Source organism: Hydractinia symbiolongicarpus, chromosome 10 (genome assembly GCF_029227915.1).
Source record: "Hydractinia symbiolongicarpus strain clone_291-10 chromosome 10, HSymV2.1, whole genome shotgun sequence".
Lineage (NCBI taxonomy): Eukaryota > Metazoa > Cnidaria > Hydrozoa > Anthoathecata > Hydractiniidae > Hydractinia > Hydractinia symbiolongicarpus.
The window spans coordinates 15,284,723-15,416,079 of record NC_079884.1 but is presented as its reverse complement, the minus strand read 5'-3'; the positions used below and the strand labels follow the sequence as shown (position 1 = coordinate 15,416,079).

At 33.3% G+C, this 131,357-nt stretch overlaps 10 protein-coding genes across 10 annotated transcripts; 7 read left to right on the top strand and 3 right to left on the bottom strand.

Moving 5' to 3' along the window:
- The first annotated feature begins 2,482 nt into the window (after positions 1 to 2,482).
- LOC130612691 (integrator complex subunit 5-like) lies at positions 2,483 to 24,061 on the top strand. Its single transcript, XM_057434044.1, has 26 exons — positions 2,483 to 2,600; positions 3,594 to 3,801; positions 4,222 to 4,343; positions 4,835 to 4,886; positions 6,223 to 6,276; positions 6,472 to 6,517; positions 7,301 to 7,393; positions 8,152 to 8,323; positions 8,864 to 8,999; positions 9,566 to 9,632; positions 11,735 to 11,844; positions 11,926 to 11,975; positions 12,277 to 12,446; positions 16,681 to 16,786; positions 18,135 to 18,257; positions 18,642 to 18,706; positions 18,999 to 19,219; positions 19,874 to 19,995; positions 20,638 to 20,659; positions 20,887 to 21,041; positions 21,536 to 21,786; positions 22,016 to 22,086; positions 22,292 to 22,440; positions 23,029 to 23,133; positions 23,358 to 23,430; positions 23,880 to 24,061. Exons 1-26 carry the CDS (start codon positions 2,541 to 2,543, stop codon positions 23,981 to 23,983), a joined length of 2,907 nt encoding a protein of 968 aa, XP_057290027.1. The 5' UTR covers positions 2,483 to 2,540; the 3' UTR covers positions 23,984 to 24,061.
- A 951-nt stretch (positions 24,062 to 25,012) lies between these two features.
- Positions 25,013 to 30,451, bottom strand: LOC130612694 (uncharacterized). The gene is made up of 3 exons (XM_057434046.1): positions 30,049 to 30,451; positions 27,790 to 27,957; positions 25,013 to 25,811 (listed from the first exon to the last, which is right to left on the bottom strand). Exons 1-3 carry the CDS (start codon positions 30,098 to 30,100, stop codon positions 25,243 to 25,245), a joined length of 789 nt encoding a protein of 262 aa, XP_057290029.1. The 5' UTR covers positions 30,101 to 30,451; the 3' UTR covers positions 25,013 to 25,242.
- Positions 30,452 to 38,351: 7,900 nt separating this feature from the next.
- Positions 38,352 to 49,388, top strand: LOC130612148 (tudor domain-containing protein 5-like). The gene is made up of 20 exons (XM_057433445.1): positions 38,352 to 39,478; positions 40,716 to 41,057; positions 41,552 to 41,670; positions 42,380 to 42,436; positions 42,551 to 42,689; positions 43,976 to 44,159; positions 44,352 to 44,418; positions 44,689 to 44,766; positions 44,861 to 44,992; positions 45,457 to 45,534; positions 45,916 to 46,018; positions 46,321 to 46,413; positions 46,752 to 46,992; positions 47,113 to 47,229; positions 47,662 to 47,776; positions 47,955 to 48,034; positions 48,302 to 48,370; positions 48,728 to 48,839; positions 48,952 to 49,013; positions 49,136 to 49,388. The coding sequence occupies exons 1-20, from the start codon at positions 39,256 to 39,258 to the stop codon at positions 49,245 to 49,247; spliced, it is 2,523 nt and encodes an 840-aa protein (XP_057289428.1). The 5' UTR covers positions 38,352 to 39,255; the 3' UTR covers positions 49,248 to 49,388.
- Positions 49,389 to 49,748: 360 nt separating this feature from the next.
- LOC130612149 (actin-binding protein WASF2-like) lies at positions 49,749 to 53,632 on the top strand. The gene is made up of 4 exons (XM_057433446.1): positions 49,749 to 50,592; positions 50,829 to 50,882; positions 51,693 to 52,943; positions 53,089 to 53,632. Exons 1-4 carry the CDS (start codon positions 50,532 to 50,534, stop codon positions 53,187 to 53,189), a joined length of 1,467 nt encoding a protein of 488 aa, XP_057289429.1. The 5' UTR covers positions 49,749 to 50,531; the 3' UTR covers positions 53,190 to 53,632.
- A 3,153-nt stretch (positions 53,633 to 56,785) lies between these two features.
- On the top strand, positions 56,786 to 86,562 carry LOC130662336 (serine/threonine-protein kinase ATR-like). Its single transcript, XM_057461174.1, has 42 exons — positions 56,786 to 57,026; positions 62,955 to 63,046; positions 63,614 to 63,790; positions 64,892 to 64,995; positions 65,380 to 65,446; positions 65,679 to 65,773; positions 65,872 to 65,957; positions 68,291 to 68,405; positions 68,993 to 69,111; positions 70,090 to 70,243; positions 70,597 to 70,716; positions 71,300 to 71,361; positions 71,945 to 72,099; positions 72,696 to 73,111; positions 73,242 to 73,488; positions 73,648 to 73,888; positions 74,324 to 74,487; positions 74,767 to 74,852; positions 74,996 to 75,190; positions 75,270 to 75,467; positions 75,597 to 75,773; positions 75,904 to 76,265; positions 76,644 to 77,216; positions 77,563 to 78,326; positions 78,547 to 78,697; positions 78,842 to 78,932; positions 79,199 to 79,380; positions 79,768 to 80,010; positions 80,443 to 80,647; positions 80,840 to 81,030; positions 81,187 to 81,320; positions 81,573 to 81,743; positions 81,994 to 82,264; positions 82,472 to 82,745; positions 82,914 to 83,064; positions 83,428 to 83,587; positions 83,889 to 84,042; positions 84,480 to 84,545; positions 85,287 to 85,372; positions 85,638 to 85,725; positions 85,911 to 86,018; positions 86,452 to 86,562. Exons 1-42 carry the CDS (start codon positions 57,019 to 57,021, stop codon positions 86,509 to 86,511), a joined length of 7,563 nt encoding a protein of 2,520 aa, XP_057317157.1. The 5' UTR covers positions 56,786 to 57,018; the 3' UTR covers positions 86,512 to 86,562.
- A 3,229-nt stretch (positions 86,563 to 89,791) lies between these two features.
- LOC130612055 (cytochrome P450 4d2-like) lies at positions 89,792 to 100,991 on the top strand. The gene is made up of 7 exons (XM_057433344.1): positions 89,792 to 89,947; positions 96,425 to 96,664; positions 97,194 to 97,435; positions 98,154 to 98,441; positions 99,343 to 99,555; positions 99,716 to 100,013; positions 100,096 to 100,991. Exons 2-7 carry the CDS (start codon positions 96,445 to 96,447, stop codon positions 100,317 to 100,319), a joined length of 1,485 nt encoding a protein of 494 aa, XP_057289327.1. The 5' UTR covers positions 89,792 to 89,947; positions 96,425 to 96,444; the 3' UTR covers positions 100,320 to 100,991.
- A 1,887-nt stretch (positions 100,992 to 102,878) lies between these two features.
- Positions 102,879 to 109,148, bottom strand: LOC130612056 (ectin-like). The gene is made up of 6 exons (XM_057433345.1): positions 108,939 to 109,148; positions 105,807 to 105,918; positions 104,592 to 104,837; positions 103,863 to 104,216; positions 103,515 to 103,637; positions 102,879 to 103,197 (listed from the first exon to the last, which is right to left on the bottom strand). Exons 2-6 carry the CDS (start codon positions 105,865 to 105,867, stop codon positions 103,076 to 103,078), a joined length of 906 nt encoding a protein of 301 aa, XP_057289328.1. The 5' UTR covers positions 105,868 to 105,918; positions 108,939 to 109,148; the 3' UTR covers positions 102,879 to 103,075.
- Positions 109,149 to 113,195: 4,047 nt separating this feature from the next.
- Positions 113,196 to 118,494, bottom strand: LOC130613063 (lens fiber membrane intrinsic protein-like). Its single transcript, XM_057434380.1, has 4 exons — positions 118,310 to 118,494; positions 114,532 to 114,861; positions 113,922 to 114,059; positions 113,196 to 113,487 (listed from the first exon to the last, which is right to left on the bottom strand). The coding sequence occupies exons 2-4, from the start codon at positions 114,719 to 114,721 to the stop codon at positions 113,291 to 113,293; spliced, it is 525 nt and encodes a 174-aa protein (XP_057290363.1). The 5' UTR covers positions 114,722 to 114,861; positions 118,310 to 118,494; the 3' UTR covers positions 113,196 to 113,290.
- On the top strand, positions 115,895 to 118,314 carry LOC130613062 (uncharacterized). Its single transcript, XM_057434379.1, has 7 exons — positions 115,895 to 116,469; positions 116,572 to 116,789; positions 116,981 to 117,020; positions 117,464 to 117,566; positions 117,693 to 117,761; positions 117,859 to 117,986; positions 118,137 to 118,314. Exons 1-7 carry the CDS (start codon positions 116,175 to 116,177, stop codon positions 118,160 to 118,162), a joined length of 879 nt encoding a protein of 292 aa, XP_057290362.1. The 5' UTR covers positions 115,895 to 116,174; the 3' UTR covers positions 118,163 to 118,314.
- Positions 118,495 to 119,825: 1,331 nt separating the features above from the next.
- On the top strand, positions 119,826 to 131,154 carry LOC130612336 (mitochondrial adenyl nucleotide antiporter SLC25A24-B-like). Its single transcript, XM_057433641.1, has 11 exons — positions 119,826 to 120,059; positions 121,837 to 121,963; positions 124,415 to 124,502; positions 125,730 to 125,844; positions 126,127 to 126,235; positions 126,505 to 126,554; positions 126,698 to 126,850; positions 128,197 to 128,307; positions 128,438 to 128,605; positions 129,135 to 129,282; positions 130,656 to 131,154. Exons 1-11 carry the CDS (start codon positions 119,862 to 119,864, stop codon positions 130,841 to 130,843), a joined length of 1,455 nt encoding a protein of 484 aa, XP_057289624.1. The 5' UTR covers positions 119,826 to 119,861; the 3' UTR covers positions 130,844 to 131,154.
- The last annotated feature ends 203 nt before the right edge of the window (positions 131,155 to 131,357 follow it).

The window sequence follows — 131,357 nt, the reverse complement described above, 5'->3', positions numbered from 1 at the left end:
AGTAACAAAAAATTGTGGACTACTTTGGCTAAAGTAATACATGGAATCACAGTCCCGGTATTTACCTGCGCACGCATGTAAGTGATTACATAATGCCTGCTGCGCGCGCAGAAATGGATGTAAAAATGTAAACAAACTAAGCAGAAAAGTTACCTCCATTTCTGCGCGCGCAGAAAAAACACGGCACTATGATTGAGTGTATTAAGGGTTTATTTGCTGAGAACATAACTAATTACAAAAACAAAATGTTCTATAAAAAAGGAACTTTAACTAGATAAATTGCTAAAAACTTTAAACAAGTTAGAGACCATCACACTAGTTAAATAACTAATCTAAGGAGATGGCCACCATTATATGTTTAGAATTTTCCATTATAAATAAATAAATATAAATTTTTGTTTGTTTTCTTTATGAAAATTAACTACACACTTTAACTAGGTTTTTATCTGTTTAGAGTATAATCATTTCAAAAGGTAGAAAAGGGACTAAGTTAGTTAGGAATATTAATTGAGGAGGGAATTTTTGTAGCGAGAGTGATTTGATTTTAGATATTGATAGTGAAGAAAGGTCTTGTCTAGGGAAAAGAGATTGAAAGCAGTTCCAGGCTAGTATACATTGATATAAAGTAGATCTGGTACCAAAAGAAAAAGTTATAACAAGGGGTTTGTCTAAAAGTTTAATAGAAGATCCTCTGGTATTGTAAGTATCCAGGCGAAACGCTAGACTGAGAAGACTATGTCAAGTGGAGAGGTTTTCTTCAGATTTGGTGAACTAGAGTTATATTACAGATTTTGGGGGTATCAAAAATATTAAGAAGGTTAAGTTGCTTTAGTAGAGGTTTGGAGGGCTGATTAAAGTCAGCAAAGGTGATGAGCCTGACCGCTATTTTTTGAAGTTTAAAGATTCGATCAGTATGGATGTTATGGGTTAGACACCAAACTTGGGAGAAATAAGAAGCGTGAGAAAAGAATAAAGAGTAGTATACAGAGAGGAGTATCTTTAAGGAAACATAGTGACGGAGTTTGAAAATTGCTCCATTACTTCTGGAAAGTTTGGTAGCTAAGTTTTTTATATGAAATGACCAATTTAAGTGAGAGTCGATAATAACCCGAAGATACTTACCACAAGTGGAAAAGGATAATTAATTGCCATTTAGTTTAAGTCTAACATCATAGCTGATTGATTTATTGGGATGCCTGAAAAGAATAACCTCGGTTTTGGCAACGTTAAGTGAATTTTATTTGCATTGAACCAGTGGCATAGAAGTTTTAGATCAATATTTACTCTTTTCTTAATGGTTTTCAAACTGGGACTAGAGCATAATAGACTGGTGTCATCTGCAAAGTGAAAAACATCACTATGGTAAATTCCATTTAGGAGGTCATTAATATAAATTAAGAAGAGTAGTGGTCCAAGGACTGATCCCTGGGGCACCCCATGAAAAATTTCTATTTCGGAATAGTTATTCCCAGAAATAAAAACAAATTGCCTTCGGTTAGTAAGGTAAGATTTGAACCAGGTGTTTGCTAGTCCACGAATACCATAGTGTTGCATTTTATCCAAATAGTATGTTGTGGTCAACGGTATCAAAGGCTTTTCGAAGGTCTATAAAAATTCCACAAGAAAAATTTCCAGAGTCAAGTTGTTTTCTAATGTTTTCAATTAGACTGATTAAGGCATGGTTTAGTTGACTGTTTATTTCTGATTTTAGGTAGCGGAATGTTAAATAATTATTATTATTATTATTTTTTTTTAAGGAACATTTTACTTTTAAAACTGCTCTTTCCAATGAACTAATTCTTATTCCAAAATGTTTCCTGAAAATTGAAGGATTTAATATTAACAAATATCTCTGAATAATTTTTTTGTAAAATTTTTGGTTGCCAACTCTTCTTAAAAGGGATCAGTCTCAAAAATACAATTGACTACGTCGTGAAACTTTCGTTTTCGGCTTCACAAGTGTTTGATCTCTAATCATGTGTCTAATTTTAATTTTTGGTCAGCGGATTTGAATACAAAAGTGATTATAATAAAAAAAAATTGAGTGTTATTTTCATGTCATATTTTCAAAACGATTAAAGTTGAGAAAAAAATAAGACACATGATTTAAATTCAGACTATGCTGAACATTTTTTTCCATCATGTTGTAGAACAAACTTCTTTTGTTAACAAGTACATATGAAAAAAATGCTTAATACAGAAGAGGTTTAATATACCATACCGCTACCTTCATAGCCATATGTGATACCTAAAGTTCTATTTTTGATATTTTAGCTTCATATAGATGAATTAAAAAATTTTTTGAAGAGCGTCCACCCACAACCCCCTTCCCCCTCTAGGCTGCTATGGTCTTAAATCCAAATATTCTTCCTGTAATACCCTCTATCCCCCCACCCATCCCCAAAAGTGGCACAAAATCTTTGTTTAAACTTTTGAAAATAACATTTATATATATGTACATATATACCTTTACGAGATATTTTAATAACTACATTTTCTTAGGTTTAGTTATGATATTTATATGACATAAAATATAATATATGTATACCATGAATAGTGAAGAAAAAACTTATGAAACCACAGAGAAACGTACACACCAGGTAGGATGGTTTTTCCAACTAAAATCTTTTGTTTTATTTTTACAAGAAACACAACCTTAAGTTTTAGAAGTACTTTAAGCTGACGACTTACAAAATATATTAACAGAAAAAATAATAAAACTATATATATATATAGTTGTGAACTTGTGGAAAGATTATCAGAATAATGAATTTTTTTAACAGGCTTAGTACAATAATTTAAAAAAAATAGGCTTGTCAAAAAACATATTCACACCTCAACTGGTCAAGCACCCTAAAAATATTTTAAAATCAATAAATTTGAACTAGTAACCTAATCTGTTTTTTTTTTTGAAGTTTAAGATCATTGATTGAAACCATGTACAATTTCAATACTGAACTTAATGTGTTTCTTAGTAAAATGTGAGCACTTTACCCAATAATATTTAAATTTTGGCCCAAAAAGACCCCCAAAATAACAAATATTTAAACAACCATAAAATCTTACCGCTAATCAAAATCAAACAAAAATTGTCTATAAAATTCTTTGAAACCGTAGTTTACTACTTTACATAAAGTAGTAATTTTGGAATCCTCACTTCCTCTGAGTGCTTGACAGTTATAGAAAATGGCTCTTAAAGCTAGAGGGTTGTTTATATATATACATTGCATTAATTTTATCATGGTGATCCAAAGGCATTGAATTTCATTCAATTAGTCCAGAAAATTTATTTGTGGTAATAATAAATGTGCAAAACCAGGATTCATGTAAGCAAATTTATACAACCTTTTTTTCTTTGCAGATTCTAAAACCATTGTGTTCTATCTCTATTTTATTTACAAGCTATGCTCTCTGTATCTTAACATTTTGTGAGGTGCAAGAAAATGTTGTGTTCCAAAATCTTGACAGTCTTTATATAATAATTCAGTATTTTTTTGGATTTTACTTTGTTCTTATGCAGATGGCCATGTTTTTTTCCTTTTATAGTGACAAAAGAGTGGTTTGCTTTAAAAAAAATTATCAATCTTTTGCAGGTATTGCTGGCCGATGTGAATTCGTTTTTATCTAAACATGCTGATGACAAGGATCGTCTTGCATCATTGGAAGAGCGAACAGACAGTGCTACTATCCTACTCCAGTTGTTACCATGTGCAAGATATGCTGTGCTGGAGAAACTAGGGGAGGTATTTCTAGATGAGGCTCAAAAATATGTTGTTGAGTTGGAAAGGCAAAATTTAGATGGTATGTTATGTTTAGTGTAACGTTAAGGAGGATCACCAAGTCCTGTTGTCTAATAAAGGCAAGTTGTCATGAAGATTCTTATTGTAATCCAACAGTTGTTAGACGTTTCAATTCTTTTCTTGTGTAATATGTTAGGCAGAAATTCTGAATATAAACTATTGGACCCTATTTATGAATTTCTACTTACTTTTCCTTTTCTATTTAACATTCTTGTATTTCTGAAAAAAATACTTACTGGGAAAAAATTCCAATGAATCATCTTTTTCCTTGTTTATCGACTGCCATGCTTATGTGTGCAATAATATCAGTAACTTGACTATTTAAAATGTAGGACACAGTAAATTAAAAACTATTGTATATGTGTGTGGAGAAAAAATGTTGTATATAAACAGAAAGCTAAGTTTGTGTTTATGATTTTAGGCTTGCCTGCTTTTATTGAAAATGTGTCTAGAAAACGAGATATGCAAATACGAAAAATTCAACAGGTTTTGGTTTCATCTATCGAAGCAAATTCAAAAGCATGGGCACCAATGATTTTTCAGGTGCGTTTGGGTCATTTATTTATTTGAAGGATAACTGAATGTTAATTAAAAAATAAATGAATGAATAGTCCATTGAAGAATCTCATAAAGCAGATAACAAATAAGGATGGGAAAAGTGGAACATTTTTAGTCACATTTTCATTTTCCAGCTGCCAAATGTATCTGTATCAGGATTGGATCAGATGCAGAAAATTTATTAAATTTGTTCCAATATTTTTATTAATAAATTGTGCCACTACAATTAGGAACATGTTTAAAAGGATTTCTTGCAGTAGAAAAAAGTATATGGAACCAGCTGAATATGAGGTGTGGTATTTTGTATAAACACAAAGAAGTAAATTTAATAAAGAATAAAGATAAAATAAAAACAATCTCAAAAGAAATATGAAATTTATCAATGTTCATATAACTTTTATATAGGTAGGTGTGATAAAAAACGTTAAAACATTTTTTATCCAATGGTTTTTAATGTTCGATATGTATATATATAGTGGGCTGTGCAAACATTGAGTCAGATATGTGGACAATATGGAACAAAAAGACGTAAGTGATATTTTGTATCATGATTTTTAATACTATCCAATCTGCCAATATGTCTAGAAAAAATTGTTTAATGAATATTTGTGTTTTGGATCATTTGATCTTGTTACTATCTCTTCTGTGAGGATAGTATTAATTTGCAACTCGTAACTGATTAACTAACTAATATGTCATCAATAAGCTTTTGATTGTCAGAATAAGATGTTTGTTGGGATTTTGTTCCACTATACAGAATAAAAATCCTGGGATTTTTTTTTATTATCCTCTTAGTCCCAGGACAATGCTTTTATGTGGGAAAATCGTTCCATCAGCAGACAAGATTGTTCAAAGAAAATATTTTACTATATAATAATAAACACAAAGTGATTTTTAATTAATTTGATTATTGATGAGGGCAGAATCCTGGCAAACGTGCCATCCCTGCAATTGTCCATCCTGCCTCGTATGTGAACAACCTCTTATTGGAGCAAAATAATTTCAATCTTCATATCATAACTTTTTTATCACAACACGGTAAACTTTAAAGAGGAATAACGGATTATGAATTTATGAGCGAAAAGTAAAAATAGGCGAATGGAAAGAGTTTTAAGTAGGGTGCAGTAGTGTGCGCAAACAGTGCTATTTTTTTCTTTAAGGAAATACTAAAATACGTCCAGTTCAATGGTGGGATGCATTAAAGTGATAAAATTTTTAGCTTTCCATCTGTATAACAAAAAAACCAGAGAAACAGACAAAGTAAATCAAAAAAATCTATCACATACTTTTTGTAAGAATGTCAAAATTTTAACCTAGCTGGTCTACTCTGTTTTCTCTGCTGTTTATTTAACAATAATGACCAACCAAGTTTTTGAATTTTCTTATAAAAAATTGTGTGTATCATAAAGCATCATATTTATTTTTGAAATCGTTTGATCAAATAATAATTATTTACAAGTACTGCTGCCCCCCCCCCCCCCCCTTTAGCTGCTTTATATTTGTGCAAACTTAGTGGCTACCTCCAGTCTGTTTTAACGTCTTATGTTTTTATTGTGTCCTAAAAATTCATTTAGTAACTAGCCAAAGTCAATAAATAGGCTTCAAAACCTAGCATGTTTTGTAGTCATGGGCCAAGCAGCATAGACTATTTTAGTTTTCCCAAGTGTTAATTGAACAACAAAATTGGGTGTTTCACCATTGTGAATGTATTGTGGTTGCACCTTTTTAAGGCGATACAGTTTGTGCTGCTTCTGCATCTTGTTTTTTATTAAACAGCACACATAAATTAAATAATTGATAACCATTTGTTAAAAAATGTTTTTTAGATATTAAGTTTTCTTTATTTTTTTTTTTGTATTTTTAGATTTTAGTTCGTTATCATTGGAGGAAAGGTTTCAGATGTGGCTTAATTGTTCAGGTAATTTTATAAATGCATTAAATCATAACAATGAAATTAAAACCTATTTTCAACTTGCTGTCCTCGTGTCATGTTGTTTACTTCTTCTAGCTAAAAATTATGTACTACAGTGTTCTATACCTATATAAAAGTGATTGAATGGGACTATTTTATTTTTGTTTATGGCCTATTGATATTTTGTTTTCTTATCTTAAGCAACAAACGTGCTGTTGGAAATTAATATAACTTGCTTGAATAAAATGTAAGTGTTATTTTTTATAAAGTAAGGAAAGCTTATGGCTGAATTTTTGGTCTAATGTCGACGAAAAGCACTGAATTATAGTGTAAGGTGTTACACAGTTTTTAAAATTCTGGAAGTCCTGGCCTTTACCACTGTCCTTGTCCTAGAATTGTCCTAATCTGCTGTGACTTGTAATACTGTCTGTATTTGTATCCTAAGCATTTAAATTATAAACTAATAAGCCAGGTTCTGCCTTCTTTTTTTGTTGCCTAAGTCTCATTTAACTTCAATTATGCCTTTCCCTGGAATAAAAGCATCCATCCTAAAACCAAAAATGTTATTTAATAGGCATCTACAATTAGTTTTTGCTAATGTTTGCATTTTTTAAATGCTGACTTACAAGGAGCTATTATTTGGCATATATTTATGAGAAGATTTAACTTGCCAACTTATTAAAGCAACAATTTGAAGAAATCAGACATGTGAAAGGCTGTACGTTATTTTAAATCAGTGTTATTTTAATTCTACTTTTAATTAAAGCTTCAAATAATAAAGAGCTTTTGTCATAAACGCCTGTTAATTTGTTAACTTTGAAAAATCACTGAAAAGTATGCAAAAATACCTTGACAATGTTGTCCTAATAAATATGTTGTCTGCATGAGTTATATACTTTTTAATTTTCAGTTGTGACACTCAATGAGCAATGCCTTTAAAATGCTCTAGAGTTTGTTATATTACCTGTAACAATTTGACAAATGACATGTTATGAATCACTAATGACCTACAATTATTTATTCATTTCAGCGTGCAACGAAATCAGGAAAATTGCTTGAAGTGTTTACTCAATGCAACCCTTTCTTGCACACCTTATTTTGATTGGGCCCTTGCACATATCTGGTAGGAATTTTATTTAATATTGTTTTAATCGTGCCAATTTTTTTTCTATAAGAATGCTATACATAATTAGGATTGACTAACAATGTACATACACTTGTAATTTTAGCGAAATGCATATAGAATAAGTGGAAAAAATGATAAGGGTAGCTGGTAATAATGTTAATAACAGTCTAAATGTACAGAACCTATTTTGTACCTTGGTATGGTATGGTGTATATGCATGAATACCGCCCGGTTGTTTTAAATTTGGGTCATTGGTCTCAGTTTAGAATTCTTGTTAATTCTGATGAACAAGGAGTTTTGGAGACCTGTTATAACTTGGTGGTCACTGCTCCTGGAAACTTTTAGTGAGTGGAAAACTTAAAAAAGTGCAAAAATAGGAAAAAATTCATAAGATATTTTCTACTGTACACCATTTTGTAATGTCTGGAGGATGTCTTTTTATTAAGGACATGCACAATCAAAAGATAAATTTATCTAAAAAATCTTATGACATTAATATGATGTCATAAGCAAAGTCATGAAGTAAGGTCATGTGTTTGCAAAATATTACATCAGAAACAAAAAATACATGTGCTTTAGATACATATAATGCCAAAAACACGGGAGTGGTTAAGAAATTCCTGTAATAACATGTCACTTTAAACTATTATTTTTATGCTGTCTTATTTAAATATTTTATTATACTTCTTTAATGGTGTTTTTCCACAGTGCATATGGCTAGTTTATATCTAATTTAGTATTCATTTCTGTTTTAGTTCCACATTTGTGGATTTTATACCTTACACCTTTTTATGTCATGCATTGGAAGCATTCAGCAAACAGTCACGAAAAGCTGAAATTATAATTGAAACAATGCTGTCAATATTTCAGTTGATACACAAACAGAAAAGCAGTGTTATTGAAGATGTTATCTTTAAACTATACGAAGTAAGAACAGCCAATAATTTGGAAAATTTTTCATTGTGCTTTTATATTTTAGGTTTATTTCAAATGTTATTTTTTTTCTTTTTATCAACATTTTGAAATTTTGTCAATTGATCTATATATTGTTGTTATTTCAAAGGATATTCAGACCGAGCTTAAAAAAACCTTAAGAGAATTAATTTTTTTTTTAAGTAAAATTTAGCTTTCGTCAGAACTAATTTTCGTTGGTAAGTTCTGATACCTTGCAAATTTTGTGAAAAAAAATTGTTGACATTTTGTTTCTTAATTTATTCTGCTTTTTAAGGGAGACATAAAGAAAGTTCACATATCAATTATATGTAGTCCTAGGTAATTCAGAAGAAACAAATTAGCACAAAACGTTTTCCATAAAAGGAAAAAAATCAAATTTTTGAAGAAATTATTTTTCATGGCATGGATTGCATGAATTAATTTTCACAAAATTGACAAAAACTCCCTTAAGGTAAATGATGCATGTGTTTTAATATCCACTAATATGTGTTTGTTTTTATTACTTTGTAATAGGAAAGCATGGTTAGCAGTCTTGATATGAAAAAGAAAGAAAGCCACACAATGTTGTGTACCATTCCATTCCTACTTCATATTTGTATTCAGTCTGTTGACCTTTTCATTCCCATTATGGACAGATTCCTGCAATCAGGTGATTAAAATATTGTTAGGCTCTGTACCATTGTTTAAATAATTATCTTGAACTAGTTGTTAGCCTGTGGAAAAATCCACCGGAGATTGCCAAAACTACTCACATCTCCTATCTTCGGCTAACAGACAAAAAATTGGGAACAATATAATATAGATACAATTTTAAATCCAATATCAGAAAAATGAATTTGTGTGTTATTCCTTTCAGTTTGTGTTAAGCATTACTATAGTAATTTATTACTGGACTGTTAGTATGAAGAAATCTGATGATTTGATTGGTTTACAGCTTATTTTAAAAGGCTTTGTATGAAGCCATACTAACATGTTTGGAAAGCCATTATTAAAAGAATACTATAATAACATAAGCAAATAAAAACAGATTTCTATTGCACCAAAGAAACGTGTGTTTTCTTTATCCTTGGTGACTAGGGAATAACAAATTGAAGAAGTAGCTTCAATTTTTTTTCTTTAAGAAAGCTTATAATGATTCGTTTTGTTCAGTATTCCTTTGGAATTACTTTGATTGTTTTATTGTGGATTTCTTATTTTACTGATTATTTTGTTTAGTATCCCACAAGAATTTATTGATCATCTATGAACAGAGTAATAAGCGTGAGGATGTTTTACAACGAGGGTAAATCAATTAAAATCGTTCATGTATCTTGGTAAAAATGATGATAGTCACTACACAAAATTTTTTTAATGTTGTTATATGGAAAACAACGAAACATTTTTTGCTTAGTTTTCAAAGGTGTTTTTGTTAGCTGTTTTTTGTTCAGATTTTTCAAATGAGAGTTTTGTTATTATCGTATATTTGAAAGTAACTCATTTGACTGTAAAGAAAACAAGATATTACTGAAAATTGTGTAATGAATTTTTAGGAAATTAGCAGTCAATCAAATAGTTTCAGGTTGTCTAATGACTCCATAAGTTCGTGACAAATATTGTTAACAAAATTTTATTCTACAAATTGTGACTTGAAAAATAAGCCAATTTAAAGCAATACTCTCTTTTGGGGATTTGATACAACCTTAATTTCTTTATTGTGGTTATCATAGTCAAGCAGCTGGACTATTCTCAGTCATAGTACAGAAAATGCTACAAAGACTTTCATAGCTTCCTTGATATGGTTTTGTTTATCTTTATCAATACCTTATTTGAAGCTTCTCAGATCTTGTTTTATGGCATAATTTTATTTACAGTAGACTCCCAGTTATTTTAACAAGTCTAAAATTGGCTTCAGTAACTAAGATCTAGAGAAAATTGAGCTATTTCAAAAAATAAAAGCATGAATAAGTAAGAGATAATTGCTTAAAACAAGCATGAAAAACATTCAGTGGTAAAGTTCCACTTTTTTATTGAACAAGGTGCTCATAGTCCAACTTGCCCCACTGCAATAAAAAATCCCAAATGCAATGCAAATTTAGAAATTGTGCATTAAAGTGGAAAAGCCATGTCAATCTTTGCTCAAATTATTCAAGGCTGAATAGTCAAAATATTAAATGAACTGTTTAACAAAAAATGTGACAATGGACAATTGCTTTAAATTATCTACTTTTATTAAATACATGTGTTTTGATCAAGGAGCAATTTTCTGCTAACATCTCTTATAATAATACGGAAACCCAGTGGTGACAACAGTTATCTTTCTTCGTGCGGGGAACTAAGGACCAACCTGGGACCAAATTGGGTAAATTTTCTAAACCTTGGTCTCCGAATCCATTTCGGAATGGACGACTTGATGTTGTCATCAAGAACCTTTAAACCCCAGTATATTTCTTAATCAGCGTTCAAACTCTACACAATAGAGGCAATGGGTAAATGACTTTCTAAAAGAAATTTTTTGTGCATCAACAGGTTATTCATGACTTCAGCAAAATTTTTAAACTCTTATATCTCCTTAACCTCTGATCATAACCTCATGATACTATACATTATTTTGATCAGAGTTTTAAGATCTGCCTACTACAGGTAACATTTAGACCATAATTGTAAAAAAAAATCTTGTGCATTGACGGGTTATTACTGATTTCATCAAGATGTTAACGACACATCTTTTTGAGTTGATTTTTCCTAGCTTCTTTTACAACTAGAAATATATTTAAAGATGCATCTCATGATCTGTAACTTTTTTATGAGCAATACAATTTATTTTTGTATAGAATTACTTGGAGTTAAATTTATTTTGTGACATTTAACTTGTGTTTCACTTCTTTGCTGTTAATGTGTGACTGCTTGCATGAAAATTATACATTTTTCATTGGGTTTTTTAAGACCAAAACTGTGAAAAAATGTTTTATATAATTTTGTCTACAAGCACAAAGGTTTATAATACCACTTGTTTTACTGTTTTGCAGTATATTTTACCCTTTACAGTTACCAATGTTAGTCTCCTAGTCAAAATAATTTCAAACAAAATATATCTGGTTATTGTATTCTCTTTTTTACATCTGTTTAACTACTCAGAGCATCTCTTTGAGAATATTTCACAATATATTTATTTTCTAAATAAGACCCGTTTTTCGGTTGATCAACAAGATATGATATACTTCAAAAAATATGAGAATGAATCAAAGTATTTCTTTTAAAAAGGATCAAATTTAAAATACCGTGTGATAATCTTTCATCGAATAATATATAATCTAATGTTTCCAGATGAAAATGTTTGCTTGTGTGCTAGTGCATCTTTTGTGTTTTTACTCTGACACAACTGCCTACTGCTTTGCTTCTGTGTAGGATGTTGCGGAGAATTGTTGATTGCTTAAAAATGCTAGATGCATCAAGCTTTAAGTTGATTCAATTTTTGATCAAGTATGCTTGCAAAGAAGATACTATTTTAGTAAAAGGTGGAGTATAGTCTTTACGTCAACATCATACTGATGCGTTATTTGGTGTGGTGAAAATTAGAAATTTTTGTGTTTGTCTAGAAAATCCTAACTTGGCTGAAGCAGTTCAGAACTTTTGTACTGTTGTGTTGGTAAGTGCATTTGTGTTAATTCTTAGTCTTCTTCTTTTTTACCTGTAGAAAATATAGATATATTACTAACTATATTACAAAATTTTTAAATAAAAAATAGTTCCTTAATTTTTAAAGCATGTAAAAAAAATCCCCAAGTTAATAAAGTGTGATTCTGGCAAATGCTAAAAAAACATAAAACTTTATAGCATCCTAAAACCCTACAACATTGAGACAAAATACTATAGAATTGGAGTATAAAGGCCCCAGTGCAGGGTTTTCTCACTATGTAGAATGCATCATGTTCTAACTAATCTTTTAGGAGTTGTTATGTTTGCAATTAAAAACTGATGTTCATACATATGTTCATCGCGTTCAGTATCCTTTGAAAAACAAATCTGTGGATGAAGCTACGAAAAACCAATTTTTGTCATCCCTCTCTTCATACACAAAACAACTGACACTTCAAATGCTTAACACAACAGGACAAAAGTAAGTTCTAAATTTGTTCTGTTGTTTTCAGAATATTAAAATTTTGCTCTTCATAACTTTATATAACTTCATAACTTTTTATATCTGTGTTGGTTTAGCTATTTTCTTTTTATTTTAAAAATTGGTGAATACCATAAAGCACCCCAGGGGTGCATCCAGACTTTTTTAAGACTTAGTCAAAATATTGCTGTGCAGCAGCAATATTTGGACTAAGTCTTGAATTTAGCAGCTGGGGGTCCTGGGGGGTGCTGTAAGCCCCCAGGTGGGGTCTGGGGCCAAGCCTCAGAAACTTTCGCTAATTTAAGCTTTGCGGGTGCAAAAATTGCCGAAAATTGTGTTCCGATTTATCTAGTTATTAATAAAATTGACGAAAAAAAACGCTAAGCTATAAGAAAATCTCCTAAGAACATTTTTTATAAGAATCAACTCTCCGTCTTACACTTCTTATTTTAGATAGATAAAAGCACTAAAATTAACAGGAATTAACTACAATTAAGTGAGACAATTGTGAATATATTTCAATATTTATAAACTCTTGCTGTTTCTGCCAATATCAGGCTTCATCAGCTTGTGTAGGTGAATCAAATGATCACACCAGCCATGGACAGCAAAATAAAACACAATCATAACAAAAACAATAAGAATATGGAAAGATCTGGATAATGAAGATAAAATGTACATACATGTGATATGATACATACACACCTCAACCCATGTATTTGTTCAGATATATTTGTTTATTCATAGGGCTAAACTCAAGTTTCGTTTGAACTTTAAAAGAAGAATTAAGAAGGGCAATTTTCTGCTTTTTGCATGCTGAAATAGGAAAATGTGACTTTCGGTTAAGAAAGTTGCAACCTGGAACAAGGGGAACGTAATGATTTGGCTTGAAGTCTACACCAGACTTAACAATACCTTCATAACAAAATAAAATTTTTAACTGATCTTCATCAGGTAAAATAGATGGGCCTGGCAATATACACTGTGTAATGAGAGTTCGAAACCGTAACAAGCCGAACTGTGGGTAAAACGTATTAATTTTTTTCTTTATTACTGTTAACAAGGCAAGTATTGATAGAAAAGGAGACCATGTCTTGGGGGTGCAGTTGTTGATTGCTTCTGCTTTAACTGCCTACTCAGGAGAAAGAGTCATATCACAAACAATATAGGAAAGGGAAAATCTGAATAAACTTTTTTCAGATATAAAAATATTTGCCTTTTGGTTTTTAAAAGCAAATTGAAAACAAGGATGATTGGAATAAAAGGAAGGATGCAAGAAAGGTTCTATGGATGTCAAGATTCTCAAAACATCAACAAGAGAATTATCACCTACCAATACCAACGATGCTGAGCTGTATAGACAGTCTCCTGATGGATTGGATCTAAAAATAATATATTTTACCATGACCTTTTACTCAACAAACTTTGTTTCCTAATAGCCATTCGAAGAGTTGTTTATTTTCATCACCAACCTTACTTACCCAGATGTCAAGTTCTTGGTTCTAATAGCAACACAAATATTCATTGAGAAAGAACACCTAAAAATGCTGAAAATTCTGTTCAAAGCTCATATTACAAAAACAATTAGGGGCCGTCAACAACAAGTTTTCGTCTCCGTTAACGGCAAATGGCCGCTAGACTCGGACCCCCCCCCCCCTCCATCCAGCCCTTAACGGCAAGCCCATTTCCCCTACGTTAGTTTTTGTCTCCGTTAACGGCAAATTTGCCGTTAAATAGAATTTTGCCCCCCTTCGCGCTTTACGGAACAATCTTTGTGGAGACTTATTCGAACACGGGATACATTTTTTTAACAACGAATTCTAGATTATGGCCGATTTTTACTGTGGAAATATTTTCTAATTTGTTGATTTTTTTTCATTTTCCATAAAATAAACAAAAAAGGTGAGAATGTGAAATTCATCTCCATTTTTATATTTTTAACGGACGAATCATCACCCCCTCCCCCCCCTAACGGCCAATTTGCCTTTAACAGTACATAAGAAGTGCAGTAGTATTAGTGTAAGGTTAAGAGCTAACATTCAGTTTGTATGCAAGCGTTGCAAAGGTGAGATTATAGAGAATGAAGTATTTCCAGCTTTAATGATGTACAACAGTGGCTTGTTAGAGATAGTTGAGAACTTCTGTTACTTAGGTGATATGTTGAGCAGTGAAGGGGGTGTTGGAAGAAGTGTTACTTGCAGGATAGGTTCTGCTTGGAAAAAGTTCAGAGAGTTACTTCCTTTGTTGACTAGCAGAGTCCTGTCAATTGAGGTAAAAGGTAGGTTGTATGAGGCCTGTGTAAGAAGTTGTATGCTGTACGGTAGTGAGACATGGGGAGTGAAGCAGGAAGATTTTGACCGTTTAGAAAGGAATGATATGAGAATGGTTAGGTGGATGTGTAACGCCAGTCTGAGAGACAGAAAGAGTTCAGATGAGCTAAGAAGCAGGCTAAGTCTCCGTAGAATTAAAGATGTTATCCAGATAAGAAGATTGAATTGGCTGGGGCACTTGGAAAGAATGGAGAAGGATAATTGGGTAAGAAAGTGTAGAGACTTGATAGTTCCTGGGGCAAAGCCCAGAGGCAGACCGAGAAAGGCTTGGCAGGAGGTTATAAGGACAGACTTGTTACAGAGGAAGTTGAGTTTAGATCTAACACAGTCTAGATCAGATTGAAAGAGGGTCATTAATATACCCCGTCCAACCCATGCTAGCATGGAAAACGGACGTTAAGCCAAGAATGATGATGATGATGAGAGATGAAAACTGTTTGTCGATGGCCCCTTAGCCAGCTACATAGCTAGCTATAGCTAATTAAATCTTTTTGTATCTGTTTTTAATAGTCTGTTGTAAAAAGCTCACCCTCAACTAGCTTTTCGTAGTGAATATACTGAAAACCTTTAAATAAATGCAAGGTGTGTTGGAGAGTAAAAAACATACTTCTCACCTTAAAGCAATAATTCCTTTATCTTCCCACCTCGCCTCAAATGGAATGTATATATCTGCACCTGAATTCCGATAAAGACTTTTACCAACCAAGGGATAAATATCCCCAGAAAACAAAAATGTCAGAGAATAAACACTTTCTAAAAGTTCTTTTTGGATTTTACGAACAGATTCAACATTATCACACTTTAAATCAGTAAGCACCCGCGCCAACATATCTGCAGTAGCCATGATAGTACGGAAAGAACAAGCCAAAAGGCGTGAGTCTTTGACTAATCCTGACGGATGGGAGTTAAAACTATAGCCTAACGTCACAACTTTGGCATCAACATCGGCATAGGCGAAATGGAGAGGGCGCTGTGAACTATGGCTTTTCGCCGTAAATAAATTACAATCTGATTTTTTAACGCGCTCCGTCTGCAACACCTGGATCGTTGACGTCATTCGCTTGGCTAACATATTTTGTCAAATTTACACTTAGGCACGCGACTTATCTGACTAACCCTGGATCCGCGCCTGCACCCCTTCAATTACCCACCCAACTCAAATAAGTGCCCGCCCTGTTGGAAGATTAATTTTATAATTTTTTTCCCTTAAATAAGTGCCCTTGTTAGTCACAATGGCATGTAAGTTTTATTTCAATATTTTGATTTACCATGACAGATGTTTGTCTTCAGCGGGTAAGTAAGAAATTTGTCCTAGTTGCTTAAATTACCCTAAATTTTTAATAATTACCTTTTGTCTTACTGTTTTGCAATAAATTTATTATACGCTCTGTTCAAATAAACTCCCCCATTATAGGTTAAAAGCAGGAAAGAGTTATTTTGTTATTTTTGGTCAATGTGATACTTTATGATTAGTTCATTCACTGAAGACAAACGGTAAGCAAGGTAAAGAAAACCTAGGCCCTCCATAATTTTTTGTATTTACCAGTAAATAGTGACAAGACCCGATTTGTTGAAAAGGGCAATATACGTGCAGATTTTCAGGACTAGATCAATGATGTTTTTAACACAAATTCACATTACTTGTCTTCACACTCACCTAGGCTATCCTGATTCTACTGATTGTCAAAACTTTACCGGTCTCCTTGTTTATTTTAATAATAGTAGATATTTGTTCCTACTTTTAAAAAACAATCAAGGGATAATGTAGGGCATCCTTCTGAAGTATTGACTTTAATCACTTTAAGCATTTTATTGAATTGAAAAATAAAGCAAATAAAATGGCTGAACACATAATGTGAAATTATGTCTGTTTTTCTTTTTTTAATCATTATTTGGTTTTTCAGGTGCACATTCTTAAAAACTTTTATTTCCCTGATGGCCATCCAAGAAGGTGTAGCAAAGATGGTTGAAGTCTTAATAACAATCTTTCTGAACACGGATATAAAATCAGTAAGTATTATATTTCTAGTTTTAAGCATTGGATTATTTCAGCACTTTTGATTGATGTTATTTATTATTATGATTATTAACCTTGAAATAATTTTTCGTGAAAATTGCTGCTTAAAATGGACATTCCCTCACAAGTATAATATCACAAAATTTGTTTGTTTGTAGGTTTTATTGTGTTTTACATAAACTCCTTGTAGTGAGGTAACGCACAATTATTGGTGACCCCTACTGAAATTTCCAAAATAACCTAAATTTAGACCCAAATTATTAATTATTCTTAAAAAATCTCCTGAAAAGTTGTTTATAGTGACATTCATTTGTTTTCAACTCTTTGTTATAACGTTTTAATGTGACAAAAATCGAGCATTATTTTTGTTATAACGTTTTAATGTGACAAAAAATTGAGCATTATTTTTGTTATAACGTTTTAATGTGACAAAAATTGAGCATTATTTTTGTTATAACGTTTTAATGTGACAAAAATTAAGCATTATTTTTGTTATAACGTTTTAATGTGACAAAAATCGAGCATTATTTTTGTTATAACGTTTTAATGTGACAAAAATCGAGCATTATTTTTGTTATAACGTTTTTTGTGACAAAAATCGAGCATTATTTTTGTTATAACGTTTTAATGTGACAAAAATTAAGCATTATGTTTGTTATAACGTTTTTTGTGAGAAAAATTAAGCATTATTTTTGTTATAACGTTTTTTGTGAGAAAAATTAAGCATTATTTTTGTTATAACGTTTTAATGTGACAAAAATCGAGCATTATTTTCGTTATAACGTTTTTTGTGACAAAAATTAAGCATTATTTTTGTTATAACGTTTTAATGTGACAAAAATTGAGCATTATTTTTGTTATAACGTTTTAATGTGACAAAAATCGAGCATTATTTTTGTTATAACGTTTTTTGTGAGAAAAGTTAAGCATTATTTTTGTTATAACGTTTTAATGTGACAAAAATCGAGCATTATTTTCGTTATAACGTTTTAATGTGACAAAAATTGAGCATTATTTTTGTTATAACGTTTTAATGTGACAAAAATCGAGCATTATTTTTGTTATAACGTTTTATTATGTTTAGTTTTTAACAGAAAGTGTGAATTATATTACCATAATCACTGCAATATGAAATGAACAGTCTCACTTTTGTTATTAGTTACTTTATTTCCTACTAAAATTTTGGCAAAGTCTCCTACAATACAGAATAGTTAATTTATATTTTTTAGTGTTTTCTCTTGAAGTTTGACCCCGAAACCTCTCCTAAAGTGTTCTATAATTAAAAAGTTTAAATTTGTGGCCACCCTACAACTTTAGAAATTTTTTTTTTTATTCTTATAGAATTATTGTTTGCAATATTTCATGGAAATATTTGAATCAAGTAAACCTGACATAAGGAAAGATGTATTTCAAAAAATCTTTCAAACAATGGAAGTCTCTGATGATGAATATTCTCACCGTCAGGTACACGTGTTTCTATCTAAACCCGTGAATGCAAAAACGAACATTTTATTCCATTGGATGCAAATTTTTTTTGAACACTGGCTGTGCAGTAATTCTCGACTATCTAACGTTTGACGTTTGAAATTACAACTTGAAGAATTGGTAAAGCATAACTTATTTTTTGCACACTGAAATTAGTTTTAACTGTGTGCAAAGTGTTTGTAGAAGCAACAAGAAGTTGAATCTAAAACCTAGCATCCCAGAGCTTTTAAGTTTGTGAGTTAAGAGATAATTTGATAAAGTCTTCCTTCTTGATGTGTTATTAACATATAGCTTACTGTCTTGATGGGTTTTTGTAAATGTCTTACATGCGTGACAATGATGTGTACTTTTTGCTTTGTCTAGGTAAATGCGCTGTTCGCAAATCTTTTAACATTAATGGAATCTGAAAAATCTGACTCAACAGAAAGGTTTCATTTTTTTTTTTAGTTTTAGTTTGTTTTTTTTTTGTTTTTTGTTTGCTGCCACACCAAGTTTGAAACTTTGTAAAAACCTTGTAAACCTTTACAATAAAAAGAAATCAATGAACTGTTTTTTTCTTTTTGTAAATTTTTCGTTTGTTTTTGGCAAATTTTACAACAACACATATTGTATCCCATAATGGTAATAAATCCACTTTTTCCACGTCTTTTGCATTAGAAGAAGTTGTTTAACATTTTTTATCATTAATAAGACTAAAAAAAAATGTTTTGTGTTTTGTAGGCGGCTTTCTGCAACATATGATATCAAACTTTATGTCAGCCAAATTGCACACGTATTAGCATCGACAAGTAACAGAACTGTTGCCATAACTGCCATGAAACTGTTGCAAGTGCTGTGCTCTTCAGAGTTGCGCATCTCAGAGTATGCAGTAATTGCTAAGTCATCAGTTCAGTATTATTTTACTCGTCTGAACGAAATGAGTGTTCTATCGGATAGAACAGGTTAGAATTGCTGCGGTTGTTTTTTTTATTGGTTTCTTATTTCTTAAACTTGAGAATAACAATGTTTGAATATCATATAGATATCATATTATATATCGTATAGAATGTGTTTACTGATAGCTACTTTAAAAGCTATTGGTGAAAATCTGTTCTTGCGAAAAAAGAAACGTTTTACCGTTAGAAAAGGTTTATTCCCCATATTTTTGTAAAACTTTTCTCTGGAAAAATTTCTGCTAGATAATGCCTTTTTTGTTATGGTCTTTTTATATGGAAAACGAGAAACCCATCAACCAAGTTTCATGTTAATGTGGGATAAATTCGACTTATTCAGGTTTATATGCGTATCTGTCACTTTGTGCTCCGGGTTACAATGAAAAAAAATATAGCTAGAAAATAAAAGAGTAGGTCCAGAACATTCACATGAGAAAATGTACATCCCGTCTAACCAAGATCCCAGTCTACTTGCCCGGGATTTTGGTTAGCCAAGTTTCCCTTTGTAAACCGAGCGGGGATAACATGTACCATCTAATTACGCTAACTAATCAGGGTGTTTTTCACTTTTCACCAAGATCTCGATCAGACGAAAATATCTCAGGAGACCGTTTCATTTAAACACTCTTTAATTTTTCTTTTCTTTCTTTTCTTTTTTCTTAGATTTTGACGATTTATCAAACGACTTGAAGCTTTGTGATAAGTTATTAGTCAAAGTTGTTAGTGAATATAAAGTGATTCAACAATTTGTGATTAGATTACTGTTGGAATATATGCTAAAAAAGGTAAGCATGATGGCGCTTCTAACAACAATAATTTGTTGTGTTTTTGTCGATAAATAAATACTTAGTGAAGGTCAACGATTATTGGTGACCATTTTAAGTACTTGGTTTAAATTTACTGCATTATAATATTTACTAAATATTTTTTCTTACTTAAGGTACCTGATCAGTCGTAGCTCGTTTTCACCGTATAGGATACGCGAAGTTTAGTTTCACTCCTTAAACTTTCATCACCTTGTTGTTATTTCAATCCCAAAGTTTCGAATCTCCATTTTTTTTAGAAAAAACATATTTTTTTTTTAAATATGAGGCACTATTCCTCTTTCCATTGAGTATTAAGAAGTTGATAAAAAAGAGCCGTGAACAGCTTGGTAGTGCAAAGACATCTGAACCAAAACGAAATATTGCACTGAATCGTGAGTGCTTCGGTAAAAGTCTCATCTATGTGCAGGCATGGCTGAATTAAATGTGGATCTTTTATCACCATGTTGTTTTAGGCCAGAATAGGTCTTCTTTTTCAACGAGAGTTTTGGTAAAAAACATCCATGTCGGCAAAATAAGCTAGAAAATGTTATAATCCGTTCTGCAAGAATAGAAGGATAGAAGTGGTAAGTTAAGATATTAACTGACTTTGCATTTTTTTAGGATGAAGAAGAATTCGCTACAGGTAAGTTGCTTTGAAATCCAGTTTGATTTTTCAAGAAAGACAATACTTTAAATTTTATCCATCAAATATCACTAAAACTTGGAAAAAAGAATCATGTTGCTTATGTTGCCGAAATTTCCTTCATTGACTCATTGTACGAGAATTATTTAAACACCAATACATTGTCCTTCCATGCACATAATTCGCAGAAGATTTCATAACTTTTGTTGTTGTTGTTGTTGTTGTAGATCCTGAAGAGGCTTTTATTAAAGTTGAATTGGTCAAATCGAATTACTCGTGTATTCAAGGGAATCGATTTAACAATAATTTGACTTCAATTAGTTTTAAAGATGGATTGCGACTAAATAAAAGAAAGTTGGAAGAAATTCATCCTCAAAATGCGGTTTGTTTGTTTGTTTGTTTATATTTTCATAATTTTCTGCACATTCAGATATTTCCCTGTCTTGTTAGTAAAAACGATCCAATTTATTTTTTCTGTCTTTAGCGATCAAAATAGGATTATTCATAACATATTGCGCTCTTTTCTTTTTATAAGAAAAATACATTTTTTATTCAAGCCTTAACAAAGTTACATTTTGAACCTGGGATAATTCTTAAAGTGTTTCGTAATTTTATTTTTCTGTCTATATCTCTAAAATACCCCTTGTGCAAACAGAAAACCTTTCATAAACAGATTCGATTGTCATTACATCAAATTTTATAAAACATGCTCTACTGTATCAAAACATTTAGCAGATTGAATGGATAAAGATTTGAGGTTTGCGATAAACTTAAAGAGAGTGTACTTAATCAAATATAATCCTTTTGTTGTTGGATTAAACGATATCCGTAAATGAAAAATCATTTCTCCTCACAAATAAAAATATTTTTTTTCAGAAATTGATTCATACCTTTTTCATCAGTACATTATCAAACCTGCTTTCGGTATCCGGTGGTTTTGGAACGTCCAATGTAATTGACACTAAGCATACAAATTTCTTGACTACCTGGGGTCACCACACATTCACGCGAAGTTTTCCTAGTGCGTACGCGTATACCGCAACAGTTATCGTAGAGCTTGTGTGTCCTGAAATTACACCTGTAATGACATGGCCAGACGAAGACTTTCTAAAGTACACCATTGAGAGGTGTGTTTTCTTTCCTGTGTTTGACCAGTAAACGTAATTTATTTGTCTTTTTATGCGATTTTTTGTAATACTTCTATTACTATTGTAATTTTTCAAAGCTGTTTGTAGCGAATGTTTGTTTGTAGTATTTTTAAAACTTGTTATAGCTATAGCCATTTTCTTTAATATGAAAACCATGATTATGGCATTGTATTGTTGAATATTTGTGTTTAACTGTATTTCGTTGTAGAGATCTAAAAGTTAAACGAAGATTTGACGCGCAACCTATACTCTGGCATATTTTAGAAGTGATTTCATCAGGTAGTCAAACTGTACAAATTTTCATTAAATTTTTATTTTTCTCCTGCTCATATTTGTATCTTCTGCTCATTTTTGTATCTTTTTAAAATTATTTCATTAATCTTACCTACGGAAAATTAAACTTCTTTTGTTTTACAATGCCTTTTTTAATTTATTCAAATAGTCTGGTATTTTCTAAGAATGTGTTTTTGTCTTTTCTGTTCAGCTCGCCCTTCATTATACCATTGCTCAGTAATACTTCAAAGTTTGCTGGGTATGTCACTCAAGTTTTGGCAATCGAACAGAAAAGCGTCGAGTAAGAGTTCACCTATGGAGTTAGCATCAGTGTCCAAAATAATGCACATTTTGAAACAGGTAATTGTTTTGATTTTATAAATGTTTCCACGAGGCGAATAACTAGAAACAACTTAGACTGTTCGTTGTGCGTTTTGATTGGTTGGTTGCAGGTAGAAACACTATCCTTGTGTGTTTTTTATAGAAAAATAGTATCATATTAGTACGGTTCACTCACCAAGTGTGATTAAGGCAGGCTGCAGAACAGCTGATATTTATAGACGTTCTAAGGATAACAAAAAGAACTGATCGTATAAATGAAGTTTTTCACGTAGCATATTATTTCATATGGAGTGGAGCAGTCATGTGTATGATTCCACCAAAAGTAGTCCGCCCCGCACGTGGAATGAAATCTCGCTTTAACGTTTCTCTGACATGAGATTCTGTTATTCAATGAAATTGCACATGTGTGTTCACCTGTTGTACATAAAATTAGTAATATACCATTTCAGTTATTTTAGTTACCAGATAAAATTATGCAAAAAAGCAGAAAATCAGAGTAATTTAGCTGCTGCAATTTGAAATATTGTAAGAGGAGTTATTAGGCTATTAGTGAATAAACATTGGTATGCCCGCTATGGGATAAATAATCCGCTCTTTCGCATATAGGGTGGATGGCTACCAGCAGCGTATGAAAGTATAGCCGACATTTTTCATATGATTAAACCTAAAGAAATCTACGAAATATTGAGTGCCATTTGGAAATATTTAAAAGTAAGTACGAACGCTAAGATTTTCGTCTGAACTGTAATTTTAAGCTATTCTCCAGCGTGTGCTGCATGCTCCAAACAGTTTGCCAAATTTAATGGCAGGTTGAGACTTGCAGGTTTTGCCATTGTTGTCAAATATTACTTGATTCTCTGGCATTTTTAATTTTTTAATTCTTTTTTTAATATTGATATTTGTTTACGTCATAACTTGCTTTTCTTTCTTTCCAGAACACGAATTTTGCAGCCGATAAATTTTTAGATCGTGATCAATTGGGAAGACCTCAGCTGCATGTTAACAACGGTAGGTTTGTTGTTCTTTTTGATATCGCTATTGTTCGTCGGTACCGTTGAATAGGACACATGCTTAAACTCATAACGAACGAACGAACCTTTTAAGCACGGAAATACAATCTGATTGAACGTACGATTTGATGGTTACAATAAGATTCGCACAGGTAGTTCCTCTCCAGTATTTTTAAATCGAATGGCAGAAACCCATTTAAAGACATCAAACGGTAAAACGTGAGGTAGTTGCTTCTAGTGAAGTCGCTGCAAGGTTGCACATTTTTTAGCAAGTTAATTCCATCGTCTTTATACAGCGTGCTAAAATTCCACGGCTAGACTTTACCCAAGTCCGGCGTTTTTCTTCTTTGTTGTTTAAGCATCACGTCGTTTCGTTGTTGTTCACTTCGAAAAACGTGTAGCTACGGAACCTTTTTTTCATACCTACCTTTTTCTTGTTTTTTTTAGAACTTTTGCACCACGTCCGTGCTGTGATTAAAGTCATTTTTCTGCGAAATATCACCGAACTTGGTCATCTGTATCATCGTTTTTTACGTGACATTCCTTCATAAAATAAAACTGTTCTAGTTCTTTGGTTTTTCATTTTCATTTTGTACATATTCATACAGAAAGATTTTTCTAAACAGCTATTTTGTTTTTGTTTTATAAATCTTATCCTGTCTGAATTTGTTCGGAATTTTGTGATTGTCGTGACTCAATAAGATCCGAGTTTTTTTTAACCAAAATTTCTGCAACCCAACACGAAATTTTGAGACAATGAAACTTTTTTAGCCATTTTACAAAATTGCGTATTCTACGTTTTGTTTTACTGTTTCAAATGCGTGGGTTAGGTCGCACTTTGAAACCGTCTGTTTTACAGAATGGTCAACATCTGTACCCACAAAGGGCCCTGACGTAGCTGATTTGAAAAATGGCCATTCTGACATCTGCTTTGCGAGCTGGAATGTAACAAAATAGCCTAAGATCCGAAGTCCGCTGTAATCATAGACAAGTTCAAATTGCGTCTTGTGGCGGCGAACTTCAATTTGTCACCTTGACTCAAAATATTTTGTGATCTAAATAGCATGACTGCAACCGCTGCATATCATCTTGTCATTTATCGTCAACTGAAACCAATACAATCTCTCCTGAAGCTGGCCGTTCTTGTTGAGCTTATTCAGCCTGGTTTGCGTCCATGTTTCGTTCTCATTAGTATGAGCATAACATCAGTATTCAGCCTCATTTTTTTTCTTACGATATTTTGTTCTCAAATTCTTGCAAAATTGTGTTTATATGGAAACATAGGTAGCTTTTGTTGCTTTTGGAGTTCTAAAATTGTGTTCATGATCAATCGAGCCAATATTTTAAGCAGTGGTTGTAGGAGAGAAAACACAAGCAAAATAAATCATCGTTAGCTTTAGGGGAAAGTACAAGAGAATTTACATTCAGGATTGTTCTCGGCAAATTTTAAACCCGAGTTTTTCTTAGATTGAATGATTTGAGTCTGGAGATGTTCTTTTTTGGTTAAGCCTGGTATTCTAATAAAATTGATTTTTTAGAAGAAAGCGCGAATAGGCAAGGAGTGACATAACTAGCAAATATTCAGCAGATAAAAATAGATTCTTATATAAATAACATTAAACTGATATTTCTTACAAGAATGTTAAAATTGACAATATATACAATTCTTTTAACTTTTTCACAAGTGTTTTGTTTTATTCAAAATATATATACAGACACCAAAGGAATTAAATGAACCTCGAGGTTATTTTTAAAAAATGACTGAAACGTTTATGCTTAGAGGGTAAAACTAACATATTTCACAATAATCTCATTTGTTTTCCGATGAAGCATTTTCGTTTGTCAGTTGAACTAAAGCTTGATTTAAAACATTACCAACAATATCTTTAGCTTGAACTTCCATATTGGCACTTCCATTTGAACGAGCTGTATTGACAGGTGAAGTAGTCCTTAACGAAGTATTTGATGTAGTTTTATTTATGACATGTTCATTAGTAATTTTATCATCTTCAACTTGTGTCAATGCGTTCGCCATGATATTGTTCACAAATGCATTTGCGTTATTTTTAAGCACTACGCTGTCAACAGACATTCTAGGACTGTCACTTACCGGACCAACATATATCATTCGGCTGTCTTCTGATATCTTTTCCGTATTTACATTATTTTTTTCATTTTTGAAGTCTTCTTGAGAAAGTTTTGATTTATGGCGATTTGCGTCATTTTCGTCTAAATTTGAAATAATATTTGTCTTTTCGTGTTTGTGGTGTCCATTAGAAATCTTTTTCGCTACATCTTTATTTTTAGTATGATTTTTATCGTTCTGCACGTCGGAAGTTTCTGACAAGTTTTTATTCTCCTCCACCAATGCTAAGCTACCTATATTTAAAACGAACATGATATTCATATAAAGAAAACCCGGTGTTTGTCCAAAGTTTTATAGCTAACTTACTTTACCTTAAAGAATAACTTTTAGCGAAAATAAAATTTGGTGGTTTTGAAAAAAATCTCGAAATTAAACTTCCGCCAAAATTAATCATTGTTTCTCTCTGTCAATTTAAAAGAAAAATCACTTAAGGACAAATGTTTTGATAACCTGATAACCGATTTAAAAATGAGAAAAAAAATAAACTTTCATGTTTTCTTTTCAAAACAGGCTTTCATCACCCACTAAATTAAAACTCCGGTCAAAATTATTTCCCTCTTCGCCTGATTAATTTCCCATCAAATTTAATATTTTTGTCATCTGCAAAATTAAATTCGGCCAAAATTTCTTCCCTTAAGGTAGTCACAGTTTTTAGGAAAAACAACAAAATTTTCTGGTATTAACACGGCTCGTTAATACCAGAAAATACGGGAAAGCAATAATCACTACCTTTGAGAATTTTGGAACTAACCAAATAGTGTGGTGTGAGAAATAGCATGCAAGTGGGTGTGTGTGTATGCCATGATGAAAATAATAAATTTTCCTGAGTAGTTTACTATAAGTTTTCAAATATTAATTCCTTAGTCATAGATTATCTGCAACTACGATTTTTATGTTGAATTTGCAAAAATTAGCTCCTCTCCAAACAAGTCAATTGAAAAAGGTCCCTGTCAAGTGGAATGAAATAATTTTTTTTTATTTCAAAAAAATAGATCAAATTCTTTATTAATTTCACTTGCTTTATCTTGCACCCAAATATTTTGAATTTTTTGCGATAAAAATAGTTTTTGCTTTTCTTTCTTTAATATAAAAGCTATCTTGTTACCATCATTAAAACGAAGAGGAACACGCTGTTTTAACTCCATACTTATCAGATAAGACCTCCTACAACAGACTAGCCTAACACGGTCGTAGTGTGTGGCATTTGAACTCAATGAGCGTAAGTAGAATTCTGCTAATGTCATAAGTTTTCAAGGGTAATTATAATTTCTTTTATCTTTCTGTTTTTATATACCTCAATAGCACTAATTTTTGCGAAATTATGTACCTACAAGGTATTATTTATTCGCGAAAATCAATCCCCGCGAAAAAAATAAAGAAATGCCTGATTCGTGAAATTTTACCTCAAAGTGAAAACAGTAGCTCAATTCAATTCACACAAATATAAAAATGAAACGATGACGCCAAAATCATAAAAAAACTAAAGTGCATTTTTGTGGCAATATTTTTGTTGCTGTTCTTTTAAAAATATTTAATCCTATGGTGGCCACAGCTCACCGTGACTCGACGTGTCGCATGTGCAGAACAGGCAAAATATTTTTACATTTTTTTAATGAGGATAGAATTAGCTATCCAACAAGCACAAAAGGAATGTTCAACTCCTTCTACTTTTGGAAATATTTGCAATGGAATTCGGGGGGAAAAATGAATTTTTCGTAACCTTATGTCAAAGGGTTAACATGGCGCATTTTTTTCAAAATTGATAGATCTAATGTTTGCTTACGGTGAACTATATAATTCCAATAGAAAATGCCCAAAAACATACTGTTCAAATTATTCGAATGCTCAGTACAAATAACATTTTTATTTATTTTTAAAATTAATACTTTAAAGGTCGGTTTCGTGTTAACAGTCGCGTACAACAATCACCGTTACGATATTATTGGAAATACACGTTGTACAATGAAACAACGCAAGAGATGCTGCAGAGAAAATGTTGCAGAGATATATTCTTTTCTATCTCTACAACTGTTGCACAACAACTATTGCGCGGCAATTATTGACTTTAATGGAAACCAGCCTTAAGGGCAGAAACTTTTGATAGAGATAATGTTTTGTTGCGAATTTCGCATGAAAAAACTTTAGCGATTACAGAAGAATCCTCAAACTTTCATGCATTTTTATAAACAGATCCGTTGTAAAAAGGTTTACCTCGTTTGCTTGAATTTCTGCTTGTTGCTATGTTCACTTGGTTTGGAACTAAAGAACTAAGTCTTCTTCTTCTTTCTCTATTATCATCTTCTCGTTTTTGTCTGGCATCAACCATAGAAAGCCTATCTCCACGTAACTGGTTATTACTTGTGTTTTTGGATGGTGACGCTGGAAGGTGAAGTGAAAAATAGTTTGATCAAAATTGAAAGTAGATTTCTAATTGAAGGAAGGCAACCTTGTTCTCAGGGCTTTTCTAGTTTATTTTTTAAGGTAGCTGTTTGTCATACTTGTATTTACATCCAACTCCAAAAAAGCTAGTAACAAAATGTTAATAATTAGTGCTGGTCCAATCTGAGCAATTTGCCAACATATTGACCAACACTGTTATTTTTGACTTCATTTTTTAAATTTATTGGGAGGAACGATTTTATGGCAGTTAAATAGTTGAAGGTCGGGGTTTATAAGATGAAGAAAATACTAAAGGTACTCGTAATACAAAAAGGTATGTTCTAAAAACAGTCTTAAGACACAAAGGACTTTTTCAACTGCAAATTTTGACACACTTTTTTTTATAAAAATGCTAAAATTTTCCCAGCCTCGATATTAAAACTTTATCGTTATGAACCTCAAAACATTCTTAACACATTCTAATTTTCTCAATGTTAATGTTGTTGCAAAAAGAATATCTTTGAACTGAAATTTCATGTAATTATTAGAAAATGGTTGGGCGGAAAAGTACTTATAAATTTTTAAGAACTGTGGTTTTGCTCGGTTTAGTTCATAGTCTTTGGTATTGCTGCATAACTATAGCGTTTTTTTTATGGGATGTACAGCTCTTCTTTTTAATACCCATCTCACGCTTTGTACAAAAACAGTTACAAGCATCCAAATGTTTAAGCTTGGTGCAACACTGTTGTAAAGATTAAAGGCCGGTTTCCATTAAAGTCAGTATTTGTCGTGTTATTTATTTATTTTTGAAATTGTTTACACAGGATAGCTTATTCCGTTCTTACTAATACTGCTATCAACGAGGGATCTGTGAGCGGGATCCTGGTGCATTTAAAGCTCCTACATGAGCTACGAAAGTCTTGAAAACACAACAATCGCTCAACCGCCTAAGATATCAAACCTATTCTCATGCTTAACGCCAAGCAGAAAGGATAGATTCACACTTTTATAGTCTCTGGCATGACTCTACTCTGATTTGAACCTCCGCACTGAAAAAGATCGCTCTACCACAAGGCAATTGCTTTATATAGATAAAAAAATTTAACATCGCTTGCCTTATACAACATGTTGTGGCTTTGTTGTATGACAGTTTTTATGTCAATGAAGACTGACCTTCATAAGTACAATAAAAATAATAATCACGTTAAAGTTGTTCAGTCAACATATTAGACATTATAACGACTCAAAAAATTTGAGATGAGATTGAGAAATATTCTTAGAACGTTCTTATAATTTGCTGATTTGAAACCTGAATATTTTACAAATACGTTTGAATAAATACGTTTATTCTTGAAAAAACAGCGTGTAACGCCAAAACCTCTGTACGGGGTTCTGAAGGTTCAAGCAGTCGAGGTGTTACTTATTTAAACTTATAGCTCGTCTTGCAAAAACATTAGAGGGACGATTATGTTCAGAGTTTCGCACTGTTTGGTTTTGCTGCTAGTATTCGTATCATTAGTCGTGTCTTTTTTCTCCCCTTCGCAAAATTTAATTTCCTTAAAAAGTTTGTAAACACCTGGTTCAAGAAAATTTATTACCGCAATAAAGAAAAAAATCTGAAAAAAAGTCGCGAGAATAAAGAAGTATTGAACTCATCAACATTGTCATAAAAGACAGAATTGTTGATTACGCGTTAAGTTTCATCGAAAAAATAAAAACAAGTGTAAAAGATAGCGTCTGCCAATTATATAAAAAATGTTGAATTAAATATTTGAAGACATAAAACAAAAACTTCATGGTCAATGAATGACGTTTACGATTGAAGTATTTTTGTTTTTCTCTGTGTAAAGATTCCCTTCGAACTTTACGGCGCTTAAGAATTTGGGAACATATCTTTAGTTTGAATTTGTTTTTATGAGAAAAATCAGATAATTTGAACTTTTTTTACCAAATTTCTAAACATCCCGAGCACAATAACGTTCATGATTACACATTTCAAGTTTTAAAAAATTATTCATTCACGTCAAAAAGCTTTTTCCTCTACCCAATAAATGTTGACAGTGTTTTACCAATAATGTACCTAACACATACCTTTTTCCCTAGTGGGATCAACTTTAGCATTAGAACTGGTACCACATCCCATTGTTTCTTTTCTCAAATAAATTTGTTAACCAAAAAAATCTTTACACGTCGTGTTTACATCTTCCGAAGAATCGTGACATTCGAATTATTGTTAGAATTTATTTCGAACACAAAACACTACCTTCTGCGTGTGTTGGCTCGAATTGTGATTATAATTCTTGTTTGTGTTTTTCTTTCTGTTTATTCTGACCTATTATTCCAAAGTTCTTTTCTTTAATTTCTAATTACTTCATCAACATATCATTAAAGCTAATTTTTTAATTACAGCTAACATTTACAAAATAACAACACAAAATTCTTACGACCGAGTTATATCTCCCTCAGCCTGTACAAAGGAATCGACAATATTTATAATTGCGATGCTCTTCACCGTAGCTGATTTTTTACGATGATAACATTTCTCAAATAAAATATAAGGCCTTTTATTCGCTCTGAGCAGAAGGGTTGTTTTTTTTGTTGCTATAGATACGCCATCATAGTGATACTGAAAACAAACCAAGAAAAGTAAACTTTTGTTTTAAATTTAAAAGAAAGTATTTGTTTCTCAATTGTTCAAGATATAAAAAGATCTTCCTATTTTGTTATGCAAAGAAAGATAATCCGCGCTCCTTTGTGTTGAAATACGCAAATTATTTATTAAAATTTACCACCAAAAATAGTCGTTAGTGCCAGATAATTTTATTTTAAACGCAGATGAAAATTCCCATCTCGATTTTCTTTAATTTTTTTATTATGTTTTTTGAACAGGAGCTTTATCATGTTTGTTGCTATAGAGACTCGTCTTACGTCAATAAAAAACAGAGATAAAACAAAACATCTATAGTACTCTTTTTATCAAACGTTTAATAGCTCGACAACAAAAAAAACCCCAAAAACCTAAAAATCCTCCTTTAAAAATCAAGTATCAATGTCTACTCTTAATTTGAGTTAGTAGTTTATTATTGCTATCTTATTATGATGTCAAATTGTCAAAAAGAAACAAGTTCTTTTTCCACTATAATTTTAAATTTTTTTATTAAAAATAATAATAGCAAGAACTCTCAATATTAAAAATAAACTACGTTAAATATATTCAAAAAACAAGGAGGAACAGTTTGTATTTTGGCATTTTTGAAGGTAAATTTTTTAAAATTCTCTCCTGTCACATCGCACTTGACCTCGGTGGACTTCCTCTACACCAAAAACTCCACTTTTATTCCAGTTTAGACGACCCTGGGTAAACTTCCAAATCTAAGCTACCCTCCTAACCAAGTGAAGCTAGCTGGGGACGAGAATGCCTTCCCTTGAATAAATGTTTGTGTAATTAACCCTTGTAAAAGGTTCTTCAGTGTATAGGACACCACTATTAGAACCTTACATGTTGTATAAACCCCATCATAAGTCACTATTTTTTGATAACTGCTGATAGAACGTGACTACAGGAAAGTTTAAAGACCTCAGGAAGCTGTTTCAAATCAATTAACTTCTTTGTTATTATTGTTTTTTTCTTGCATGAATCTCATCCATTTTGACTTGTCAATATTTGCAAATAAGTAAAGTGTTGTAAAAGTAATTCAAGTCAATATTTATGTATGTCCGTAACGTATGTATGCAAGGAGCTTATGTGAGAAACGATTGTTGTATTATCACCTTCCATCCTCCGCACATTGTATTTTTTTCCGTGTGATTTTCAGTAATTGTTTAGGTTCAGTGTTAAAATTTAATGCGTCAATATGCAGTGGTGTCAATTTTCAATATTTTTTCTCTTTTTTTTCGCTTGTTTGCGGCCTTCATCTCTGGGTCTTTTAGCTATCATGACCGTCAAGGTTACATCTTTTTATTGTAAAACCTAAGTAAGTAAGTTAGTAAGTGAGATATGTATAGCATTGCTCTAACTTGTTTGTCTGCCACACAAGCCAATTAGTGGTTAGTAAATGGCACCAAATTGGCTGACAACACTACATTTAACCTGAAACCTTATGATTACAAGCCGGCCGAATGCGCTACTACTACATTATCTTTGCCTAATATATCTTACATCTCTACGGTTATCCCAATACACAAAATTATTGCCACGCGAATAGACCATGTACACACATGTAAACATTATAGTCATTGCTTTTAGATTTCGTTAGATAGGTTGTTGGGATATTGATTTGCATATTTATATTTCTTTTGTATATAGGAAAATAGAGAAAAAGGCGTACCCAAGCAAAAAATACTTATGTTTTTCTTCTTTTAATGTTCTTTTAATGTAATCATCTAAATGTAAAGACGGTACAGTATGAAATTTAAACTTTTAAAAATTTTCGGAAATTTCAAGGTTGGGTTGATTTTAAAGTCTTTCTTTCAGCGGATTGAATCTTGATAATTTGTTTAACATCGCTAAAGAAGTATAAACACGCTGAGTACTAGTTCAGTCGCCAGAGGGTGCAGCTCATATGAAAAGACGAAGTTTTCTCTCCCATGATGTTGATATTGAACCCCACCACAAAAAGTCAAGAATAACAAGTCAATAACTGGTTTCTTTGGATGACAAAGGAGGAAAAAGTGTGCCCAAAGTCACAATCTTTTGCAAAAAGTCTGCTCTGTTTTTCCTTCCATGCATGCTAAAATGGGACCTACTTTACAGAAGAAGTATACTATCTACCACTGATTAATCTTTCTTAAAACTTTGGTTGTAAATGACTTTGCGAAGAGCCGCTACTGACAATTAATTATAAAAATGTCACTGGAAATTAAAGAAGAAGTAGCTCCCCTCCCCTAAATTCGAAAATGTTTTCTTTCACTTTCGGTTGTTTGTTTGTTTGTTTGGGAAGTCAAGGCATATCGGGATAGATAACATGGGCTACATAATACTTAAAAAAATAATAGTAAAAAAAATTATATTAAATATCCCTAAAGACGTACTAACATTAACTTATGATGACATTCTACCTCCTAAGTATGTCAAGTTTCCATCATAAAAATGAAAAATAGAAAATGAGAGTAATTGTTGTTACCCCCGTACAACGTTTACATTTATCCACGTGAACCGGGAGCGGGAACACATTTTTTTTACCTAAAAATGGCTGCTGAGTGAGCTACAATTTGTGCAAAATATATAGCTAAAGTAGCTGTATAGCCGCTATTCTCTTTTTATTCTTTAAGGGATTAGCCGAATAAACTATTTTTGCAATCTTTTGACGATCTATTGAGGATTGCCTTGATATTTTCTTAAAGGGTACTAGGTACGGAAGGAAGGAACACCAGCGATCGTTGATGTCGTAGTGTTTTGATTTTGCATTGAGAACATTGGATATACGCACGCATTCCTGAAAGTAAAGAATATAAACAACAAACCACAAAAGTGAAATAAATACTTAAAAACCCTGAAATATTTGTTGGATCTAGCTGGCTAGTTAGCTAGCTATGGTCTTCCCTTTTTTATTGTTTAGCTATGTGTCTTTGTCCTCTGGGGATCTTCGGGTTTTTTAACCCACAACCCCACAAGTTTTGTGGAAAGGCACTGCTGCATATATTACCCTATTTGGTCTGGGTATTTGGAACATATGACCAGGTGAGAAGGGCATCAGAAGAGACCCCCCACCCCTCTTATAACTTTTGACAGGCTTGTCCAAATTGAATCAAACTTTGACACATTTATAGATAGACACATTTATGTGGCGCAGTAGATTAGTGGTTATAGCTCTCGTACTCTGTGCGGGAGACCGGGGTTCGATTCCTCTTGACGGCGATTCAACATGGGCGAGTGAATGTTACCATAGCCCCGGGTTAACCCAAGCCATGTGAGGGAAATTGGGAAGATGGCACACTGTGTGGGCCGTTGGATGTTGCCGGGAGTTGTCTAGTAGAGCGCGGGCTCTAATTGGGTCTGCGTTAGCTCAAAATGAGCATTAAATACTCTAGGACTCTCCATCTACGCCATGGCCCCTCTTGGAAATAATAGACAGGGTATATCCCTCGATATTTGTGAGGCTAGCCATGTAAAATATGCACATCTATCTATAGTATAGCGTATAATCCGCCAACTCTGTGAAAAAAAACACATTTAACGTCCTTATATCCATATCGTCAACATACTAGTTATTTCAAACTTTTATTATCGTAGCCCTATTTGTCGCTTGACGTGAAAATCACAAAAAGGTATAGCTGGCTGAACTTACCGCCAAATTTTCGTTATGCGCAAGTTGTAGTATCAAACCCCCCGAATCAAATTCATTCATTAAAAATGGTAGACAGAGCTGTGGTAAGTTTTTGTAGGTTTCGAAAGCAGTTTCAAGGAGTTATCGGATTCACGGAGTTGGCGGATCATACGCTATACACGTCAGAAAGAAAAAAAATATCAGCAAAAAAGTTTTGCTTATGTCAGCACTTTTTTGTGACGTCATCAAAAGCTTGAAATTTACCACTTTCTGCTAAAAATTTAATTCCTTACGTTCTAGAGCGAATTTTTATATTCTGGTAAAGTTTTTGACAGCTAGATAAAAGTTATTTAACATATTTTCCGGGTTTTTACATAGATTGCATAAATATAAGCCAAAAAATTGCCTAAAAATCCGATTTCCCCCATTTTAGAGAGAATCCTAAAAAATCAAGTATTGGATTAATCATGTGACAAAAATTCATCTCCAAGAAATAAAGTTGTCTTGTATATAAGTTTCAAGTTCTAAGGATAATCCTAAAGAAAGTTTTTATATTTTCCTGATTAAAATGATTTCATAGAGATTTTTAGGGTAGTTTCCAGTAATAGCCATTAAAATAATACTATGGTTGTCCAACATGGCACTTACCACATCGTAATGCTCCAGGATGTATCTTGTTTGCTACTTTCTCAACATCTATATCTAGTGTGGTAGTTTCTTATACACCTCATGTTATACCATACATTAGCTATTAGCTGCGATTTTCTTTTGTTTCTCCTGTTTACTTTAATTAATATTTTATCATCATTTATTAATATTTTTTGTAATATACTTCTAGTTTCATTGTAAATGGATAAGCCCTGAAAATATATTTTACTTACTTGCCTACTAGCACATGTTTAAAGCAGAATTCACAGGCCTTGCAGTATCAAACATTTCACGGCATTTGTATAAGTTCGTCAAATAAAATTTTGATCCTTAGGCCTTTTATTTTCCTAAAGTGTTGTTTTCTGGTTTTAACTAATGTTATTGTCTCTTATTACTGTAAAACTTCTAATCTAACGCGCCCTCTAATTACAAGCAGGGGCCATTTTTTATATATATTTTGTATATATACAAAAAAGGCCATAGATTTGACATAATCATCTGTTATCCGTCTGTGGTATTGTGTAAAAATCCTTTTCTTTGTAACTGTTGGTTTTTGTGTTTTAGTTTCAACTCTTTTTTAATCGAAAATTCTTCAAAGTGAGTTTTTGATGATAGGGTCATAAAATTCTGCAGTGTATTGATTACGTTCTAAGACAACTTTACATTTTGTTAAACTTTCATGAAAGTTATGCCACGTGCTACATGTTTTGTAAATTCGATGGACAAGTCCTGCAACTACCGATCTCTTATATCGTTTTGGAGAAAGAGAATGGAAATACTAAACCAGTGTCAGTTGGCTTGCAGTACCAGGTGGAAGATAGTTTTCCATCATTGTATCGCTTAATCTTCATGTCAAGAAATGGTATCATTCTGTCATTTTTTTCGTTTAATTGTAAATTTTAAAGAAGAATGTAAACCGATGATCTCGTCAAGCTTTCTTGTTATTTGATTCTCTTTAATTGATCTCAAAATGTCGTCCATGTAACGAAAAAATATTTTTGCCTCATCACATATATCACAGCCTCTCGCTTTTTTAACCAACCATATAAAATTAATGGTGCTGGGGGACTGCCCATCGCAAGTCCGTCGACTTGTCTATAATATCCATCATGCGTTACCATTAACACATTGCAGCTGCTGATTGTTAAAAGTTCTTTGAAAGTCTCACGATCTACTGGGGGAATTTCGTATTTTCCCGAGTACATGAATTCACAACAATCTTCAATAGCTTCAGTTACTGGGACATTAGTATACATTGAAAATGTCAAAGCTAACTAACTCCTCGTCTTCATCAAGAGTGACTTTTTTAACTGTGTTTAAAACTTGTTCTGTTGAACAGTTTATTTTACATTCGTCCACTACTGATAACAAACTTGTAACTTGGTTTGCAATTTTAAAGTACCCTTAATTATGCATAGACAGAACTAGTCTAACTGGAATGGAGTTCTTGTGGAGTTTCGTAATACCTACAGACGAGCAGGACCTGCACCAACAGGTTTTAGCTTTTTAAAAAGTGCTTCATCTATTTTGTTGTTCTCTATCAACAGTTTTAATTTTTTAACGATGCGATCTTCTTTAAGAACCGGGTTCATCTCGTTTTTCCTCTTCTTCATAACTTTCTCAAACTGCTTAAGGTGAATGTAAAGGAAAAAAATGATTTTTTTTGTTTATTTTTTTTTTTTCGTGAAATCAGGGCAAAATATACTAAACTTTTTAATCTGGATCTCTGTTTATTTTGTTTGTTTATGTTTACTCACTAATAACACTGTGATGATCTAACTGTTTTTCTCAGCGTTTATTTTTTGATAAAATGGTATTTACATCTGACCTTTCTCTTACAAAACTAAATAACGCTTGTGTAGGAAAGTTGTTTTGAAATAAAGCTAAATAATATAACTAAAAAGGTTTTTGTAATTTTTTTGTAAAAACTTGTTTAAAATTTTTTACAAACGTCTATGTGAAAGAAAACAAGTTGAAAAAGTAGCATTTGAAAGAATATGAAATAGTTAGAAAACTATAAAAATTTAAACAAAATAGTAAAAATCATTTTTAGATACAGCCCAGCTGGGAAGAATGATTAAAAAATTTTGAAAAAAAATCCAGCCGTTTTGTAAGAGAAACATCAGTTAGGAGAGACTGGGGTAAATTTTGTATACACCTAAACCTCAAACGACCTTAATATTTTTCCAAAAAAATTATGTCACTAAATTAAGAAAAATAAGAGCCTCCAAAATATCTACATATCAGGTAATAAAAATGTTATTTAAGATGATATTTGGATTATAAAAATCATGCGCACTTTCCTTTACACTCGCCTTAAGCTGCAAAATCGCATCTAACTTTTTTTTATATGTTGACCTGTTCATTATGCAAATTCAATTCACTATGCAAATAAAATATATACATATATAATATATTTTGTATATATGTATATATTTTATTTTCCTTTAATGGTTAACGCCCGCTCGGGCTACTTAAGACCAGTCCTTTTTTATTCGAGGGTCATTTTCAATATCTCAAGTTATAAAGAATCTGGCATAATTTATTGGCCACCATATCATTATATGAATAGTAAAACGCAGAATTCAATTTTTCCTCAGAAATTTTGATGATGTCATGTACCAAAAACGTGTTTTTTCCAAGCGGTTTTTCGCGTTATTGAACAACTACAATTTTTGCGCCAATCTTAAGCTATTTTTTTGAAATTGACAACGTCATATCTTCACAGGGGCTAAATATTTCAATTTGATACAGAGTATTTGAAAGACATTTTATGCCAAGACTTGCTTTTATGCTACTTCCCGCGAAATTAAAGACCCTTTAATGGTGCAGAAAACCGCTTGAAAAAACTGTGGGTAAAGCACGTTTATGGCATATGATGTCATCAAAATTTTTCACAAAAGTTGAATTCTGCGTTCATATAATGATATGGTGGCCAATAAATTTTGTCACAATCTTTATAACTTGAGTTATCGAAAATGACCCTAAAATAAAAAAGGACTGGCCTTAAGTAGCCCGAGCGGCCTATAAAAACAAAAGGACATGTTTTCAGCTTTTTAAATGTAAAATTACAGTGTTCAAGTTACAATTGTACAACTTGGTTTTCAGATAACATATATTAAAGCTTGTGATTATAGAGGTGAAACTTATTAACAAAGTACACTGCCATCTGAATTAGGTAAAAAGCATGGCAGCAAAAAAATGCGGCATTAATAATATTTAGTCTGTAATTCTGAAACTCATATTATTGATTCTGGAAGAATACCATATATATTCTTTTTGCACAATAAAGCTGGTCTCACTATGAGCTATTGATGAGCTAACCGTAGTGCGCATGACGCGCTAAGATCTTAGCCCATAGTGTGAAAGTAAAAGTACCTGCTTAACTCACAACTGAACTCTTCGTTAGCTCATCGTTAGTGGATTTTTTAAAATCAAAATTTTTTGATATTTTCTCTTTTCGACTAACAGTGAGATATGCTTACTTTCAGCAATCTTCAAAGGAAGCCGACATAAATCGTGCTCAAAGCAATTTATTTTTGTTAAAAATAGTAGTATGTTTCATTGTGAAAGGTCATTTTAAAACTAAATAGCTGACAAAATTAAAAAAATAACGTTTGAAGAAGAAGGAAAAGAGTTGGTGTTCAGGGTGAAAGATTTTCCTTGCCTTTCTGACCCAAAGTTGTTTCCTTTTTTCCTAATTTTGTATATTCTCTCTTCACAGGTTACGTCGTCTTCTCAAAGTAGTAATAATAACAAGACTTACTTTCTATCTTTCTTTTTCATTCTTTCTCGCATTAAATGTGGCTACAAAAGTGTTAATGTGAAACAAATACCTTATGTATCGCAGCTCAAAAATTAAAATCCGCTAGTACATGGGCACTATGGTTAGCTCATTGTTAGCCCATAGTGAGAACCAAGCTTAACTAAGCTCAAAAAATTTTCTATACTAAGAACAAACTTATGCCTCTCGATGAAGAAAACAGTGTCCATTAGATAAAATGTGTCTATTCAAAACTCACCCTGCATCCCTAACATTTTGGCTTTCATGAAAAGACTATAGTGTTGTGTTACCCTTAAAACTGTGAACAAAATACACAAGCGTTTAGTAATAAAAAACCAAATGGTCGTACTTAAATGAGAGGGGCTAAAATTGCAAATATCAAGTATGCACTATTGAGTCTAATATTAATGGTATGACGCTTTGCACTGTTAACATAATTTTGAAAACCTTACTGTTGTAACTGTTTTTTTATTTGCAGAATTTTTAATGCAATGACTGAAGTGAGAGACTTAATGACTATAAACTTCTTTACAGATTAATTTCCATGTGTTCTTAAATCTAACAAATATTATAATTACATCTTTTTTAGATTCAGGCAGAATGAAGGAAAACAAAGAGGAGGTTAAGAAAATTATAAGATCACTGTTGTTGTCCAGCAAACATGGTTTAACTGTTAATGAGCTTTGCACAGAATACACAGAAGTCACCTGCAAATGTTTGCCTTACAAGGAACTTGGCTACTTTTCAGCTGTGGATTTGGTGAAAGACATGTCTGATGTGGTTAGGCCATTTTTTATGTCTGGTGGAGTAATGCTTCTCAGAGGTAACTAATTTTAGTTGGTTTTGGAAGATTTTAAATTGTCTTAGATTATAAAAATCTTTATTGGAACTGTATTTTGAGTTGATTTTAAAAGGGAATAAACCCCTTTTTACCTTAAATATCTTTTAACATTTGGGTTTATCCAGAAAGAATTGAAATTTATTAAACAAATTCTCTCTCCATCTTTAAGTTCACTGTGGCAATCGCCATGATTAAATAAAATAATCATCTATATTGGAAACAAAAGGATGTGTATATTGAGCCATATATATTTACAAACCTTTCATGGAAATTGTATTGGTCTTAATAAGTGCTTTTATATTTAATTACCTAGTTCGTTGACGACCAAACTCTGTACCAAAAATGAGAATATCAATATCTTTTAATGTCAAAGTATCCTATCCAACACAGCAATATCATTTTTAAGCTATACAATTAAATGGTTAGGTAACTTTAAATAATAAATGACTGTGAGTAAGAAAAGCAGTATTTTTCGCTACAATCCTGGTCATAGTTTTTTTAAAAACGACAAACAGCATTAATTGAGAAATGATTCACAGCTGGTAGGGTGAAAAGGTTTGGTGGAAAACGTTGAAAATGCACCAGTCAAAGCGATGTCCGCATTATGGAACAATCAACTTTACAGCCAGTGAAGATCTAAAAAAGAGAGAATACAGTCCATGCTTGTGTCAGCAAGAATAAATTTTTTTGCTATTTTCATGCCAGCGTGAGATTCCACTTCATCCTTCTTAACCAAAGTGAAGTCATCCCAGCGTTAAGTTTCACTTCAACCTGAACGTATATCCACCTGTATAGTTTTTACAACGGACCGAAGTTAGTTCACTTCGGCTAATAAAATTTCACACTAGCGTGAGTTTCACTTCAGGTACGTACACTTCGGTAACCCCTTAGAATTAAATGCTTTTTTTTAATTTTTTGAAAGTTGTTTTAATCTGTTACTTTCTTTTAAGTTATACACAATACGAAATAAAATATCTACATGCAGGTTTTTGTACTTTAAGTTTAGGTGCAAGATGTGTGTCATTTTTTGCACTTAAATCCAGTTCTTATTCCTTACTTTATATTTATTGTGTACCTGAATATGATGCTCTTAAAACATTGTTCTTCTAAATACCTTCTAAAAATGTTTCAAGGTGGATGGCATAGCTTTGAGCTTGAACATTTTCCACAGTGAATTTCACTAGTGAATTTCATATAGTTGCACAAAAACACATTCTAGGTATACCTGATAGTTCCACAGCTCACATTAATGAACTTGTGAGAAGACAGAAATCAACTGGAGCTAACAGTCGTATCGTAACTCAACAAGCAGCACCTAAACCAACAAAGAAGATTGTGCCTTACAATATTAGATCAAAACTTTTGGAACTTATATCGTTGTATCCAGCAGGAATTGAAATGAGACTGTATGAGAGGGCTTACCATCATTACTTTGGAAAGAGACTACAGCCACCACTCTGTGGTTTTCCTTGTCTGCGTTCACTTATTGCAACCTGCCCGGATATCATAACAACAAAGATAAAACTTGATCAAGTGTTTTTGTTTCCAACAGTTTTAAAAGGTGTGTTTGATTTTCATTATGTATTTTTTTTTTTTTTTTTTTTTTTTGATCCTTTACAAAGACATATTAACATTTCTTGGTTGCATCAAGCTGAAATTATAAAATGAGAAATTGGTATTCAGGCCTTTTTGCAAATTAAGACAGCTTTTGAAAATAAATTCTTATCACAAACACTATTGTAAAATTTGTGTAACTGGATTAATTTAAATTTGAAAAATAGGGTTTAGATTAGCAGTTCACAATTCAAAACTTGTAAATGGAAACATTTTTTTAATATGATATTTATGTGTCTACATTATCTATCTTTTCTAAAAATGTTTATAAATTCGAGTAGTTGTAACTGTTTCTATTCGTATTTGCAACTTTAACAATATTACTTTTTAAAAACTGTATAATATGAACCCTCTCTTAAAAACAGTTTTGATTAGTACACATAAGCTTAAGATGTTTGATGCTGCAAAAAAAGTTTGATTTTTTTATATATATTTTTGCAGATCAACCCAAAACCACTAGAGAGCCACCACTTCCATTGATGAACAAAATTATTGCTGCTCCTTCTGACCAAAAATCAAACATTGGAATACCTGATAATCTAAAGCAAGAAATATTTACGGTAAAAAATTGTATTAATTTATTTAATAATAGCCATTTTCTGTCTGTCTGTTTGTAATGGTGTTTACTGCGCATAAAATTTATTTTGGAATTTCCACAAAACCTGACTTTGTTTTAGACCACTATTCTCGCATGAAGTGGACCAATCATGAAGCCTGATTTTTATGAATAGCCAATCAGTATTTTTTTGCGGCTTTGACAGGCCATCGTGACAACGGTTATTTTAAAAACTGGGACAATGAGATCGGTCTGATTTTGTTTTGATGACTTTTTTGTCCTACATGTTAAATAGTAATCAGGGAGTTTAATAATATTTTATCTCAAGAAAATAATATCATTATGTAAAATTCATGCCATACATATGCCCTTGGAATTCAAGGAGAAACAAACATATGAGATTATGTTTATGTAATGTACTATTATTTAGCTAAATTTTGGGAATTTTGAAATTGTCACTGAGATAACTCTCTTCCAATTATATAATTGGTTGTTTATTTTACCAAAAGTTTTTATATTCTACTGGATCCGATCCCCATCAAGGGTAATTGATACTTTCATGATAATCAACTAGATAAAACTTGTATTATAGAAAAAGATATATTTTGAAAAGAATTTCTTTACTCCTTTCACACGTAACTTCAATGTACTCATTTCTCCCTGTTTAAAATAACAATGATAAATAAAGTCATTAAGACTTGATTGATTTCCAGGTGTTGAGTAAATGTAAAAATGGAGTATGGTCAGCAAGATTTCCATTTGAATACAGGGTAAGCGATTTTTTTCATTTTTAAATATATTTTTTTGTAAATTGTTGCAAATTTTTGCTGTAATAATTATGACACAGAATTTGTGTTTCACTAATGTATCATTCATTGATTTAGGTACTGCACAGGAAGTGTTTCGATGTCCAAGCATTAGGATTTAACAGTGTTGTTGAATTAATGTCAAAACTTTCCGATCTTGTATCAATCAAAAGGCCTGTTGCGAATGGTGACTGGTTATTATTTGCTAAAGGAACAGGTATATTCATTTAAGTTTGTATATAATATTTTTGTTTTTAAATAATTCTCTAATATGTCGGACAGCACTTATTAGAAAAGGTTGAATTTTTGTGGGGACAAATCCTTACAAAACTAATTTTTGTGATTTTTGAACTCTAAAAAGTTAAGTTCTGCAAAAGTAGGCCAAAGTTGATCAATCACAAAAAAGGTTCTGCAAATAAAATAAGAACTACCAAATGAAAATTATCTCAAGTTTTTAAGGCTGATGAGTAAGACATGTTTAGAGATTGTATTTTACTTGTCACATTAACTTGCTACTATGTTGTTGTTGCACTTCGTCCTTAAAAAAGACACTTTCTTGATATCATTTTTCTTATGTTCGAAATGCAAGATTTTCATAAAAAAGAATTTGAAGTGCAAAACATTTATTTTATTTTTTGTGTATATTGCCTTTTAGTCACAAAAATAAGTTCAATATTTTGCAATAATCAGGAAAAAAAGTTTTTTTTTTTAAATTGGACTAGGCTTACTTAAAACGTCTTTTTTACAAAAGCAGACTTTTTTATTAGGGATATTGTGATTCATTTGTAGTAAAAAGCACATGTCAAGTGTTTTAGGCTCAGTCATAAGTCAATTGCTCATAAAATTTGGCATTTTGTGTATAGCACAGCTAAATCAGTTTGCATGTGTGTGTATGTGTGCTAATGTTTTCATACACCTCTCCCAAAAAAGCAGATAAAAGTAAATTCCATATATTTCCACTTTTACTTTTATATAAATTGAAACCTTCTATACAGTTTTTTTTAATTTAGTATATATGTAAAAATCAATCTTGCTTTAATTCAACGAAACACTTGGAAGAATTTATAGTGCCCAGGGTAGTACAAATTATCGTTGCCACGTAAAGCTTGAAAGACAAGTTTTGCTGTTCTAATTTTGTGCAGGGGTGCATGTTTTAGAATTATTTTTTAGAGTAAGGGCTGACAATTTTCAATTGTTACTCTGTAAAGGTAGCAAAAATTGATTTCAGGCTCTATTTTAGTCTCTTTAAATGTTTATATAGTTTCAGCAAGAATAAAACTTTTTTGGTGTTGATTTCATTTTGGACAAATTAATTAAAAACGAACTTTCATTTCACCCACTAAAACGATTCACCCGAAATGAAACTATTCCGCATGTGTACAAAGCTGTTGACATGTGTACAAAGTTTGGGCGCATGTGCAGTTTGCACGACCCGGTGAAAAGGCTAGCTATCTAACAAAACGAAAGGGGGGTTACTATTTCCTGATTTTACTGTATATTTAGTTATAGAAGCAGAAGAAGTTGCAAAGAATACTGTGTCTGCATTTGATAAATATTCATTAAAAAATCCTCGTGAACTTGATGAGCTCATTGAAATCTACTTGTCATACATCATCGATCCAACAGCATTTTGGTTTCAATGTGTCGATAACTTAAAGGAGTTGGATGAGCTCATGGATAAAATTAAGTATGTTGTAAAGTTTGCTTACTTTCTGTCGATAAATAAGTTAGTCTTTGCCTTGCATTGAGGTAGTAGTTTGTCATTGTCATTGAGTAAAAGAATGTAATGGAGTCAAAGTATTTAAAATAACTATAAAATTTTGTTACTTGATTTTTGCCATTTTAAATAGTGAAATTTTAAAAAATGTTTTTGTTTTAGTGAGTTTTATTCCAATATTCTGACATCTGAATACAGTTTATCCACAGGTCATCTAAAAGTTGGCCAGGTTGGTATATTTTTATAACACTTAACACATTCTAAGTATTTACTTATTGTTCATTCCCTTTCTTCTTTTTTTTCCACGAGCAACTATACATTTCTGGGCTTTGTGTGCAGGTGTGCTTTCCTAGTTAAAATGTAACAAATGTTATGTGCAGCGAAAGGGTTACATCAGAGTATAAACTACTGATCAAGTACTGAACTTACGCGCAAAAAAATATTTCCAAAACACAGAATATCCAACCTGAATTATTTAAAACTTAATATTTCCATGTAGCCATGTTGTGGATTATATGAAGATGGATATTGGTACAGATGTCGTATCAATAAATTGATTTCTATCAACCAAGTTCAGGTAGTAACATCTTACCAGTCATGAAAATAAAACCTTTCTATCTGTTTGTCTATCTGTGTTTTCTATACTATCTTATTCATATTTTGTACTATAGGTTTTTTATGTCGATTATGGAAACGAGTTGAATGTGAACATCAAAAGTTTAAAACAACTTAAAAGAGAGTTTTTAAAGTTACCCTGCCAAGCTATGAAGGGACAACTGCACGGTATAAAACCATTTGGAAAGGTGAATTTACTTTTTATAAAAAAAATCCTTTGTGTTTTACACTATAACTTAGTTTTGTCTTGCTCAGAATAACCCTTCTAATGTTATAACAAACTTATTATACTTTAAAAAGCTTCGAGACCTTTAAAAAATATATCGCATTTGACAATCTGTTGAAGATAAGAAAATATTGTATTCCAGTTCTTCTATTTTTTTTTGTCTGAAATTACAAAAAGATTTAATAATGCAAATTTTTTTAACAAAGTGCATAAAAACAAAAGACTGTGTAGTCTGTGTAAAACGTTGAATTTGTTCACATTTTAAATTTGTATATTAAAGTTAAATTTAATTATGAAGGGGGGAAATTAAATATGCGTGTATTCGAACTTCATCTCCAAGGTATCGTTGCACGTGTTTTTACATTTCTCTCGTATTTTTGATTTTTAAACTCCAGGTTCCAAGTTCTTTCTTTTTTTTTTCTTCAGAGTTGGTTGAAAGCGTCTAACGAAAAGTTGTATGAATTAACCAATGACAAGCACATGTTTGGAAAGATTGTCGAAGTGGTGTGTATTATGATTATTTTTTTTTAAGATCAGAAATTACGACACTATTCATTTTTTATTTTATTTATTAAGATTTCGGACTAGCTACATCCGAGATCTTATTATTTTATTTTAAAAGAACAACATAGTTAAATATGACATTTTACCTGTTGATGGAAGGTTTTTATTCAAACAGGTTTGTATTTTTGATGGCAAATAAAACCATTTTTTAAAGACTTATTTGTCTGCTGTTGCTTTTCAGGGATTCAGGAAAAGCAAAATCTATACTCCAAACTCTGCGTCCAGCAGTTGTCAATGTATTTGAAACCGAATCTGTTGTTTAGCCAGTGTATCACCTTCAGATTTTGTGTCTTGTGCATCTCGTAAATACTTTTGTTTAAGGATGAAACAACAACATCAATGGAGATTATAGACACGAACAACGATGATGACGTGTATATTTCACAAGTGTTGTTGGATACCGGTTGCGCTTTACCAATTAAAGGTAGGACATTGTTGCGATACTGATGGGTTTTTTTATCAGCATGAGTAAAATCAGCCACAGTGATGCGTGGTTTTTATAGAAATTGTTGTTACATCTTGTCACTACTGATCGCTAATTGATGCGTGCATAAAAAAACATGCAATAATAGACCTGATAATTCGGAGAAAACATTTTTCACATACTTGTACATGTGACAACTTTAAGGGGTCAGCTCAACTTGTTATAATTCAGATTTGTACAATATATTCTCAGCAATTGTTGTTTTTTTAACCCGTGTTAATTGTCATCTTGTTTTACGACAGGGCGAAGCGTCACTGGTTTTACTACAGAAACGAAGAACAGCGTATCACATCTGGAGAGTCTCTATCGTGAATACTACCATGCTTTGAAACAAGGTAGGTCCTCTTATCATGGACAACGGGACTGGCAAAGCGGAAAGAACTGCGTTAAACTAGAAATGCCTTCGCGATTTTTTAACTGAACAGATCATAATATTTACGCTATGTCAATTTTCTTTTCGTAAATCAAGGTTCGGACCAATCTATGTTCCAATATTGTTTACAATATTTTATATGGTTGTAAAAGAAGTGATTTCACAAACTTAGATTTCTGATTTTTTACTTTTTCACGCCACGAATTTTTTGACAACTTCTAGGTAATAGTGTTTTATTGGATTTTTATGTCCAACGTTCGTATATTCGCACGAATAAAAAGTTTTAGCATGCTTTTTTAGCATCAAATACTCCACCTGACGAACAAAAACATCCATCTGGAGCGTCACACGAAAATGTGTTGGTTACTCCTCCATCTTATACGAGCAGGAGTCATCAGAAGTCCAACTTCAATGACAATACAGAAAATTTCAATGTGAAAAACTCACCTATGAGTGATACTAGATCAAACGAATCAACGGATAATTATCAGAAACAAGTTGATTCATTTAAACGTCAAAAGACTTCTACTGACGAAGAACGGTATGGGAATGTTAGATACAAGTTAAAATCTTTTCAGCTGCGTTTTGATCTTGCTTGTCAAAAAATTAAATAGCAAGGGGTGTTCTTCGAATTATAATCCTAATTTTGTCTTCCTTGTAGAATAACACCCAATGACAAAGGTTTACCGTGTTCGAGCGTAAATCCTGCGCATGATGAAGTTAAAAGAGATGAGCAGATCAAAAAAGAACAGAAAAATTCGCAGAGCTCTGTCAAACGGTGATTAAGTATTTACTATAAAGAAATAAGACTACACTATATTTTTTTACACACCAATTATAAATTTTTTGCTGCGTGCTTCGAAAATCTAAATAGAACCACGTAGGTTACTACTGATTCACTTGCAGATATATAATGGTAGAACTCATGTTTGATTTCGTTTTGACAAATTTTTGTTCTGGTACTAGCGAAAATGTCACTCTTCCAACAGATTTGCAGTCGATCAAACTTTCCTTTTTCTTCCAATCGCGCCTCCTAACGTGCGATTTATAGATCTGTACTAAGTTTGAACGTGTGCTCGTTAGTAAGTCTGTTGAGTTATATAATTTATTACATAAGCACCACTTAAGATTATTCTAAGTGAAGTTAGGAAACAACGTCAGAAAACACAATAGCTCATAACTCAATATTTTTTTTTTTTTTTTTTTTTAGTGTTGCAATCAACGAGAATGTTTGCATTCATCTTGTACGGTTTAACGACCAACCATACATGACCAGCGCCGACGTATCTTCTTTGTTCTGGAATGGTGACATCATTCGTCAAATGGTAAATATTTTTGGTTGACTTCTTGTAAGTGCTTAAATTGCGATTCTAACAGTATGTGATAAACGTAATCATAACACGGTAAGGACAGAACACGTGATACCTTTTACACATTTTTACTGTAATTTACGCCACTGTTTTCGTTATGCGGAAGTATTATAAAAAGTATTTCTTTTTTTAGCTGCGTCAAAAGGGTTTACAGCTTCCCAAGGAGATTCTGTCTGAAGAAGAGAAACCAGAGTTATTTTCAACTCTTTTACAGTAAGTGACAACCTTCATGTCGAGGGGATTGCTGTCTACTGAAGATAGGACCATTAGACAGTGATGTTTTCTTGTGCCAGAAACCTTCGCTAGATGTAAAGAACGACTCACCGCTCTTACGTATGAGCGCCTCTTATCATTTCATGGGTTTGCTTATATGGAATTAAATATTTTTTGTTCGTTTCCCTGATTGTATAGAATACGGTGGTCTAATTATTGTTTTATTTTTTGACGTTTGATTGATGTTATGTTTACATTATCCCGTAGATTTGATGTGAAAGGCGTTAAGACTGGAGAAACGATTCGTTCTTGTATTTCTTTGTATCCACTAGAAAGGTAAAAGGTTTTGTGAAACAAATCTTTACTCGAAAATTTAATTGTCAAATTGTTATAATTTTTTTACGATATTATTCTTCAACTATCAAGCCGTCCGTGTATGCATTTCTATTTGATTATCTTGTACTTTTTTACAATGAACTCGTTTACTGTCAAATCCAGTAAAATTTACTGTATTACAACATCAAAGTAGTTTACAGCGTATAACCTTCACAGGTCTTCCAGGACTGTAATGGATTCTTCATCGTGAATATTTCAAGAAGAAAAAAAACTTTTAAAAGTTATCACTAGATTACTACAAGTCTTTTTAAACTAGGTTACCTTTTATATTTTGATGTAAGCTACTTCATGTTTTAGCGTGTTGAAAATTTTCTCTAAATTCGAGTCGAAATATCCAGAAAGTGAAAAAAGCCTCAAAACAACACATCAACTGCACAATTCGTCACCAGACCTGCTTTGGGAATGCAAGGTAAGCGCTGTTGTTGTAAAAATGGGAGGAACTTTTGCAGCTATATTTATAGCATTAGACCGATTGTAGAAACCGACAATGGATTTTCATTTCATTTTTTTATTTATAAAAGACACCCGATGATGAGGAACACGAGGAGAAGAGATTGCAACTGCAAGTTTTGAAACTTAAAAAGTGAGAACGTTATTTGGTTTTTTTCTTTTGTCGTCAGTCTGATTGCAGACTTAAATCAAACAGATGTGCTTTCTAAAAAGAAATTAAAATTTAAAATGTTTTCGTTTACATTTTTCTTCCAGGAGGAGGTTATATTTTAGTATGATGACCAACTGCGCGTCACAATCAACGCTTGATGAACTGAAGGAGATTGAAGAAAAGATTGGTGCACTGGACCATTCTCCAAAAATTTAAGAACATTTTTACTACTTTAACAAGATTAATTTTCGCGCCAACTTATTTTCGCGAAGGAATTTTGTCGTGATTCGCAAGATCAATTTTGGTGAATTAGTAGCTAAGACGTGGATCTTTTGAAAATATACAAACCACGATAAAATTAAGTATGATAAATGACGTTGTTTTAAATTTTGCCAAAAATGAGATTTTTACTTGTAATGTTGCGAATAAGTAATCTCGTTCAATGTAGCTATTTTTTGTAATAGAAAGTCTTCTTTTTTTAGTGTATGCATGATGTATATATGTTCACATTTTCTTAATGTTTTGTGTTTTACAGTTTTATATTTTCATAATATCGATATCATATTACTTATCCTCTTTCTGTTTTTATCGTTTATCCTCCTTAAAATACTCCAAAGGAGGTTTGTCTGACATTTTATCTTTCTTACTGGCTAAGTTCTTGTTCAGACACTGAGTATCGTTGGGCAACATGTTTGGAAAATTTAGTACTTCCATTTATGCGTTACTTTGTAACGAACCTGGTATAATGAAATCGAACTTCTTGCCGCGAAAAACATTTTGACAATCAAATGCGAATTCTCATCGGACAAGTTCGCTGCAACAAAATATTCAGAGGTTTGGTTGTAAACTTGTGCAGCACTTCTTTTTGATAACCAGTTCTATGTTCGCGGCAGGGTGGATTTTTTCTTTCAAACAGTCGACTTGTTTATGAAAGTTTGAAAGAAAGAATTGTGATTCAAATGATCAGCCTAAAACATGCGTAATATCTCCCTAGCCTTTCACAAAATCAAATACAGTAGAGCCTCCATAACTCGAACCTCTATTACTCGAACGTCTCCTTAACTTGAACGAATTCGTTGGCACCGTGAAAATTTCCTAATAAACTCTTATAAAAAAAACCTCTACTACTCGAACCTCCTTAACTCAAACGGTTTCCTTTTCCCCCTGGCCGTTCGAGTTATTAAGACTCTACTGTACAGTGCTTTTGAAAATCGCAAAATCAAATACAGTGCTTTCAAAAATCGCAAAATCATATACGGTGCTTTCGAAAATTGCAAAATCATATACGGTGCTTTCGAAAATCGTAAAATCAAATACGGTGCTTTCCAAAATACGGTATCATGCTCATTATAGCGCGAAAAAAATATGTTTAAACAAAAATCAACCAAGCGTGTTTTAATAAGTTTTGATTAAGAAATATATCAAGATTCATTCGAGCATGTAGTTTAAACGAGTTTCAACTCGTTTGCATCTCTCGTACCTTCAAACAAACGAAAAGAAATGAAGTTTTATTTCCTTCTTATCCTGTCAACCGTTCAAGCTGTTATATTTAGTGATAAAAGTAAGATACTTTTTTACTATAATTTTTACAACTTGTCATTTTGATTTTGATTTCATAAAAGATCAATTATAGCTGGTTATAGGATATGCAATTTATTTTTGTAGTCCAAAGCTTTAAATAAATAAGTGAACTTCAAATCAACACACAATCGCTGGATGCGCGCAATTAATACGTCACGTAACATGAGTTTTGTTTTGATTGCTTGATTGTAAACGCCATTTTTCTTCTTTTTTTAGTTCTTGCGAAAAGCAAATCAAATAAAGATATTAGCAAACGACAGTACATACCAGGTAACTCTATGTAATGAAGCCAACTTTGTGAGGTAGTATAAGTGAAACAACACACCGCTATCTCATTTGCAACACTTAGGAAGCTAATGTACAGGTTTTACTTATCTTCCTCAATTATCACACATATGCACCGTTGTTCCTATAAACCAACTTTGTTTCCTAGGTTTTTTACGTTAAAGTTTGTCGCGAAGCCCTGGGAACGAAATTAAAACGTTTAAGTATGTTTCAAGTGCTTTTACTGATAGGAAAATTATAAAATACTACTCAATCTCGTCCTCAGGACTGTTTACTTCTGAACAGTGCTACGTTTTTGACAGTTCTGACCACGGCAGCTAATTGAGTTCGATCTTGAATATTATAAGGTCAATTCTCAACATAGAACACCTGTGAAATTTAAACATTTGTAAGATTTTGAAATAAACGTCTCTCTTTATTCTGCAATGGCGAAACATCATTAGGTTATATAAATAGTTACAAAAACAGGAATAAGTCAGGGATATCAACAATTTCTTTGACGAACAAGGAAAATGCGAGGAATTTTAGGTTTAAATCGTCAATCAGAACTATTTTCATTCTTTAAAAGATTTGCGAAGATTAAATTTGAGCAAAGATAGCATTTTTTCTACCCTTTTTTCTATTAATCTACTTGTAATTAAATTTTGTGGTAATCCAAGCTGTATAAAGGATTGTTATTGAAGTATGCTAAAGTATACAGGGAAACACCCTGTATACTTTAGCATACTTTATGATTCGCATTTAACATACTTAATTCCAATTCGTTGTTATTGTGTTGTTAACTTTCATTATCAGGTTACTCTTCTTTGACAGCCTGGAATAGCTATCCACAGGGAAACATCATTGAACGACCTGAAAATCTTGCCGCTACTTATCACGGATTGAAATTTTACGATGGTAGTCCCATGCCATCAAAACCTGTTCGTCTACCGGCAGGATATCCAGTTTCATTAGATGTGGATAAAGAAGAAGATCAACCTACGGATAGCATTGAGAAAGAGGCTGACACGTCTGCAATTAACCGTGCATCTGTTATATCTAGTTACGCGGCGCTTAATTACGAAGCTCCTGTCGTTGGTTCTAAGCCAGCAATCGAGGCTGTTCCCACTACGCGTCAAACTGTTAACACGCCAAATGTTGTCACACCTGATATAGCAACTAAGAAAAACGATACATGCAAAGACTGCAACCAGAGACAAGATGAAAAAACAACACCACAGCCTAAGGGCACTGTTTGTTATTTGCCAAGAATTGTAGTAGTTTCAAGACTCCTCGGAAGTACTGTTATCAACGAAGTAAAAATTTATACCAGCCCTCACGATGAGAGTTCTGTGCATCGCTTTGTGTCTAGTCATGAAGTTTCTGATGCTGCTTCCAAGATTAGTCACGAGTTTCTTCTACCTCCACAGTTTATTATTCGGAAACCGCTAACGTTAGAGGATATGAAATCTATCAAAGATACTGCTGCTGTCATGATGACCAGTGCGTACACAGAAACCAGTCACGAAACTTCAACAAAACAAGCCCAATCCCCCCCTCCACCTCCTCCACCACCCCCTCCTCCTCCACCACCTCCTCCTTCTCCCCCACCTCCTCCTTCTCCCCCACCATCACCACCACCACCACCTCCTCCACCACCATCACCATCAGCCCTGTCTTCACCTCCTTCTCCACCGCCACCTCCGCCACCCCCTGCTGTTTCATCACAACTTTCTATCATGATACCTCCTCCACCATCACCTCCACCTCCAAAGCCTCCACTTCCACAATCCCCACCCCCGACTCCACGCTCACCTTCCCCATCACCTCCCCCACCACCTCAACCAACAATTAACCCTTTTTTACCGACAACAGTAAAGATAGCTTTAGCCAGCACTACTAGCACTACCACAGTTAGCCAGACCACCAAAACAACTTCTACCACACCTCAAACAGTGACATCAACCCCGGTTAAGAAAAATAAAAAGAGATTTACCATTGAGCTATTAAATAATGCAGCGAGACACAGAAATGCTCTGCTTGATGTACCAGGCGGCGATTCTGCAGGTATATAGTGTTATATTTGACGCGATTGCTATGCTTGCTTTAAATTCACCACACATTTCCTTGCTCTTCATTTTCTGTATAGAAATTCAAAATTAGAGAAATGTTCTTAGCGGAAAGCATTTTTATATTTTTATATCTATTTTAGCATTTAGTGGTTATCAAATTCTTGGTCCAGCCGACATCCAACAAACTTATGTCACTCTAAAAAGTAAAGGTAAAAAGAAAAAGAAGCGAAGAAAGCGTTGAAAACTGTCCCGTGAACTAAAAGAAATGCTCTGATGGTATTGGAGCGATATTTTGAACTTAAATAAGAAGGAGAAGAAGGATATTACAATGCGACACGAAAGAGGATGCTTTTCCTAAAAGTACTTTAATGTTAGTACAATATAGGAATGGTTTTACAGGAGTACAGGACATTAGTTTTTGTACTAAAAATGGTCACAGCAAACTTTGTTTTAAGCCAAAACGGAATTTAAGTAATGAGACTGTCAAGAGCAACAGTAAAATTTTTGCTTGATGCAAAAGTTCGAAGCCTGGAACCCTTAAAATCAAAGTGTGATTGCTACGAAAATGCGAAACTTTGCACGACGATACTTTTATCAAAGATTTTAGGAAAATAGTTATATTGTTTTACTGTTTTGATATGGTGGACTCTTATGTCGTAAAAATATTTGACCGTTGCCTGTGCACTGTGGGAGAATTGGTAACCTTGCCCCTAGGACCTCCTTTTGCTTTTTTATATTGAGGTCTTCTTCGTTTGGAACGAAGTAGCACCTGCTGTATCAAAGAAATGTCTGTTCTTAAAATAACAATAGGAAAGTGTCAACCTTGTTCCCAGGGCATTTTGTCTTTTTAATGAATTTTATAACGGCGATTGTCGGCCACTCCGTTGAAAAGGCTCAGCCACAAGACGCTAGGGACGAGGTTGGGACAGTGTAACACCAGGTGGTTGAAATATACATGATGTCTGCCAGCTAAGGCGGTTAAAAATAGAGGGGTTTAAATAACAACCTTAGCAAAAAGTAAGGGAAGTTTTTTATAACTTCTGGTAAAAGTTTGCAAAATTAATACGACTTATGTCTCTATATCCAATAGTCGTTTATCTCACACGGGCCAATTTCGTATGCTGAGTATGCCCATGTTCTTTCCAGTATTATTTGCTTCTCAACTGCGCTGTGAAATAGCACCCAACCGACCCAAGCACCTTTTCACCGCCTGGGTAAAAGGTGCTGGGCTTGAGCTTGAAAGACAATATGCTTTTAATGATTCCCATAGATTTTTCACAATTTGTATTATGCGTAAAAGTGATTGGGGCGCATCTTTTCATTCACGACTCTTGACTTTTATAAGGGCTTGCATAGTATAGAGGAAAAGGGTATAAAGTCAAGAAAATATCAGGAGCATCTAATCTGACGTTCTCCCGCGCTTTTTTGAAGTTATAATATCCGAAATAGTTTTGCGTACCTGACAATTCCTCTACTTTTTGAGAATTATTGACGTCTCGAAGTAATTTTTAATTCAGTTGCAAAAATTCAGATGTAAAGGTATTTCTTTACTTTGTCCAGTAGTCGTGGTGGATGTGGCAATTTTTATGTCGTCACATCATAAACTCGTCCTCCCAGGGCTTTTTTCTCTTTCTGACAATCTTGGACGCCAAGAAAAAAATCTTGTTTTTTACAATGAATACACCTTTCCCGAATTTCATAAATTATAATAATTATGACGTCATTCAAAATTTTGTAATTGTTCTATGCTCTTTAAATAAGAATATTCAGATAGAATATCAAATTATCATGACAAAACTGAAGTTTTTAGAGCAATATAATATTCCGGTTTATTTAGATTTGGAGAAAATAATTATTTTGTAAACGAGGCGCCGTAGATTAGTGTATGGCGCCGTAGATTAGTGGTTATAGCTCTCGTACTCTGTGCGGGAGACCGGGGTTCGATTCCTCTTGACGGCGATTCAACATGGGCGAGTGAATGTTACTATAGCCCCGGGTTAACCCAAGCCATGTGAGGGAAATTGGGAAGATGGCACACTGTGTGGGCCGTTGGATGTTGCCGGGAGTTGTCTAGTAGAGCGCGGGCCCTAATTGGGTCTGCGTCGCTCAAAATGAGCATTAAATACTCTAGGACTCTCCATCTAAGCCATGGCCCCTCCTGGAAATAATAGACAGGGTATATCCCTCGATATTTGTGAGGCTAGCCATGTAAAATATGCACATCTATCTATCTATCTATCTATCTAGGCTATTCTAAGAAAGCTCGGCTCTATGAAGGGTTTAACCATAACTTTCAGTTCACAATTAAGGCACTTAACGAACAGAAATAGTTACGAAATTAGGTGATTTGTTCTACCCTTTGCTAAGGAACTTAGGGATAAAAATCATTTTTGTATCGACCACTTTAATTGAGTTTGACATAATTAGGAAATTCGGGAAAAGGTCTATTGCTTTGTGTTTTTTTTGTCGACGACCTATGACGATACGTTTATTTTTATAACATTTAACTTCTTATAGCAATTACTTTTGTTAATTGAGGTTGATTGTCCTTACCGAGCGTTTCAAAACATTTTCGGCGTTTTATCTTTACTCTTCTTAAGAGCGAAAAAGGCCTTTCTGGATGGAAAAGGGGATTGTGTCGGTCTTTCATTTATTCTGCAAAATAAAAATCACGTACTGTTGTGTCAGTATATACCAAGTGTTTGCACAGACTTCCGGGAAACTTCGAGCGGGAAAGTGCCAGCTTAAAATAATTAAGGCTGGCAGTTTCAGCCTAGGGCGTACTTATTTTTCCAATGTCCAGACTGAGATTGTTCTTATTTCGATATCAAGCTAAAAGGGCATATCTGGGTGACTTTTAATAAAATTTCAGGCTTTTTTACAAAACATTACAAATATTTGTTTTTTTTTACATCTAGCAAGCTAGCTATTTGGAGTCAGTAAACTAGAACAGTAAAAAATATATCAAGCTAGGTTTTTATGGTATATTTTTGCAGTCAAAAGGTTCTATTTCGTGCTCTTTAGTGATGTACATAGTGAACCTTTTACGGTCAAACCTAGTAAAAATATTAATAAAACAGAACATAGAAGCAAAAAGGCATTTAAAGGTTTCCTCCTGTGAAAAATCAAGTTGAGCTTATATGAAAGAGCTTGAAAGGTTGTCTAGGAATTTGAATATTTTTTTTAAAACCCTTGATTGGTTCTTTAGAATTTGCTAACTAAGAAGATTAACTAATTATGCATGATGTCATGAGTATGCTCTGCAAGGGAGTTAATTTAACATTTTTAAAAAGCCATATAGAGTTAAAAATATTTTCTGGCCGTTCACTTTGACGGGTTTTGAACATTTTACATAATTTTTTTTATTTAGTTACCATAATCACGCTCAATACATACTCGACGTCATAATTCTGCTTAATTAGCGCTACTTTTAAGACAAATATCTCGAGAACGGATAAAGATTTTTGAAAAGATAAAAAGATTTCTAGGCAACTTTCAAAGATCTTTCATATGAGCTCAACTTGATTTTTAGCGGGAGGTAACCTTTAAGCTAAACGGGAAAGATTAACCAGTATCTAAAACAAAGCCGATTTTTCTACTTTTATAAAAAATGCTTTATAAGAAAGTTCACACCTACCATCAATGATCAATTAGATATTAAGTTTAAACGCTTATTTAAAATGATGTAACATGAGGTCCCTTGAGCTTTTCTTAAAACCTGTATATAGGTATGTAAATTTGTTTATATAGTCTGAAGATGTACTTAGTGTACGGAAAGCTTTACTAATAAATACTTTTTAACTTTCAAAATTGTTTTATTTTTTTTATTAATAAACTATTATTTTTACCAAATTAGCAGAGTTTTGTAATAATAGTGAAATATCATGGATTGTTCAATAAATGTTTTTGCAGGTGTAGGTTGTGCAAGTGTTAAATCCTGAAAATAAGCTTAACTTAATATTTGTAGATCACATCAGTGGAATTTATAATAATAATTGCATTTTAGTCATTAATGAATATGTCAATATAAAAATGTACAACAATTTGAATATAAAACCATTAAAGTTAATATGGAGTTGTAAGTATAAATGATCATTTTACTGTATTTTAGTGTTCAAATCTTGTATATAATGCTCCATTTAAATGCCACTTTTTTAAGCCTAAAGTCATGCCATTCTACTTTTAGGCTCTGTCTAAAGTAAAGCAGTAATAACAAAAATAGATATATTACTATTATTTCTCGTTCAATCCTGTTATTACCGTAAATCTCCAAATAAACGCCCCCAATCTTTTAAACGTCTCCCTCTAATTAACGCCCCCCTCAAAATCCAAAATATTTTATAAACGCCCCCCCCCCCTTTTAAACGCCCCCCTCTATTTTATAGAAGCATTTTTAATAAACCCCTTAATAAATCCCTACTGGCAAACGGGTCAATTCCTATTATGTAATAGCTTGAGAAGGAAGAGAAGCCAATTAATGATGAGAATTTTTTTTTAAGAAATTACAGGAAACTTCCGGTATAAAGACTTTTTTTGGTGAATAAGTTCCAAGGTTTTGTAAGTGTCCTTTCGTTGATGTAGCTGCTTGTCCAACACACATGAAATCCCTTTGGCTTATCATTTTCCAAGGCTTTATCTCTACTGTCCGGTTTAGCAATCAGTTTTTCATTTAAAACGGGAGTCCAGTTGGCTTTGTAAACATGATGCCCATGTATTAAACTTCTGTATTTTACCCTGTGAAGAAGCTGATATTTACCAAAAGACTCTACTCTAGCCATGTTAAAATCAAAGTCTTCACGTTTACTGGTAAATAAAAAGTTCAATGATTTATTTCAAAACATTCGAATCTAAAACACGTTGGAATGTTGTAAACATTTAACCCGTTAAACATTCGAAACTTTCTTTCTCAAAGATGGCTTCACAAGAAACATCCCACAAGGGACAGAAACGTAATACATATTCTATGGAATTTAAAAAACAAGTTATAACGTTTGCAGAAATAAATTCAAACAGAAGTGCTGCATTGAAACTCAAGATTGAGGTAAAAAGAGTACGAGAATGGCTTCAAAACAAGGAAAAAATTGTAGTTATGAAAGACAAACGTCAGAGGCTTGAGGGTGGTGGTAGAATGTTAACTGACCAAAAACTGGAGGATGATATTCTAAAATGGATACTAGAACGGCGTGGTAATATGCTTTGTGTTTCTCGTAAACTCATCATGTTTAAAGCAAAGTCTATGTTTGACGAGACATGTGGAGAAGATAACGAATTGAAAGATTCATTTATTGCAAGTCGTGGGTGGTTGCAGAAATTTATGAAAAGAAATCATCTCTCGTGCAGGTGAGCTCTACTTTGAACCAAAACGTTAATTTAGAACGGGTTTGCTGCTCTCTAATACCTTTGTACTCATGTAAAAATACAGTGTCACGTTATACTGTTTATATCAATTCCCTTACCCAAAAAATTTTAAGCTGGGTTTTTTTGTATCAACTTTTACATACCTTCTTTTACAGACGGCGAACAACAAAGGCCCAAAAAGACCCAGTGCAACTTATCAATAAGTTGGTAGCGTTCGTAATCCATATCCGTCAATTGAATATGAAAGCTGAATTTAACCCTTCCAATATCATAGCCATGGATGAAACACCAGTTTGGGCAGATATGGTAAGCAGTACTACAGTCAACAAAACTGGTCAAAAAGATGTTATGCTCAAAACAACTGGTCATGAAAAGGTTCGTGTTACTGACTGCCTAGCTGCCAAAGCAGACGGTATCAAATTGAAACCATATATTGTTTTTTCCAGAGCTAAACGAGAGTCAGCTGCATTAAATGAAGAGTTCAAAACAGAATGTATTGTTGCATCATCAGGCAATGGTTGGATAACGAGGAACTTACGCTATAGTGGTGCAAACAAGTTGTTGGATCTTTCTCCTTGGGTAAAAGGCTTCTTGTGTGGGATACATTCGAAGCTCGTATGACTGACGAGGTTAAAGTTTCATTGAAAAAAATGAAAGTCGAAAGTGTGCAAATTCCAGGTGGGTGTACAAAGTACATTCAGGCCTCAGATGTGTACTGGAATAAACCGTTTAAAGGGTTTATTTCTGATATGTACGATGAATGGTTGGCTAATGGTGTCCACCAATATACGGTAGGAGGAAACATGAAACAAGCCCCCCGACGCACAGTTGTAGAATGGATTTTACGTGCTTGGGAAATGATAAAAAAAGATCTCATCATTGATTCATTTAAAGGTTGTGCCCTAAATCTAAAAAACGATGGGAGTGAAGACAACAAAATTCATTGCTTCAAAAGTACCCAACCTTGTTCTGCCAGTGCATCAGTTTTGGAAGACCAAACTAAGGTGGTAAATAATACCGATGCTAATGAAATTAACCCATTCGACCTACTGATTCTGACATCGAGGATGCGAATGATCCTGGCAATCTTCTAGATGAAGATGAAGAAGAAGATGATTTTTTAACTGTTGTGTAAAAGAAATATAACTGAAATTAAATAAAATCCTCCCTCTTTTAAACGCCTTCTTCTAATTAACGCCCCCCCCCCCTCAAAACTCGGAAAATTAAATAAACCCCCAGGCTTTTATTTGGAGATTTATGGTAATAGCTTTGCTGGTAATTATTTTGACTTTTCAGGTGAAAGTATAAAAAAAGTTGAACAATAATACAGGTAATTTTAACAAGATAACCATCATAACAGCATTAGGCGACTCCAATTTAATTAGTTGTTCTACAGGCGAAGTCGATAGTAGTTTACGGTCGGTTGGTTGGCGAAATAAAAATAATTTTATCGAGAATGTATGGTTGGAACAACGAAAAAATATTAAAAATAACAATGGAGTGGGGTGTTACGACAACCGTTTTTTTCTATGTATTTTTGCATAACGTCCGAAGGCGTAGGAAATTCTTTAAAACCGTCGTTTTTTTCTTTCGGAGCATTTTTTGAGAAAAAATCGACCATGGGATTTCACTTTGCTCAGTCACAGATGTAAACTTCGTACCCAAGCTCCTTAACTACTGGGAAGTCTCGTATTGACGTTTCAGGCCAAAATTGGTATTTGTTTTCGACAAAATTTGGCACAGTTAACAAAAAGAGTATGCTGAACATAATGGTGACATAATAATTTTGATTTTTGTCACCTAAATGTCATTTTAGGCCAAAATTGGTCCAAAAATTAAAACTACTTCATTTTCAACAAAAATTGGCAAAGTTAACAAAAAAAGTATGCTGAACATAATGGTGACATCAAAATTTTGATTTTTGTTACCTAAATGCTATTTTAGGCCAAAATTGGTCCAAAAATTAAAACCACTTCATTTTCGGCTAAATCTGGCACAGTTAACAAATAAAGTATGCTGAAAATGATGATGGTACAAAAGTTTGATTTTTTGTCACCTAAATGTCATTTCAGGACAAAATTTATCCAAAAATTAAAACTGCTTTATTTTCGACAAAAATTGACACAGTTAATAAAAAAGTATGCTGAAAATGATGGTCACATCAAAATTTTGGTTTTTTGTCAACTAATGCCGTTTAAGACTATAAACGTTTCAATCGCAAGACTTTCAACCATGAATGATAGGCCGTATTTTTTGTTAGCAATTTCTTTTAAAATGTGAGTTTAATGACACGTTTCGATTTGTTTGCGTTTGTTGTAAGTATAATGTCAGTGGTGTGCTTTATCTTCAGAGGTTCATGCACCGAACCCCTTCGAATGTTTGGCACAATAACACAACGAATTAGCAGGTTTTCATCAAATATTTTGGTAGCGCGCGGAAATTCTTAGAGCCCCCAGGGCTTCTTGTTTTTAGTTGAGAAGGAAAAATAATAATTTGTCTCACTACAAAATATGTATCTAGTTTTCAAGGTGAAAAGGTAAAAATACTTGCATGCTCAAAAACTTGTTTTTAAAGGTTATGTAGCAAGAATTTTTCTTGTGTTGTTTTCAAAGTTATACAGCAAGAATTATTTTTGTGCTGTTTTGAAAGTTGTACAGAATATACTTGTATTGTTTTGAAAGTTTTAGAGCAGGTTATACTTGCGCTGCTTCTAAACTTATACAGCAAGTTATTCTTCTCCTACTTAAAATAATAAAACAAACAATTTTAGTGTTCTTTTAATGTTTTTTGTGCAGTTTTATAGGAAAATCTAAATTTAAGTGCAAATTCTTTTTTGGACTATGGTTGTTTAGTTGAGTCTTCCGCAGCTGTAAAATCATTTTCTTATAAATTCATAATGGAGGAGGGTGATATGACAAGTGTATTTTATCTTGTTTTAATTATTTTTCCTAAATGGTATCGACTGTATTACAGTTTTGTTTAGCTAGCGTAGTTTTAAACATATATATTAATCATAACGAAGGAGGGTGTTACGAAAATAAGGTGTCTTGTTTTTCACTTGTATTAACTATTTTAGCGAAAGTAGCTAATTTTTGTTATAAACCACATAAAAATTTAAAAACTTCTGTAACTATTTTGTACAAAATTAGCGCATTGCGCATTTCAGTTTTATCGCAACGAATTACTATGAACAAAGAATCAACTTTCGGTCCCCTTAATAACAGTGGTCCTAAATAAAGTAACGTTGTTGGTTCACCTTGTTGACATTCAACGAACAAAAGATAACATCATTGATTATCTATGCTCATTATAATTTCACGAGATGGGATGAGAATTTGTTTTTTTTCTTTTTTTTTTCTTTAAAACTTTTTTGCTTGATATTATTATTTTTTTGTTTTCGTGAAAATTAGGGTTGGTCCAAAATAACTGGAAACCATAGCAAGTCTGAATTTAATGGATTTTTTCTTTATGCCTGTAAAAACAAAACGGGCGGTATAAATTTTTTTCTGTAAAAATTTTGTTAAAGTGTAGCTGAGCTTTCTGAATGAATTTTAAAATTTTAAGCCACGTGGATAAAGATTTTTTTAATTTGAAAACAAAGCATATTTTTGCCTATTTGCTTGTGATGACCTGACAAATAAACAATGAATATAAAAATGACAGTATAGTCATGCATACTATTTTGGACATGTAGAAAAGGAAGTTAAGATTGAAAGAGTCGCTATACCAGTAGACGCTCGATCATCGTTTTTGGGGTTCACGATTTAAAACGTCCCCCACTTTTCTACCGCAAAATGAATGCGCAACAAAAATAACCTCGGAGCCGGTATCGCAGGCGTAACATTCTTTGCACGTGCGTTTTACATCGCACGCCTTACTTGATTTACACGTGCGAATCATCGCACACCTACTGAAATATTCCTGAAAAAGACTGTCAACGCAACAGAAAAAAAGGAATTTTCCACAACATTACAGCCTTGTTGCTTTTACCTCAAATATCCTTTTTACTCTCTCCTTGGAGGAAAGAATACGGAAGGAGAAACAACTCTTTTAATTCTATTGAAACTCTGCGTGAGGTTCTAGCAGGTGTCTGTACAGAAACTTAATTTGAAATTTTGGCGGTTGTGTGACTAAATTATTTGTGAATAACAATTCGCAACTATGATTGGTTATAAAAACAATTAGATAATTTGATGATGAATTTGATAATATTATCAAACACACATTTTGTCGGCACTCGTCCGGCGCATATCTATCTATATTGTTTTTCATGATCAAAGTGGTATACTCAAGCCTGCAAAAATAGGTTAATATCATGGTTAAACGCTTATTTCCAAACGTATTGTTGAAGTTTTTAACAGCAATGTTTACCGACTTATATTAGGCACACTTTCCACACAGTAATCATGTGCCTTCAGTCGTGTTACAGTCAGATTTCAATCGAAAAAAGTTAGCCCCTATTAAAGGAGAATATGGAATTTGATCATTTTTTTGCGAAAAAGACTCGGTCGAGCACCTCACGCACTGATCTTTTGAAATTAAAAACAATAGAAAATTCAATAGATTTAAAGCATACAGAAATGAAGTTGTTTCTCCTTGCGTATTCTTTCCTCCAAGCTCTCTCTCACTATATATTATTATTGTATAGCCAAAGTACACAAGATCGCGAAGACTCGGCACGTGAAACATCTAAAATCATTTGCGAGTGTATCAACAATTTATTGACAGACATTCCATCAGGTTGGAAATTTATTTTCAGCATTAATTTTCAAGGAATGTTTTGTGTGAATCTTTGTACTGTCAAACATGTCTAAGATTGTCACTAAGGAAAAAGAAAGAAAGTGGGTCAAAGACATGACTATCAGGCAATCAGAAAGGCAGGCTTGACTGTATATTAACAATATTATTTTGTTTGTGCACAATATAGCTACTAAAGTCACCTTAGGTACACAAAAATTTGGTTATCTATTACACAAATTTAAGGCAATGCTCTTTTATTTGCAACATTTTTACTTACTCAGGCTGTAACACAAGAAAATTGCAATTGATGAGCTTGCATACTTTACTCATATACTGCTAAACATTTTCAAAAATAATAAATACTAATCACTTCATGTATGTTGATTTCAATGTCCCATTCAATAAAGAATGGGAACAATAATTCTACTTTTCTGAAATTAAATAATACATATTAAGTAAGTCTTGTATTCTCTTTAGAAACAACAGTCTTATAATGTAATTGTGTTAATTCATAAAACTTCACTTACTGTCTTGTGTGTTTTATTAAAATATGTTTTCTTAAACCAGTGATTGCAGAACTTCAAGATGTCACGAAACCATCTCCTCAATCTCAAATGGTTTTGCAATTTTTGCATCACTGCGTTGATGCATTTCCAGAATGTTACGTAACACGGCCACCAAGTGAAGCATCAAAAGCCTCATTGAACTTATCAACTGACCAGCAGAAAAGTTTGTTTGCCAAAGGTAAGGATTTAATGCACTCTGAAGGAAATGGCACAGTCTTTTCAAAAAAAAATTGAGTTATAAGGCTATATTATAAATTAATTTTTTGTTTGTACTGAAAAAGTCACACTTGATGAATGTGTTATGCAATTGCATACAATCACACTCACAGACTTCCATACAGGCTTAAAACAGAATTGTGTGTTGTGTGCTGTTTGCAGATCTTAATTACACGTGTTAAACCAATATGTCTAGCCTTTTCTTCATTAACACGACTATACAATACGGGAATGCTTTTGTTTGGTGAATGTGCGTGTTCTTTATAATGTTTTGCTTCCGTTAATGGCACGATAAATGTATATAAGCAAATTGTTTTAGAGTAATGCTTACGTATTATTATTTATATATTACTTTTAAGAAAAAATAGAGCAATGTTGTCAAATGAATAAATTTAAATTAGCACTTTGAAGCTTATTGGGGAGATGGCACACTGTATGGGACGTTGGATGGCGCCGTAGATTAGTGGTTATAGCTCTCGTACCCTGTGCGGGAGACCGGGGTTCGATACCTCTTGACGGCGATTCAACATGGGCGAGTGAATGTTACCATAGCCCCGGGTTAACCCAAGCCATGTGAGGCAAATTGGGAAGATGGCACACTGTGTGGGCCGTTGGATGTTGCCAGGAGTTGTCTAGTAGAGCGTGGTCTCTAATTGGGTCTGCGTAGCTCAAAATGAGCATTAAATACTCTAGGACTCTCCATCTACGCCATGGCCCCTCCTGGAAATAATAGACAGGGTATATCCCTCGATATTTGTGAGGCTAGCCATGTAAAATATGCACATCTATCTATCTATCTATCTATCTTGGATGATGCAGGGACTTGTCTGGTAAAGTACGAACCCTAATTGGGTCCGCGTAACTTAAAAGAGCACTAAATACTCTAGGACTCCGCATCTAAGCCATGGCCCCTCCTGGAAATAATAAACAGGGTATATTCCTCGATATTTGTGAGTCTAGCTATGTAAATATGCAGATCTATCTAACCCAGCATGACATATAGGGATAACAAAAACCCTTAGTGTATCATGTTTATTTATTTTCAATGTTTTTAAATGTCTAGATTTTACTTGTTGGGTTTTGTCACGATTGTTGAGGATACTCTCATCTCCAGGATGCGATACACTTCATGCAAAATCTGTATCAGTCATCAATTGTATTTTAAAGGTAGGCTACAATTTTAGCAAATTCAGCTAAATGTCTAGTATGCATTGTGTTGTATAAAAATGAACTACCCTGGATAGCCTCTACGGTTCTAATTATTACTGCTATTAAAAGGGCCCTGCAGAGGGGTTCTTGTACATAGCTCTCATTTGAGCTACAAAAGCTGTGCAGGCACAAATACCCTGACTAAAAGCCACCATCCCTTATGCTGGAAGCAAAAGCTCTACCAAAAGAAGTGGGTTGATGTAAAAAGAAGCAATAAATCAAACAGATAATCCAGATTGATTATACTGAAGATAATCAGTCGAAGTACCAAATTATTTTCCACAGGAATGCTTTAATTTTTTTTTATATTTAAATTTTATTGCATTCTTTCATTTTTTTTAGCTTGTAAAGACCAAAGACATATCATTCTACAAACATTTAATCTCAGAATTTTTTGGTCTGTATGAAGGTATTGGTTTGACTTTTTTAATTTATTTTAATTCTTTGTGATTTCCGCCAAGTACTTAAATGCATTCACCTTTCCGTCCCTTCTTTTTCCCATAATAGTATCTGCTTTAAATATTATGTTAGCATAGTTTCATATTTCTCCATACATATTTTTCATTTGCATTCATGATTATAGCCCCTGTGTAGTAAGGATTTTTGTAGCTTGGTTTAATATTGCCATTTTTTAATTTCAGATATTTTGTCTGAAGCAGAAACCTATTTTGAGAATGACGAAGAAGAAGATTATTTTACACAAGTGCTATTTTGTGGCCGATTTCTAAAACAGCATGTAATAGTTTATTTTGTTAGTTTTGCTTGGTGGTTGCGTTTTTAGGATCTAAAAATCTGTTTGAGTGCTATGCTATTAAATGCTTATTATCTTTGTAGTGTGATGTAGATCATGACTTGATACCTGCCAGACTAATTGAACTGAAGGAATATGCAAACATTCAATTTCTTTTAAAGTCAGTCAGGTATATGCAAAAACTGTTTTTTATTTGCCCTTTAAATTCACTTGAATTTATGGAAGACATATCATTATAAAGCACTAAATCATAACGTGCACTTGGTTGGTAATTTTCTAAGATCCCTACCATAGGTAGGGGTTGGACAATTTCCAAAGATTATTGTGGGGTTTCTATTTATAGGTGGGGTAATTTTTTGTTAAGCGAGTTGATATAGAATTTTCTGAGTTCAGATTTTTGGTATCAAAATTTTTCAGAAAACTTTGTTGTCTCCATAATATAGACTGTAAACAATAGTGAATGTTCTTGGTGGGGCCTCAAGTGGTTGTGCAGTTGTGTTGATATCCAGTTGTGTTGTTGTGTTACGGATCAGGTTGTGTTGTTGTGTTCCTGCTGGTTGTGTTTGTGATACCGCTGAGTAATCAAGTGAGACATTCAAAGTAAGTCATTATTGTTACTTAACAAATGGTAGCAGAGGAATAATGGCTTCAAGAAAAGATTACAAGGCCCCGCCAACGTTGAGTGAGGACATTTCATATGAAAGCTGGATAAAGGAGATAAAAATTTGGCAAATCTTTACAAATGTTGATAAAAAGAAACAGGCTGCTGCTATTTTTCTTACACTTGAAGGTAAAGCTAGAGATGCAGTTCTTGAAATGAACATTGAGACTCTTAATGCAGATAATGGTGTTGATAAAGTAATAGAAACTCTTGACAGCTTATTTAAAAAAGACACGTTACAATTAGCTTTTACTAACTGATAATTTTAAAAATTTTTGCAAAACTAAAGAAATGACAATGAAACAATATGTAATTGAGTTTGAACGCTTACACAACAAAGCTAACCAATATGGCATGGAATTACCGGATGGAATTTTAGCATATAAACTTTTGGTAAACGCAAGACTACCTGAGCAACAAGAAAGACTGGTAAAAGCATCTATTAATGAACTCACATTTTCCGGAATGAAAAATCAACTGAAGAGGATCTTTGGTAATATAGTTCAACAAGATAGAGTCAATGTAAATGATATTAAGTTAGAACCGACTTATCATGCCAATCATCACTATTTTAGAGGAAGAGGAAGATACTTTAGAGGTGCGACCAACTACACAAGACCTACTGCTGACAGAAATAGTAAAGATAATCGTCAAAGAAATCCTGTGGATATGAATGGAGAAGTATCCAGATGTAACATTTGTGGATCTGTGTTTCATTGGCAAAGAGATTTCCCAGACTCATACGAAAATAGAAAGAAAAAGAAAGAGGAAGTGAATGTAACATTGTATACAGAGGTAATGGATGTATTTATGGGTGAAACATTGAGCGCTGCTGTTCTGGATTCAGGCTGTTCAAAAACTGTTTGTGGAGAAATTTGGCTGAAAGAGACATTGAGTGATAATGAACTTTATCATGTCACAGAGTCACAAAGTAATACAATATTTAAGTTTGGAGATGGAAATGAAATGAGATCTATTAAACAAATGAAATGACATTTTTTGACAATGTGTCAAAAATAGGGAACTAATCAGAGAAACCTTTTATATTTTACATTTTATTAATGTAAATAATCAATCTATAAATTCAACATAATCTACAGTTAAACATTATCAAGACATTTTAGGGCCTTTTTTCAAAATTTGTAACATATAAAAGTTTCAGATTTAAGGTTTTAATATAGGGGTTGGGATCAGTTTTGATTACAGGTTGTGGCTGAAGGTGGAGATTTGCCGTCAAAATTATAATGTGGAGGTTTGAAATGTAGGTGGGGGTCAATTTTTTTGGTGTGGGGGTCCATACCCCTGTGCACACTATGTCATATAATATAGCAGCAATTGGTACCCACTTGCTAAATATACATCTAAATTAAATTGAAGAAAAGTGAAAACATTTTATAAGTTAAGCAATTCACCCACTTTTGAAAAATTACCTGCGTTTAAATAAACACCCAAGGTAGAAGTTTCTATCCTCCAGTGAAAGTAAATTTTTTTTCTGTACCTCAGTTTAAAATATTAATAGAAGTTTTGTAGCTTGTATCAAATAGCAACTGTCAAACACTCTTTGTAACATCCATTTTAATAATCATTTATGGCATTTACTATGATTGAAACTGAACGCTAAATGCAGCAATAATTTAGTGACAGTCAAGAAGAGGACTATAGTATCAATTTATCTGGTCCTAAAGAGAAATTGTAACCATATCTTTTGTCTGCGTTATCTATGCACTTTTTGAAAGACTATGATGCTGTTGCATTATAGTCTTTCAAAGGCCCGAGCCCTGCTATGTATAATAATATTTGTTAAACCACTCACTAGATTTATTTTCGTTGATTAACCGTAGCAAAATTCTTGAGGAAAACATCCGTTACATTCAACAGTTCCTGACAAACATCAGAAGCTCCTTATACACTGTTGTGATCAGAACACTTCAATTATGTGATGTGCAGCTTATCTTTGTAAGTTAACACAATTTTCTTTCTTAAATAAGTTAGGACAAGGAAAGTTGAACCTCTGATGAAAAAAATGTATGATAGCTTTAAAATTTTTAGATACACTTAACTTTTTTAATTGTTCCAGCTAATTTGACCTGCTATTTTATTGTGAGTGTCAGAGAAAATTTTGCAGTGGAAACACAAAAATTATAAAGTTAGAATTAAAAGATGGCTAGCCAATATTTTTTTGTTTTGAGCTGGAATAAAATGAAGAAATAGAAAGATTGCTAAAATTAAACTGAAAAGCACTATTGTAGGTACACACAGACATGCTAATCAGAAGATCACTTTCATTGGCCTAAGGTGCTGCAATGTATTCCAAATAACAACTTTCCCATTTTTATATAAACAACAAAACGTTTTAGGGTATTCTAATAAGAGAAAAAAGGAAAAAAAATTTTGCTTTATTATAATTTTATTGTTATTTTCTTTATTTTTGCTCATTTAGATTTTTTTAAGAAATTCCCATTGTACAGTGTATTGCATTTGATTTAAAATATTTTATATTTATGCATCTTCATGCAAAATAAAATTATTTTTTTATTGTATAGGTTTCATTAAAACTACTTGTTGCTGTTGTGGAAATACATGAATCAATGACCAGTTCTTATTTTAGTCAGTATATACTCATCACCACGTCAATTTTGGAATATCTTCTTGATGATGCAACGTATGTATTTTTATATTGTTTGCTTAACATGGTTTTGAAAATCACAAAACAAATGTCAAAATTATGAATCTGATATTTCATTGCTTTCTTTCCCTTATCTTTGGTGTGTCCATTTTATTTATGTTTTTTTTGGCCTTTTTATTAGTGGATTTAACTTCTACATAGAACACTAGAACAAAACCAGTTAGGAAGCTTACAAAACATTATTTACTTTTGACAAGATGGTTTATTTAATTGTAATAAAAGCCCTGCCATGAGCAGCCTACTTTTAATTGCATAGGGGAATTTACATTTTAATTTGATATAAGCTATTTAATATTTTGAAATGTTTTGACAAAGTATTTATTTCTTATCTGGAGTATGACTCATAACTCCATGATCTCTTTTAAAAATAAATGATTATGCCCAATTTTATAAAGAACCTGTTTACTATTTATCTATGCATATTTCTTTTTTGAAATTTGAATAGTGCTTACACTAATTTAAAATGTTGTATTTGTTATATATGTGTTGTAAAATGTTGCATAAATATTTAATACATGTAGGTCTCAAAGTGGTAACCTTGGGGTTACCATAGATATATTGGTGACTAGCGATAAAACACAGACCAGATTTAAAGAAAATGTTAATTTGGAGGAATGACGTCCTTTCTGATTTTAATTACATCATTATATTGTTTCCGTTATCTGGAACATCTTAAAATTGTGTTTGTGCCAAGACACCAGTGTCAATATTTCTGGAAAAACAGATCTTTTTATCTGTAACATGCAAAAAGGAAACCTTCTTGCAGACATGACATCACTTTTGATCTCACTGACATCATTAAAATTATTTTTTATATATCAAATAAATTTTTGCACTAACTTTATCACTTGAGCATAAGTACTTTGGGCCAAACAATCCCAGGTATAATAGGACTAATTTAACCGCTATTCTGTTTTATCTTTTTTTAAGTAATGACCTCTAATTTTGTTTTAGCTTTCTTGTTGACTGGCTCCCATTATTGAAATATGCACTTCATATTATTGTGACCAAAGATGACCTTGACAGATCAATGTTGCAATTATTCCTGAAAAAAGTTACATTTGTCATCAATGAGTGTTCCAAGCGTAATGTTTATTTGTGTCTCGAGGTATGCACATTTAGGAAACTAACTTTCATATTTTTTACTTGCTTTTCGTACTATACATTAAATAAACCTATTTATTCTAGAAAGGTTAAAATTTATAGTTTGCATTTAGAAATAAAAAATAATAATACAAACCCTGTTGTAAGTAAGAAAATGTGAAAAGAAAAATTATCCTCTATACATTTTTGTGGAAAAAGTGATGAACACAATTAACATGTTCTTTGTTGTGACCAGATAAGTTGGTCTTGTAATGTAAGCAGACATATTGAAAAGTCATGCCAGAAGAAAATGAAAAAGCTCTTAAATAACTATGAAAAAGATGCTCCCAACGTTCATGCATTCTTCTCTATTTTTAGGAAGTCCTTCTGGATATATTATTTGTAGTGCTACATCAAAACCCAACCTTCCTTCACGAAAATGTTGACAATGTGATGCAAGTTTGTTTAGAAAACCTAGGAAAAAGAGAATTGTCAAAAGTAAAATAAATAATGTCACTTTTATGTACTATGTAAAAAAATTGTTTTGCAAGAAATAAATTTAGGAGTGGATAGAGACATTTTTTGCTGTGCCAAAGGTTAGTCTAAAGTTTTTTTGAAATAGGACCCACAGGAAAACATAATAATAAACCATGTGATTTTTAAAATGTATTCTGCCATATTGCTTAATTATTTTTGTTGTTTGTTTTTATAATGGGCTGGTTTAAAAAGCGGCTTAACTTGAAGAACAAATTTTTATGTTCTTACCCTGTTTGATGAGGTTAGGGGAATAAAAATTTGCAAATATAAAGATTTTTAAAGGTGGAGTGAAAACATTTTTCTTTAAAATCCTAATTGTTAGATTCCGACATATTCCAACAAAAATATTAAAACTTATTTTAATGGAATTTTACTATAAGAACCTGCATTTTCAATTAAAAAGAATTGTATGGAATTTGGAATTGGTGGCCCAATTAAAAAAATAAAAGGATTCTTATTTTGAGACACACTAATTCTGAGCTTGTGGATTATGCTTGATAGTACCTGACCTTCTCTTTCATTAAACGTTTGTTTTATTGTTGAGGTTGCACATACCAATCATCACCAGCTACTCTACAAACTTTCGACAATGGAGCATTCATTGAAGTAGGTTTGTTCAACTTTTTGAGTTAGTTTGACTTTTTAATGAAATTTAATGTAATTTAAATAGTGCATAAAAAAAAGAAAAGTTTCAACAATGGAACTTTTCAGACAGAAGCATTTGAAAAACATCTTTTGCAAATAAAATTTATTAGAAAACCAGTAGTACAATCTGTCCAAAACAAGAAATAATATACAGTTATACCTCATAAGTGTGGTTGTTAAACCACCTGGAGGACTTTGTATGACATAGACAATAGATTGGGGAAAACGAGGAGATCAAGAAATAATTTACATTGCTAAATAAAAATGAATATACTATACTAGGAGTGCATTTTTTTCAGTCGTTTTTAAATTTCCGCAGATATTTTATTTTAAAGGCTTATAAAATAATTTTCTGCAAAAGTGATTTTGCAATCAGTGCCTGTGTGATAACTAGTACATATCCTCGCTGAACAGTTTGTTAAATGTTGAAGCTGTTCATTGTAATGCAGTGGATATTTTTTTTATTCAAACAAATGTGGCAATGGGTTTTATTGTGCCAACGAAAATAAATACTAACGCAAACTTTATTCACTATGAATTTTAGAACTTCTGTTCATGATAATTTAACCAACAAAATCAAAGAGCTACAAGGTTTGGTACTATCAGAAGGCAACAACGAGTTTGTTTGGTTGTACATTGAGGGGGTGAATTTGTTGTACAAGGTGCTTTTAAGCAGTCACCAACACATCGATTTAAAAAGTAAGACTGATTTTTGTTTGGTTATATTACTCGTCATTTTTATTTCTTGTTGCTGTATGTAGATTTACCTGTATTAAACAACAATAATATGATTTTCTGCTTTATCTTTCGAATTTTATTGCTTAATTTGTGTCTACTATTAATTACTATGTCAAATCGTCAAATGGTCCTGCATAAATATATTTTTTGGTATTTTATGTTCTATTAACTTTGGTTCCTACGCCTTACCTAATAATTTACTTGAAGATGAACTTCATCCTTGAAAATAATACTTACTACCCTTTTTTTTGTTTTATAAGCAACTGAAAAGGCTGAAAGTTTAAACAACTGAGGCTTAAATCTGAAATAAAAAAAAACAGAAATAAACTAGAAATTAAAAAAAAGCAGTTTTTTAAAAATTTGACAAGTCATTCTTTCTGCTAAATTTTCACATTAAAACCCAAAAAAAGCAGGTGCAAAGCTGGAAACTTTGAGGCTAAAATCAAAATTTTACCCTTAACAACTGACGCTGAAAGGCAAAACTAAGTTGCTTATAAAAAGATATTATACAAATTGATTTACTACAGTTGGTGTAATGTGTAACCAATAAATTTTAGAAATGTCCGAAGTTTTTAATGTTGAAGTAATGGTCCACCGTATTGTTAGATTGTTTCTTGATGATGAGTTTCATATCAAGCTTACAAAAGATGTGCAAGTACAAGCTGCTACTGAAACCTTTAAGTATTTAGTTCACTGCCTTAAACTGTACATTGTAACTGACACAAAACCCAATGATGATATTAAAAGAATTGCTATTGAAATGTCGTCATTACCTTGGTTAACCACAATTGATCCACCATGGTTCGATTTTAAGCCTACTGAGTACAGTGAGTCACAGCTCCTTACACTGTACAATCGCCGAAAGTTGTGTTTTACTGACAAAGTTCTGGGCAAATGTTTACAGCTTCTTTCTTTACTGGGTGGTGTATCAAAGTGCATAACATGGTTTTCTCACGTGATAAGAAATGCATTGGTAAGCTTGTACTTTATTAAAAATAATTTTGTAAATGTTTCTATAAAGATGTTGATATTTTCCCTGTGCAAGGTGCTTATATACATGCCTTGGACTTACTCTCCACTTACACGCACTTATCTCTTTATAGGTCCATCCATCAGAAGTAGTTCAAAAGAAAACTCTAAAATATTTCCCAAACTTTGTTTACTTCAACACATCAAGTTTTTATGACATGCTCACAGAAGAGCTTGTTACACTGGCTCGTTCTTCATCTCAAACTGTACAATCATCAATAGGTGAAGCTGTGTGCAAACTAGTGTGTGTTGTCAGTGGTAATGTGCTACTCAAAATGACACATGGGAACTTGTTGTTAAAGTGCAAGTTTTGTGAAAGGGGTAATGCATATTGTTCTTAAATTCAAATACAAAGGAAATTGTTTTTTTCTCGGGGAATTATTGGCAATTAAAAACAGGTTTTAAAGTCCAGGTATTTCAATAATATATAATTTGTTTTATTGTTGATTGTTAATTGATGGTTGCTTGTTGTTTTTTCAGACACATCAAATCAAGATGTTGTTGGCGAACAAAAAGACATTGCTGTTTTGTTTAAACCTTTCTTTCTCTTGTTCAAGCACAGCATATCGACCACTTTAAAAGTTCATCTTCTTGATATTTTGAAAGTGTTAGTGTTGCATATGAGTGATAAGGATCGGACATCACCAGCAAGCATGTCAATTTGGAAAGCTGCCATGGAACTTTTAAAAGATCCTTCCTTTGAGATTCGATTTGCTTTTTCGTACGTTTTATTTTATGGTGATAAAAAGTAGTAGTCATCATAGTGTGTCACCCGCCCCTTTAGATTAAGAGGACTTGTGTCAAAAGGATTTTTAGTTAAGAGGAGGGGGGAGGAAGCAATAGTTTCTTTAGAAGGAGGTAACTATTAGGTGAACACAACTCAGGTTATTGTTGTCATTTTCATTCAAATCCTGTTCAAAATGTGATGAATGTTTTTTGTTCTGTAACTCTGTTTCACAGTTTTTGCTGACTACTACTTTTTAGTTTCCAGGATGTGGTTTAATACCCATATTGTGGTTGCAAAAGGGACATTATGTATAACTTGTTTGTCAACCTGCTGATATTTATTTTGTAATTGGTTTCCAAAAAAATTGCTTCTTTTTGAAAGTACCTCCTTGCTTACAAATTGATGTGTAACAATTTAAACAATTTTTAGCTCGAAGATGGGTGTGTATTTAAATGGGTTTCAAAATGTTGCCATGCACCAATTTGCAATTGATAGTTTATCTGGCACTTTCTCTCAAGCAGCAGAAATAAATGATGTCAGTGTAATGGAAACTATTGTTGTCACTATGGGCTGCGTTGGAAAAGTTTCGAAAGGTAGATCAATAGGTTGAAGTGTTAGGTTTATGTGAGTTTGGCTCGTTTGCATTTTTAGTGGTATTTTTATGAAAGCAAACAATACTCAAATTCCAACTAAGTTTTGTACAGTTAACTCAAAAAAAAAATGAGACATTATTAACTGCCTTTCCTAAAAGCAAAAAGTTGCCAACATTTAACATGAGAGATCTTTTTTAGAAGGTGGCACCACATTATGAGTTACCTCTCACTGATCCGGAAAAATGTTCCAAACATAATTCTTTATATTGGCGTGTTTAGGTGATTTGCTCTCGGTAATGGTGGTTAGTTTGTTCAACTGCTTCATCACACAAAATAAATTCATTGCTTCTGTTGCATCTGACCAGGTATGACTAATAGACATAAAATTATGTTATGTATTTATAAATACTATAAAAGTTAATAGCACAAAAGTTATTCCGATCTTTGTCTTTCCAGAAAAATAATAGAGCATAAACCATATGATAACTAATTCATAATGTTTTTTTAGATTCACCAAATAGCACGATCAAATAAATGGACATGCCAACAGCTGTTTGTTGATCACAAAAACCAATTGAGCGATATTGCTGTGAAAAAGTTTTTCAAAATTTTAACAGAAGGAAAGGACGTTCATAGTGTCACCGAAGCATTTTTCGATATTGCAAAGCTATTTGAATTTCCAGATGTGAAAGCATTCTTGGCGGTATATGTTTGCAATTACTGAATATACCTTTCGAATTATGTGGATTCTAATGTAATAAACTTAATCTGATCGATTTTAGACAACATCAACAGAAATGCTACCGAAAATAGTGCAGCATGCATCTTCTCGTTCATCAATTATTTTGAGGTTATTTGCGAAATATTTGAACATCAACCGACGTGAAATGATGTTTTACAATTTCAAGTATATATTTTCGTACATAATACGAACAGTTTCCAAAGAATCAGAATTGGAGTCCTGTTTGCGTTATTTGCAGGTGTGAAGATTACATCTTTTGATTTGTGACTGCATTTGAATTGATGAAATTGTGTTTAGGTTTTTTATCCTAGTTGTGCATCAAATTTAAAATCAATGTAAAGGGCATTTTTTTGTATTTCCTATTTAGGATGAAACTGACGTTGAGTTAAGTAGCTTGCTGTTATCTGAAAGTCAAAGCGTATTCAACCAACTGATACTGTATCTTAGTGTAAACCGTGAACAGGTGTATCAAGGATTTTCAATCCTTGCCAGCAACGATACTTCTTATAAGGGACCAAAAGAAATCAGATCGGATTCTGACATTGTATGTAAATTAATCTAACTATTTTTATTTTTTTATTAATAATTTCAGAAAGACAGATTACTGAAGTAATAGGATCATATAAGTGGTTTGTTTTGAGTTTGGGAAACTTCGAACTGTTTTTTTTGTTTAGGCTCTCCTTCTCCACCACAAGCTGCTGGGTGTTTTAGCATTTTTCAATTCCGTATTAACACATAGTCCAAACTACGAGAAGAAGATTGCTCTTAAGAGCATACTCTGTCTTCTCAACATAATGGGACCAAAGTATTTGACGCCGGTTCGGTTGAAGGTGATGGCCATCTTAAAATTAACATTTCGATTGAAAAACGACTTTCCAGATTTATGTTGTGCTGCATGGGATTGCTTTGTGCGCAATATTGACGTGGAAACACTGGGCTCTATTCTTGGTCAAATTGTTGCAACATTGCTACCTTTGTTGGATACCTGCAGTGATCAAGTGGCGGCTATTTTAAATTTCTTAATTATTGAGAACCGGTACATATTTTTTTTCTAATGCTCTATAATTAAATTTTTTTTACTTGTTATGTTATTAAAAAGTATTAACCCTAATACCCTTAAAAGTTTCTCTTCTTCTATACTTCGATACCTTAAAGTTTGGGTATACAAAAAGTGACTTCAGAAAACTTTTTTTTGAGGGCTACAACATATCTCAGATGATATGTGGGTGATAACATAAGATTATATATTTGTAAACAAATATTGATCTTTATCACAATGTAATAAGCTATTTAGGATGATTTTTTTATTTTTGTTACACTTCTTTTAAAAAAATTTTTGCACCGGATCACTTTTATATATTTCTGCGTTAATTATATGTCATTACCACTCTGTAACAAATCATTGTTTTTTTAGATCCGCATTAAATTCTTATTTTACTGACATATATTACATACCCCCTCATCCATGTCTGGCGAAGATCAAGAGAATAATAGACTCATCACACGTGACTATCAGGCAAATCAAAGACTTCAAAACACAAATATTGTCTTTACTAAAGGGTATAAAGAGTGAAAATGAATCTGTGCAGAAATTTGCACTTATTAGGGTTTGTGATTTGCTGGATGCGAATCCGTCGTTTTCAGATGAGCTGCGTTCAGATTCAGTTGATCCTGTCATAAAAGAATTGATCAACACGTTGCTTCAATGTTGTAATGAACAGAAAAAGAATACGTTAAGTTTGGTTGGAAAATGTTTTGGCCTTCTGGGGGCTATTGATCCAGGTCGACTTGAAAATACTTCAAAAGAAGTTGTGATGGAATCCACTGCCAATACTGATATCACTGATATCAACTTCGCCTACGATTTGATCAACGAACTTTGTCGCTCATTCTTAGCAGCAAACAACACAAGAGCACAAGATTGTGCTGCTTTTGCTCTGCAGGAGATATTACAGTTTTACCACTGCACAGATCAGTATTCCGACAGGTCAGTGTTTTTACTGTTATTTTTTGTTACACTTTATGGCCTTGTGCAAAAGCAGCTTGTGCAATTTCTGAAAGATAACCGGAGGGTTGTTTACGTAAACTAACACACCTTTGTTCATGTTTTGCTGTTTCCGTTACTTATTCGGTTGTGCCGAATTAAGCTTTAAATCAAACGAGGCAAGGATGGTCTCTTCCTCGTTGAAGTTCCCATATAAAAAACCTTCAGCAATTAGCCAATATCAAAAACTAAAAACGACAAATCTATCTGACGAATGTACAAGCCATCTTGCACTATAAAACACATGATCGAACGTGTTAAAATTTGCGAGTTTTATTCTTATTTTTAGCAATGGCTATCAGTTATGGTTGAAATTCTCTAATTCTACACAAGAACTACTTTATCCTCACCTGCAGTCAAAGTATGTCAATTCCACCAACTACAATTGGTCGAGACTATCCTTGCCTATATTTGAAAGCGTAAAGGGTTCTGTCTACAAAGAGTGGATATGCAATTGGACAAACTATATGATTTACAAGTTGGATTCACCAAACCCCACGAAAGTATTTCAACCATGCATGTCTATTATAAAACACGACCTCCGAACGGCTTTGTTTCTTCTTCCGCACGTCGTTCTTAGTGTGATTCAATCTTCCAATGCAGACATTGTGCGAACCGACATTATGGCTGTGCTGCAGTCTGCAATGACAACCGAAACGCAGATCTCAGAGTTTAAAAATTCCTGCGCACAAACTGTGTTTTCCATTTTGGATTTTCTGAATGTTTGGTACACCAACGCAAGACACGCTACGAACACTTCTTCTGCAAACTCTGGAATGTTGAGCAAAAGTATCCAATATGTTGCAATGTTCTTGAAAAGTATACCAAAAGATATCCTAGCTTTCTCTTCATTTCATTGTAACGCATTGTCGCGTTCATTGATGTATTACGAAGAGCACATCGAACTGACAAATGGTAATGTTGAGGATCACTTGGAGTTTCTTCAGAAAATTTACTACGCATTGGATGAACCTGATGGAATTGCTGGCATTGCTGCTACGAGAAAGAAAAACACAAGTCTGAAGGAACAGATCATCGAACATGAGAGCTCAGGTATTTTGTTATGCACTGTTTCTCGCAACCAGTATTTTGAATAATGCTTTTACTATGTGTACAAAAATGTGTTGGAACGTTTGGGCAAAGGTATGTGTTATTTCTTGAGAAAAAAAGTAACTTTTCTTTTTTCTGAAAATTATTTTGGAGTTTTGGTTGCAAAGCACCTGAAACGATACTTTTATAGATACTTTGATTTTACCTCAAAACGTAATTTTAGGGAATTTACGCGATGCAGTTGCGTGTTACGAACGTGCCATTCAAATCGATACAGAGAATGTGAAACATCATACAGGATTTTTAAACTGCTTGATACGGCTTGGTCAACTTAACAACGCCTTAATGGACGTCTCTGGTGTAATGGAGAAGAGGTCTGTTTTTAAATTGATCTGGAGTTCTCAGAATCAATAATATCAATATGCGTGTCAGAACAGTTTTGAGTAGTTTCTGCAGAAATACAGTAAATTTTCTTTAATTTTGTCATATATGTTACCGTTAAGGTTTTTTTTCATTAGGCCTGACTGGTCGACTCAACTTCAGCCGTATCAAACGGAGATAGCATGGAGGCTTGGTCACTGGGATATCTTAGGCAAAACTGTAAACCAGGTAATTCTATGTCCCAACATTCTAGGTATTAGTTATTTTTTTTTTATTTCTGCATTGTATTGTAATTTTTCTTAAATCTATTTTTCTGGGTTTTATGCTAGAAGAATAAAAATCCTGTAAATTTTCAACTATTGACGATATTTCATATTTGCAAATATATTTGATCTTTTTTTTTGCATGTGCAGTGCTTATTCAAACAAAGAAAATTAAGTAATAAGAAATTTCAGATCGTTTGATTAACCTTTCTTTTTCTTTTTGACCTATAGAAAAAAAACTTGCAGCAAAATTGGAGCAGTTCTCTCGGCCAATTACTCATCTGTTTAAAAGATAAAAATATTGATGAGTTTGGACAGACGATGGCTTCCATCAGGAGCGTACAAACTCAGCGTCTACTCAGTGCCAGTGTTGAATCTGGTGGCTATCAGCGAGCTTACAACGCAATCATAAGGTACGTAAAAAAGTTTCTCTCTGGAAGCTTACTTACTTATGTAGCTATGTGTTCTCAAAACATGATCCTAAAATATTGTTTTTGTTATTGCTTGTGACGTTGGCCAGCTGTTACTGCCAATTGACACTAAAAAGTTTAAATGTTATTCTTAAAACACAAAATGTTTGTCCTAAAAGGTTTACTGCTTAGGTAATGCTTTGAAAGTGCCAGAAAACACTAATTAGTTAGTTCTTAATGAAAGAAAGGTTAATTTTAATATTGTGGTATATTGTGCTGTAAAAATTTTTTTTTAACAACTCTAATAATTCTTATTTTTGCGACCCTGTACGTTTTACAACGTATTATTTCTTTCAGAATAACTCATAACGCGTTTTTTTTTTCCTGCAGACTTCACATGTTAACAGATATCGAGACTTGCAGCGCTGTTCGTTTCCATGACAACCCAAAAGTAAAGTCACGCGATCTTCTGTCTCATCTCGACCACCGATTGGATGTGATGGAGTCATCATTCAAATCGAAAGAACCAGTGTTGAATTTGAAACGAATTTTGCTGGCATTACATGGTGAAGAGTTTCAGTTGACTATCGAGCAAGACAATAGCTGGTTGAAGACGGCGAAGATAGCTCGGAAGTATGTATTTACTGCTATATTTTTACTGGTGTTAACTAAGTAGTATGGATATTTTGAATATTTCTTCAAGACATATTTACTAAAATAACTAAAAATTCCTAGACTCCGAAACCGTTTTTGGAAAACCCGAAATTTCCATTGTTTTATGCCCACAATGAACCCGATTTGTAGCCACCTGCCTCACGTTAGTAAACTTGAGCAGTACCGAATGAGAAAATTTAATTCTCTTCCAAATGTGCCTCTATATCAGCGTTTGTAATTTAGGTACCTCTTTATTCAAGAGACTACAGATAGAGATACTAGAGATATGTAAAAGATATGTAAATAGATCGCCCATTGACCAATGGGCGATCTATTTACATATCTCCACACATTTGTCTAAGTAATTCTTTTTCTTATTTCATTATCTTGATGGACTGTGTTGTGATTTAGAGATGGCTTGTTCCAAACCGCCTACAGTTCACTTCTCAACGTCAATGCTAACAATCGATCTGATTTTTTAATTGAGCAAGCCAAATGGTACGCATGCCAAAAAGACCTGCATAACGCACTGCTAACTCTTCAGAAAGGATCGGCTGCTGCTGTAGAGCAGAGAAGATATGTAGAGGAGAGCAACAATCATTTCTACGCAGCCAAGGTTTGTGTTGTTGTTGTGTTGTTCAATGTAGGTAAAATGCAGTTTAACTTGAAGATGTGTGCTTCAAACCCTTTGTGTTACAGCTTTTTAAGGAGATCCTGAATACCTATGGTGCTCCTTTTATTTATAAAATATGTGAGAAGCATATTACAATGCGTTTATAACCTTTATTTGCTCCAGCATTTTGTTTAGATATCTTTACTGAAAGCCATATGGATGGAGGAAACTGAATACTACGAACCAGAACCAGTGCTTGCGCAATACAAAGACGCTGTTGAGAAGAATGTGAAGTGGGAGAAGGGACACTTCTGTTTGGCGAAGTATTACGAGAAATTAATGAATGCTTGGGATGGCAACAAGGAAGGCAGAAAGAAAGGAAAACAGTACGTTCAGCAATGAAGTTTGCTTTTTAGCTTTGCATATACGCCTGATAAGAAGGGCGTATTGTGCGCCCAAAATTCTTAACAACACTGGGAATCGTTTTGACGTTTCAAAAGCCGAATAAAATGTCTGTAAAACGTTTTCCATACTTTTTCTAGAGACTTTATACGCTTTGTGGTAAAACACTACGGCGAATCGTTACAATATGGAAGCAAGTATATCTATCAATCCATGCCAAGGTTGTTGACATTGTGGTTAGATTTTGGACAAGATGCCAATCAAGTTATAGAAGGTTTGTAGTCGTTGAGAATTATTTTACGGTTAATTCAATTCGGTGGTAAATTTGTAGTTAAATTTACACTTGGTATATTATTTAAGATTACAAAGGCCAGTTTTCCTTTTGTCAGTTCCAAATGTTATAATCATTTTTGTGATTCAATTTAGAAATGCATAGGGGAATTTTGTGGGAAAATGTTCAAGAGCTTAGAAATTTATTCAAAAAAAAAGAAAAGATAAGCAATTGTTTATTATTCTTATTTTTTAGGAAATGGCAGACAAGTGGAGAAAACAAAATACAAAGAAAAAATGCAGAAGTTGAACGACGAAATCATCAAACTGTCAAAAGTCTTGCCGGCGTACCAATTCTTGACTGCGTTCTCACAGTTAGTTTCTCGGATATGCCACAAGAATGCGTCGGTGTGGAATATTTTAAAAAGTATGTTGCTCGTTATATTATTTTTCAGTTAGTAAATGCAACATCTGAACTGATGGTCACTGATACCCCAGATTGTAAAGCCACTCAACTAGTGTTTTTATTTCTGCTTGTGGAAAGCTTCCTACAAGACTGATTTCTTTCCCTTGTACTTTAAACTGTGAGGAAGACTCCATTGTTTTCTTGCAAGGATGTGTGTGGGTCTTAACGTTATAAATGTAAGTATTCTTAAAGCGTGAGCTTGTTTACTCAGGTATAATTTGCAAAATATTCGCAGTATATAAAGAGCAAGCCATCTGGAGCATGGTTGCAGTGTACAAGTCATCTATCAACACGCGCAGCGAAAGATGTAAAGTTATCTTTCAAGAAATGTCCTCAGCAGATCACCGATTGAAGCAGTTCATTTCTCACTGTTTGGAACTGACAGATCATCTGTTAAATATCTGCAATCGAAGAGTTTTGAAGGAGAACAAGCTAAGCATGGCGAGAGATTTTCCAGCTCTTGTGAGATTGCTGGGTGATCGGTGCGTTATGTTTTTGCTCTTTGTTAAGCTGACAGCTTTATTTAAATTCCAAAGTCTTCCATATACCTCATTATGTTTTTCTTTACCGGTTGTCGCAAACTGGTGCGTGATGTGTAAAAACCTTTCCGTCAAAAACACCCATAACTTAAAATATTTCGGTAATAGCACCTGCATTTAACGAAGCATTTAATTTTTTTTCATCCTTAGTAATTTTAGCGAAATAATTGTTCCTCTTCAATCGACATTAACAGTCCAATTGCCATGCGTGCCAGATCCACAACAGAAACATAATCCCTTCCCTGAGAACCTACCAATCATAGTTGGAGTGGAGGATCATATCGACGTCCTTTCTTCGCTTCAAAAACCAAAAAAAATCTGCGTGAGAGCGAGTAACGGTTGTAAATATGCACTCATGTGTAAGCCGAAAGACGATTTGAGGAAAGATAACCGTCTCATGGAATTTAACTCACTTGTTAACAAGGTACAAAAAAACTACAAAAATTGTAAATTTATTCATTTATTTATTGTAAGTTTGGAAAATATCAGAAAATATGGGAACAGTTTCGTGTAGATTTTGAAATTTTAAAATATCGAAAATATGAATTTTCATTTAATTATGGCATACGGAATTCTCCACTCGTCTATTTAGTTGTTGCTAAGAGACCCGGACTGTCGTCGTCGTCAACTTCATATTCGCACGTATGCCGTCATACCGTTAAACGAAGAATGCGGATTGCTAGAATGGGTTCCGAACACATCCGGGTTACGTTACATATTAAACAAAATATACAAAGAAAAAGGTAATATCTTTTTGTATTTTTATTTTCTCCCTTATTTTAAAATCAAGAGCTTTTTAAGTGTTTTTCATCGCTCGTATAACACAGACAAAATTTTATTTTGTTTTACGGTGCAGGAGACTTGCGAAACAACATAACAATTTTTCATAGTACAGCCTTGCAAAGAAAACTAAAGAGAAAATTATATTCTAAGAAAATTATAGTAATTATAATAATTTTGAGCATTTAAAGTGTATACCGTCTATCAGTAGTTTAACTTGGTTAGTTTTTTGAGGGGTTATTATTTTCCCTTAATTTTTTCCTCTCTGTTTGCCCCACATGTGCACAAATGTACATCCTTATTGAATCAAATTATTATGTACGTAGGTATAGTGGTTAAGATTCAAGAATTAAAGCAGTTATACGAACCAATGAAGAGCAGTAACTTGCGTACAAAGGTCGATATATTTGTCAATCGAATATTACCAAAATACCCGCCTGTTTTTAATGAGTGGTTTTTAAACAGTTTTTCCAGCCCTACAAAGTGGTATGTATAAGTGCTTTTCTTTTCACTGCTAATATAATAGCTAATTCGCAGCTTCTTCCCCTTCAATAGCCAATAAAGATTTCGGTTAAGAATGTCAAATATGGTTGCCTATGTCATAGCAATGATGCCGGGGTTAGCAGATAGCCGCTTTTATTATTTAAATAAGGCCTAAGAGCTTAGTTTTTTGCTAGCACTTGTGCTTTAATCGCGTTGTCTAATCAAGAACTTGTTTAAGCATTTATTAGGATTTTTTCATTGTGTTTTACCATATTTGAATATTTACAATATTTATGTTTTCTAGGTACATGGCCAGACTGGCATACTGTCGTACGTCGGCTGTGATGTCCATGGTCGGTTACACACTTGGTTTAGGTGACCGACACGGTGAAAACATACTGTTTGACTCCATGTCAGGCGATTGTGTTCATGTTGACTTCAATTGCTTGTTTAACAAAGTAAGTAATTACTCTCAAGTTTGTCGACATAGTTAAGACAAATTTAGAATAGTTGAGTTTAATATTTACCCATTCTTATTTGGTTTCGCTAAACACTAATTCCATGTTTTTACCTCTCAGCGAGTTACACAATTTTGAGCACTTTTTCACTTTGTTATCTCGTAGATATTATCTCGTAAACTGATCGGTCAAACCTTAAATTCGATCAAACTTTTAAAAGACAGTAACTTCTTTTATCTGATCCTGAACGAGCTTAATGAAATGTTTATGGGCATTTTAAAAATAAAATAAAATGGTTGCACCAATGATAAAATTATGCTGGACTGTAGAACAGACAGACGCATAGGTGCGTCTTTTGCAGTGTAACGGTCTAAGTACGTAATTAACCCTTTTAGTAGTTGCAGAGTTATGTTTATAACTGAAAATAATATATGTAGGGTGAAACGTTTGACTGTCCAGAAAGAGTACCTTTTCGGTTGACGAACAATATGATAAACGCTATGGTAAGCTTGTTTGTTTATTTTTTTATTTACTTAATTATTTGTTTGTTTTTTCCGAATGTTTGCATTGCCCTTCCCGACATATCAATATTTATGATAAAAAAATGGAAAATGTTCCACGAATAGATCAAGTATAAATGATAAGTTAAGCTGGGTCGCCTATAGTAATAATACTTCACTGGTGTGTATCTGAGATAAGCAAAGTAGATGCGTTCATTTTTCCTTGAAGTTAGCCGAAAAACGTCTTATTTGTTACCTTTTTAGACGTTACAGCACGACGTTACCGCATATAGACTGACGTCAATAGCATTTTTAAAATTAGCATAGCCATTGCATTGCGCTTTTAAGTTGTGGCCAAATAGCTTGGAAACGAGTGGAAATAACTGACGTCATCTCCTACATGGGTAACCATAGACCGCCTTGCGACCAAAATGGAACTAATTTCCATTAGCTTGGTCAACCCACCCCTTTCGTAACAGACTTGTTAATGTCGTTATTAAAATACCTTTAATATCTCTTCAAGCGTTCTTCAAAAGGACATGATTGTATACATTTCCTTGATCAGCGTCTTAAACTCTATTCAATAAATAGGTAAACAAAAATCAAACAAAAATTGTGCATCGAAGGGTCATTGTTGTCGTCATCGAAATTCAAATGGCAAATGTTTTCATTCTTTTTCTGCCTAAGTAGATTTTTCCACAAGCCCTTTCAACTATTGTGTATGAAATGAAATATATTCTCTAGGGTCCGTTGCGTTATGAAGGTGTGTTTCGAAAGTCTTGCGAAATGGCCATGAAGTTAATGAGACATCAAAGAGATTCGCTACTCAGGTAATATTAACTTTGCTCATAAGCGTTCTGCCTTTTTGTACTATACGATGTGTCGCTTTTGTCGTATGCATAGATTCATTTAAAAAATCGATCACAATAAAATTCCTTTTTTTATATTTTTTCACGATAATAGTTATTCAGCCATTTTGTCTAGTGTTGTTTCGGGTCTAGCTTTTAAGTATTTTCATAAGAAATATGGCAGTGGAGTGTTCGAATGTGTATTAAACTAATACATATTGCTGAGTCTCTTTTATTGACTTCCCAGTGTGCTGAACACGTTTTTGTATGATCCGCTTGTCGAGTGGAAGAAGGAAGCCCGAAGACAATCTTCTGGTGAGACTACAAATGAATTGGTAAGCCACATGTCATATGTGTACCTGCTCTATTTTTTTGTTACAAGCACTATGTGGCTGTGTGTAACCGCAACACTAATTTTAACCTTTTATATGAAACACAGTTAAGCGTGAAAAACTCGAACCGACATTAAGGTTTTTTATTGTTTATGTACTTGTTATTCTTTTTAACAAACATGTTTTAGGCGTTGAAGATTCTCAAGAATGTTGAACATCGACTCACTGGATACATGAGTAGCACAATGATACATTTGCCGCTCTCTATTGAAGGACAGGTGCATCAGCTTATAAAGGTAAAAATCCCAGCGACAGAATATATAAAAAAAATCGAATCCTGTTTATTAGGACTGTTAATTCGCTTGTAGCTTTGAAATGTTTTTGTTGTGTTGTCAATTTAAAGCCTGATTAAAATATCAGCAAATTTTGTTTCTGTATGAAATTTTTGAGTTGTATGGGACCGTCGCCATGATGACTCAACTACTGTGCACCTTTCCTCGCGTAACCGTGTTCTTCATTCATTTTTGTGCTTTTCACTTTTTCGTACATGTATTCACTTGTGCGTCCTTTCATTTACATGTGCGCCCTTTTATTCACTTGTGCGCCCTATCATTTACTTGTGCGCCCTTTTTATTCATTTGTGTGCGTTTTTTATTTACTTTTGCGCGGTTGTGCGAGCTCTTCTCTTACTTGGGCGTCAGCCACTGGTGAACAAACTTTTTTTTTTAGGAATCGACAGATCTTGAAAATCTTGCTCGGATGTACATTGGTTGGGCAGCGTATATGTGATTAATGTAAATTTGTATTTTTTTGACAAGAACCTACTTTGGAATAACTAAAGTTTGTTGTTAGCTCGATGGTCCCTTTGTCCAACTTGTATATATACTTGTATATACAAGATGCCCTGGAAACGAGGTTGCCCTTTGTCGCGATATTGTTGATCCGCTTTAAAGTTCGTCCTGGCCAGAATGTAGAATGAAAACGAGGGAAACCTTCAGAAATTTTCTGCTATTTTAATTTAAAAAATAAAGCAAATTCCCCAAGCAATTGATCACTGTTGTTCCGCCTCCGGATGTATCTATGGATATTTCAAAAGGTGATGAAAGTTTTGAGCTTCCTGTCAGCAATGAGAAGACAATAAGTATCACCATCTTTTGCTATTTCGTTGCCCAATTTTTTTAATTTTTATTTTCATGGAACACCATTAAAGCAAAACAATAAAATATTTCGTTTGTTTTAAAATTTAAAGTGATTATGTTATTAACATGCGCTGTTTGTCAAATCGAAAGTTAACGTATGATAATTATTAGTAAGGGAAATGAAACAGCTACAACGACGCAGGACTGGTGAAAATTTAAATCGAGTCAAGAAAGCTATCTTACAAGAAGACAAAATATTGTTGAACGAAATCTTCAGCGCATAAAATTTCGGAAGAAAGTCATAGCAGGTCTGTACTTACGTGAAATAATGGAATGACCTCGTACCAAATTATAATAAAAAAACTCAAACTTTTTTTAGAAAATACTCTCTCCCTGACATTTTTGTAGTATTATCAAATACAGTGTGATAAAGCCAGTTGCTGTTTTGTTTTCATGATGTTAAAATTGGTTTGTTATGAAACAAACTGCTAGGCGTTTGTTCGAAGCGATGACCTTTAATCTATAGAAGCAAACTCGAACCTACTACCAGTTGTCTCCTCTTGTATATCTGAAAGCGAGCGAGAATATAATTCATCTATAGGTGAATCTTTGTCATGACATATCCGTGTGTCTTTTCTCAACCGAATGTTTCACCCCCATCATAACGGTCGAGTAAAATCGATGTAAAGCATATTGCAGCAGAAATACTTGGCATATCACTGGAATGCTGTCTGGCAATGAACAGTAATTGATTCGCGGTCTGCAGAACTGGGAGCCGCAGACAAACCCACTGCGCTGCATCCGTCAATAAGTGAGTAATGTGCACAGATAGTTTATCCGGATAACGTCCAAATATAGGTAAATCTTTATCTTTTTACCACGACCGATTATGACGGGCAAGTATATTCGGCACAAATCATATTGAAGTAGACTTGCAGGCATGTTAGCCTTACGATGGTTTTCCCTGGCTATGCTAACCAGCACGGTGCGTGAATTTAAAGAGTTTAAAATTATCACAGTGCAGGTCAAATTAGAAGAAGATCATTAGTATGCTCCGGACGGACGGACGTTACACCGAGAATGATGGTGATGATAGATAGATAGATATTTTTCGTAAACAAATGTATATACAGTAAAGTGTTACAGTACTAAATTCAATAAATTTAATTGTTGTTACAAGATTAAAAATATGTAATAATGCTGTCTAATTAAACACCTTTGTAAACCAGGAAACTCATAGAAGACAAATAACTAGTCTTACCATTGAGAACCTGTTGACATAACATATCATACTTTTGCTACGAAGACGCTAATATATAAAAATATGCAGGAAAAAGAGAATTAAAATAACCTACGTTAAAAATGCTAAATATTATATAACTTTTCATTTTTTTTTTTTTTTTTTTTTTTACATTTTTAGCTACTGGAGTTCTTTTACTTTAACGAAGCAATGGACTCTGAATTGCACAAATAAATGAGGAAACCATAATTCGTTTTTAAGATATATAATTGTATTTAATTTCTTTTAACCACCCATCAACTCTCGTTTGTTATTGTTAAATTAAATTCATGAAGATTAATTTTGGCGAATCTAATCCATATTCGCGAAAATTTTTCTCCGCGTAAATTTCCAGGAAGTTCGATTCGCAAAAATAAAACTTCGCGAAATTATTAAAAATGATTTTGCAAAAATTAACGTTGTGAAACTTTTAGTAATTTTATTTTAATTTTAATAATTATGTGCGCAGAAAGACTTGAAATGGTTCATTCGCAAAAAAATATCTGCACATGACTGATTCGCGAGAATTTAAATTAACTTAAGGTGTGAAATACTTAATTCCGCGGGCGTTTTTCAAAAGATTTCATCAGGACAGTTAATTCCAAAAATTATTTCATGGTAATTTTTGTTGCCACGAAAAAAGCTGCTTTATTTAGGTAGCACTGGGAAACAATAGAATTTTTAATTTTGTAGACGCGCGGTGTTTTCTGACTGAGGGAAAACCAAACAGCTACTAATCAAACAACTGGACTGAAATTTTGGTAAGTTACAATCTCGTCATGACGGTGACATCAAAGTTTTAATATTTTGCCACCTAAATGTCATTTTAGGCCAAAATTAGTCCAAAAATTAAAACTACTTTATTTTCGACAAAATTTGGCACGGATCACAATAAAAGTATGCTGAACATGATGGTGTCATTAAAATTTTGATTTTTTGGCACCTTAAATGTCATTTTAGACCAAAAATGGCCCAAAATTTAAAACTACTTTATTTTTGAGAAAATTTGGCACAGTTAACAAAAAAAGTATGCTGAACATGATGGTGTCATCAAAATTTTGATTTTTGTTACCTGAATGCCATTTTAGGCAAAAATTGGTCCAAAATTTAAAACTACTTTATTTTCGAGAAATTTTGGCACAGTTAACAAATAAAGTATGCTGAAAATGATGGTGATACAAAAGTTTAATTTTTATGTCACCTAAATGTCATTTTAGGCCAAAATTTGTCCAAAAATTAAAACTACTTTATTTTTGACAAAAATTGACACAGTTAATAAAAAAAGTATGCTGAACATGATGGTGACATCAAAATTTTGATTTTTTGTTAACTAAATGCCGTTTAAGACCATAAACGTTTCAAGCATGAATGATATGCTGTATTTTTTGTTAGCAATTTCTTTTAAAATGTGAGTTTATCATGACAAATTTCGTTTTTTTTTGCGTTTGTTGTAAGATATAATGTCACTTGTGTGCTTTATCTTCAGAGTTTCATGCACCAAACCTCTTCAAATGTTTGGCACGATAACACAACGAATTAGCAGGCTGTCATCAAATATTTTGGTAGCGGGCGGAAATTCTTAGAGCCCCCAGGGCTTCTTGTATTTTTTTCGAACTAGCAGTTAATTCTTTTACCACAAACGGCGCCTCATACAAAATAGTCTAGATTGAACCACATTCAGCTGATTTGCACTATGCGTGAGGGTAATAATACTTGGATATGGGTTTTCTAAATACAAAAGTCATGCTTTAATTGAAAAGAAATCAATAAGATCAATAAACTTACTTTTGTTAAAGTAAATTTATAGGTAAGTTATATTGGTATATTTGTAAACAGTAGCTAGCTAGCTTTGTCTTCTTTAAGTGTTTTTCTTGGCAAGTTTTTCTCCTTTGCATTATTTATTTGTGGGGTGATAGGTGGATAATAATGGACGAGGGTAACTGAGTTGAGTTGGATCACAGGAATGTTGTTATGTGTGAATGTGTTCTGTACCAGCAGTTAAAGTAACAGTTTGTGGCCATTGTTAGGCAACAAGTTACAGTGGCTCATATCTGAAACCACCAAATCCTTTTAGATAAACTTAATCACTACAGAAGGGGCTTAAGTAACTCTTGGTTCGAATCGTATCTCTCTAAACGTTTGCAATCGGTCAAAATTTCAAACTTCACTTCTTCGTCAATTGAGTTAAGATATGGTGTACCTCAGGGTTCAATTCGTGGACCCTTATTGTTTTTAATTTACATTAACGATTTAACTAATTCTATTATCTACTCAGAATTATTCCATTTTGCTGACGATACTAGTCTTCTCTATTCCAGTCACGATCCAAAAAAAATCTAAAAACGTGTTAACATTTTGATCTGAAATTCCTTTTCAAGTGGTTAAATTCCAATAAAATCTCTCTTAACATCGCTAAAACTGAAGCCATTCTTTTTAAACATCGTAACAAATGCATCAACTATAACTTAAAGTTAAAACTAAATGGGAATGTACCTCAATTTGTTGACACTGTTAAATATTTAGGTGTCCTACTTGATCACCATCTTACATGGATCCCTCATACTAATTCTATAGCTTCTAAATTAAATAAGGCTAATGGTATGTTGTCTATACTTTATCTACCTAAATCTTCGCTAATTGATTGCTATCATGCACTTTTTGCGTCTCATGCTACATTTTCTTGTCAAATCTGGGGTCAATCAATATCAAACACTCATCGTATTATCAAACTACAAAAAGCGTTATTACTTATCCGTGTTATTACTTTTTCTGATTTTAGACAATCTTCTATACCTCTTTTATCTCAATGTAAAATCCTTCGCATTTCTGATTTTATAACTTTATCTAACATTATATTAGTCTTTAAATATCCTCAATTCTCTAACCCCTAATGACGTTTGTAACCTTTTTAATTTAAAAATCATTCAATCGACATATGAAACCAGAAACTCCTCCATTAAACTTCTTAACAGACCTGTGGTCAGAATTTCTAAATTTGGTGTCAACTCTATATATACCCTATCAGTGTATTCTCTGTTGGAATAGGTTCCAGCAACATTTTTCTAGACATGACTTGGCCTCATTAAGCTCTGGTCAAATTAAATCAAAATGTAAACTCTTCTTTCTAGAAAGCTACAAGAATGGTCCTGATTAGTCACTTTTATATAATATATATATATATATATATATATTTATATCAGTTTTTATAATTATATGTAGGTTTTTTCTAACTGGTTGCCTCACCCGTTTAGCTAATATAGCTATTTGACGGTCTCCATATTTAAACACTGTAACTATATGTATCTATATCACTGAAATAAAAAATTCAATTCAATTCAAATTCAGCCACATTTTTTATAGCAGTTGACTTAGGCGGTATACAAAACAATGTTCGGTTAGTGTCCGCTCTGGTTGAAAAAGTGACTCGGTGGATCTGTCAATAAAAATATTGCAATTTTTTTGAAAAATGCTCTTTCTTTAAAAACTATAAACTATAATCACTAAAAATCGGATTATCTTCGTCTTCGCAAACGACAAATTTTCTAGATTCTTGGCCATCTGAGACAGAGGCATCGTCGATTTCTGTTGGCTGTTTTTCTGCTGGCTGTTTTTCTGTTGCCTGTTTTTCTGTTGGCTGACTTTTCTTCCTTGCTCCAACGGAACTGAAATTGATGTTGCTGCTTTCGCTTCCTTGATTCCAACTACCATATCGACTTCTTCATCGTATACCACCGATACTACTGTCGATGTTTTTTTTGCTGAGCTAGCACGTTTGGATTTCTGGAGAACAATCTCCTCTTTTCCCTTTCCCTTACACTGGTTACATACTTGAAATGCGGTTTTGAATTCCATTATCTTCTTTTTCTGGGATGCCAAGAGTATGTCTCAGATGTAACAGATCAACAGATGGAGTGATGTTAACACAGTGGTAATTGTGATCTGATGCTTGAACCTTTACTAAACCTATCACACATTATTGGAAATATTTGTTACTTACGAAAAATATGAACTGACATAATGGGCATCATCGTGGTGTTTACGTATTTGACGTCTTTGGATACGACAAACAACATCAAATCTTCCCTTGTATTTTGGAGAAGACTTACAACCCTCTGACGGAGGCATGGATTGATACCGAACTGTCATTTCACTCGGGATAATGGGTGACAGTTCTTTTTCAGTCAATCTCAATTTAACCTATACAGCGTATAGAAATTATTATAACGGAAGAAACATACAAAATACAGTTCCAGTACTTGTAATGGTATCACGTGGGAGGCGCTTCATCGACTTTACTGCAACTTCCGCACGACCATTCGATCTTGGGTGGTACGCAGAAGACATTCTGTGCTGACACCCCAACGTCTCAGGAACTCTATTGTCTCAGCCGATTTAAACTCAGATCCACCGTCACTACTCATTAGGAGCACCAAATGTGGCGAATAAACGTTGGAGAGCACGTATCAAGCGAGCTGAGCCTTGATTTCGAGCACTGGGTGATATCTATACTACCTCTGCCCAGTTGTTGAAGCGGTCAACTATTATTAGATAGTGGTGACCTTCTAGCCGACCAGTGGGAGGTGTGGTTGACTTGGGGAGATTTTTCAACACGTCTGACACTGTTCACGGGTTTGGTTGATGGACGAAGATATACCTGGCCAAAAGACTGTGGCTCTAGCACGCTTGGCCATACCAGTGACTCCTTGATGTGCTGAGTGAAGGGTGTGACAGACTTCTTGACGTAAGGATGGAGGTGTAACATCATCGACCACATATAAGTCATGTCGATACCGCCAATACGGTTGTAGTTGTGTTGGTAAGAATTCTGCGGTTTCCGGGAAGCCGTTGACAATGTAGTTGATCCCAAGTAAGGGCACTTACTTTATTCAGTGCAGCATTGTTAGCAGCAATGATTGATTCGTCCAGTGCTAATGCAACCAAACAATCAATGAAGTGTGAACCACTCAACGTTGGAATGGGAGGCGTTTCCTTGGTTTCTTGACGTAGCATCAGACGCCAGAATCGAATTTCCTGCTCTGTGGACGATTTTAAAACGCCACCTAAGGGTGCGTTGTTTCAGACGAAACATTCTTGTGTTCGTTATTTCGTGTAGGAACCGGTCGCCAAAGATTTTAGTAAGAGGCCTGTGGTCTGTGGCAATAATCAATTTGTCGCATCCTAAGGTAAAAAACTTAATTAACTTAAAGCCTCTAATGACCATGCAATGGCCAGCGCTTCTCCCTCTATAGGTGCGTATCACTGTTCAGCTGTCCGAAGGAACCTGGATCCTGCAAGTGTAATCTTCCAACCCCCCTTCACAACATTCTGGTACAGTCCGACGCAGAAGAAATAAACGTTGTTAGTCCAATTGAAAATCTCGACAAAACATTTTTAGCAGAAGCCAATGAATTATACAGAGAACGTAAAACAACAGGTATAAGAAAAACTGTCATTGTACGGCGCGCAGCGGAACGATTTTGGGCAATTATTTTAAAGCAAAAGTTTGATATGGTATTTGATGATGTGTCTGTAAGATTTGCTGGTGAAGCAGCATCAGATACAGGTAGCCCTTTCCGTGGGTTCTGAGCTTTGTGTATGGCTAGTATTGCTGATGCAGGAAACATGTTTTTGGCAGTAGATTTAACATTACACTGACAGCCGATCCTGAACATGTTGCTGAACGGCATTATTACCCAATTGGTCAAATATGTGGCATCGCAAAAGTACATCTTGGGCGCGGGCCGGATTGTTTTCATCCTGCAATATATGTGCAATATATATATATATATATATATATATATATATATATATATATATATATATATATATATATATATATATATATATATATATATATATATATATATATATATATATATATATATATATATATATATATATATATATATATATATATATATATATATATATATATATATATATATATATATATATATATATATATATATATATATATATATATATATCGATGCCAGCTTTGCGAATTCTTGACTACACCCAAAGCTTGTAGGAGGTCTTGTGAATGCGATAACCAAATTTGTTACCACAGAATTGAGTACATCTACTCTAACTAGCTCGGGAATAGTGTAAAGCACAATTGGATGACATGTGGGTACTTCACTAAAGCGGTTTTTCCTAATCAAGTGATTGTTTCCAGTCCTTTGTTTGATTGCTATTGTCCTGCAAAACAACAATAACATGCAATTGATCAGAATCATCATAAAGACCTTGTTCACGAAGGTCGCGAAAATATTTAATCCAACATCCCAACGTGTCGCAATTTAAGATGGACCACCAAGCCTCTATCCTCTGATTGCTAGTAGATCGCCCATACTGAAAACTAAGCTGCGAAACTATCGGTACCGTTTCGAAGCTAAAAACGTTGAACGGTGCATATCTTCACACTATCCGTGCCTCGATCAGCTAAGCAATAATTATAATAAAAAGCTTTTAACAACACTTTTTCAATATGTTAAGGACATAACTGGCGATAACCTCAGGCTCTTTGGTAGTGTTTGAAACATGAAGCCATATGATACGATAGCACCATGAATGTAGAAGCCGAATGATTTCAACTTATTGTTTCCATCGACATGGTCATCGACATCCACGGTTCACATATTTCCTGCGTTCTAGTCTGTGCTTGGATCGACGAGCACATCCATCTGGATCGATAATTTTTAACGTCTGTTGAACCACAGAAGTTTGGACTTGCATTCCATTTTGAAGAACCCTTTGTCGGATGTTACGATAGCCTCGATTTTGTGAACCGCTGGCAAGCATATCTGAAACACTGCTAACAAGTACCCTGGAATCAACTTCATATCCTCTTCTTTTTAATCCGAGCTTTCTTAATATTCGACGAAGGGTTCGAACACTTAACTTCCTTTGATGTTCACTGAAAACCAACTTTAAAATTTCGTCGTAAGAGAACGTCGTAAGAGAGAGCGGAATGTTTAGTGCGTACTAGGAATATTTCCAGTGTGCACTAGGCTGTATCCTTAGTGCGCACTGGGATAAAAAATAGTGCGCACTAGCGCGGAGTCTAGTGTGCAGTAACAAGTTAACTAGTGCGCACTAAAATGGTGTTAGTGCGCACTAAATTTATATTTCTATTGCCCTACAAACTCACTAGGTCATTTTTTAGTGCGCACTAGTATTATTTTCTAGCGCGCACTAATGAAGTTACTAGTGCGCAGTAGCAAAGTCACTAGTGCGCACTGGAAAATCTTTTAGTGTGCACTGAAATCCTAAGTCAGCTGCTTTAAAAATATGGCAGAATTTTTCATCAGTTCATCGTGGCTCTCCTCCACAGATCCTCTTTGGTTATTTCGCTTTACCCAAGTTTTCCTAATGTTGCGTCTGTTTTTTGATCAGAAAATTGTACGTGGCGATATTTGAAGCAGCTACTAGATTTATCTAAGACCAGTCGCCAAGTATTGCAACCATTTTAATCATAAAGATTTAAAATAATTCCAGTGGATCTCACATTGGAAAAAACACATCACAGAATGAAAACATAAATATAATTGAAATAGGAAGCTTTAGCCAATTTCTTGTTCGCTTGAACCACAGGTTCAAGCGAACAAGAAAGAAACGCCAGCCTTATTCACCAGCATTTTTGCAATCAGACTATTCACAGATCCAAAATGGTGATTTCAAGCCATACACAAATTTAAAGGTTTTGTTTGATTTTGAAATTGACAATAAATCAAACAATTATGGGTGCACAGGTCTCTTCTATTTTTTTCTCATTTTTTGCTAAGCAAATTTTTTAAAAGGCAATTGTTTAGAGCGCAAATACCAGGTCAAAAAAAGTTAATTTAATAAATAATCGATTTAATATAACGTATACCGTGCTAATTAAGTGATTATCTAAACAAAATCATAGTCATATGTGTAATCATATGGTTTTGAAAATAAGTGGTTTTACTTTATTTATATTTTTTGTGGGACTTGTTTTTACCATATTTATCCAACATTATTTATTCCAAAAAATAATCCAACAATATTTATTTCTCCATTTATCAGGCGTAGATTATATATAATCTACTTATATATAATCTTTTGTGTAGTAAAAAAAATTAAGATTTTAGAAAATTGGAGAATTGTATTTCTAGGATTTTCTGGGAAGTTATTTGTGGTTATCTTATTAAAGATTTTAGCCATGTGATATGGCAAATAATCTTGCGTTTAAATTTAAACCACTATTTTTTCCATACTTCACAAACAACTGTGTCAAATCATCCAGTTCTACTTTCAGGTTGAAAATAGCAGCCCAATATGCTGGTGTTTCTTCTCTCCACAATTATCATTATGGTACTGGTCTACCTCTTGCTAAAACAGTTCTTCTCTCCGTTGAAACACTTACCCAATCCTGAAGCATGGCCAATTGTCAATCAGCTGCCATATTTTTTATCAAACACAGATCAATTAGATATTATAGAAAGATATTGTCGCATGCATAAAGATAAAGGAGCATTCAGAATGACAATGAATGCTTGTAAGTATTTTTTGATGCATAGATTTTAATAAAAGACAACTCATTTAGGCACAGTCAGACTTTTCTATTTTTAATAAAAGTGTACGAAACCTTGGCCTTTTTTTAAATTATCTATATCCCTTCTTTCATATTTTGCTTTTTGATACAGTTGCATATAACAAGGAGGTTAAACTTCCTTGCATATATTAATTTAATGTGCAAGACATTGAGTGATCAGGCTTCCATTTTTTTCCTCTTGCATTTCTTTCTATCAGTTCAAAGCAGCTAATGCTACAAAGTGTATCTGGTCAATCTCTCATGGACCAGGAGACTATAATAATGTTTTTCAGCTAACAGCTTTCTAATATTGACCAGTCAATCTGTCACTGTTAGTGTTGAACTTACAAGCTTCTGTAAGCATTTGAAACAAATTAAGTGAGTCACATTAACAATTTTTTGATACGGCTTGTAATACCAAAATCAAGAGCAAATAAATTGAAGTTATAGATTTAAAACGAGTTAGTAAAATTAATGTTATATCTTTCTTCAGTTGTCGGAGAGGCTGTGTTTCTTACAAATTTTGACGACTTCAAACTAATAGTATCAAGACCAGCTATTTATCAGAGAAACAACTTTTTTAAGCGTTACTTTCCACTTCTCGGTGATGGATTGTTATCAGCAACAGGCCGTCTTCACCAGTTCCAAAAAAAGCTTTTGTTTAAAGCTTTCTCGAAGTTACATCTGAAAAACTACACTGAAACATTTAATCAAAACTCCAGGGTGTTAGTAAAGGTGATTTACCATTTATTTTGTTAGTATTACAACTCTTATCATTTTAAAGAAGGATTCTTGCTTACACCACCAGAGGAGACAAAAGACCTTCTTTTTATTATACTTTTCTTGCATATAAAAAATAAATAACGGGATTGCTGTAGTGCGATATGTACATAATGTTAACTTTATTCGACCTCAGGAAGACTAGTTACAGAGCCATGCTGATCATAGTCATTGTGCAAAAATCAATGTGTTATTCAGTTAGCTTTTTTTTAAAAAAAAACACAAATTACCAATATCAACAACATTTGTTAGATTACCAGATCGAACTTATAACAACAAGTTTACTTGAAAAAATTGAAACTAAATCTTGTAATGTACGATGGGGAAAACGGGAGGAGATACCCATTGATTTTTTACACATTATGTTCACCATTCCACGCTTTGTTTACCTATTTGATATGGGTTTTTTTCGGCCTCGAAAGTATGATGGTGGGCATTTAGTTCCTGCAGACCATAACTTCCGGCATGACATAAAACTTGGCACAAATGTGATATGTGACTAACAGTTGTAACAGGTGGTATTTGATGTATGAAGGATTTTAACTGCATGTTGTTTACCTTGTAAAAAATTAAAGGAAAAGCCTGCAGCACAACGAAGAAATTAAATACGAGAAAGCTCTACTTCTTGAAAGGAACATTTTTTCCATCGTCTACTTCACGCTTTGTGTTTTAGATTATAAAAGACTTTGTGAAAGACAGTAGCCGCAACATTGCAGTTCAAGAGTATTTTCAAATGTTGGCATTTGATGTAATTGGACAAATTGGATTTGGATGCAATTTCAATGCTCAGATTTCTAAAGAGTCCAAGTTTGTCTCTATTTTCATGAGCCATGTGGACGGTTTGGCTAATGTTAAAACACGCCTCCTACTTGACTTATTTCCTTTTTTGTGGTACCTGCCTTTTGGTCCTGCTGCTAAATCAAAGGAATTGAATGAAGAGGCTCGTAATATTATGAACCAGGTAACATTCGATCATATGCCGGATTATCTGTATAAAATATTTAGTGTACATCATACTTCATGAGTTGTTTAATGTCTGCTAAAAAATGTTTTGGACTTTGTTTATATTACCCGTTTATTTCATATTCATATTGAAGATGTGTTACCGCGAGTTCGTGAATTTTTGAGAAATAAATATCAATAATTATACTAATAAAGTGTATCAAAAGTTGGCGCGGTCGTCTTACCGAAACAGTTGCGCAAAACTGAACCTATTAACAAAATGGAATTTGTTCACAGTTCAGGAGATGTTAAATTTAAATAAATTACGGATAATTTAGAAGGCTAACACAGACTTAAAGCGTGTAAGAAGAAGAATATTTAGCTATAAGCGTCACTTAAAAAGGACGTCAGGGAAAAAAGGCTGAAAGCAACGGAGAATCTCCATCCGCACAAAGAGTAAATTAGTGAAAACGATCAGATTTACAAAGCTCGTAAGCACAAGCAATTAAGAACGCTGTTTCCATTTAATTAACACGCTCCCTGAACGTGTCAATGTTCAAGCAGACTTAGGATCTTAGGTCATTTGGTGTGATCCAAAATTTTTATCGGTACTGATGGATGATGTCATTACAGCCAATCCCCCGCTTTTTCGGACCTTTCCGGGTTGGGGAGCGGATTGTGCTATAATGCGGCGGACATTGTGGAAAGTGTAGCTAGCGCATTTTCGACATTGTTTACTTGACCTGCACTCCTGCCAAAGTAAAACGTTTTGTAGCCAAGTATTTGCCAAGTGATGCTTTTTACCATTTGGAGAAATGGCCAAAATGGCCTTTTTCACAAATATTATGCGGGTAATGACTTAAGTTACCGTGCTTAGTGTTTGATCGCAGCGATAAGAAAAATTTTTACTCGAATTCTAGTTATTCGACAAACGCAAGCAAGCAATGAAAGAGGGTACACTGAGTGAAGAAGAAGAAAAAGATATCTTATCTTTAATGATTAATGCAAGAGATGATGAAACAAAAGAAGGGATGACAGACCAGCTGATTAAAGATTTAACATATACTTTCTTACTGGCTGCTGTTGATACAACCGCGATTAGTTTGGCATGGTGTTTCCTAGAATTCGCAAAGGTAAATTGTATACTGTTAGAATGCAGAAAAATCGTCCACCTCCCGAATCACTTCACCCTCCTCATCGCTTATCCATGCTTTGTATTTTACAACCCTAACTTTTTATTCCTTCAATGATTAAGTTTTACGGTTCTTTCTACGAATCATTTTTTTTCTGTAGCATCCAGACGCCCAAAGACGAGCACGTTGTGAGATTGTGCAAAATTTAAAACAAAAATCTGACATTACACCAGAAGATATTTCATCTCTGCCTTTTACTCAGTCATTTCTCAAAGAAACTTTGCGATTTCATCCTGCTGGTCCGTTACTTCAAAGAACTAACCAGGAGGAAGTAAACATGTGTGGTCACACCTACCCAAAAGGGACATGCTTTTTGCTGCCAATATTTTTTTACGGAATCGAGAACTTCAAAGATGGCTCCAAGTTTCAACCTGATCGATTTATGGATAACGAAAAAAGTATGTGTATTTTTGATTTTTTTTAAAAACGGTTTTTTTTAAAGAAAAAATCACTTTCTCACTATTTCATTCCAACTTTTAGATGAATCCACACCAGTTGAACCATTCGTGTTTTCGTATGGGCCATACAGCTGTATTGGTAAAAATTTTGCTATGCTAGAAATGCAAATTGCCATTGCTCACCTATTGAGAAATTTCGAATTTTCTGTCGAACCAGGATACGAAAATTACAATCGAACGATCGTGGCTACAATTTCGACTGACCGTCCAATTACTCTGAAAGTAAAAGCGTTGCAAGTTGATTGACGCTTTCGTCACCAAAACTCTTAAAGAAACGTGTTATATTAAATCCTTTAAAATCTACTGAAAGTGCTGAAACCTTCTATTGGTCACTGAAGATACAAGCGCTGACCTGTGCCGATCTAAGGGAGGGAACTGTAAGTAAGAGACCCGCCTCCTGTTTAGGTGTTATGTTTGTTGTACCTTTTGCAGTATGCACTTGCATTTGAACTTTTTCAATTATGGGATGGATTATTGATTCATTTTAACATAGTATTTTCGTGAGTTGTGACTAACTACACTACTACACAGTTTATTACTTATTACACATTACTTAGTACACTATTTCGCGAATTTTGCTCCTCGCGAATGTTCCTTTAAAACGGGTAGCGAAAACTAAATTATTTAGAACCTTGCATGTGGTAAATGACCTTAAGAAGATTTGTCATCCAACCAGCTTCTTTTCGTCAGAAAAAAATCAAAATAAGTCCTTATTAGAAAAGGCTTTAAGAAATAATTTTGGATAATTAATTAATATGTAAAGTGTTGTTTTTGTTTTTTAGATATTTTATTCTAATATTTTTCAAATTTTGAATACTGGACAAATTTTGGCGAGAATTAAATTTTGCGAATTTCGGCAAAATTCGCCTTTTTAAACGTTTTTTTTTTAATTAAGAAAAGAAAAATGTTTTTTCCCTAAAAAAACGAACTTGTGTTTATATATACGTACATTTCAAGACATAAAAATTTATTTTTTTGTGTCATTCGGCAAAATAAATCCCCGCCAAAATAAACATTTTTTTTTTGTATTCGCCAAATTAAATCCTTGCCAAATTTTATAAAATTGATCATTCGCCAAAAATTAAATTCCCGCCAAATATTCCATTTTGGTCATTCGCCCAATTAAATGCTCGCCAAAATTTATCCACTCAAGATAGCTGAATTTTCTTTTTAATTTTTATTTTTTTGTAACATCTATTCTTTTTTTAAAAAAGTATTCTTCGAAAATATCCTTGTACTTCTTTTTGCTAGTTGCAATGTGCCAGGTGAAAAAAAATTTTTTTTTGGTTTCGTGAGATAAACGTTTTATATTTAAACATCGGTTCAGATTTGTTTCCTTCGTATGAGCCACATGTGATGGCAGTGTGGGTTGATAGTTTTCTTCAGATTCCTTGAGTAGGGTTTGTATAATATGAAGTAGGCCGATTTTTAATCAGAGATCAGTATAAGGGAGCCAGTAGTAGCTGTCGTTTAACTTAACCTCCATAACCTAAAGAAAGTTTTGCAAAACTTATTTTTATAGTCTATTCGCAAAATTAAGTTCCGCAAAATTGCACTCGTGATAGCAAATCGCAAAAAAATAGTTCCACAAAAGTAAGATTGATTAAACTATTGAATCGCAAAAATATATGAAATTCTGAAGAACATTGGGAGTGATTGAAAAACAAGAACAAAATAGCATCCATTGGATTTAATAAATAAAAATTCAAAACGCTTGCATTAATTCTACATTTTTTCTACATTCTTCTCTTAAAATACATGACTAAATCACCCTATCAGCCTCTACACTGCCAATATATTATTTTTTGATTCATTCGTTGGCTTTTACCTTTTACAGAGTTAAAGAGGTGCAATTAAAATCATATTGAGATGATAGGTTCTAGTGGTTTTGTTATGTAAAATACTTATATCTTGATAGTTGTTAGGTTTTGTCAGTGTTTTTTTGCAAGATTTCAGCAAGGATATGATGAGATAGGTGAAGGTGATGAAAAAATAGTTGTTAAAGTCAGTACCACATAAGACGTTGACGATATGCTAAATTCTGAAGAGACTTGTTTTTCCACATATATTGATTATTTTGTGATTATATCTAAAGATGGTATTGTATTTTTCTTAGCGGTGTTTATTGAGCAGTGTATTCCTTATTGATGCCAGAAGTGTTAAGAAAGTGGTTGACAGTCAATTCACGATTGTCGGATGAGAATGGAGATGTGCATAACAGGGACGACGAAACGCAGGGCGCATGCATAACAGGGACGACGAAACGCAGGGCGTATGCATAACAGGGACGACGAAACGCAGGGCGTATGCATAATAGGGACGACGAAACGCAGGGCGTATGGCAAAATGTTGTAGTTTATTAACATTAATTTGCTTAAAAGCATCTGGCCTTCACTTGATCAAAGTTGTTTTTGATTTTTAAAGAAATTGATGAATTTAGATTTTGAAATAATTTGTCAATCTGCGCTAAAATTTCTCCACTTAAGGTAATCAACCCAGGTGCTAGTGACACAGTAGCAAATCGAAACATATTGAACAAAACTCAGCATCTGTTTCTTAAGCAATGGCAGTGACAATTCAAGTGGCAAAAATCAAAAAGATTAGCCGCTTTTTTATAAGAATATATAAGAATCATTCTTATCCCGAAAGGTTTTTGAAATTAAAACCTCGAAAGTATTTTATTGCTTTCGAGGAAAAAAGATCTGGAGTCGAGAATGTATCAGGGTGTTATTTCAGATTAAAACAATATTTCTGTTGTTTAGAACAATTTAGGAGGATAGAACAACAATAGAGAAATAAAAATAATTACCCCGGTTAGAATTTTGGTATTTTATAGAAAAGTGTGTATAATGTCTAGAAATAAATATCTTTGGGTCAGATTATATCGTAAAGCTGGCCCAGATACTTTTGATAAGAAACAAAGAACCGTCAATATGACGAAATTGAAGTTTAAACGCGTTGAAATGTCATTGTTCATAATATCACGTGACTTCTTCAAGTCTCTAGTAAGTGTAATGTACGATTTGATACGACTTTCCTGGTTGAATGTAATGTTCTGATCGTCCATGGTAATATGCATCTTTTATTGGTTGTGTTCGTATTGTGACTTCAACTGTTTCCGCTTCTAAACAGAAAAGACTGTATAGGTAGTTTGTCCAGTAACCTTACTGCTCAACAAAAAAAAAATTAATTTGCAGATTCTTACGAAGTGATCACACCTTTTTCAAATAAGTAGTAGATAATTATGAAAAATGTCATGGATGTGTATTAGCAGTTAGCTATATTTTGTACAAAATGCTTTAAAACAGCTAACTGGTTAAGTATTGATAAAATAAATAACTTGGCGAAATGCTAAAAGTTAATTTAGTCTTGAAGGTATGAATTAGATGTACACAGTACTCGAAGGAATATAAAACCAATCGACAAACTAATAATTAATACCTTTAAATTCGCTTGGTTCGTTTGGTCGTACTTGTTTCATTTCAAACTCGAGATTTGATCTTTCTTTCGTCCCAGGAAATACGATGAATGGCTTTGGAGGTGGCAACTTGCTAACTTCTGCACCTGTTAAAAAAATCCGGTCATGTCGGTTAGTTTATATTCGCTTCAATTTCCCTGAGCTCTTTTATGTAACGTTATAGTTTTCCAGTCAAAGTTTAGGCTTTAGCTTTTGTGTTTCTCTTTTACAGAAACAGAAGTTTTATCTAAGAGGGTAGTTTTTATTTATGATTGCTTCTAGACAGCTAGACTGTGTCACAAACGTAAATTATATGATCTTAGAAGACTCACTTAAGTTGTCTAAATCGACGTTTGGAGATTCGTGAACTTGATCTTGCGATACTGGTGCAATACACTCCTCATCAATACAAGGTTGTTTTGATTCATCTTCTTCAGATTGCTGAGGCGGTTTGATGTTGTCTTCAAAAAGGTTTAAATTGTTTCCTCCTGGCGAGTACCTTGCAACAACGAAATGCATTCCTTTTTTGGATGTGGCGATACCTGCACCTATTTCGGTTGATGACGCCCAGACCACCTGCGTAAAGTGGCCACAGTTCGGATTGTAAGTCGGTTTGGATGTAAAATCATAATCTTTAATTTCATCATACCACATCATGGTAGCTTTGCGTCCGTCCAATGGTTGACCTAATATGCAAACAAACAAAATTAGAACCGCGAACGTAAATTTCTTACGTATGCACACATAATTCATGCACACATAATTCATGACATTTTCCCGCCAGTTTAAATTTCGCAGATCTTTCTTCGCAGGCACCTAGGTTTAGCGCACATTTTAATTTTTGCGCACTCTCTGCGGGTAATGTGCATAGAAAGATTCATATACACCTAAATCTGTTGCAGCAGCACAAACCTAATTTTCGCGCACTTTCTGAAAAGAAATATTGCCTGGATATCAATTTTTCGCGCAGCCAATTGCGCGAAAAATTAGTATTTCGCGCAACCAATTGTTTGGGAAGCGACTGAGCGCCAAAATTTAAAGTATACAAAATACAACCTAACCTCCTGCGCATGCTATATTTTCCCCTTCGCCTTTTCTCTGATTAGGATGGGCATGTTCCAGGCGTCCTTTCTTAGCAACTTGATTTGCCCATTTCTGAGCATTTGCTGCCAGTGTTTTCGACCACGTGGCTGGTGGAACGTTGTGTTTTCGACGACATTCGTTGTGCGCTTGTAAGACTTCTTCTTCAAATTTTGACAATGTACCTACATGTCCATTTGCTGTAACACCTTCGACCGCTGCATCACCTAGGGGTAATCATTATGAGATGTGTTGAAGAGTTATAATTATCAGAAATACTTGATTTAGACACCTTTCTCGTTAAACGTTCCTTACAAATAAATAAGCTTCTCATCCTGATTAAGTTTCCTCAGTGCGTTTAAATGGATGTGTTTTTAATTTCAAAAGTTGTATACATTTGTATTTTTTTGCAGAACTTTATATTTTATTATTTATACTTTATTTCTTTATGAAAAAAACACGAGTTGTAAGTTGAAACAGCGACCTTATTTTGTTGTCATTTTTGTGCAACATTGTCTTCCAATGGTAAAATAGTTTAGTACCGACTGTTTCGCAATTAGAATTGTGTACGATGTGTAAAAACAAATGATGCATTTTATGCATTATAAAATCTCAATTCGTTGAGGGGGATTTTATCCATTGAACGTGTCACGCATTTTGCTTGTCGCACCAAAAAAATATTTAAGTCGCACGGATTTCAAGCCAGAATTTCTTTTCGCTATCTTTTAAATTAAATCTATTCTTCTTTTTCATCTCAATTTCACCCGTAGCTTGATCTTTTCAACAATAAGTATCAGTTTGAGGCCTGGGGTCGACTCAGAAACCCCAACCCTTAAAACCCAGACCCTGACCCTTAAAACTGGCGGCGGTTTAAGTGTATTTTCCAACGAGGTGTCCAATTTTCATTTTTTTTCTGCGCTGCCAAGCCAGATTGCGACTGCGGGAGATACTGAGGCAAATCTCAAACATTAGCTTTAAAAAAGTTGGCGTCTCTGTGCTGTCTCCCACGTTCCCTTAAAAAAGGTTGATGTAATTCTACACGAAATTTTTACATAATAATGTCATAAAGAGAAGCAACCATGGCGCCACTTTTTAGAGTCATCTTGGACTTTTCACTTCCAATGCAAGACTGAAATAATTTTTGTAACGCGAAAGCATGAAAATATTGTAAAAAAAAATAAAATAAAAATACGTACCCTTCATTTTTAAACCCTTCTTGGTATCTACTTTTGCTTTGAATGAAAAATTGAAACCCATTATGATCTTATTTTTTTACCAACGAGTAAGATTTTTCTTTTTCTGTTAATCCTAAAAATAGATCTATAATTCACAACCTAATCCCCGGGAATTCTTAGGTGAAAAAACCTGAAAAGCCCTGGGGAGGAGTTGTGTATAATTTAGTAAAAACAAAACAAACAAAAGAGCAAATACAAATGAAGCGTGTTATAAACAAGAGCGCACATGTTTCATCCTAAAGTTTATTGTAGCTCTTGATAAAACTCTCTAATCAAACTAATTAAGACTTTTGTGATCACAAATTGAAACTAACAATCTCGTCTATACATCCAGTAGCTAGCAAGTGTGTGAAAATATTATGAAGTATTTAACAACATAGGTCAATAAAAAGAATCAATGTGTTTTAGAACTCGCAGTCTTTGTCAAGAATACTTTTTATATTCGAGTCGTTGCACTCACAGCATTTTAAGTGGAAGAGGTACAAAAACTTTTAAGTGAATCCGAAGATCTTTCTTCTCCACAAAGGATTAAGAATGTGATTTTTTAAATAATTGTTGAAAAAATCAAAAGAGTAAAAAATGCGATCACATTTAGGAAATCGAAAAAAAAATAACTGTTTAGTGTAAAAGATACATAAAATCTTACATATTTGTGTACAAATGATATACAAAACGTGAAATAAACAGATATAAAAGAAAATAAAAGATAAAATCAAAGGACACACACGTGCATACTGTTTTTAAATTTTTCTTTTTATTTTATGATAACAACGCTCTTAGCATCTTTTTCTCCATCATAAATACCAATGCATTTATTAGATAATCCTCAGTGTAAAACATCAAATATGGGGTGATAGCTGTTTTTGTAGAAGAAGAAATTCTTGAGTTTCTGTGTTTTGTATTGCGAACTGTTCCTATTCACAACAACAAACTAAGAAAAACTCATTTGCTCAAAATATCACAACTTCACCCACCAGAGGCATTAAACCGCGTGTAAATTGCGTGTAAGTTATGCTGAGCTAGTTGGTTATACTTGATCAAAGGAATAAACCAGCTTGCTTTGAAAAGTGCACAAACACACTTCTGTTGGACAACTTTGTTACCAGGGCTGTTTTTCCCTTCCCGATATTTAAAAAGGATGTTTTGTTGGAATGAGCGAACTTTTTGGTTTGAGTCAATAATTCGGTCAGTATGGATTATTAATAACTTCAAAGTTCATTCCCGTCGGCTTAAGGTAATCTTAGAGCTTGAAGGAAGAACTGTTTTTCTTTCTTCAAGAGTTAACAAGTATATTTTGCATTTTTATCTCGAGTAAACGATAATAGCTTAGGTTCTCCAGCGAAATTTTCTAGCAAGGACTTAAATTAATTTTACTTTGCGCTATTATATTTTGTTATACCAGCTTCAATGTTTTTTCCACTCTTTTCAAACTTAAAAAAATACAAAAAGGAAAAACAACTGCAATTTGGCAAGTTAAAATCCATCTTTAGAAGATGACGTTATCCTCATGAAATGTTCATAATGATAACTAATTTGTGGTTGAAACATTACCTTTCCCATTTTGTTTTTTGAATTTCACCGACAAATCAGGATGACAATCAGAACAAATACAGAATTGTTTTTATTCTCAATTGGTATTTACAGTAATTCATCGATTTTAGTTCGGGCGCTTATTAAATGTTTGACTTTTTCGATGGGCACTTATTTGAAGAGGAGAAAGCAGGGGCGTTTAATCGAGGCGTTGCGATATTTTAATATATCCCTATTGAATTTATTTGTATCTTCCTTGATTAAACTTTCACAGGCAAATTATCGCGTTATCACATTGCATTGAAGTGTGCTTGTACTCGATTATATTTTTATACATATAAAAAATTAATACGCTTTTAAAAAATCAAATACTGCATAAAAGGGTGTGATAAAGTTGTTCTTCTCAAGTAAACATTTCAAAAAAAACAAGACGTATGATATACGCAAACAACCTCGCGAATAAAGTTTACAAAAAGCTGTCTATCAAATTGGGATTTTTGTTACGAAGTTAGACATATTTTACTATTCAGATACGCAATAATATTTGTTACACACTTATTTTTCAAAATTGATTTGTGAGACCTTCCTGAACGGAAAATTCCTTGAACTTTTAATTTTCGATGGGTCCGTCTTGGGTGAACCGACTGACAGGAAGAAGAAAGACCACAAACCCACAAACCCCAAAATTTGCGAAATTCATTAATTCAGTTAATTCTGCCTACATTCACTTTTAAAAAGTTTGGTGGAAACACCTTTATTTACTAGTTAGTTAAACAAGTGTTTTGAACACTTGTCTTATCTTTTTAAAAAAGAAAAAAGAAAAAAAAAGTAAAAATAGTTACCAAGATGAGAATCGAACACACGACGACTCCCGTGTCGGTGCTCAGAGAGGCAAAAATTTCCATTCTTGTAGGACACATTTGCGTTTTAATACAAGCTCACGAGCTTGTAATTAGCTATCTTTTTTTGACATTTATTGTCTAAGTAACCTTTGCTCTGCTGTCGACATTTTGTCAACAAGGCATATAAAAACATTGCGTAATTAAAGAATTTGTGTATAAGTGTTTACGTTCACCGGATGTAAGAAAATCAGTGGCAAAGCAGTTCCGCAATCAACTTTTTGTTGTCTTCCGAAGAAAAAGCACGATCCGCAATACATGGCTATATTGGTTTTATATGATCTACAACTAACTTTTTGTAGGCCATTAAACAATAAGAAAGGAATTAAAACTTGATATTAGGGAAGCTAAAATCTGAAAAAACATGAAAAATATCCTGTCTGGATAAAAAATATGGGAAATCAGTTATTTACTTATTTTCAAATCTTTTGTGAAGGGGTATCAGCCCGTTCGTATGTATACCAAACTCCTTATACACATGCATGACGAAGGTGTATTGCAAAGATTGTGTGCTTGCCTTGTTTTTGTTTTTTTTTCATCAGAAAATGCATGACTAACTCAAATTATAAAATTTTCATTGTTCTTGCATACACTTGAATGCATCACAGGAAAGCACAAGCAGGAAAACTTTATACAGACAAACACGCAAAGAAAACGTACTTACGTCCTTCTCGCCGTTTTAAGGTGTAACAAGCTAACAGATATTTATATTTACGCAATGCAACCACATTATATTGATGTAAAAAATAAATATTTTATATCAACAACACAGACTGAGTCAGAAAAAAGAAATCGTGTAAATATACTTGTAAAAACACACACACTGGTGACGCTAGACTTCAACGAACGATAGTGTTTGTTGCAATCACATACTAACATTGATTTTTCATGTTGACGTCGATCCTTTGAATAACTACTAAACCAATTACATGATTGTGTTGTCATGGTAACTAATTTTCAATATGGTTATCAGTCTTGAGATATTTGATAAAGAATTGAAATGACTTAAAAGTAATTATAAAGTCCTATTGTTTACAGGAAAACAAATTGTTTTTTCTCCTACGCTCATACAACGCCCAAACCGTACCTAACAACCACAATGGACAGATTTCGAAGATGCATTTACATGAGACGAATCATAAGGCTGATTTCCATTAAAGTGTTTATGGCTGCAGTTTCCCATTAAAAATGGCAACGTTTTCCCGAATTTTTTTTGTTTTTAAGAAAGTCTCTGCAAACGCTTGATGCTTGGTAGTTTACTCGGCTCGTGGAGGTAATATGTGATTAGAAAATAAGTCAAAATACAGGCTTGATAATCAAAGAAAATTATAATGCGCATGCACAAACCCTAAGCGTTGCAAACTGTTGCCAAAAACACCTTTATATATTACATTATTCGCTATGTTATAGAAGTAACTGGGCAAATCAACCGCGATTAAAATGCTTGAAAATAAGAGCAAGCGAAAGAGACAATTGGATATCACGTGGTATTCTCGTAATGAATGTTATTCATAGTTGTTTCTAAAGACAATGCTAAATATAAACACTGGACTCGAACCTACGTCATTTCATTATTAACGATTATTTTCCATAACAATGTTTACAAAATGACATAAAGAGGGAGTGCTAAGGTAACTATGGTAACACCACCAGTCTTAAAAAAGCAAGTAAAGTTATTAAATACAACATTATATACATTATATACTCCACCTTAGAATTCCTTATTTAAGTGTAAAACAATTTTTTCTACATTTAATGGCAGGTCAAGAAATAGGAGTACATCTTTTGATCGCAAATTTTTACGTCCTCCGAATTTCAAATAAAAAATAGACATGGATCTTTTTAACAATAAAACGGAAATTAAATACTCAACTTTCGCACTTTATGCTTTATAGACTGGCAATGCTGCTGTTGGTGGTGGTGTGTTGCGAGAGGGGGCGTGGTGGTAGCGAGGGATAGTTACTCAAGAAATTGTTCTTCTTTTTTTTTACAATTGTTATCTTAGAACAGTTAATCCCATTGAGTATTTTTTGGCATCGATAAACTTTACGTCAATCATAATATTACATTAAACTACACAGTGTCAATTTTATATTGCAAAAAATAATCCTAGATATGTGTTTATTACTTTTGCTATAACAGATTTGGAGATGTTAGTCTGTTTTGATGTAGACTCTTCTATATCTTTCGAGCAATCAAAGGTTTTTGTCACGACTGATATTATTTTGTTTGGGGAAGAAAAGGGAAGGAACAGAGAGTAAGCCTGAATGATAATAATTAATAATAATAATAATAATAATAATAATAATAATAATAATAATAATAATAATAATAATAATAATAATAATAATAATAATAATAATAATAATAATAATAATAATAATAATAATAATAATAATAATAATAATAATAATAATAATAATAATAATAATAATAATAATAATAATAATAATAATAATAATAATAATAATAATAATAATAATAATAATAATAATAATAATAATAATAATAATAATAATAATCGATTGAATAGATTGGCACACTAAACGCTATTGAATTCACACTCAAATCCACTGAAATAAGTGGCAACATTTCAAACGTTAGACGTGACATTATTTTCATCTGGTTTGAATTTGATCTAAATAAAAAAGAAAATGTGTTCTCCATTGCCGCTAACAGGGATGGATTTACTGTGTGCAGTCGTTCACCCATACGACGAGATTAACTCTAAAATGTAGTTTGGCTCGATTATCACAAAAGTGACGTGATACAAATCTGAGCATGCATGCAATACTAAATAGTTTGGTATTGCATGTTAAAGTCTGAGAAGGATGTCCAAATGTAACTCATGGGGCTTTGAGCAAGGAGGTTTAAAGAGAACCTCCTGGCTTCGAGCTAGCCAAGTCCTTATCAAAAATATCAAGCTCTAAAATTTATGTAAATAAAACTGGTGGTCCGCGTTTATAAGCGACAGTTGCATATTTGTCAGTGTCATTGGACAGGGATACTTGTGATATTCTAGGTATAGAAGAGCCCTGGAAACAAGGTTGGGTATACCTAGGGTGGTATAGCTACCATGGCTCAGAAAACTCAATTTGGTAATATATATTTCCACCCTTATGAGAAGGCAAGATAGATACAAAAAATGAAATATAATCGGAGTTTCATCTCTGTGAAATATTTTCCAAACTTAAAGGATTTTTTTTTCAAATCATAAAAACGTACGTCTTTTGGAGAAATATTTTAGTAGTTAGAACGCTTTGCATACGCAGAGGGTGAAAGTTTATTATGCAACTCCCAACGCTCTTTAACGACCGCTTTCTATTAAGGTGTTATGGCTACAGCTCCCAACGCTCTTTAAAGACCGCTTTTCATTAAGGTGTTATGGCTACAGCTCCCAACGCTCTTTAACGACCGTTTTCTATAAGTTGTTATGGCTACAGCTCCCAACGCTTTTTAACGACCGCTTTCTATTAAGGTGTTATGGCTACAGCTCCCAACGCTATTTAACGACCGCTTTCTATAAGGTGTTATGGCTACAGCTCCCAACGCTTTTTAACGACCGCTTTCTATTAAGGTGTTATGGCTACAGCTCCCAACGCTCTTTAAAGACCGCTTTCTATTAAGGTGTTATGGCTACAGCTCCCAACGCTCTTTAAAGACCGCTTTTCATTAAGGTGTTATGGCTACAGCTCCCAACGCTCTTTAACGACCGTTTTCTATAAGTTGTTATGGCTACAGCTCCCAACGCTTTTTAACGACCGCTTTCTATTAAGGTGTTATGGCTACAGCTCCCAACGCTCTTTAACGACCGCTTTCTATAAGGTGTTATGGCTACAGCTCCCAACGCTTTTTAACGACCGCTTTCTATTAAGGTGTTATGGCTACAGCTCCCAACGCTCTTTAAAGACCGCTTTCTATTAAGGTGTTATGGCTACAGCTCCCAACGCTTTTTAACGACCGCTTTCTATTAAGGTGTTATGGCTACAGCTCCCAACGCTCTTTAACGACCGCTTTCTATAAGGTGTTATGGCTACAGCTCCCAACGCTCTTTAAAGACCGCTTTCCATTAAGGTGTTATGGCTACAGCTCCCAACGCTCTTTAACGACCGCTTTCTATAAGGTGTTATGGCTACAACTCCCAACGCTCTTTAACGACCGCTTTCTATAAGGTGTTATGGCTACAACTCCCAACGCTCTTTAACGACCGCTTTCTATAAGGTGTTATGGCTACGGCTCCCAACGCTCTTTAAAGACCGCTTTCTATTAAGGTGTTATGGCTACAGCTCCCAACGCTCTTTAACGACCGCTTTCTATAAGGTGTTATGGCTACAACTCCCAACGCTCTTTAACGACCGCTTTCTATAAGGTGTTATGGCTACAACTCCCAACGCTCTTTAACGACCGCTTTCTATAAGGTGTTATGGCTACGGCTCCCAACGCTCTTTAAAGACCGCTTTCTATTAAGGTGTTATGGCTACGGCTCCCAACGCTCTTTAACGACCGCTTTCTATTAAGGTGTTATGGCTACAACTCCCAACGCTCTTTAACGACCGCTTTCTATAAGGTGTTATGGCTACAGCTCCCAACGCTCTTTAAAGACCGCTTTCTATTAAGGTGTTATGGCTACGGCTCCCAACGCTCTTTAACGACCGCTTTCTATTAAGGTGTTATGGCTACTGCTCCCAACTTTTGGTGTGTGGGTTTGTGCATTAGAATTTTTTTGGCCTGCAACTTTTGACATCTTTTCTGACAACCAATTAAAATTCTAAAAGCGCTACCATCTCTAGTATAATGGAGTATACTCCATTAAGCACCGACATACAAACAATGTGTGCTGCGGCTGTGAATGCTTTTAATGGGAAAGCGGTCTTGACAGTATGTAGGCTATTTGGTTTACTTCTATAGATAGGAGGAGATATATACAGGGTTGTTTCTTTATCTATATTCAAACTTACACGTCCGATTAGTCGTAAAAACAAGCTATGGTAAAAATTATTTACATAAATTAGTTTTTTAAAACCTCTCTACAACATGGACCACCTGTTTTTCTGCTTTAATCATTACAACGACTGTGAGTATAAGAGCAATCAATGCGAACACAACTGATACCCAGCCGAGTGCAATGGACCAACCATACTTCATATCATACAAATCGTGGGCTTCTTCTGTTTCTTCGTAAAAAACAGCCAACCCAGCAATCGTAAAGATAGCTACAAATAAAAGTTTGAAAAGCAATAGAGCAGTGTATTTTTCTTGGGATTATTTGCATCTAGTTTTTCTAACTGGTGTTTCTCTTAAATAGAATTTAGCTATTCAATTTTCTTGTGAAGTTTATTAAAGGCACTGATAGTAGCTCGCATGAATGTTTTTGCTGAAAAAACGCCCTTCTCAGATAGGCATCCTTAGGTAAAACTCTCGAAATTAACACCCTTTCTCAACAATGATAAAAGAGAAAATGCCATGAAAAGAAAATCCTATAAATTTCTTTTACGTACGTGATTGAAAAAATGGGAAGTTGAGTGAGTAATGGCGCGCTAGCGGTATTAAGAGTGAACTTGAAGAGTGAAAAAATTGGCGATCTTAAAAACCGATGAATGTCTTAAAAAAATTGAATAAATGCACAAGATTATAGTTTGATGCTCACCTGTGATTGCGCACACCACGCAAGCCAGAATGCAAGCCAGTTTTTCATGTCTCAGAAAATTCAAAACGAACACGATAACAGCCAATATGGAGAAAAAACAGCCAAACAACATCATCACTCGACTTTCTTCAAGATAATCTAAAAAAGGGAAGATTTACAAATTGTAAGCAGCCAAAAAAAAGTATACATCGGAAAATTTTCTTCATCATTTCCAGTGTAGCTATGTTAATCAAATATTTCTTTTTGTTCGTGTCACGTGCTTTTAGTCTTACAACCATTTTTGTTTTTTTATCAGCTACACAAGCGCTAAAGCTTTAAAAAATGATCAACGTTGAACTCCAAAAAGGAAACTTTCCTAATTCCTGTCAACATCGGATATGACACAAGACGTGCTTTTACTCAACCATGATTAAAAGAAAGTAATAGTTGCTAGTAGTTCTGGGTCATTCTGGAGCTCCTTTAGTTACATGAGATAAAAGAGGTTAATGACACAACTAAAATAGTCGCTACCAGTTATTATTTACATTGGTTTAGAAATATTAACCTATCTTAAATTTTATATTGAAGAATTGAAATGGAGGGGGAAAGGGGGACATTGGTTAACGCCTACCTGGCACTTCTTGCTTGTTATCTTTAAGTTCATGACACTTTCCATTATAACACCTCTCCCATAAACCGTGCACGTGGTCACCAGATTTATCTTCCAACCAATGGTCAGAGCCCAAACTGATCGCTGAGAATAGAAACACCAAAAATCCAACAAAAATAATAACAATCTTGAGGATTTTTATATCGTCCATGCTTTTCTGCTATATTTTCAAACTGCCGTCTTTTTGTTTTTAAAGCGTAAACCTTTTCTTTGCGAAAGAGTATTTTTGTATTTTTTTCATCTCCATGGTGACAGATAAAATTATAGTAAAAGATAATCGCTTTTTCCTCCCTGAAGTGATAAAAAAAATGAGAATAATTTCCCATGTGTACTTAAAATAAAATTGTAGGCAATGTTTTGTAATCACAATTTTAAAGGCTCCATATGTAAAAAATGTCGAGTTTACCATTTTTCGGTTCTGGCTAACATTCTTGCATTTTTGATCATTTAGCCCGATATGGTCCGTAAAAAGAAAAACCCGAAGAAAAAGTGTTAGTTTTTTTATCGTTTATAAACCTTAGAAAGCCTCACATCTAAGAAAGTTGATGTAACTTTTTTTGACTTTTCTGTTATCCTCTCTAGGACTTCCTTCTATTTACCTGGAAGTTACAGCTTGTCTTTTTTTATGTCTGGCAGCTTGTGAGGTTAGACGGGCCTTACGATTTTTCTCACACAAACCTACAATATCGCTAAACACACGCAAGAACGGACGATCTTATCTTTTATCGATAAGTCATGTGACTGAAACAAAACCTGGAGAAAATTAAAAAGATTATTGAAAGGCATCCTTTTTATTCTACATTTGCTCAACGTGACGTAAACGTCACGCCATACTGAAGACATGACATTGATATGACGTTTTTATAAAAACTGACGTCAAATACAATGCAACGCGAAATTAAAAGTGACTTTGTTTTAAGTCTTGACGAGTTAAGATGTGGTTGATTCTTGTGAAAGTGATTTCAGTACTTTTAGCAAGTTTCATGCTTGAGAAAGCCTATATTTATAACTCTTCGTTAAAACAGATCACAATGGAAAAGAAAGTGGGAGGTTTGTGATAAATGTACTGCTGGTTTTTTCAAAAATAAGGTTTCAGTTACAAGCATGTGTCGATATTCTAAAGAAAGCCATAGCACGATAAGTTTTTAGTGGACTCTGATTGATAACATGGTTTTTCAAACAAGACTTGCTTTTTAACAGTATATTAACAAAGTTAAGTAGCACACAATAAAAAACATCGTTTTAGAATGATTTGCACGTGTATTTAATGCTAAACGTTAGCACCCCCAAACAAAATATATTAGACAAGGAGAGAATGTCGCAGTTTCTCCCCAAAAGTTATTATGTAGGCTGTTTCTCTAATAGATTTTAAACTTCAGATTAAAAAGTTAGGATCTTAAGTTGATTCTCTTTACAGAAAGTAATCTACAACTTGTCTGTTTTTAGGATTGAGTAACGTAGTTCAAGTCGATCATATTGCACCTGGAATCGATTTGAAATGGAAGGAACAACAGATTCGCAACGATGGAAGTCATCGTTCAAACACAACTGAGAATGCAGTTGTATTCAGTTATACCTTTGCAACAGTAGTAGCTGCAGCAAAGATGGAAACAAAAGGAGCGCCAACAACAGCATTAGCAAAGATTTTTACCAACTATTTGAATGAAGATAGCATTTGTGAAGATGGAAATTTATGGATGAAGATTACTCATCACAATAACCAACTCTACTGGAACAAGATTGTATGGAATACTGGACCTGATTTTCATTCCAATGGCCCTAACACAGAGAATAGATCAAAACCAACAAAAAAAAGAATTAAAGATGATGTCAAGTTGGATTGTAAAGAAGAAAAAGGAATAATGGTGTATATTGGTAACGTTAAAGGATGGCGAGAAAGTAAGTGTTCCATTCATATGCAGAAGGGATTATAGGATGAACATTGTAACTTTTCTCATTGTATATTTTCTGCAATACTAGAAAATACTATCTTTCTATTAGGTGTACGAGAGAAAATTAAAATCCTGATCAAGCTATGTAAATTGTTTTTAAAGTCAATGGAAAGCATATTTGAAAACCTCTTAAACATGCACGTACCAAAACCGATCCAGTACAGAATTAAGCATTTGTTCTTAGTTGTAAGATATGAGGTTGGTGAATTGACATGGCGAGATTTATTGATATTTGGTGTGATGTTGTTGATGACCTGCAGTAACAAGGTATTTCTAATGTTCTTCTTAAGTTTGATTCCATTATTCATGTGATACAATCTTGAACTTACTTCACAGAAGCGTGTGGGTGGAGAAATAGAAAGGTCTTAGGGAATTCGCCTTTTTAAAGCATATTTAATTGTGATTTTTCCCTACTTGTTAGATTGAGTTTGTTTGATTGTGAATGTTTTGCTATTTAGAACGCACAAATACAATGTACAGAAATAGCAGATGACATAGGTTAGTGAAGAACTTTTTTTACTTCTCTCTTGTAAAGGCAATTGCGAATAAATAATCTCGACATTGATGGATAATGTTCTAAAGCCTTCAAAGGTCTTTCTTTTCTGTTTTTGAACCCTAGCTAATATTAGGCGACGTTTGCATGAAAGTTTCATCTCGCTTAAAGTAAAAATAAAATTTATGTATATAACAAAAATATTTCTTGCTGCTGTTTCACACCAATGTTAACTGCACATGCGTAGTAGCACTTACCTGCTGTGGAATCTCACTTGTCAAAAGACCTAAATAAAATTCAGACCGAGGTGAGTTTCAAAAGATAAAAGAGATAAAATTTAAGTTCGGGCGAAATGAAATTCTTATGCAAATGCTGCCTTGGCGCTTTGAATAGTAGCTACTGCTATGAAATATCATGCGTGGTAATTTCCTTTCTATTTTTGTCATAGTTGGAGATGTAGATAGGATATCTTTGGGTTTATATGCTGCTAATGAACGACAAAATGACCAGTTGAAACATATAAGAGACAAATATACACAAAAAACAAGAAGGTATTAAATTTTTTTTTAATATATATTTTTAACTCCTCCGATTACAGCTTGGTGAAGGAGACAGATCTAGTAAGGAAAGCATTAGATAATTTTATCCATAACATATATTTTTTTCTTTTTCTGCAGATCTAGCAATTTAAAGTACACGCAGTTGGACAAAGTAACGTCTGTCACCAAGCAAGCTTTGAAACTGAGGTAAGGACACAAATAAACAAACAAATAAACAAATAAATAAATAAACAAACAAACAAGAAATCATTTTTATATTCAAATTATAATTTTTTGTTTTTAGCAAAATGAGAAAACCTCCGATAATGATAGTGCCAAACTATCAGTTTAATTTACCAAATTTCGCTCCACCAAATGTAAACAGGAATGACATGTTCGGAGGTTTTAACAACCACTGCAAGAATACTGCAGGTGAGACTACTAAAGATGTAGCTAGTATATTTTATCTTATTCCGTTCATGCACCCACCCACCCACCCAACCACCTTGGTAAAGGGGTTATTTATATTTGCATTATTTAAATTATTTGCAATCATGCATTTCCATTTTAATTTCTTTTCAGGTAACGCCCAACCAAATTCCTGCTAAATATAGAAGAACGCGTAAATGTCAGGTCAGATGGTTTCCATCTGCTACTGTTAACCAGTAAACAGTACAACCTGTGTCTGGAGGACAACTCTTCCAAAGTATTAAAGAAGAGTATAGAAAAAAAAAAAAATTAAATAGATATATTACCAATTAAACGTTTTCAGTTATTGTGTCATTTACTCGTACTCACTGTCCTTCTGTAGCAAAACGGTTTTACGAACATTTTGACTAAGTGAGAAAGAATTACACTGCTACTGTTCAAAGAATTTTCATTAATAACTTTGACACCAATGAGTGCGTTCTGAAAAGAAAGTCCTGAGCAGAGAACTAAGAAGAATGTTAACGGTCTTGTATTTATGGAGTTATATGTGGGACAATATTCGTGTATGGTTTTCTTTGACTCATAATAGTTTTCGACGTGTCGTATCTTTCTTCGTGGCGTAAATTTCTTCGACTCATAGTACTTCTCGTCGTGTTGGATCTTTCTTCGCGGTGTGTTTTTTTTGCAGCGTAATGCTTTTCGTCGTGGCGTATTACTCATGTTGGTGTGATCTCATGTTTCTAACTACATAAACATAAATTATTACATAAAACTCTTACACAAAACATAATATTTCTTCATAATCACAAATATGAAACTAACTTGAAAATATAGAATATAATTTTTAGCACTAAACTAAAGGTTTTGTTTATTTTACCGCACTTTATTCACGTAACTTGGATTTCTTGTAAGCGCTACATAAATTTAGCAATTCGTGTTAAAAAAGAATAAAAATTTTTCGGTACGAAATAAAATACGCCACGAAGTGAATAACGCCGCGTAGTGAAATACGCCACGAAGTGAAATACGCCGCAAAGTAAAAAAAGCCTCTAAAAACATAAATACGACTCGACAAAAAACCACCCCACAAAGAAAGATGCGACGCGACAAAAAACACCCCACAAAGAAAGATACGACGCGACAAAAACCATACACGAATATTGTCCCATATAAAACGCCATAAATAATTTAGTTTCCGAAACTTTCCCGCGCTGAAAAGTTCCGTAAACGTATAAACGTTAAAAGATTGACTTTCGCTTGGCCTATCGAGCTAACTACACAACCAACGTGAATTTGGCCTTCCTCAGTTAACAAATTTATTTATTTATTTATTTATTTATTTATTTATTTATTTATTTATTTATTTATTTATTTATTTATTTATTTATTTATTTATTTATTTATTTATTTATTTATTTATTTATTTCTTTATTTCTTTATTTATTTATTTATTTATTTATTTATTTATTTATTTATTTATTTATTTATTTATTTATTTATTTATTTATTTATTTATTTATTTATTTATTTATTATTCCACATAAAAATATGGTTCTTCTCCCTATAAATTAAAAATACAAATGAAAATTTTTTAATATATGTTATCCAGTCAAAATCTATTATTAACGTTTAACGTTCAGTGTTGCCTGTACGTGTAAGATATGAGGAACTACTTTTCAATAATTTAAAGACATGCATAATAGTCAATGTTATTGGCACTGATATTTCATGACTCCTCGCCTCCTTGTGTGTTCCACTCTTTCTTCCTGTCGCACCCAATTCCTTCGCGGCAGGGCCTGGCCACCCCCGGAGCTTGTCGAAACGCAAACCACCCGGTAAAAAAAGTTGTAAACAAAACATTGAGTCTGTGATTTCAAAATGGCGGAACATGTGGAGGGAAAAAACGAATTTGGTAGTGCTAAACCGTCCCTGTTTGAAGGTTACAAATTCGACGAAAAAAGAATTTCAGATTTATTTCAAAAGTTAGATACTAATAGAGACGGAAGAATCGATGCGACGGAACTAAGCGAAGGAATTAAAAAACTTGGGTTCCACTACTCACCAGGTCAAGCTGAGGTAAGGCACAACCACAACACAACAGCTTTCATATCCTACACCAATTTTTATGCCTGCTGGTACCTTATACAGCTATGCATTACGCAGACATGCTAACCTATAATATGCAGGTAATATTCTTAAGCTAGCTGATACCCTTGGTGTTACGCCAACAGTAGTGGTGGTGTGCACACTACTAAATGTCTAATTAGGTTTGTTATTGCCTTTTTTAAAAAATAAGTTTTTTTAATCACAATTAAAGTAGAAACATATATATACATAACAAAAAGTTGTCATAATTGAGCATCCCCGGGCCTGTTTCATGAATATCAAAAAAAGAATAACTTTAGAGCACAAGAATCAAGATGATTATTGACTTTAAAGTTGTTGTATGGGGTGTTTTTAGACCAACATGAAAGGATTCAAATAAAACAATAGATTTTGACTGGATAACAAAGAAATAGGGGCAATTTATTTAGCAAAATAAACAGCTGAATGTCCATAGTACTATCTTTCCACTATTAATATTCTTTTTCGATAGTGCAGTTGGCTGATTTTAGGACTGGTTGGGTAAAATGGCCATTTCTCATAGCATGAACATCACCTAATGGAGGCTGTAAAACTTGAAACACCTGGGTGTCTGACTGAACTTTCCAGATTGTTAATCTTGCTTGTGACTCCATCTCCCTTTTTCAAGATTGACATTGTTAGTATTGCTAGGAAAAGTGTTTTGAAGGCCCTGTAATAAAGCATGTTTCCAACTCGAATTATGTAGAAATATTCCAAGCTAAAGCTTATCATACCTGGCCATGCCGTAGCTTAGTGGTTATATCTCTTGCACCGGGCGGTAGACCGGGGTTTTATTCCCTTTGGCAGCGGTCCAATATGGGTGGGTGAATGTTACCATAGCCCTGGGTTAACCCAAGTCATGTGAGAAAAATTGGGGACATGGCACAATGTGTGAGCTATTGGATGTTGCACAGAGTTGTCTGGTAGAGTGCAGACCATAATTGGGTCAGCAAAGCTCAAAGTTAGCAGTATATAATCAGGACCATACCCTAAGCCATTGTCCCTCCTGAGAATAATAATCAGGGTATATTCCTTGATATTTGTGAGACTAGCTGTGTAAAATCTATCTAGCTGAAGTAGCGACGTCTAGTATATTGCACCCCTTAAACTTACACAGCTTACAATAATCCTCACATTTAACAGACAAGTATGTAGGACTTAATTTTTTTTTAATCTTAAATGTTACTATTAAACATTAGATATTTCCAAATATTTTCCATACTTTCAAGCAACAAATGGTCACTCAAAATATAAAAAAATATATGAAAAGACATGGAATAAATTAAAGCAAGGGGATTATATCCTCTTCATTCCTGTGATTGATCTTATCCCGGCAGGATACAGTATATCATTTTGGGCATTGGTAGCCCCTCAATTTTTTTGGTGTTTGTGAGGGATATTTAGATTGCTTAAGGCAGCCCTTTAAAAAAAAGAAACTAAAATTGTTTGCATCAAACAGTGTTAATGTTTTAATGTGTAGATACTTACAAAATCTGCAATAGAAACCACCAAAACATTAAAAAAAAATTATAAAGTTCTTTTTTTTAGGTGCCCAAATTGGATGTCCCCAAAACAGTAATAACAATGTCCAAATTGATCTGGACTAGCCCCTGTTATCATGCACAATGTGATTTATTTTTATGCCAAATAAAATAAAATTATAAAAGAACCCTTCTGGACAGCTTCTTTTGTGATTTTTCTCCAATTATGTTTTTAATTTTATTTTCAGGTTATCATAGAATTAGGAGATGACACAGATGATGATCATTTATCGTTTGATGAATTTTTGAAATATTGTCATGATCACGAACAAAAACTTTGGCTGGTATTCAAAAGTATTGACACAAGTAATACAGGTCAGTTGTGACAAATTGAAATTGGACGTTTTAAATGTATTTTTATATATGGCATTTGGCATTCACTATTTGATTTAAGTAAAATGCGATTTATCTTTCCAATTTTCTCAAGCAAAATTCTATACTAACCAGTATCTGAATAACTGTACTTAGCTGTATTTGCATAAATGCAGCTACTTCAGACTAAGGGCCACTACTCTTTATTGTAACATTAACCCTTGCAGTCCCTACGCAACACATTTTCAGATGCTGACAGGATAACAATCTCCTTTAAGATAGATAGATAGATAGATGTGCATATTTTACACGGCTAGCCTCACTAATTTCGGGGATATACCCTGTCTATTATTTCCAGGAGGGGCCATGGCTTAGATGGAGAGTCCCAGAGTATTTAATGCTCGTTGTGAGCTATGCAGACCCAATTAGGGCCCGCACTGTATGAACAAAAAATCTCTGTACTTCACAAATTTGCACCTCCAAAAAAACATGTGAAACGAATGGATCATAGTGCGCATTTAAAAAGAGATTTTCCCTGTGACAAAACTGACGTCAAACTTTTTTAATTTTTTTTTTAAAAAAAACAAACAGACTTGTGATTTTTGTTTCATTAGAATTTATTATTATTGTTAAAATAAATATTACTAAGGTAAAAATATACAATAAATTTTTATTTTAAGATCACAAATTTTATTGTCTTTAAGTGTACAAAACCTGGACCTTGTGTTGTCCTTTGTGTTGTCCTTAATAAAAATTTATTTAGCATTGGCAAAAAATGCCAGCATGAAATGCCATATGCTTACTTCTCATTGGCAAAGTTGTGTTTCATATCCACAAAGTTTTGTTTTGCATTACGAATTTATATTTTGTTTTGTGATAGCATTCTTCCAGAAGTAACAGTTGAATTAAGAGAGAAAATAAGAGCAAAACAAATTTGAAGGAAAATCAAATTGTCAACTTTTTGCTATGTGAATTAGCATTTTTTTATTAACACGTCAGCATTCAACTTTGCAATTGCTGAGTGCCAACATGAATTTGGAAGTCAAAATTATACCCATAACTCACATGGCAGGCAATGATCATCACAAACTCTTCTTATAGGAAAGAAGAGTTTTGGTGTGCGTTTTAATGTTCTTTGCATGCCTTGTAACATATAAATTTTATAAATATAGAAGAATCAATGTTCCTGCAGTATTTGTGTATCAAATGCATGCTTTCTTCAAGCTATTTCTTTTATGTTGTAAATAATGACAAAAACTTTTGACATCAAATGACCCTTATGCTTAGTTCACATCAGTGACTTATGTTTTAATAAAGTTTACTTCACTTAGTGAGCTAATCTTTTGAACACATGTCATGCAAAGGCGTGACAGGGTTTTAGCTAGAAATTAACAATTGTAACCATTAGGTCCCAATTGGTGAATCATGAGAGAGAGAGAGTCCCTCAGGAGACAATTTTTTCACAACATAAAAGATTTTAACTCATTATTGTGTTTTCTTACTCACCTTCTGCCAATTTTAAAATGTAATATAAAGAAAGAAGCATAAAGAAAGAAGCATTCATTTAAGATACTTTTACAAAACTGTTTGCACTCGAACTGTTCTCACATTGTCTATCTTTGATGATAACAATCGAAATATCACCGTTACACGGTTTGTCCTGTTTTCTCCATTATAGCCTACTCTCCTGTTGACCAAATTTATTGGGTAAATAATACATCTTGCTTCTCTGTATTGATAGCTGTATTCTGTTTAAAATTGTTGCTGTGTGCAGCATTATTTCAGAACCTACAAAGTAACTTAATTACTTCAAGCTAAGAGGTGAACCAAAATGCACAAAATACAATGCATGAAGTATGTATAAAGAAGAGAAAATATAAGTAACAACCAATGCGTGATTTTTCCCATTGACTAATATCTAAAGTTTTTTGGAGGTGTCTTCAAAAACCTTGAAAATTCCTCAAGAATTTTAGAATTCAGATATTTGTGGACAACCTAATTAAATGATATTCGGAATAATTGTGCACTTCAAATAAAAAAACATATTAGCTGCATTTTTTCGTTACTTTAGCAAACAACTCTTTTTTGCGAATCAGTCCCATAGCTTAGTATACACAACTCTTGATCTTTGTGCGGGAGACTAGGGTTCAATGCTGTTACCATAGTCCCAAATTAACCCAAGTTATGTAAAGGAAATTGGGAAGATGGCACAATGTGTGGGCTGTTGGATGTTGCAGGGAGTTGATTGGTAGAGTGTGGACCCTAATTGGGCTTTGTATCTTAAAATGAGCATTAAATACTCTAGGACTCCCCATAAAAGCCATGGCCCCTTCTGGAAATAATAGACAGGTTATATCACTCAATGTTTGTGAGGGTAGCCATGTAAAATAAGCACATAAGTCAGCACTAAAAGTTCTATTTTTATTCCAATTAATATTATTTTCTTTCTTTTAGGTACTGTTTCAAGAGACGAGCTTCGTAATGCTTTTAAAAACTTAGGTGTGAAAGTTTCTGAACATGAAGTTGACACATTAATAAACAAGTACGAAATTATGCCATCACTGCATTGTATTATGTACAGTTAACTTTCGGAACTCGAACCTTCCAGGGATAGAGGAAACTAATTCGACTTAACGTATAGTCGAATTTAGTCTAAAATAAGATTACAGTTTGAGTTAAAGCGATTTTTTGAAGAGGTGGGGCAACAGTTACCTCGAATAGGTCCAATCTTGGCTATGAAAAAGGCATGCAAGTCCCTTGTAAAATAAATTTTTCTTTTACAGAAAACATTATCTATCTATATTTTATCATGAGTTAGAAAAACGAAAACAAAAAACAAAATCTGACATTTATCTATAATCTCTAGTTTCACTTTTTAGAGTACAAAGTTTGAGTTATCTGAAGAAATTAACATCAGTGGGGGACAAAAAATGGGTCGAGTTAACAAATGTTTGAGTTATCCACAGTTCAAGTTAATCCAAGTTTTTTATAAGAAAGGATTAACAAAAGCTCAAGGGACCAAAAAAATGGTTCACGATAATAAAAGTTCTAGTTATCCGGTGTTTGAGTTACCAAAAGCTGAGTGTAATTGTATGTTGTAAAGATTGAAAAAAAAAGTTATTATACTACTATTGTAAACAAATATAAAATTATAACATGGTAAAATCTTTGACTATTCTAAATCTTTGGTGTAGCATAGCTTTTTATTTTTGAGCATGAAATTCTTTTGCGTATTAAAGCTAAGATTCTTTCGAAGCCATGGTGTCCACTCTACCAGGAATCTCAGGATTTGTCAGAAAAATTTTTTAGGAAAATGTTAGGAATTTTATGTTTATATAGTTAATTAGAACTATTTTAATATTCAAAATATTGGCAAGGATTGAATTTCAGGCCTGCTTTTAAAGAATTTTTTTCACAAACTGTTCTATAAATACTCCTATATCGAGTTCACATTTCTTAGAATAATAGAGGCCAAAAATGTCAGAAATTTTAGTTAGAAAATGTAAAGAAATGTCAGAAATTTTAGTTAGAAAATGTAAAGAAATGTCAGGAATTCTAGGAAAATAATACTGAGCATCAAACATAATTGCTACCCTATAGATAAAGGAGATAAATTAATTTAATTTTTGCAAAGCTTCTATAAACAGGCATTTTTGCCAATAATGTAAAACGTATTTACAGGCACCCCATAGCATAAATGTTCACAAAAAACATTGAAACGTATTTTTAATGTATTTTCTATCTTCCTAATGATATTTTTTGCATATAGAATGGATAAAGATGGCACACTACAAATAGATTGGGACGAATGGAGGGAATTTCATTTCTTAAACCCAAATGCACATAACATGGTGGACATAATCAAATTTTGGAAACACTCCACAGTAAGTTCATTTGTTGTTGTTCACTTCACAAGTAGAAGCGACTATAACATATAATTTGCGATGCGTCTCTCTCTAAAAGAGATAATTTGAAGGGGAGTTTTAAGTGGATCCGAGAATAACAAGATATACTGTGTTTTGAAATTCAGTTAAGCCTAGTCCTTTTTATGAACCAATACTCCCTCCATTTTAAAAAGAAAAGTTACATGGTAGCTATATTCTTATAAACAGAATTGGTCAAGATTGAAGCGATATTCCTTGTATATTTCTAACAACTATTTTTAGTTTATTGATATTGGGGCAGATTTCTCTGTTCCAGACGACTTTACAGAAGAGGAAAAAAAGACTGGAATGTGGTGGAGACAGTTGGTGTCTGGTGGCGTCGCTGGTGTAGGTAAATCTTGTTGACGCATTTTGGTTTCGAGCATATTTATAATATACATAATCTTACCTAGAAAAATTTTTATTGTGATTTTGTCACAGCGACTTAAATTAAATCGTGTAGAATTCAAAGTTTTAAAAAACTTTTATTTTAATACTGCAGCTCTTCTGTCAAATTTTTCTTTGCACCAAGTTGAATGATTAGTCCTCAAGATAAAGTCGGTCTGTTAGCCTGTATCTAAACACGTCCATCTGTTTTTATATTGAATTTTTATCCTGTAGTGTCTCGTTCCTGTACAGCTCCATTAGATCGTTTAAAAGTTCTGCTGCAGGTATTAATAGTGTATATTTATGCTTTTTCTTTTGCACTGACGGTATTTTCCGTAGGCTATATGCTATTTCACTTCATAGAGGAATGTACAAAGCCCATTTTCTAAACGTTTGTGTTTTTGGTTGTTGGTTTGTTTTTTTTTAGGTGCATTCTGATAGCAAAGGTGATTGGGGCATTCGGCAAGGCTTTCAAAAAATGTTAAGTGAAGGAGGTTTCAGGTCACTATGGCGTGGTAATATGGTCAATTGTATAAAGATTGCTCCTGAGTCTGCTATTAAATTTTTTGCTTATGAACATGTGAGTTTAAAGTTTCTTTCTTTAGACTGAAGTTATCCTCTTCATGATAATCCAAATTTCCTATCCAGATTGTTCATTATTTTATTATTTATGGTTTATTCGAGTTATGGTGAACTATATTTCACAGCTGATTGGTTTTATTACTTTTAGTGCAGAAAATTTCGCGAGCAGGATGTTTCGTGATTTTTACGATTTTTGATTATTTTTACGCAAAATTGTTTTTTTACCCTTTTCGCGAAAGTGCATGTTTTGAAACATTTTAATTAAAAAGTTGCGAAATCACATAATTCTCGACTGGCGAAAATTTTTTTTGTCTCCTCGTCTTAATATTCTCTCGCAACTAATGATTTGTTTAATTGTATTTGAATCTGGTAATAAAAATCTAAAAACCTCAAAATAATATTTGCTTTCTTTTTTCGCATTTTTTTTTAATCCCGAAGTTTTATCACGCGAAAACGGAAAAAAAATCGCCTTTTCTTTAATCGCTAAGTTTGTTCACGCGTGAACGGAAAAAAAAAATCGCTCGCGAAAGTTTATCCCCTCGATATTTTCTGCCAATAAAGTAGGTTTTCACATAAAGCGTTATTAGTAAGCATAGAAAAATTTCACATTAACGTGTTAACGTGTTAGCCTAGCTACTGATTATATGGAATTGAAACGTAGTAAAGTTACAACTATATACGAACGTTTCAGTTTGTGTGGCAAGATCGCTTACACGAAATTGTTACAACGCTGCGAATAGGTTCTGCACGACAGCGATTTTTTTCCGTTTATTTCGCTTGAAATATATATACAACGTACACGTCTCTAATTTCCAAATGCTGCTGCAGCCCCCACAATTTTTCCCGGTTATGTTACGAAGTTGACGAAACCATCAATTTGGTCAATCTTTTTCATAAGTTAGGCAGCGTTTGTAATGCACAAGTTGCACTTACGAACACTTTTTCCGTACGGAATAATTTACGGAATAATCAACAATTGGCATAATTTAAGAGTTTGGATCTGAATAAATAACCTAAGATCAAGACAAGTGTAAATGTTCAGAGCGAACTTAAAATCCTGAGATCTTGGGTCCACCCGCTATAAACATTAACAATTGAGCTTTGACAAGTTCAAATAGCGTCAACATCTTGTGTGTCCACTCTTGTGATGGTAAAGGCGGCTATACAAATACTCGCAGCATCGGACTTCGAAATTAGCCACTTTATCTTAACACATTTTGCGGATAGCTGTAGCTATGTACTCATTTTTTCTTAGGAAAGATGATTCCTGACAGATTTCCAGAAGAAATAGTTTTGTTTTTTCCTGACGAAATGATGTCGCTTCTTTATTAATTTACTTTTTAGACGAAAAAATTATTCAACAGCGGAGACACGAAACAGTTACGGGTATACGAGCGTTTCATAGCAGGTTCGGCTGCAGGAATATGTTCACAAACATCCATATATCCCATGGAGGTAAGATCTGACACTTGAGCATGCATACCTGTAATGTTTACTGTTTCCGTTATCCGTCCATACAATGTAGTGAAAAATTATATTTCTTGTTTATTTTCCTTTTTTGTGAAAGAAATATCATTTTTTTTAGGTATTAAAAACACGACTGGCGCTTGGAAAAACTGGCCAATATAGTGGCTTAGTAGACTGTGCCAGAAAGGTTTTTAAACAAGACGGTGTAAGAGTGTTCTACAGAGGCCTCACACCTGGTCTGATAGGCGTTATTCCCTATGCTGGTATAGACCTATGTGTATACGAAGTAGGTGTCCTTGAAACATATTAGCGACCTTACGAAACAATGACGGGGTCATCTACGACAGAGAAAATATTAATATTTTTTCAATGCGCATGTGCAGATCAGTGTAAACCTCCCAAAAAAATTTGCTATTCTCCCTTCGAATCAAAAAGAAGGTTGTGGGTTGAACGTCGAATATTTTAACGAAGTAATAAGTCATATAGTAATACTACTGATAAAAGCACGTAGAAAAAGCGAATAAAAGTTTTTTTTCTGAATTTTGTGTTTAACCGTTTCTTTGTCAGTTTTGGAAGTAGCAATATTTGTTTTGATTTAATTTCGCTTTCGTTTAATTTATTGTAATCAATTTTTGGCGCGTTTTTCATATGACGCGCTTTTATAAAAGATATTGACAACGTCGTTGCAGATAGTCCCTTTCTTGTTTCGTAAACATATCTAAACATAGGTGAATGTATGGTTAAAAAATTAATGGTAAATAAACACGCGATTGAATAAGTAAACGAATGGATGATTTTTAATGATATTATTTTAGACATTAAAAGTAAAATGGTTGAACAGGCACATAGAAAAAACTGACCCTGGAGTGTTGGTCTTGCTGTTTTGTGGAACGGTTTCAAGCACGTGTGGACAGTTAGCAAGTTATCCTCTAGCGTTGATACGAACGAAGCTTCAAGCACAAAGTGAGTCAACCATGTTTTGTTCATGTACATGTTAAAGTTATAAACTAACTGCCGCCTCATACTTAACATTGATTTATTTGTTTTAATTGGGTACTGTATATCGAGTATCCTGGGTTTATCCAAAGCATTATGGAAATGTGTAATTTGACGCAAATTTAACATGTTGAGTTATAAGTTCCGGCCAATATCCGCAAAAAATGCGAAAATCGAATTTGGTATAAATGATAATAACGATATTAATAATGATGTTGGTATTATTTGAAATCCTTTTTTCATTAATAAGGTAAAAGAAAAAAATGCAGAAGTTACGGCATGTTTGTCACACCTTCAGTGAAGCACCCTTTTATGTATTTTTTTTTTAATTCTTTCAAATTCAAGCTATATGTTGTTACACTTTCGCAGCTAAAACTTAAGCATCGCCTAGTTACAATCCTTTACAAACTATATTAAGACGAAGTGGCAAATTTTTGGTATATCGTTTCCACAAGTGTATTATATAGGCTATATTCTAGGTTCATGAAATTTGGACTTTAGAACTTAGGGTCTTAATTGGTTAAATTCTCATAATGTACTATTGTTGCTGACGTCAGAATGGTCATTTTATCTCAAATTTTAGGGCCTAAAGTAGAAATGTCGGAAAATGACATGAGCATCTAAAAAAGTAGCACTTACGAAGCTTACAGGCTGCGGAGAATTCGCGAGTTGATGTTTTTTTTCCAACTTTGTAAAGTGGCCAAAAAAGTGCCATTGTCTTAATATTTTTTTCGTACTTTTTATCTCCAATTTTTTGTTGCAATTATATTCACAAAAAATCGTTTTTTATCACACTTTCACATGTTTTATACAGATCTTATATATATCTTATATAGGTTTTATATAGATCTTTTTCGTTATAAGCATAGTTAATATTTTTTTGACCTTAAAATACTTTTTAAAAAACTTATTTCGTACTTAAAATACGCTTACAATATGCTTAATAATGTTGATAACTATACCTTTGTTTGTGCCGTTTTTACAAGATAGTAACATGTATTGGTAAACGTTCGAATTTACCTCCATGATGTGACCCTGGTAGAATATGTACAATGCTATAAGCTCATTTGAAGAGTTCAGGTTGAAATTATGCTTCACTTACCCTCAGTTAATTTCTAAGGATTCCCTTACCCCAATATACTTATAAAAGTTAAATTTCTAAGGAAAAGCATATTTTATAGTATGCGACATCTCCGTAAACAGAATAAACAGCTCTGTTTGCTTTTAGAAGCTCAAAAATAGCTTTTAAAAAAAAGCCGGATGGCTATCTCAGATTTTTAATTTTAGAACTGGATTTTTCTTAGGAAAAGTTGGAATATTATATTTCTGTTTTTTTCTAGCAACCGACCCGAATTTCCGTGGACTTCGTGCAAATGGAATGCGTGACATGTTTAAATTAATCGTTGAAGAGAACGGCTACTTAGGACTTTACCGTGGACTTTTACCCAATTTTCTAAAAGTTGCTCCTGCAGTTAGTATCAGTTACGTTGTTTATGAATATATGAGAAAGCTGTTAGGTATGACTTGAAAATATTTAATATAGGCTTACTGTTGTTTTAATATTATTACTACAGTCGACGCTTGCTATCTCAAAGGGAACGGCGAAAGAGTTCGAGATAACGAATGCAAGTGGTGTAAAAGTTTGAGATAGTGAAAGTTTTGAAATTGAGTAAAAAAAACAATTTATAAGGTCACGTTATCAAGAGAGATTTTTCTCAGCATCAAACAAGGAAAAGGAAGTTTATTTGAAGCATTCACATTTTTCGAAGTCGTACTAAACTTTTTAAATGAAATGAACTTTTGCAATGGAATGTTTTTTCGTTCAATTATTCTGCAAAAATTCGAACAAAAGTTCGAGATAACGAGCAAAACTGTTCAAGGGGCCAAGTAATTGGTTCGAGATTCGTTTTTTTCCTGGAGTTGCTTGAAAAGTTGAAGGAACCGGGAAAAATAATAGTTCGACATAATGAAAGTTTTAGATAGCCAGTTTTCGAGATAACAAGCGTCGACTGTCTATATATATACATGTGTTTTTCTGGTCG

Excerpts from the sequence above, each read along its gene's own strand:
- LOC130613062 (XM_057434379.1), top strand. The coding sequence starts at position 116,175 with ATGGAAACAAAAGGAGCGCCAACAACAGCATTAGCAAAGATTTTTACC. Across the intron at positions 116,470-116,571 it reads CGTTAAAGGATGGCGAGAAA|GTGTACGAGAGAAAATTAAA; the intron begins GTAAGTGTTCCA and ends TCTTTCTATTAG. Across the intron at positions 116,790-116,980 it reads TGATGACCTGCAGTAACAAG|AACGCACAAATACAATGTAC; the intron begins GTATTTCTAATG and ends TTTGCTATTTAG.
- LOC130612149 (XM_057433446.1), top strand. The coding sequence starts at position 50,532 with ATGAAGTTTTATTTCCTTCTTATCCTGTCAACCGTTCAAGCTGTTATA. Across the intron at positions 50,593-50,828 it reads TGTTATATTTAGTGATAAAA|TTCTTGCGAAAAGCAAATCA; the intron begins GTAAGATACTTT and ends TTCTTTTTTTAG. Across the intron at positions 52,944-53,088 it reads ACCAGGCGGCGATTCTGCAG|CATTTAGTGGTTATCAAATT; the intron begins GTATATAGTGTT and ends TATCTATTTTAG.
- LOC130662336 (XM_057461174.1), top strand. Across the intron at positions 65,958-68,290 it reads TTTCTTTTAAAGTCAGTCAG|CAAAATTCTTGAGGAAAACA; the intron begins GTATATGCAAAA and ends GATTAACCGTAG. Across the intron at positions 73,112-73,241 it reads ACGTGATAAGAAATGCATTG|GTCCATCCATCAGAAGTAGT; the intron begins GTAAGCTTGTAC and ends ATCTCTTTATAG.
- LOC130612055 (XM_057433344.1), top strand. The coding sequence starts at position 96,445 with ATGCTGGTGTTTCTTCTCTCCACAATTATCATTATGGTACTGGTCTAC. Across the intron at positions 96,665-97,193 it reads CAGAATGACAATGAATGCTT|TTGTCGGAGAGGCTGTGTTT; the intron begins GTAAGTATTTTT and ends ATCTTTCTTCAG. Across the intron at positions 97,436-98,153 it reads ACTCCAGGGTGTTAGTAAAG|ATTATAAAAGACTTTGTGAA; the intron begins GTGATTTACCAT and ends TTTGTGTTTTAG.
- LOC130612694 (XM_057434046.1), bottom strand. The coding sequence starts at position 30,100 with ATGGGATGTGGTACCAGTTCTAATGCTAAAGTTGATCCCACTAGGGAA. Across the intron at positions 27,958-30,048 it reads TGATCCCACTAGGGAAAAAG|CGTCACCATCCAAAAACACA; the intron begins GTATGTGTTAGG and ends TTCACCTTCCAG. Across the intron at positions 25,812-27,789 it reads CAGAAATTCAAGCAAACGAG|GTAGCTTAGCATTGGTGGAG; the intron begins GTAAACCTTTTT and ends TTTTAAATATAG.
- LOC130613063 (XM_057434380.1), bottom strand. The coding sequence starts at position 114,721 with ATGGACGATATAAAAATCCTCAAGATTGTTATTATTTTTGTTGGATTT. Across the intron at positions 114,060-114,531 it reads TAACAAGCAAGAAGTGCCAG|ATTATCTTGAAGAAAGTCGA; the intron begins GTAGGCGTTAAC and ends TCCCTTTTTTAG. Across the intron at positions 113,488-113,921 it reads CGTGGTGTGCGCAATCACAG|CTATCTTTACGATTGCTGGG; the intron begins GTGAGCATCAAA and ends TTTTATTTGTAG.
- LOC130612056 (XM_057433345.1), bottom strand. The coding sequence starts at position 105,867 with ATGGGTTTCAATTTTTCATTCAAAGCAAAAGTAGATACCAAGAAGGGT. Across the intron at positions 104,838-105,806 it reads GAAGGGTTTAAAAATGAAGG|GTGATGCAGCGGTCGAAGGT; the intron begins GTACGTATTTTT and ends GATTACCCCTAG. Across the intron at positions 103,198-103,514 it reads CGAACCAAGCGAATTTAAAG|AAGCGGAAACAGTTGAAGTC; the intron begins GTATTAATTATT and ends TTTTCTGTTTAG.
- LOC130612336 (XM_057433641.1), top strand. The coding sequence starts at position 119,862 with ATGGCGGAACATGTGGAGGGAAAAAACGAATTTGGTAGTGCTAAACCG. Across the intron at positions 125,845-126,126 it reads AATTTTGGAAACACTCCACA|TTTATTGATATTGGGGCAGA; the intron begins GTAAGTTCATTT and ends AACTATTTTTAG. Across the intron at positions 128,606-129,134 it reads TAGACCTATGTGTATACGAA|ACATTAAAAGTAAAATGGTT; the intron begins GTAGGTGTCCTT and ends ATATTATTTTAG.
- LOC130612691 (XM_057434044.1), top strand. The coding sequence starts at position 2,541 with ATGTATACCATGAATAGTGAAGAAAAAACTTATGAAACCACAGAGAAA. Across the intron at positions 23,134-23,357 it reads CCATTTGGAAATATTTAAAA|AACACGAATTTTGCAGCCGA; the intron begins GTAAGTACGAAC and ends CTTTCTTTCCAG. Across the intron at positions 23,431-23,879 it reads TCAGCTGCATGTTAACAACG|AACTTTTGCACCACGTCCGT; the intron begins GTAGGTTTGTTG and ends TGTTTTTTTTAG.
- LOC130612148 (XM_057433445.1), top strand. The coding sequence starts at position 39,256 with ATGAAGGAAAACAAAGAGGAGGTTAAGAAAATTATAAGATCACTGTTG. Across the intron at positions 46,414-46,751 it reads CTACCATGCTTTGAAACAAG|CATCAAATACTCCACCTGAC; the intron begins GTAGGTCCTCTT and ends ATGCTTTTTTAG. Across the intron at positions 49,014-49,135 it reads CAAGTTTTGAAACTTAAAAA|GAGGAGGTTATATTTTAGTA; the intron begins GTGAGAACGTTA and ends TTTTTCTTCCAG.